Raw genomic sequence first — 137172 nt, 5'->3', positions numbered from 1 at the left:
GTCCCATGCTCTGCACATATTTTGCCAGATTGTTTAGACTCACATCTTGGCTAGGGGTGGGTTTCAAAACCTGTTGCTACCGGTTCGCTCGTGGGCGCATGCTCGCGCAATGCTTCTGCACATGCGCAGAAGCGTCCGGGCGGGTGGGCGGAGCCTCCTGCAGACGCTACTGGTTCGCCCAATCCGGGACAAACCGATAGCAACCCACCACTGAACTTGGCTCTTTGCAAACTATTTTCTCATGTCATTTGTCTGGATCAGGGATGTCAAACTCAATTTCATTGAGGGCACATCAAGTGTTTGACCTTGGGGGGCCCAGGTGTGCATGGTGAGCTCGATGTCACTCATCGAGGCTCTGTTTCCGGTCACGATGGTCTCCTGTAGCCCTCTGCCAGTGGCAATGGAGCCCGGGAGGGCCGCACCTGGCTCTCCCAAGCTCTGTTTTCACTGGCAGAGGGCTGCAGGAGGCCATCGTAGCTGGAAACGGAGCCCAGGAAGTCTGCGTGTGGCTCTCCCGAGCTCCCTTTTCGCTGGCCAGTCCACGGGCCAGTCCTTCACTGTTTTCAGGGCGGGTCCGCGGGCCAGAGCTAAGCATCCTGCGGGCCGGATCTGGTCCGTGGGCCTTGAATTTGACACCCCTGGTCTGGATGGAAGTTTTCACTAGGTTTTATGTTAGCTTTCCAATCTATATCCATAAGGACTAGGTATCTTGCTATTTAAAAACAAAACTGAAACCTGAAACCTGAAGATAAAGACAAAAAAACACCAGATTAAACTCAGAAAGATACCGAGCTGCATTTTTCACCTCCCTCCCCTGTCACTGTGAACAAGGTTTCCAATACAGCTAAACTTACATATCCACAAGCGATAGATCCGTCTCACCAGCGTCTGGTATTCAATTGGGATTTCATCAGTGAAGTTCTGGTAGAAGCACGGCTTCAGCGGGATAAATTTAGGAAGTGGGGGGAAGTTGTTCACTTTCTCTACAAAAAGAAAAAAACCCAGCTAAGTTAACAAAGCGAATGGCAACTTTAGTCATCAGAACAGTAAATCAGTCTGAAGATAAATATTCAAACAAGCCTACAGGGTTACTGAGGAACACAAATAAAAGAAGTCAAAAGACACAGCCCAACATAATCAGGAATGCAAGAAATTGCAATCTAAGCAAAATTATGTTAAGACTCTTAGGCAATGCAGTCATGAGCGAAGTAGCTTTGTAGAGACATATTTAACAGAAAGATGTTCATGTATATTCATACAGCTCAACAGGGACTAGAGAAACGGCTGTCGTCCAAGTCAATTTTAGCTTTGAGTGAGAAGATTTGAATTGTTCCAGTTGGACTTTACCTGCCATTCCTTCTTTAAGTGCCTTGTCAGAAAGTGTTAAACCATGAAGAGCTGGATCTAAAACAGAGGAAAAGAAATATAAGTCCAGGGAGAGATTAAGGCCTTCATTTCCCACGGATTCAGCACTGATAAAAAGGAGGACAAAGGGTTCAATTTGTCAAGATCTCTCTCAATGAATCAGCAATTGGCCATCGCTGGACCAAGTCTATCTCCTTAACTGCCAACCCAGAGATCCCAACCCCCCTGCAAAAACTAACACCACAGAAGATCTATTTTCAAGCTACATGGCTTCTGCACCTTATTTAAATGATGACCCTTTCATGAACAATTTTGCTCACTATTTTCACTACTTGCACATAACTGCACAAGGACTGCAGGAGAACATGGCACGGGTCCCATGGCACACATTGACAGAATTTGGGGTTTGTAAAGTTTGGGGTGTGCTTAATAAGCCTACATTAAACTTTAAGGCTATTCTAAGTTTTCTGGTTCCTATACATTGCCGCCTCAAAACGAAGTAAACCAGAGTCCCATCTTTCAGGAACTTGAGGCAATAATTTTTTTAATCAGTGACTTGGCTCAAAAGATTAAGGTATGAAAGGAATATTCATGGCAATTGAAGAATTTATTTATTTGTTTATTTTATTTATTTATTTATTATTCAAATTTTTATACCGCCCTATCTCCCGAAGGACTCAGGGCGGTTTACAGCCCTATAAAAACATAAAAAACATAAGAATAAATACAAGTCAAAACAACATTTTAAAAAACTTATTACATTAGGCCAAATCTAAAAATATCGATTAAAAAGTACAAAACCCCATTTAAAACTAATTTTTAAAAACTAAACCCTAGGCCAGCCCCGCACTAATAAATAGATGTGTCTTAAGCTCGCGGCGGAAGGTTCGAAGGTCAGAAAGTTGGTGCAGTCCTGGGGGGAGCTCGTTCCAGAGGGTGGGAGCCCCCACAGAGAAAGCCCTTCCCCTGGGTGTCGCCAGTTAGCACTGCCTGGCGGACGGCACCCTAAGGAGTCCCCCTCTGTGGGAGCGTACGGGTCGGTGGAAGGCAGTCGGTGGCAGCAGGCGGTCCTGTAGATAACCCGGCCCTATGCCATGGAGCGCTTTAAAGATGGTAACCAAAACCTTGAAGCGCACCCGGAAGGCCACAGGTAGCCAGTGCAGTCTGCGCAGGAGAGGTGTCACACGGGAGCCACGAGGGGCTCCCTCTATTACCCGCGCAGCTGCATTCTGAACCAACTGAAGCCTCCGGATGCTCTTCAAGGGGAGCCCCATGTAGAGAGCATTGCAGTAATCCAAGAGAGATGTGACGAGCGCATGAGTGACTGTGCATAGGGCACCTCGGTCTAGGAAGGGGCGCAACTGGCGAACCAGGCGAACCTGGTAAAAAGCTCTCCTGGAGACGGCCGTCAAATGATCTTCAAAAGACAGCCGTCCATCCAGGAGGACGCCCAAGTTGCGTACCCTCTCTGTTGGGGCCAGTGACTCGCCCCCAACAGTCAGCCGCGGTTGCAGCTGACTGTACCGGGGTGCCGGCATCCACAGCCACTCCGTCTTGGATGGATTGAGTTTGAGCCTGTTTCTCCCCATCCAGACCCGTACGGCTTCCAGGCACCGGGACAGCACTTCGATAGCTTCATTGGGGTGGCCCGGGGTGGAAAAGTACAGCTGAGTATCATCAGCGTACAGATGGTACCTCACCCCAAAGCCACTGATGATCTCACCCAGTGGCTTCATATAGATGTTGAACAGGAGGGGCGAGAGAATCGACCCCTGCGGCACCCCACAAGTGAGGTGCCTCGAGGACGACCTCTGCCCCCCCGTCAACACCATCTGCGACCGATCGGAGAGATAGGAGGAGAACCACCGATAAACGGTGCCTCCCACTCCCAATCCCTCCAACCGGTGCAGCAGGATACCATGGTCGATGGTATCAAAAGCCGCTGAGAGGTCTAATAGGACCAGGGCAGAGGAAAAACCCCTATCCCTGGCCCTCCAGAGATCATCAACCAACGCGACCAAAGCCGTCACCGTGCTATAACCGGGCCGAAAGCCGGACTGGAACGGGTCCAGATACACAGTTTCCTCCAGGTACCGGGGTTTGTTTGTTTATTTAGAGAAGATCGGCTATATGTATGTAAGTTGAATAAGAATGGTGCTAATACTGATCCTTGGGAAGGTTGTTGTTGAGAATCTTCTCATAACTAATATTGTTTCTCATAATCATACAAAATTTCCTATTGGTGACCATGCTATCTATGACCCGGGCAATTTTTTTGGTATTTTTCGAAGCAATTTACAGATGGCACCTAGCCTCCAAACAGTGTTGTATGCTGAGGTTAGGCCTAGAAAAACAACAAAGATTTTAAATTTAAATTTGAAATCCATCTTCTATGTATGTAGTTAACAAGAGCACCGAAGGAGGAAATAAACCAACAACGGAAATGATATAAAAGCTGCAGGCTGAAAGGAGAATAGATATGAAAAAAGAGAAATTATTAATATGGTCATAATTATTGTTTTATTTTAATTTCTTCTTGTATCCCATTTTTATTATTTTTACAAATAACTCAAGGCGGTAAACTTATTCACACTTTCCTCCTCCTATTTTCCCCACAACAATATGCTTCAAGTTCAGGAATATTTTTTGTAAATGATGTTTATTTACAATCCTGGTGTTTTGTTGAGTGTTTTCTGAAAAATGATTTGGTACAGTGGAAAAGAAAGCCTAGAGCTGTGATGGCAAACCTGTGGCACGCAGAGCCATATTGGTGGACATGTGAGCTCAAAAGCAGGCCTTCCAGTCCCACTGGAAGTCAGCAAATGGGCAGTTTCTGGCTTCCGGAGGGGGGTGGGGAAGGCTGTTTTCGCCCTCCCCAGGCTCCTAGAAAGGCTCTGGAGACCTGGGAGAGCGAAAAACAGGCCTACTGGGCCCACCATGCCATTGCGTGCCAAAAGCGGGGGAAACATGGGAGGGGGGCACGAGGCGCATAGAATTATGGGTGTGGGCACACACCTGCGCGACTCCCCCCGCTTTTGGCACGCAATTTATTTATTTATTTATTTATTTTATTAGATTTTTATACCGCCCTTCTCCCGAAGGACTCAGGGCGGTGTACAGCCAGATAATAAAAACCCACAATATACACATTAAAACAGAAACTAAAACTGAGCATATTACAAAGATGGCCGAAATTTAAAAAATTTAAAACCCTAAAATTCATAAATAACCCCAATTAAAATTTAATAAAACTTTTAAGCCAGTCCCGCTTGAATAAATAAATGCGTTTTCAGCTCACGGCGAAAAGTCTGAAGATCAGGCACTTGGCGTAAAATGGCAAAAAGGTTAGCCATTACTGGCCTAGAGCACCTAACTTTGTTTTTCTACAATACTGGCATTTATTTCTGACCACAAACTTATTTTTTACCCGTTGCTCCTAAATTTCCACACATCTATATTAGCATAGAAAAAGCTGCAAGTGCATAATCACTGGTGTGTGGAGAATATATCAGCCATTAATGATTTGATTATTACTGCAAAACGCAGAGCACTTTGCTCTAACACTAGCTTTAGCCAAGAGATACACAATCTGCGTAACGTAGGCCTTGTTCTATGGAAGGAGCAACAAGCCCTCCCTTCAGCAAATGGACAGAAGACCCCTTGTGCCAATTCTAAGGAGGCCTTTTTGGAAAAAAACAAAAATCAAGAGAATACAAAGAGGCAAGTGTCTCCTCTTAGCAGCAGCCAAACTGTCAGAAGGAGGGGCAGCAGAAGGAAGATTCAGAAAATCAGATTCAGAAAATCAGTATCGCTCTAAGAAGGAAGATCAAACCAAGGACAGTTGGTCTTCCAGAGCACCTAATCAAGGAAACAATTTAAGTATACATTTTTAAAAATCCAAATATGTATAAAAGGAGGAAATACCTACATTATTCCAAGTCTTTGCCTGTGAAATGGAATCTAAGAGGCTGAAGACCAGCCTCACCAATCTGACAGTGTTGGGACTTCAATTCCCAGAATTCTCTGCCCACTGTGACCATTGGTCAGGAATGCTGGCGGTTGCGGTTCCAACACATCTGGAGGACATCAAGTTAAAGAAGGAAAAATCTGAACGAGAGTCTAGAGCATTTAAATTTGTCTCTTTCCGGTTTATCCTGTTTGTTCACTAAGGGTTTATTTAATTAGAAACGCAACAGTTATTCTAATGCCGATGAGAACTCATTATGTTTATACACTGAGTTTTGTTTCTGCAGTACCTCAGATATTTTGTGGCATTTAAAGACTTAAATGTTTGTTTTTGTGAACTGAATTCACTTCAGGATATAATATTCACCAAGCTTCACTTCTTAATGACTTTCAGAAGTTGCTTCCAAATGGCTTGTTAGCTGTCAGGAACCTTTGCAAAGACAGGTGAGTATCAGGTGAGTTTCCTTCAATCCTTAGTAAAAGAAGTTTTAAGTACACGCTTGAGGACTTTTTTATTATTATTAAATAGCAAAAGAGAGATTTTCTCCCGCGTAAAATTGGAAGTGTCTTGGCGACGTTTTGACAAAGTCTCATTCGTCATTTTCAGGCTTCAGCTTCATGCTTCTGGGAGCAATGTGTGATTGCAGCTGTTTCTTCCTTTTTAACTGCTAGTAAGGGTTTGAACTGATTGGGTGGGAGCTTGGCTGTGCTCTGATTGGATGGGGGTTTTTTTGTTCTCTGATTGGCTGGGGGTGTGTCCTGTTTGGGTGGGGGCTTGGTTGTGCTCAGATTAGTCTGAGTTGCAGGGGGATTTGAGCTGGTGAGCTGCATTGCTGTTGTTTGGCTTCATGTTCGTGGTCGTGCTACATCTTCATAGTGGGTGTCAGTCTGCTACATGTATGGATTGGAGGGGTTTGAAATGTCTAATGTTGCAGCTGCGGTCTGGCTTCTGGTCCTTGGTCGTGCTTCATGATCAGTGTGGGCTTGGGTCTGCTTTCTGGGTGGATGTGTGGTGGTGACATCCTGTGTGGACCTCCTGAGTGTGGGTCTGGTGTCATTCCTTGTGTTAGGGACTCGTTTGTCAATAAGGGCGGGTTTCCAAATGGCTGGTAGGTGGGAGGTATCATCTCGTTTGTTCATGATGTGTGGGCATTTTTCTATCTAATCAGAGAAGCCATAGCTGTTAACTCTGGCAGTTTTGTACTTTCCGAAGACCCTTCACTCATATTCTCTATCATAACTATGGCAAGAAAGGTTGTAAAATGGGGCAAAATTCACTTAATTCTCTTAACAACAGAAATTTTGGGCTTAACTATGGTCGTAAATCAAAAACCACCTGTAATGCATAAACTAAATATTTGTGAACAATGGACCCAAATGTCCATTTTAAAAGTGTCTGCCGTTATGTCTGTCTCTAAAATAAGATACGGAAGAAAAACAAATTTTATTGGACAAGACTGATTTGAAAGTGGATCTTAAAAAGGTAGGCTACAAGAATGATGTGGAAAAAGATGCTACACTGGTCATACCAAAGAAACCAACTGATATCTTAATAATTAAAAAGAATATACAAATAACAAACCAAGATAGTGACCTGGATAACTTTCCAATACTGGATTTAGAAAAGAGGCTTCTTAAAATTTTGAAACATTTTCTGAGGAGGAGAAAAGAAATAAAAATGGGGGAAAAAAATAAAGTCCTATTACAATATTTGAAGGAAATAAAGATCAAGATTGTTAAATGTAAAAGGAAGGAATACAAAGTTGGTTTATCAAGGTTAAAATAGATATATTATCTCTGGTAACACTTCATGGGCATTTGCTGACCAGGATTGAATAACATGGTTTTAAATTTTTTTATATAGTTAAGAGATGAGATATGGAAAGAAAAGATAATTTGTTGTATTTTAATAAAAATGATCACTTATTAAATTGTGTATACTTGCTGTGATGAAGTGGGAAATAATTTATGTATTTCCTTTTTTCTTTTCTATATTCTCATTTTTCTTGTCTATTTTTCCTCCTTTACACTTCTTCTTTTAATTCTTTTTCCAATTTGTATTAGTTGTTGCAATTTAATTGTAGTGTTTAATAAATTATAAAAATACAAACTAATATTATTTGCTATTGATACCAGACTCGTAAATTCATAATCTCCTGATCCTGCCTAAATCTTCCTGAAGCAAAAGCTACTTCCCTCCAGCATTCCATAATTTCTCAAAGATAATACAAAAAACTTTGGCTAGATTTTCAGTAAACTTCAGTGCTCTTAGATCCTATTACTTCTGTAAATTTTAATTCATTAAAGGATGAATAGATATTCCTAGATCACATTTCTATCAAACTGAATCCTGTTTAGACTGTTCTTCAGAAATGCTTAGTAGAACATGCATTTTCTTAAATGAAATTAGGTGGAAATGGATATTGATTAATTCCACCTTTTGCTACCACTTAACATTTTATCATTTTCTCTGAGTAGCTGATACACATCTCTTTTATTCTGAACCTATCCAAACAGGCTCTTTTGTTGTTCCTAATTTTCTTCATTAATCTTAGTTCACCTTGAACATTATAGTGATTCTGACAATAAACCTACAATTCTGGGGAGCTTTTCCTTGGTTACGAATTTTCATCTCCTTATCAGGTTTTTCAATGTTGAGCTCTTCCCTACAGTTACTGTGCATAAATTGATGGCTTCTTTTGCTTTTCGACTTATTTGCAATTCAATTTTCCTATCTCCTTTTTTTAAAAGGCTGTACCCCAGCTCTCAAAAAAACTTGAGTTATTCCCATCAGCTTTTTCCTCTAACACTACTTATCGTAGCTCATTTATTTGATTTTAATCCCACCTTTATTACTTTATAAATAACTCAAGGAGTTTATACATAATGCTCTTTCCTCTTTTTCCCACAGCAATTCTGTGAGGTGGATTGGGTGGAGAGAGAGCAGGGGTGGGCTTCAAAAATTTTAACAAGGGGTTCTCTGCTTGGTTGCTGGGTGGGCATGGCCTAGTCAGCCTCCTTGCACCGTGGCAGGGGAGGGGTTTTTTGCCCTCCCTGGCCTCCAGAGAGTTTCTTTGAGCCTCCGGGAGGGCGAAAACTGCCTCACCAGGCTCCGGAAGCCCTCTGGAGGCTGGAAATGGGCCCGTTTTCCCAATCTTCTGATAGCCCCGTTTTTCATCTTCCCTGAGCCTCCGTGCATGCCCTACACTTACCTACATTCAAAACGGGCCGCGTGGGGACTCCTGGGAGGAGCAGGATGGGGTGGGTAGGGCCAGCCAGGAGTGGGATTTGGGGGTTCTCCGAACAGCACAGAATCTTAGCTAGAGGTTCTCCCGAACCCATAGCTGCCCACCCTTGAGAGTGTGTGACTGGTGCAAAATCACCCAATCAGTTTTTATACCTAAGGCAGGATTAGAACTGGCCTCCTGGTTTCTAAAACCACATCCTCCTGGTTTCTAAAACCACATGAGGTTCTAACCACATCCACTTTTCCTTAAAATCAAGAATGTAAGAATGGTAATTCCTCACCCCACAATTTTTGTTGTTATTTGCTTGCTACTTCTATTCCTTGACTAAATAATCCCTGCTGGTTTGTAGCAGGACAAGAAGGGCTAATGCACTTCTTCCACTCTATGAAATCTAAGTTATCAGCAAGCCAAGCCTGGAAATTTCCTGGAAGGATCAGGTTTGACAGAGTAACTCCCCACAAATGCCACTGAATGAATGAATGAATGAATGAATAAATAAATAAATAAATAATAAAAAGCCTTTCACTGTTGTATTAACTTTGAGGTGGCTAAATACCACTCTATGTCAACATTTAGACATCAGGCAATTTGCATAATTAAGTTGTATCCCTCACCAAATGCCATACTGTAAGTTTCATATTCAATTCACAGTGCTCTATTATCACCCTGACAGGCTATTATCATTTTAGATTTGCCATTTCCTGACTTCACTTCCTTCCTTCAAGCAAAGCTGTACAAAAAAAAAAAAACACCACCACATGTTCATTAGCAACCCATGACTTCCTTGGCACTCAACCACAGCTGATAAGTTCTGATTTGTTGCCATTTTAATTTAGTAAAATATTTTTTCTAATCAAATGTTGCTGTATTGTTATTGTTTTAATACATTTTTATTCTGATAAAGTCTATAGCTACTACTGAGCTGATTTTCTTAGACAGCAAAGATAATTAATTAAAAATAAAATATATCATTAGTCTCTTCCTTTAATTTAATTATTTTTTATTTATTTATTTATTTTATTTTATTTATTCGAATTTTTATACCGCCCTATCTCCAAGGGCTCAGGGCGGTGTACAGCCAAATAAAAACATAAGAATAATACAAATAAAAACAACAATTAAAAAACTTATTAATTAGGCCGAAATTAAAATATCACTAAAATAGTATAAAACCCCATTAAAACTAAATTTAAAACTAAAAACCCTAGGCTAGCCCTGCGCAAATAAATAGATGTATCTTAAGCTCGCGGCGGAAGCTAATGAAAACTCCTGGATTTATTTTCAGCAAATATTTTTTTTTAACAATGATAAATTTCTAGCAGGCTAAATCTCTCGATACTCCCACAAAAAGATGCACAAAGATGTACAGATGAGCACAAAAATACCCTCTCAGTCATGAATGTACAGTATGAAATATTAGAGCAGATTAAACAAAAGCACTTCCTGACTCCCAATTACCTAAATAACCATAGCTAAACCATAATTAAACCATGGCTTGCTGAAAAAACTAACTGGCTTGCCCATTGCTACAGGGTCAGTGTTTCTTAGCCTTGGGAACTTTAACATGGCTGGCTGTGGAATTCTGGGAATTTAAGTCCACACGTTGCCAAAGTTTAGAAACACTGAGCTATAAACTGCCATTCAGAGCTGTAATAGCTCAGATCACATAATATTTAAGACCAAGGCCAAGCAAATTATATCATGGATTTATATGATTTAAGAACAGTAGAGAATGTAAGTGGATTCATCAGAAGTGTATTTGGGATTATTACACAGGTACACTTCAGGGGTGGGTTGTACTTACCTTTACTACTGGTTCGCAATGGGGCCCGTGCATGCTTTGCTTGCGCTTCTGCACATGCGCATGCGCAGATCGTTATTTATGATGTCCGGGCAGATAACTAGAGCCTCCTGCAGATTTTACTACCAGTTCTATAGAACCGGACAGAACTGGGAGCAACCCACCACTGGTACACTTGGTTCTGATACTGTACTGATCCTGAATTCCTGAATAAAGCATCCACTAATGCTGGGTAGATCTCACTAATAGCAAATAAATCTTGCAAGCAAATAAATCTTGCAAGCTTGACCATCATTGGATGGTTCTATTCTTTAAATGAATGGAGCAAATCTCACTAGTATTTTGTTTGGTTTTTTAACAAAAATTATCTCTTGGCTTTTAGATCTCAGAAAGCCATTCCCCATGGCATTACACTGGTTCAATTTTTTCCAGATGAGCTGGCAGAAATCATTAAGTTACGTTTCAGTAACTAGTCCTTCTATCTTGCAAGTAAATACATCTTATAACTGAAGGAAATATATATCCTTCCACAATAGAAGTCTCTAAAATTTTTGTTTATGAACTTTTATCTTTAAAAAAAAACTTGGGACAGTGCTCTGCACATATGTACCTTAGCTTTTATTTATAAATTATACATATGTACTAATATAATATTTATATTATAAAACATGTATGTACCTATATCCACACATTAAATATTAGCAGAGCAAGAGATAAAAATATAGACATTCTAAATATTTTCTTCCATACTCCAAAGGGGTCATCTTACAAGCCCGATTTCGAGACCACAATACTACCAGACCAGTACTTCCCAAAACTAGGTAAATAACCCAAAATTGAATAAATGGGGAGAAACAACACATGAACCCATTACCCCCATCACAACAGGGATATTTAAATTGACCTTATCACCTACACTGGGTACAAAGGATTTTCTGAAAAGTGGTTTGGAGTAATGAAGGGAAGCACTGTACAAGGTTGAGCTTATTTTTTCCTTAAAATTATCATGGAAAAAGGAAAAAGTTCCCACCATGGATGGTGGCAAAGCTGAAAATGGTTTCTATTGTCACATTTATTTATTTTTTTGACAAAGACAGACCTATGAGTAATTTTCACTGGTTGAGATGGACAGCTATAGAAATGGAACTGAATCTATCTATCTATCTATCTATCTATCTATCTATCTATCTATCTATCTATCTATCTATCTATCTATCTATCTATCTATCTATCTATCTATCTATCATAAAAGGGAACCCTGAGGCTACAGTATCTTCCCCAAATAAATTTTATGGAAGAATGACTTCATTCTTGGTCCACTTCAAGGACCAAACTTCATACCAGAGTTTAGTCAACAAAACCTTTTCCAGCTTAGTAACTTTCAGATCCGCAGCACTAGGTCATTCCAACGCTGCCTGGGAATAATGGGAAGCGATTCTACAATATTTTGGGATTCTACAATATTTTTTCCCCACCTGCTGGGCTGGTGGGGGAAAAGCCTGGCCCAACCAAACCAAACCAAACCAAACCTTTTGCATGTCGTACAATTCCTGCAGGTCACACTTAGGAACCTTTTTTTTTCCCGGAGGGCAAAGTCAATTCTCAGCCCTCTTGTTTGCCTTTTTCACTCCGCCACATTTCTGCAAAAGGCTGCCGGCTCACAACAATCTGGGATCTTCTCCCCCCTCCAGGATACCTCCTGAAGCCAAGCCAGGAGGCTCTTCCTTGCCCAGAACAGATAAAGCTCCATCTCAGAAGCCCAGCCAGGAGAGCGCTCCCTCGGGGCAAAAAACCCGGGTTTTTTGTTTTTTTGCCAAGCTCAATTCACCCCCCCCCACCCCCATTAAGTACCCTGCCCCCACGATGGGGGGGGGGCGCGAGAATTGCACAAGCCTCGGCTCGAAGCTCAAATGTGGGCCACCTCCCCAGTTTGCACAGCCACTCCCACGCCTTTTTCCCCGCCGTTTCCTTCCACGCAGACGCGTGTGGGTTGCACAGACTCCTGGCTCTTCTAGTCACACGCACGCATCGAAGCCACACACCTTCCACCCACCTGCCAGCTATGCCCACCTCGCCCGCCTTCCTTGCACCTACAGGACGATCCGAGCGTGCAACGGCTTCCTCGTACGGGGGGGTGGCTGCTCGTGCAAAGCCCCGCCTCTTCTTACGGCGCCGGCTTGTCACCGGTCTCCCGCAGGCGACGGCCGGGGGTGAGAGGGGGAGGCAAACAGCGCCGCCGCTTCAAAAGCTCTCCGTGACATACACACCGCGTCCTCCTCCTCCTCCGCCGTCTTGAACATCTGCCGCCGTTGCCTTTTGCTTCTCCCGAAAGCTTTTTCATCAGAAACGGCGGGGCGCCGTCGGGAGTTGTAGTTCTTCAGGCGACGCTGCCCTGAAGGGCTGAGTTGGAGGCTAGACTACAAGTCCCGGCAACCTCCGCGAGCGGACTGGTTAGGAACCGCCTTCCAAGTCATCTGACGAGGGGCGATAGGCCAGGGGTCTGCGAACTTGGCTCTTTTAAGACTTGTGGACTTCAACTCCCAGAGTTCCTCAGCCGGCTTTGGCTTTCCTCTGGGAGTTGAAGTCCACAAGTCTTAAAAGAACCAAGTTTGCAGACCCCTGGATAGGCTAACGCAGAGGTCTGCAACCTTAAACACTCAAAGAGCCATTTGCACCCGTTTTCCCACAGAAAATAAAATAAAATAATAATAAAATAAAGCCACAAAACCCTTCTGGTGCCTGACTATTTCTTGAGTGGCCACAAAACTAGCATATGTAATTGAATTAAATGTTCTATTTTCTTCTGGAACTTTTCTTTTCTTGGATTTCTCCATGGTTGGCCTACCAGGGGTTGAAAAGCTCAATAAATCGTGTGCTGGCGGGTGTCGCACATTGGCGGTTGTGATGCATATTTTGAGTGATGGAGCCGCAGCAAAGGGGTGAAAGAGCCACATGTGGGTCCAGAACCGCAGATTGCTGACCCCTGGGCTAACGGATCCGTCAAAGAAAAGGAAAACGTAAACTCTGTACTGGATAGAAGCATACGGAAAGCGTCGGTTTATGGGTTTCGTTTGAATGTTTCTCCCCTCTTGAGAAAACGTTAAAGCTTCATATTGTAAACATCCTGTTTACAATCGTATTGTAAATATGTGATATCTGGTGAGTTCCAAAGATTTGGGAACTCAGTAACCGGCCTCGGAATCTCCAACTGAAGATAACTGAAATGGTAGATGGCTTCTGGCTTTCAAGGGCAACTAACAATAATAAAGAAACAAGAAGACAAGTAATATGCAGGCTACCACTTGATAGTTTCTAACAGTGGTTTTCTATCAAACACATCAAGTTTTATTTAATTACAGTCAATGGCCACCAACCTCCCTCCTCCACAACCTTGAGAACAAACTAGCAGTCACAGGAAACCTCAATAATGACTTAAAATACTGAAGAATGAGAAGAATTGAATAAAATTGGATAGATAAAATAGAAATTGGGCAAAATACGTGAATACAACACAATAAAAGAGGCAAAAATGTCAGAACTCCCAAGATGGTATCATCTTACGCCTTTTTGGAGACATTGAATTACTGACAGTGTTGCAATTGTAGTCAATAGTTTCTGGTTCCATTCTTCTGAGATTTCCTTTAATATTTCTGATGTTATAATATTTGTGTCCTTATTAAATGACATCAGGCTAGTTTTCTCTCCTCTCTCTGGTTAAAATCTTTAGTCCCCTCTAGGGTTCAATTTCTATCTTTCATTATGACTTGTAGTAATCAGAATAGCTAAAAGTCTGTTTCCCACAAGTGGTTGTTCATTTTTGTATAGTTAATTCAGTGGTGAAATCCATTTTTTTTACTATTGGTTCTGTGGGCATGGCTTGGTTCATGGTTTGGTGGGTGTGGCAGGTGAAGGATACTGCAAAATCTCCATTCCCACCCCACTCCAGGGGAAGGATACTGCAAAATCTCCATTCCTACCCCACTCTGGGGCCAGCCAGAGGTGATATTTGCTGGTTCTCCGAACTGCTCAAAATTTCCGCTACCGGTTCTTCAAACTACTCAAAATTTCGACTACCGGTTCTCCAGAACCTGTCAGAAACTGCTAGATTTCACCCCTGAGTTAATTCCAAAATCCTATAGTAAAAGTCAATATTTTACAATTTGTCTGGACCCTTAATCCAGTTATAACTTTTTAAAATCTAAATCTTATTTTGCTTTTTGCTGTTTTATTTCAAACATTTTAAGTTCTTAAGCTTGTAATTAGTTTTTCTTTTATTGAAGATAACCTCACCTAATGAAGACTTTTCAGATTTGTTACTTGGAGGGTCTCTAATAGCTTCACAATGATCAATAGGCAATTTCCACAAAAGTGATTAGATATTCAGGATTTAGGGTCCTTCTGCAGAGAGAGCTTCAACTGACCATACCTCTCCTGGAAGACTAGTCAGAGCCTGTCTCCTGTTTGTGTTAATGGCTGTTACTTTAATGGATGCTGTGTGTTTTTGTTTATTTTTTGTTATATATGTTTTATCTGTTTTATTGCAAGTTACCCATGTAGTAAGTTGCATTGCTATTATCCTTGTCCTCTTCTCACCTTTCTCGCCTCTCATCTTTCCTACTACCTTCTTCTATTGGTATATTATGATTTATCAATTGTTGTATCTTTTAATTTATGATTAAAACCACTCTGTTGTTTGTGTGTACACTGAGAGCTTAAGCACTGGAGACAAATTCCCTGTGTATCCAATCACATTTGGCCAATAAAGAATTCTATTCTATTCCATTCCATTCTTAATGTAGCTTTACAATTCTTGCTCACTTAACTAGAAATATTGACACACATATGGAATAATGATAGGGTCCTGAGCCTAAGATTCTACTATTTGCAGGCAATATATTATCTTTTACAGCTAAATCAATTCTATTCCTAGTTTCATTTTATAATAATAATAATAATAATAATAATAATAATAATAATAATAATAATAATAATAATAATAATAATAATAATAATAATAATAATAATATTTTAATTTGTATACCGCCCTTCTCCCGAAGAACTCAGGGCGGTGAACAGCCAGAATAAAATACAAAAGGAACAATACATACAATACTAAGAACAATCCTTAAAAAACTTATTCAAATGGCCAAATTTAAAATACAATAACACCCTATAAAATTGAAAAAAATTTAAAACCCATAAAATCAAATTAAAATTTTAAAAATCAAGCCAGTCCAGCAAGGCGGAATAAATAGGTTTTAAGTTCGCGGTGAAAGGTCCTAAGGTCAGATAGTTGTTGAAGTCCAGGGGGAAGTTCGTTCCATAGGGTAGGAGCCCCCACAGAGAAGGCCCTCCCCCTGGGGGCCGCCAGTCAACATTGTTTGGCTGACAGCACCCTAAGGAGTCCCTCTCTGTGAGAACGCACCGGTCGTTGGGAGATAGAGGACAGCAGTAGACGGTCCCGTAAGTATCCCGGTCCTAAGCCATTATTATCCAGAGATAATTAGCACCCTCTTTGGTGGTGGTGTCACAAAGGGTCCTAGAGCTGAACTTGCACACCTATTGTAGGACAGGAGAAATAACTCCAGACAAGAGTTATTTCTGTCTAAGAGTATTTCCAAAATAGCTGGCTGGGGAATTCTGGAAGTTGAAGTCCACATATCTTCAAGTCACCAAGGTTGAGAAACCCTGCTTTAGAGGATGTCATGACGTGTGACTCCAGTTACACTCAAGGAACCATAGAGTTATTGGAGAAACTAAAATGAAGCAAACCATTGCCCAGAATTGCTGTAACAGTGAGATAAGAAGCATAAAAATTTAATAAATAAATAGCTGTACTGAAGGCACTTTATAACTCATATAAACCGATGAATTTACCTTTTTTCCATGCCACATACTAAATGGCAGTTATTTGGAGCTATTTTTTTAAAAAAAATACAAGAAAGTGGAGAAAAAATACTCAATCCCATTTTTCCATTCCATAAAACACTTTTATTTTGCTCAACTCAAACGTTCTTGTGTAATACTGTATACATCTATCTTTCTAGACATCTTATCGAAACATTTTATTTAAATACATAACATTGTTTTTTAATGTTTTTCTGAAAAAGTCCTGTTTTTCTGCGCTGCTCCCTCTCCCTCCCCACTTTTAAATAAACATTTAGGCTTTTATGTTTCAAAGCAAATTGGCCCCTAATAGAAAGTATAGGACTTCTTTTCCTTTAAAAAAATAGAAATTACCATTTTACACAACAAAACATTCAATGCAAACAGAAGCTGTTCTTCACCCTAAGTCTAAAATTATTTTCTTGTTTGTATTTTAATGAGTGTGTATGTGTGTGATGTATCCTTCCCCACACCAATAGCACTGCTGGCTGAGGACTACGGGCCCTGAAGTCAACATTTTTGCAGGGTACCAGGTTGGGAAGATCCACATAGTTTTTAATTAATGCACAGGTATGGTACCATATGTTTCATTCAAAACATAAAGCATAAAAACCAGGCTGCAGATGTATGGATTTTCCTGTTTGCACCAATATTCACAAGTATAAATATTTTATACCAATCAACCTTTTTTTTTTCTCTTCATACATAATAGCGTGAGGGTTCTAGGGGTGATAAAATGCACATCTAAGCTTTCATCTTTTTTTTTTTTAAAAAAGAATTATATAGGTATATATGCATGTGTTTATGTAGAACTATATAGAAAACATCACTTAGAAAGGAATGGGCCCTCATCTTGATAAACTCCTGAAAAACTGTTGCCCACTAAGTTTTCTTTCTTCGTAACCTTTTGTTTTTTCAGGTCCATAGTGAGTCATGGGCTAGAAACATAAATCATTTTTGCTTTCTAGAATTTGAGCTTTCAGAAGATTTAATTCCAGGAATCACGTTCCAGAAATATACAGGTTATGTGTGGAGGTGTCGAGTTTCACACTCAGCAATTCTCTCCTACACTGTCGTCATTTTATTGCTCAGAAGCAAATTCCAGATTTTGGACGGTTAACTAAAAAGGGGATTATCTATTCTACAAATCTAGGCTTGTTTCAAACAATTTTGGTTTTCTGTAGTCAAGTTCAGCAACGATACTTGAGCAAGAGGCTTGAAATTGTTATTTGAAGAGATGCACCCCAATTCATAGGCCTTCTAGTTCCCTTGGAAAGGGAATGATTATTAAATCAATCTCTTACACCAAAGTTGGAAAATTTGCCTCAATTCCTGCCTATTGTTGATAGGCTCTAAAAAACACCACCTTTGTTTCTGGTTAATGTTTAGAGCCCACTGCATTTTGGTTGGAAAAATTTAAGCCATATAGACCAATGAGCTGAGACCAACTGTTACAAAGCAGGGGGAAAAAATGAAAACTGCCTCTGGATTTTAACCCCATAAAAGCTCCAATCTCACCATATGATAGAAACATGTTGATATGTTGGCACAGAACAACCAAACACGTGCCAACTAACCAAAAATACTCTTAAAAATTGTAACTGTGGGCATTTTGAACTCAAGAGAAAAGTGCACACTTTTTTTAAAAAGTAAGAATCCCATTCGGGGCTGAAGGGAACCCCAAAACACACAGTTTATTGCCAGCATTACATCAGCAATGATTTGTAAGGTGGGGGGAAATGAACCTTAAGTTTTTTAAAAATATATATTTAGGTCACATGAGATTTTTCAGTATAACTTCTGGCCATGGTTCTGTTACCGTTCTTTCCTTTAAGAAAAATAAAGCTGCCATTTGATCCAAGAATAGATGACAAAAGTGCATTTTGCAAGCAACAGGAAAGTCAAACCTGCAATCTAAGAGGTCAAGCCACAATAAACTGGGAATCTGTCTTGCTGTAACCTGGAGCACTTCTTGTTGCTCTAAATTGAAGTAATGGATGCTTTGTCTGTTTCAGGTAAGGGCTTTCATGTCTACCACCTCCACCTGCATTTCTAAACCTTATCAACTTGAAGATGTCTACACTGCAGTTCCCAGAATTCCTCTGCCAGTACAGCTGGCTGGGGAATTCTGGGAGTTGAAGTCCACACAACTTCAAGCTGGTAAGGCTGAGAAACACTGAACTACATAAATAAAAGTCAGTGTTAAATTTCTTCTCCTAACCCGCCACCGGGATGCTGCAGAGCCTTTATGCCTCTCTCCAAGTACCTATTAACCCCACTGTTTCAACCCACAGAAATAAAAATGGTGATTCATATCCTGCATTTCAAAGATTCCCAGCATTTACCTCACCAGCTTAAAAAAAAAAAAGAAGAACGAATTAAATAATCATTTCGTTTGAAAGGCAAAGCCCTTTGTTGCAGAGGGCCATCCTGAATTCCCGAGAAATCGTCGCGCAGCAGATGGAGAAGTTAAAAAGAAAAACTAATTTAAAATCAAGGGAATGTAGCATTGATTTCAGCCTTGGGTAAAAACTAAAGGCAAGATCCTGAATCGGATGAATAATTCACAGGGAGTATTTTCTGGAATTCTGAACATCTAGATTTCCCATTTTACAGAATCTGGGCAATGCAGCCATTACAGATATTCCTCAATTTACCACCATTTGTTTAGCGGCCCGTTCAAAATTACAACAGCACTTAAAAAGTGATTTATGACCGTTTCTCATATTTATCACCGCTGGAGCACCTCCTTGGTCCCATGATCAAAATTCAGATGCTTGGCAAGTGACTCATATTTATGATGGTTGCATGATCAACTTTTGTGACCTTCTGACAAGTGAAGTCAGTCAATGGGGAAGCCAGATTCACTAAACAACCGTGTTACTAACTTAACAACTGCCGTGGTTCACTTAATAACTGTAACAATAAAGGTTGCAAAATGGGGCAAGGCTCGCTTAACAACTGTCTCGCTTAGCAATAGAAATGTTGGGCTCCATTGTGGTTGCAAGTCAAGGACTATCTGTATGCCTTGCCTTGCTGAAAGTAGCTGAGGGTCCACCCCACACGCTCATTCAGAGAGCTGAGGGAAAGCTCTCTCCTTGATCCCAGGGTGGAAGGTATTGCTTACTTTAAGGAGTTAAGAATTGATGGCTCTCCATAAACTGAAAAGCTACCACTGCCAAAAACACCACGAAACAGGACCAACGGGTAGTCCTTGACTTACAACCAGGGGTGGGCTGCTGGGAGTTCACAGGGGTTTGGGAGAACCTCTAGCTAAGATTCTGTGCAGTTCGGAGAACCCCCAAATCCCACTCCTGGTGGCCCTGCCCTGCCCCCCCACTCCTCCCCTCCCGGGAGTCCCCACGGGGTTCTTTCTGGATGCAGGTAAGTGCAGAGCATGCACGGAGGCTTGGGAGGGCGAAAAATGAGCCTACTGGAAGTTCAGGAAGGCCAGAAACGGGCTGTTTTCGCCCTCCCGGAGGCTCAAGGAAAGCCTCCAGAGCCTGGGGAGGGCAAAAAACCACCACCACCACCCGGCCATGGTGCAGGAGGCTGACTAGGTCACGTCCACGCCCACCCAGCAACTGAGCAGAGAACTCCTTGCTAAAATTTTTGAAGCCCACCCCTGCTTACAACCATTCATTTAGTGATCATTTGACATTGCAGCACTGAAAAAGAGACTTATAACTAATGGGCTTCTGCACCTGAACCATTGAATGAAGCTTTCTTGGGCTCCCAAAGGATTATAACATGGAGAAAGAACAAACATAAATATATCAGTAAGCCTCGGCAGATAGACAACCGTTGCTGTAGAACCATATTTTTCAAACTTGGGAAGTTTTAAGATGTGCGGACTTCAACTTCCAGAAGCATGCTGGTTGGGGAATTGTGGGAGTTGAAGTCTGCACGTCTTAAAACTCGTGTGTTTTAGAAAACTTGCTTTAGAAGCAACTGGATCATTCGTCATCTAGCTTGGCAGGTATGGTTTAGCTCCAACATCCATCCTCCCTAGCTGGGCCAATCACTGGGGATAATGGTCGCCAAAGTCCAATGTCATCCAGAGGCCATCCGTGATTTTCTTTAAACTGATGCTTTTCCAGTTACTTTGATAGCAGCAGTGTTTGTTGATGAAAAATACATCTTGGTTTGCAACTGAACTTTACGCTTCCTTTTTTTTTTTCTCTTAAGAGGGTCCAGCCCTCCAGCTGCCCCCCGAGAATCGGAAACACAATTAAATTAAAAGTTCTCCTCCCCCACATATTTTTCCCACCACCACCACCACTTCTGTCCCATAATCTAGCAGGATTGTAATCTCTGTGTATGTGTGTGTTTGTGTGTCTCTGTCTCTCTCTTCCCACAGATTTCCATCTTCACGTTGAACAAGTCCACAAGGTCTGATTTTCCTTCTGTACGTCCAGCGTCCTATCATTCGAACCATGCCAGGGAAAAGCAGAAACCAGCCAAAATATACATATTTATCCACACAGTGGGCCTAAAGAGGCGTTTCTAGGTTGGGCATCAGCTGGCTGTAAGTCTCATGAGTTTTGGGTGGATATATTCACATGCCAGGGCAGAATTCTGCTGAAACATGCTTTTGAGGAAAGGATAGGAATACTTAACACTACTTAATGCAGGATCTTCTCTACCGAATAGCATTTCACATTCATTTCACCAGTATGCCCAAAGTCCGCTGGATGCTTTAAAAGGTGCAATTACATTCAACAGTGACTGCAGATCACCGCAGATCAACTGCAAGAGGTTGAGGAGGAGGAGGAGGAGGAGGAAGAGGAAAGCCAGGGCCACCCGATCTTGTGGTTGATCCTTGATTTAAAATAAATCGCAGGGTCAATTCTGCTTTCCCCATTCCAGGAGCCACAAAAGTTTTGCTCTGCAAATTCTGCTTTAGCTCTCCTGAGGGTTGCTGTAATGGAGCTCCGAATTGAACACTTCTTTGTAGAGAGGAGGGAAAGGGCCACCCGATCTTGTGGTTGATCCTTGATTTAAAATAAATCGCAGGGTCAATTCTGCTTTCCCCATTCCAGGAGCCACAAAAGTTTTGCTCTGCAAATTCTGCTTTAGCTCTCCTGAGGGTTGCTGTAATGGAGCTCCGAATTGAACACTTCTTTGTAGAGAGGAGGGAAATTTTTGGCTGTCTCTGGATGGACAAGGCGAAAAAGCTCCAGCTTATCTAAGTGAAGGCTGCAGATGGTCTTCATCAAGGGGAGCTTGGCAACCATCTGTGGGAAGGAAAAGGCGATGGGTTAGAGCAGAGACCTTGGAGGCTGTTAATTAAAAACAAAAAACAAAAAACAACATCTGGAACTCCTGATCGAGGAGCAAAACTACATGATAGAAATTTGGCTGTTTTTGAATGTCTTTCCTCCCTTAATCTCATGAAACGCCATCACCTTGCCAACAATAGTGCATATAGTCAAGGCTATGGTTTTCCCAGTTGCAATGTATGGCTGTGAAATTTGGACCATAAGGAAGGCTGAGCACCAAAGAATTGAGGCCTTTGAACTCTGGTGCTGGAGAAGACTCCTGTGAGTCCCTTGGACTGCAAGGGAATCAAACCGGTCAGTCCTAGAGGAGATCAACCCTGACTGCTCTTTAGAAGGCCAGATCCTGAAGAGGAAACTCAAATATTTTGGCCACTTAATGAGAAGGGAGGACTCACTGGAGAAGAGCCTAATTCTGGGAAAGATGGAGGGCAAAAGAAAAAGGGGACGGCAGAGAACGAGGTGGCTGGATGGAGTCACTGAAGCAGTCGGCATGAGCTTAAATGGACTCTGGGGGATGGTAGAGGACAGGAAGGCCTGGAGGAACATTGTCCATGGGGTCGCGATGGGTCAGACACGCTTCAGGACTAACAATAACAAAGATAGCAGGGCTCAAAGTGAGATCTACCAATTATGAAGAAATAGAGGGAGGAGACTGATATAAAGAAAAGAAAAAACAAAAAACGAAAGAAAAAAATACAGGTAGTCCTCAACTTACAGCCATTTTTAGTGACTGAAGTTACAATGACACTGCAAGAGTGACTAACAACCAGTCCTTGCAATTGTAACCACTGTAGCATCTCCACAATCGCATGGTCAAAATTTTGGGTACTGGGCAACCAGCATGGATTAAGGACAATTGCTGTTTCTCGGGACATTTGTAACCTTCCCATCAGATTCTGACAAATAAAGTCAATAGAGGAAGTTGGATTTCCTTAACAATCATGTGATTTACTTAACAAATGCAGTAATTCACTTAACAACCGTGGCAAAAAAAAATATTGTAAATCAGGCACGATTTACTTACCAACTACTTTGTTTAGCAATAGAAATTCTGATCCCAGCTGTGATTGTAAATCATGGACTACTTGTGCAGTAGTCACTTAGTAAGTATTATAACAGACCGTCCCCACCACAACTATTTACAACCCCATTTCAAAGCTATAGCGCTGCAGCACTCTTGCAGTCATTCATCCTTATAGCTGAATGCAAAGATACTGCAATGTTTCCCACTCTCTCTTCTCCCCAACTTGCATCTCTGGGAGCCCACAGGCGCTGGGCCTACTCCCCTGTCAGCCATTACACACTTATCTTTTGAAGAACTCCAGACCTCATGTTGGGGAAGGAGGCCAGACCAGAGGTGGGTTTCAGCAGGTTCTGACCAGTTCTGGAGAACTGGTAGCGGAAACTTTGAATAGTTCAGAGAACCAGTAGCGGAAATTTTGAGTAGTTCAGAGAACCGGCTGCCCCAGAGTGGGGTGGGAATGGGGATTGTGCAGTATCCTTCCCCTGGAGTGGGGAGGGAAAGGAGATTTTACAGTATCCTTCCCCTGCCACGCCCACCAAGCCATGCCGCACCCACCAAGACACACCCACAAAACCAGTAGTAAAAAAAATTGAAACCCACCACTGGGTCAGACCGTGTCTCTCTAGGACATGTGGCTGCCTTCTGGAAGCAGCCATCATTTTCAGTGTACCTGCAATTTCTTGAAGGTGGGCCAAAATGGCATCCACTTCCATGAGGCTGCTGCATAACCCAAGGGTGAATGCTCTGTTTTGCTGCCTTAACGCAATCTCCAAGGGCCTCCCTCACTCTGTGCTCTGCTTAAACCTCCCACATATTCATTTAACAGCCAAATTAGGGAGAGGAGGTGATGGAGGAGGTCATTAACCGAGGCTTTCTCACTTAATGGCATTACTACTTGTGACCATAATGGGCAGGCTCCATTACACTTGTGCCTCGAGGGCCACCTCAAGGATTAGCTGTCATGCACTCTCTACTGCATGCTCTTTAAAGCAGGGGTCTCCAACCTTGGCAACTTTAAAACTTGTGGACTTCAACTCCCAGAGTTCCTCAGCCAATCAGAATTCCTTAGCTTCATGCTGGCTGAGGAATTCTGGGAGTTGAAGTCCACAAGTCTTAAAAGTTGCCAAGGTTGGAGACCCCTGCTTTAAAGGGTTAATTTAAAGAAATGGCCTTCACTTTCTATGCCAGTCCATGACATCTGTCCCCAAGGGGGCCTGCAGGGAGGTGAAAAAAATCGAGCTGATGGAGAAAACCATGCAATCAAGTCATGTAATCTGTTAACTCATGTAATAAAGAGACAAGGTTCTGATTCCATGGTTGTGGCCACCATCTTGACTTTTCTGACCCTTCCTGCAGACGCCCCTGTCTGCCTCCAAGGATACCCCATCCATTCCATCTATCCCTCGTTTCCCTGGGCTCAAGACTAGGCCAACATTTGGCCTATTCAAACCAAACAGGGTTGTTTTGGGCTCTCTCTGTTTAATTTACTTTCTCATCAATAGCTATTGAATGTTTGGAAATCTTGGAATTAGCCTTAGTGTGTATCTATATACACGATACTGGGGAGGTTGAATGCCACCACATGTTTATTGGACCCGTGTCCCTCCTGGTTGGTACTGGCCACCCAGGAGGTTACACGAGGCTGGCTCCAGGGAATTACCAGCGCTTCTCTGAGGGAGGGAGTCTTCCCAGCCGCCTTGAAAGAGGCGGTGGTGAGGCCCCTCCTTAAGAAGCCTTCCCTGGACCCAGCTATTTTGGCTAATTATCGTCCAGTCTCCAATCTTTGCTTTTTGGCGAAGGTTGTAGAGAGTGTGGTGGCTTGGCAACTCCCCCAGTACCTGGAGGAAACTGTTTATCTAGACCCGCGCCAGTCCGGCTTCAGGCCTGGATACAGCACAGAGACGGTTTTGGTCGCGTTGGTTGATGATCTCTGGAGGGCACGGGACAGAGGTTGTTCCTCTGTTCTTGTCCTGTTAGATCTATCAGCGGCGTTCGATACCATCAACCATGGTATCTTGCTGCGGCGGTTGGAGGGCTTAGGGGTGGGAGGCACCGTTTTACGGTGGTTCTCCTCCTACCTCTCCGACCGCTCGCAGACGGTGTTGACAGGGGGGCAGAGATCGACCCCTAGGCAACTCACTTGTGGGGTGCCGCAGGGGTCGATTCTCTCACCCCTCTTGTTCAACATTTATATGAAGCCGCTGGGAGAGATCATCCGTGGTTTCGGGGTGAGCTGTCAGCTGTATGCTGACGATACTCAATTGTAAATCTCCACCCCGAACCACCCCAACGAAGCCGTTGATGTGATGACTCGGTGTCTTGAGGCCGTTCGGGTCTGGATGGGGACGAACAGGCTCCAACTCAACCCATCCAAGATGGAGTGGCTGTGGATGCCGGCGTCCCGGCACAGTCAGCTTACCCCATTGCTGACTGTGGGGGCAAATCGTTAGCCCCCAGGGAATCGGTGCGCAATTTAGGCGTTCTCCTGGATGCACGGCTGTCTTTAGAAGACCATTTGACAGCCGTCGCCAGGGGAGCTTTTCATCAGGTTCGCCTGATTTGCCAATTGCGCCCTTTCCTGGACCGGGACGCGTTATGCACGGTCACTCATGCCCTCGTCACTTCCTGTCTGGATTACTGCAATGCTCTCTACATGGGGCTCCCCTTGAGGAGCACCCGGAGGCTCCAACTGGTGCAGAATGCGGCCGTGCGGGGGATTGAGGGAGCTCTTCGTAGCTCCCATGTAACACCTCTCCTGCGCAGGCTGCATTGGTTGCCGGTGGTCTTCCGGGTGCGCTTCAAGGTGTTGGTTATCACCTTTAAAGCGCTCCATGGCATTGGACTGGGATATTTACGGGACCGCCTGCTGCCGACAGTTACCTCCCATTGTCCGGTACATCCAGTGCGCACTCACAGGGAGGATCTTCTTAGGGTGCCGTCGGCTAGTCAATGTCAGCTGGCGGCCCCCAGGGGAAGAGCGTTCTCTGTGGGGGCCCCGGCTCTATGGAATGAGCTGCCGGTGGGACTCCGTCTCCTCCCTGATCTCCGGACCTTTAAACTCGAGCTCAAGACTTTCTTTTTTCACCAAGCGGGGCTGGCCTGATTGATTTTAGTATGGGGGGTTTTAGTGGGTTTTAATAGGGTTTTATTAGGGTTTTAGTTTTGATAAAAATTTTAGTTAATATTTTAAGTATACAGCGATTGAATCAGTTTTTTAAACTTGATATAGTATTTTAATTTGTTAGGATTTTTGTCGTTTTATTGGCTGTACACCGCCCTGAGTCTTCGGAGAAGGGCGGTATAAAAGTATGAATAAATAAATAAATAAATAAATAAATAAATGTTTCTTTTGTGTATTAGTCTGCCTCCTTCCCATTTAATTCTTTAAAATATTATATTTACCTTGGAAAGCCTGTCTTCATTGGCATTTTTCTTTTGAATCTCGTGCTGGAGAGCCATGTAGAATTTATCCTGGAGTTTTTGTACCTTTTTGGACTCAGAGAGCCAAGGCCGATCTGAAAAAGGACAGCAGATGTTGGTGTTTTTTAAAATTGCAAAATTGCAGGGAGAAAAAAAATCTGCTTTCGGTTATTTTCAATTGTAACAAATATTCTGTAGACAGCATGGATGTGTATGAGGTAAGCTTCACAAAGTGCACAAACAGCATTAAGGCATAGTATGATTTGTTTATTTTAGCTATAATCTAGATATAATCCAATTTGGCTGGTAAAACATGATTTATGGCTTATGGGTATGTGAAAACCCAACTGTTGTGGTCTGCCAGCAGCCTGCGGAGCTGGCAACAGAGTCGGACAGCGATGAGGCTGAGGAAGAACGTGGGTCAGTCCTGGAGGATGGGGAAGGCCCAGATGAGGACTCTGCGTCAGAGGCAGAGGTGGGGGCAGGGCCACCTGGGAGTGATGTGTGGACTCCGGAGTCTCCAGAGGCTGACAGTAGTGAAGCAGAGGAACAGGAGGAGCCTGTTCCTAATGCACTCATGAGAAGAACTGCCAGAAGGCAAGAGCAGCTAAAGCAAAGAGGACGACTCGGGAGTAGGGCCAAGATATGATTAGCCCCTCCCATAAGGCTTAAAAGACCAGCAACGGTGTTTGGGTTCTTTGCTGGAAAACAACACTGATAGCCTTGTCTTGCTGTATTTATTTTTTGTTGGCGTCTTCTGCTTTTGAACTTTTGCCAAGAAAAGCCTTTAGCAGTTTGTCTAATTAGACCAAGGTTGGTGATAAGACTGAAGAATTGTGTTATGAAGAATTTGCTTTGATTTAGTTTGGATTACGCTGAGAATGAGTTAATTCTCAGCTGTTCTAATAAAGTTTGTTTTTGAACTGATTGAGTTTACTACTACCTACTTGGGCCTGGGTCACAGCACCAACTATTGTGACTTATTCAGAAAAAGAAAACATAATTAAAATCAATGTTTAAGCCCAGACTCTGTGAATATGTGTGTGAGAGAGAATAGGTGTATAGGTGTGAGCACATGTTGCAGAGGACGTCAATAAGGCAGAGCACACATTAACTGTCCCCCAAGAAATGCTACCCAATCTGATACCCTTCACTTGAACTAGAATTACAACTGTTGATTCCAAAAAATCTTGAAGGATCTGGTGGAAATGGTCTCCAGACAAGTGGACCATATATAGCCAATCTTTAGGTCCAATAAACTCTGTGTTGTATTTCATCCTAATTAAATCTTTCTTTGCTGAAAACTCCACCACTGGTACCAAGAACAACTACCCCTTGCAGCAATGCTTGTGCATTCTGCCATCACTGGCTAAGAGGAATAAAATGTCGATGCTGCTAGATAAACCGACCATAGATTCATTTTGGATAGTGACAAGTTTTAATCCAGTGTTTCTCCCCCTTCTCCTTTTGATCACATACCTGGTGTGAACAGGACAACTGCGGTGAAGAGTGCTACTTCTTCATCAGACAGCTGCAATCGGCAAAGATTCTTCCCCAACTCAAAGATGGAGCTGATCAAGTCATCACAACCTAAGGGAACAAGGAGCCATTTAGCTGGGATATGAACTTGAAGTTGGATAATTTCATATTTTCAAATCAATGCATTCACTATCACCTAATAGTTCTGCAGCACTGCAATTATTTTAAAGTCTGGAAAAGTATCTTTCCATATAATCCATTTAATACTATGTTAAAGGACTGAGCTAGTTATATAATAAACTTTTTTCTGGTTCATTTATTTTAATCCCTGGTTTTTCTCACAATGGAGCTATAATTATATTGATATATTGACCATCAATTGTGTTGTAAATGTTGTACCTTGATGAACGTATCTTTTTTTTTTTTATGTACACTGAGAGCATATGCACCAAGACAAATTCCTTGTGTGTCCAATCACACTTGGCCAATAAAAATTCTATTCTATTCTATTCTAAAAACTGACAGATTGGTTCTCCATGCAGCTAGCCAATGCCTGTTTCAAAACTGGGGGTCTACCTTCAGACAGAAAATTCCAAAACTTTTAAAGGCATTGTGTTCCAATATCTCAGGGGCTGCCCCAAATAAAAGGGAGTCAAGCTATCCTCCTAAGCACCTGAAGGCAGGACAAGAAGCAATGGGTGGAAACTAATCAAGGAGAGAAGCAACTTAGAACTAAGGAAAAAATTTCCTGACAATTAGAGCAATTAACTAGTGGAACAACTTGCCTCCAGAAGTTGTGAACGCTCCAACACTGGAAGTTTTTAAGAAGAGATTGGGCATGAGAAGAGTGTCCAAAGAGATTGTCTGAAATGGTTTAGGGTTTCCTGCCTGAGCAGGGGGTTGAACTAGAAGACTTCCAAGGTCCCTTCCAACTCTGTTATTCTATACTGTTCTGTTCTGTTCTGTTCTGTTCTGTTCTGTTCTACAGAGCACAAAAGGGGTGAGGTCTTTTCCTGTCCTGGATCTCCCAACATTCACCTTCATTAAATGGGTGGGTTTTATTGTCTTGAGAAGGGGAGGAAAACCTCTCCCATTTATTTCCTCAATCCATACCCCAAAATAAAATCCATAATTTTATTTCCCTCTGCACTTGCCTCGATGCATACTTTTATGGTGGTCTAATTTATCCACCTGTTCTTTTAATTGTTGCAACATTTCTTCCAATTGCTTGAAAGAAATAGTTCCTTCAATTCTACATCCTTTCCAATTCTATTATTCCAATTCTCCTGAGTACATTATTGTATATACCGGTACTCAAAGTTGCACGCACACACATGTAGTGAGAAAGAGCACACATAGAAGCAATCATAAAATTATGAAAGGTGCTCTTTCATAGAATACATACTATATCCTGGTTACTGAATAAAACCATAAACGTCAAAAAGTGAAGGTTTGCAGAGAGTGCTAAACCATGCAAAACTAACTGGTTAACCTAGCCAAGCTTAACATGTTGTGCTAATGCAACGGCTGGGTCTTTAATTTGGGTGTCTGCAGGGAGGGGGAGTCAAAAACATCAATATGGTAGCTACAACTGTACAATCAAGGCTGTACTCCCTTTTCTGTGCATCACACAAAAACACATAAAAAAATAGATGGGTTTCAATTGCACAGTTGCCATATACACAGCTCAATTGCACAGCTGACTGTTTTCATGCCTCCTGCGGACATCCTGTGGTGTGTGAGCACAGCCAATATATTATATATAGTGTAATTACCCAGCAGATTTGTATAAACATAATGAATATATCAGCTGTTCCATGAACTTCTCTTTCCCCCACCCTCAAATTTCCACCCTTCTTAATGGTAAACTTAATTCCTCTCATTTTAGCCAGCAAGAAGTTAGGTGTCAGTTTTGGAAGGCAATTTTCTTTTTTGCTTCTTAACTGCCACATATTTTAGCTGGAGAAGTTGGGAGGGGGTTGTTGTTGGAGCAGTAGAAAGTTAATCATAACAACATTCCGTATTCAAGGACATCCTGCGTCTGATGAAGACTGCCTGAAGATTGTATCCAATTGAGTGTGAAGAGTTGATTGGACAATGTGATGAACTTGTGGGTGTGGGGCAGGGCTGTGAACTGTCAACTGGGTGTGGAAAACCTGGAAGCTTTCAGTTTCGGGTTTTCCCAGCTGTGCCAACATGACATCTCTAATAAATTAGAACTTTGAGGAACCTCAAACCTCAGAGCTTTATTTCATTGGGGGTGTTCCTTGGAACCCTGACATTAGGATTGCAATACATGATTGTACCAAGATGGCCACCAATCCACTCAGAATGTCTCATTTGCATCTTTAGAAGGGCACCCGCTCTGCTTTCTTACCAAGTGACTTAAACATCGGCATCCCGCCATATTTTCCTGCAAAAAGGACGGTGTTGTTCAATGGGTTGAAGGCCCGCGTCATTCGGATGAGGAGAATCTCTAGACAACCTGGTGAAAACCAAGGGTAGCAAAAAAAGAAGGAAGGAAGGAAGGAAGGAAGGAAGGAAGGAAGGAAGGAAGGAAGGAAGGAAGGAAGGAAGGATATTTCCATAGTTGCAAGAAGAACAATAAGGAAAAAAGGAAGGGTGGGGGAAGTAGAGAAAAGGAAGTCCACCCACCAAGTCCACATGTACAATTCCATGTTATTAGTTAATAATGATGGTACATGTAATTAAAAATGTGGAAAGGTGAAGAATTGAAGCCAGAAGAAGGGAGCGGATGGAGCAGAAGATAAAGCCAACAAAAAGGGAGAAAAGGAGAAGGAGGAGGTTAGAGGTATCTTAGACTCAGACTAGTTACTTCAAGCGATGAAGTAGTAAATTTCAGCAGTAAGTCGCATGGGGCAAAGGTGTCTCCACCCCCCATTTCTCCTCCTTTCCTTGACAATTTGAGATGCTCCCAAGCTTTTATCAAAAACGTCTATCAAGATTGCATTGACTTATCCAATCACATGCGTCCTTGGAGAAGAAACAGAACGGAATCTTCCTTCTACGAGTGATCTGATCTATTCCTCCTCCTCCACAAAGATTACGGTTTTACTCACATGGGCATGACCCCATGTTAACTTTTTTTGAGTCAACGGGCCCCACAAAATGCCCGTTTATACTCTCTACGCCCGGTTTCTTTCATTTCTTGAACCCTAAATCAGGGTTTCCAACCTTGACAGCTTTAAGACTTGTGGTCTTCCAACTCCCAGAATTCCCCAGCCAGCGGCATGTCTTAACGTTGCCAAGGTTTGGAAGTCCAATGGTCCATGCATCTTAAGGTTGGGAAACCCTGATCTAAACAAACCCTAACCCCAAAATCCAAACTTGGGTTTCCAATCTTGACAATTCTAGGAGCTGGTAGTCCATGCATCTTCAAGTTGCCAAGATTTGGAAACCCTGATCTAAACAAACCTAACTCCAACTCTCTTACCTGCTTTGAGCAGAATGATTTGGTCATTCTGGCACAGCTCCATGAAGCCATCAATGCGTTTGGCGAACTCCACTATGTACTGGATGGCATTGGAGATCTGGACGGCACATTCTTGCCACATCACCTCGCAGTTCTGCAGAGCAACGGATGGAGAAATGTCTGTTAACATGAACAGTGTTGAATGTTTGATGATACGCAAGTGATTAGATGCACACGGCCCTCATTCACAATCCTTCTGGGCCCCAAGGCTGAAATGAACCTCCATCCTGGCACCAGCTTAGTGTTGGGGCAAGTAATGGCCAGATGAAAGAGACAAATAATTCCCTCAACACTGTCAAACTATTTACTAAGTCTGCACTACTATTAATCTTCTCATCATTCCCATCACCCATCTCCTTCCACTTATGACTGTAACTTTGTTGCTTGTATCCTTACCATTTATACAGATATTGATTGTTTCCTGATTGCTTACTTGTACCCTGTGACTATCATTAAGTGTTGTACCTTATGATTCTTGATGAACGTATCTTTTCTTTTTTTGTACACTGACAGCATATGCACCAAGACAAATTCCTTGTGTGTCCAATCACACTTGGCCAATAAAAAATTCTATTCTATTCTATTCTATTCTATTCTATTCTATTCTATTCTATTCTATTCTATTCTATTCTATCTAAAAGTGCTTTCCATTAGAAAATGGAACATGCTATCAGCATGTATTGGGGAGGGGGGGCATAAAAAAGTCAAAAAGGTGGCTACCACCACATGGTTGAAGCCCTGTCCTTTCAGTGTCTGTGATGCCTAGAAAAGGGACAGGACAGCCATTGCACAGCTGTGACCACCATTTTGACTTTTTTTGGCCACTCAAATGGCCGAAACTAAATCTAGATCTAAAATGGACAGCTAACATCAAAAACGTCATCCAAAAAACACAACAAAGAATGTTCTTTCTCCACCAACTCAGAAAGCTCAAACTGCCCAAGGAGCTACTGATCCAGTTCTACAGAGGAATTATTGAGTCTGTCATCTGTACCTCTATAACTGTCTGGTTTGGTTCTGCAACCCAACAAGACAGACACAGACTTCAGAGGATAATTAGAAGTGCAGAAAAAAAAAAACAATGGCTACCAACCTGCCTTCCATTGAGGACCTGTATATTGCACGAGTCAAAAAGAGGGCTGTGAAAATATTTACAGGCCCCTCACATTCTGGACATAAACTGCTTCAACTCCTACCTTCAAAATGATGCCATAGAGATTTATATACACCAGAACAACTAGACACAAGAACAATTTTTTCCCGAAGGCCATCACTCTGCTAAACAAATAATTCCCTCAATACTGTCAATTTACTAAGTCTGCACTACTATTAATCTTCTCATCGTTCTCATCACCCATCTCCTTCCACTTATGACTGTATGACTGTAACTTTGTTGCCTGTATCCTTACGATTTATATTGATATTGATTGTTTCCTGGTTGCTTATTTGTACCCTATGACTATCATTAAGTGTACCTTATGATTCTTGATGAACGTATCTTGTCTTTTATGTACACTGAGAGCGTACGCACCAAGACAAATTCCTTGTGTGTCCAATCACACTTGGCCAATAAAGAATTCTATTCTATTCTATTCTATTCTATTCTATTCTATTCTATTCTATTCTATTCTATTCTATTCTATTTAAAAATGCCTTCGGAATAAGCACTCCTCCATGGAAGCATCCTGATTTCCCAGCAGGAGGAGCCTGAGGGAGGTTGATGATCTGCAGCCCTCCGAGTAGCTAGCTGAAGGACCGCCCACCTCCTCTCTGGTTATAGACCTCTATGGCTCTTTTGGTGGCTGAGTAATGTTTCCCAAACTTTCCCAGGAGTGTGGACTGTTTTGCACAGACAGCAAGGCTACTCATGAGAATTCTGGGAGTTGAAGTCCACGTATCTGGTAGTCCCCAAGATTGGGGAGCACTGGCATTAGCACCTCCTTGGCCATTGAGGCCTCTTTTTTTTTTAGCAATGGGAATGTTGACCTGTTGAAAGACTTTCCCATTTGTAATTTAAAAAAAAAAAACAATGGCTACCAACCTGCCTTCCATTGAGGACCTGTATACTGCACGAGTCAAAAAGAGGGCTGTGAAAATATTTACAGGCCCCTCACATTCTGGACATAAACTGCTTCAACTCCTACCCTCAAAATGACGCCATAGAGATTTATATACACCAGAACAACTAGACACAAGAACAATTTTTTCCCGGAGGCCATCACTCTGCTAAACAAATAATTCCCTCAACACTGTCAAACTATTGACTAAATCTGCACTACTATTAATCTTCTCATCATTCCCATCACCCATCTCCTTCCACTTATGACTGTATGACTGTAACTTTGTTGCTGGTAATCCTTACGATTTATATTGATATTGATTGTTTCCTGGTTGCTTATTTGTACCCTATGACTATCATTAAGTGTACCTTATGATTCTTGATGAACGTATCTTGTCTTTTATGTACACTGAGAGCCTATGCACCAAGACAAATTCCTTGTGTGTCCAATCACACTTGGCCAATAAAGAATTCTATTCTATTCTATTCTATTCTATTCTATTCTATTCTATTCTATTCTATTCTATTTAAAAATGCCTTCGGAATAAGTACTCCTCCATGGAAGCATCCTGATTTCCCAGCAGGAGGAGCCTGAGGGAGGTTGATGATCTGCAGCCCTCCGAGTAGCTAGCTGAAGGACCGCCCACCTCCTCTCTGGTTATAGACCTCTATGGCTCTTTTGGTGGCCTAGTAATGTTTCCCAAACTTTCCCAGGAGTGTGGACTTTTTTCCACAGACAGCAAGGCTACTCATGAGAATTCTGGGAGTTGAAGTCCACGTATCTGGTAGTCTCCAAGATTGGGGAGCCTGGCATTAGCACCTCCTTGGCCATTGAGGCCTTTTTTTTTTAGCAATGGGAATGTTGACCTGTTGAAAGACTTTCCCATTTGTAATTTAAAAAAACAAAAACAAACACCTATTGATTTATTAAATTTATAAGGAAAAATAATTTTTCTAGTTTTGATTCTCTAAGTCTTTCCAATCTCTTTCGCTTGGGATATTGCTGTTGTTGCCTCTCTAAAATCTATCATTCAGAAAGGCAACATCATCCATCAGGAAGAAGAACAGGCTGAAGAAGTTGCAGAAAAAATGCTTTTAAAAGGCTCTGATGACCCCAGCTGAGCCACACGATCATCAGAGGCTTTTTTTTTACTTTTAAAAGCATTTTTTCAGCCGAAGAAAAAATGCTTTTAAAAGTAAAAAAAAAAACACCCTCTAATGATCACGTGGCTCAGCAGGGCATGGGTGGGGAGCAGGGATTTTTGCTACCGGAACGCCAAACCACCCGCCGCCATCGCTATTGGATCGGGCGATCTAGTCTTCACCCCTGTTCCTAACCTAATATTGCAGGAGATACTTACCGTGTTCTGCATGGTCCTTATCTCCTCCTGAGAGTAGAGCACCCAGGCGAACCGCTGCAGCTCCTCGCTGGTGTACTGCAATGTCTCAAGGTGCGACTTCACCACATTCTGGGCTAGGCGCTCTGGCAATACAACAGGCAAAGACTTTTAAGCATTGTGCTCTGTCCCCAAACTGGAAAATTATTTGGCAGCTCTGACTGTCTCACAAGGATCATACGTAAATCACAGCACTGTTAAGACTGTTGTTTGAGAAAAACCAGCCTCCTGGTTTTGCATTAATCGATTCTTTGCATTGATTGATTCACTGATTCATATTGATTCATTCATTGTTTTGGGATTCTTTTATGAATGGATTTAGATGAGTATCTCAGCCAACCCAAAAGAAATATCCTGGAACTGAACATGAAATTAAAAAAATATAAATACAAAGCCAGTTTGGTCTAGTGGCTAAGGCACCAGGCTAGAAAGCGGGAAACCATGAGTTCAAGACTCGCCTTAGCTCTGAAAACCAGCTGGGTGACTTTGGGCCAGTTAATCTCTCCCAACCGAACTCATCTCACAAGGTGGTTGTTGTGGGGGAAAACAGGATGAGGAAAATGTGTTGGAGATGTCGGACATGTGTTGCACATGTTTCCCACCTTGAGCTTTTGATTACAGTATCTAACCGTTATGAGTCAGAAAGCAATGTTTTACTAGGTTTAAACTCCAACATCTATCCAGCATAACCCATCCTGATATGTCATGTCATGTCAATGTCATAAACTCAGAAGCACAAAATATTTGGCACCTCCGCATGCCAAGTATCGAATGCGGGGAAGACAGAGAAGGAAGGGGTGGGCGATGGGGCCAGGAATGATCCCACTAATCACTGTATGATAATTGCTTACAGTTACATGACTGAGTAACTGAGTACACTTACATAGTGCAATCAAATGAGCTGATGTGAAACACCAAAGCAAGATAAATGGATTAGGCAGAAATCAAGGAGAACATAAGGTCAGCTATTAGCAGTGGTGGGATTCAGCCAGTTCGTACCTGGTTGTTCGGGAGAACCGGTTGTTAACTTTCTGAGTAGTTTGGTGAACTAGTTGTTGGAAGAAATCATTAGGGCAGAGAACCGGTTGTTAAATTACTGGAATCCCACCACTGGTTATTAGCATTATCTATTCTGATTAGCTCCATCTTCCGGATGTTTCCCAAGTGTCTTTCCCATCAGGTATAACTGGTGGAAGATCTCAGGAATTAAATTCAAGATCTCTGCACCCAAGGCATTTATTCCAAATCAGGCCATTGACCATCTTTTAGGGATGCTGCATTGGCCTCCTCAGATTCAGAAGATCCGGTAAGGCGATCAACTGCAGCAGGTAGGAGAGAGGTGTCTCAACCTTGGCAACTTGACAATGTGTGGACTTCAACTCCCAGAATTTCCCAGCCAGCCATGGGAATTCTGGGAATTGAAATCCACATATCTTCCAACTGCCAAGGTTCCTGGAGGGCACATTGGAAACTCTGAAAGGCTTAGCCAAAAGACCAACTTTAAAAAGATTTAGAGCTGACTTTAGGAAAGACATTAAGGAGGGATTTGCAGAAGAGATCACATGGTCCAGAGACAGAAGTGAGTGTGAGAAAGTTAAAAATAACTCTGCTTGATTGCTCTTCGGTATAAGGTGGGACAGAGAAGAACTCAAGATACAACAATGAAGTCGCATTCTGGAATCCCAGCTTATCTTGTTCTTCACTTTGCCTATCTCCAAGGCCTGATATTCATGCCACACTTCTCTTTCTTTCTTTCTTTCTTTCTTTCTTTCTTTCTTTCTTTCTTTCTTTCTTTCTTTCTTTCTTCCTTCCTTCCTTCCTTCCTTCCTTCCTTCCTTCCTTCCTTCCTGTCTTTCTTTTTGACTTGTATGCTGCCCATCTCACTTTGGTGTTAAGATATTACAATACCCACTGGCAGTTTGCATTTTCATTGTAAGAACCACCTGGCACCAACCTTGACTCTGGGTTCCTGCATTTGTTATTCTGTTTGCAACCTGAGCCTCAGCAATTTCACTGTGGGTCAGTTGATCAATCTTCTGGACCAGGGGTCTCCAACCTTGGCAACTTTAATTCTCAACCTTGTGGACTTCAATTCCCAAAATTCCTTCAACTCTGGGAGTTGAAGTCCACAAGTCTTAAAAGTTGCCAAGGTTGAAGACCCCTGTTCTGGACAACTGGACTTTTGAACTGTTGGGGACTATAATTACCCATGTACTGTTTCAGGGTTTCAACGTCACTCTCTCAGGCAAGACCACAATCTCTTTGTACATGTTGCAGGAATGTGCATGCAGTTCTACCCACCAACTCTCTGCCGGTTGTGTGTACAGGTACGCCTTGCTTAATGACCAGCTGCTTAGAGACTGTTTGAAGTTACGACGGACTTCACCAGAGCTACTTATGACTTGCTTCCAGAGTTCCAAAGGCCATGCCCCTCCCCTCCCCAATGGTCATGTGATCGCATTTCAGGCGCTTGGCAACTGGCTCAACTTAGGGCCTGGGTACTTACGGGACCGCCTGTTACCACATGCCTCCCACCGACCCGTACGCTCTCACAGAGAGGGACTTCTCAGGGTGCCGTCCGCCAAACAATGTCAGCTGGCGGCCCCCAGGGGAAGGGCCTTCTCTGTGGGGGCTCCCACACTCTGGAACGAGCTTCCCCCGGGTTTACGCCAAATACCTGACCTTCGGACTTTCCGTCGCGAACTGAAGACACATCTTTTTATTCGCGCGGGGCTGGCTTGAATTGAATTTTATTAATTTTAAATTTTTATTAATTAATTTTAAATGGGTTTTTTAGTCTAGTATATTTTAACCTATCAGGCTAATTTTAAAATAAGTTTTTTAATTTGCTTTTTAAATTGTATATTGTATTTATCTTTTTAAATTGTATATTGTATTATCTGTTTTATTTTTGCCTGAGTCCTTCGGGAGAAGGGCGGTATAAAAATCAAATAAATAAATAAATAAACTTTATTGCCAGTTGCAGTGTTGCAGTCATTTGACTGCAATTTTTAGCAGGCTTTGCTGATTTCCTGTATTTACTTCTAGTTTCTGGGAAAAAAGCACCCATTGAGTACAATGGGTTTGTTTAATGAGCACAGTGTTCTCTTTAAGAAACCACCGCATTTGTTTGCTTATGAGTGTGTTTGGTTCACAACTGCCACAAAAGGGTCATAAAATTGGGCTCGGCCATGTGGTAACCTGCTTAACAACCGCCATGACTTCTGACTGTAATTCCAGGTTCACTTATGGTCAATTATGGTCAGATATTGAGGGCTACCTGTAATTGCTTGTTACGCTCGAGTAAACTACTTGAAACCAGTTCAATGTAAATGCAGCCTAAAACTGGTCCGTTCAGAAATTATATTTAATTCTTTAGTGATCTGGCCTTAGTGAGCAGGTCTGTGGCGCAACAGGCTAATGCAGCCTATTATTAACAGCAACTGCTTGCAATATTGCAGGTTCAAGTCCCACCAGGCCCAAGGTTGACTCAGCCTTCCATCCTTTATAAGGTAGGTAAAATGAGGACCCAGATTGTTGGGGGGCAATAAGTTGACTTTGTATATAGTATACAAATGGATGAAGACTATTGCTTAACACAATGTAAGCCGCCCTGAGTCTTCGGAGAAGGGCGGGATATAAATGCAAAAAAAAAAAAAAGAGCAGCTCAAGCAAAGAATACGACTTGGGAGTAGGGCCAAGGGATGATTGGTCCCTCCCATAAGGCTTAAAACAGACCAGCAACGGTGTTTGGGCTTTGCCGGAAAAGGTTGGTAGCTTCGTGGTCTTGCATTTATCAGTGACTTCTGAACATTTGCCAAGAAAGGCCTTTGGCAGTTTGCCTAATTGGACCAAGGTTTGTGATAGGACTGAGGAATTTGTGTTGGGAGGAATTTGCTTTAATTTAGTTGAACTACGCTGAGAATGAAGTAATTCTCAGCTGTACGAATAAAGTTTGTTTTTTCACTGACTGAGTTTTCTACTACCTACTTGGGCCTGGGTCACAACAGTATCAATGAAGCAACGTGGTTAGCTTAGGAAATATTCTGTGTGTCAGCTGTGTCTCCAACATGGGGTTCAACTCTGCAGCATGCTTGCTGTCAGCTGCCACAGTAACGGGGAGGGGAGGCCTGGCATTTGGGTTGGGGAAGTGAGTTGGTGTGGTGAAGTCCCACATGAACTGAAAGGGAGGTTTGGTCTCAAGAACTATTGCGCTGCTGAGTGGAGTTGTATACAACCTGTCAAGGCCAACCATCCTAGGACTCCAGATAGGTGATATACCTGAAGATGAACTTCACACAACATCATACTGGACGTTGATTGGACCCTCAGCACTGAGCCCCGGGGGGGGAGGGATTTGGGGAAAATTTCAATCTGTAACTTTCGCACTATTTGAATCAGATCTTGCCTTGCGTTCGCTGCTATCATTTCAAACTCAGTAAAAGTACATCTTCTCTATCTCAGTGGAGTTGAGGGTTTTCTTTTCGGGGGGTTTTGAACGGAGGCAGGCCTGACACTGTGGTCGTTTTTAAACTGTTTGCTCCATTTGATAGCATAGACAATGGTTTTTAGAGGTTTCCCACCTCAAAATGCAAGAAATTTGGACCGCTGACGTTTAGCAAATATAGTCAGAGAGTGCTCTGGAGTCTTTTTCCTGATAGTTGGAACAATTAATCAGTGGTTTTTGGGTTGCTTCCAGTTCTTGTGCTGCAGTTAGCTTAACTCTTTTTAAAGGGTCAAAGGAACAATCAGGACTAGAAGCATGCATGAACGCAGAGAGAGCAACCAGTGCTGATACAGCATGGATAACACTGGCAGCCTCTATAATGGCTAGCAGTGACCTTTGTCTCTCCTCTTACGTGCTGGAAGAGATTTGGCTGCCACAAGCAGAGAGACGGAGTATTATACTAACCCATTTCCATCACTGAAATGTCCGAATTCAACGCGTTGCTTTCAAGGGGGCCATGAGGAAAGAGGCTAGGTTCCAGCATGAGCTCATAGATGGACTCCTGTTTAATGAACTTGGTGTCACTGACGTCAACGCTGGATTGGTCGGGCGATGGCTGCGCTGAGGTCAGGAGATCCAGATTGTAGTAGCTGCTGTTCCCGTCAGGGCTCAGGGGAAAATCAAAGAGGAAGCTGTCCGACAACATGGAGATGTCATCCAGGTCAGAGAGTCCGCTGCTCACGCTGGTGGTGTAGACCCTCGACAAGGTCTCTGGGTCCTCCTTGGTTCCCACACTTTGTTCTTGGCTTTGTTGGTGTTTCTGGACCTCGGCATAGAGGCTGTCCCGCTGCTTCTTCGACATGCGGCCAAACTTTACTGCTGCAAGCCGATTAGGGCAAAGCAAAGAAAGCAAAACCAAGTGTGAGGATAGCAGTAGCACTTAGACTTATATACCGCTTTACAGAGCCACGGTGGCTAGAATACAGTACTGCAGGTTATTTCAGCTGACTGCTGGCTTCCTGCAATTTGGCAGTTCGAATCTCACCAGGCTGAATGTTGACTCAGCCTCCCGTCCTTCCAAGGTCGGTAAAACGAGGCCCTAGATTGTTGAGGGCAATATGGTAACTCTGTAAACCACTTAGAGAGGGCTGTAAAAGCACTGTGAAGCAGTGTATAAGTCTAATTGCTATTGCTATTACAGCCCTCTCTAAGCGGTTTACAGAGTCAGCCTATTGCCCCCAACAATCTGGGTCTGCATTTTACCAACCTTGGAAGGATGGAAGGGCTGAGTCAACCCTGAGGTGGTGAGAATCAAACTGCTGGCAGTTGGCAGAATTAGCTGCAATGCAGCAGTCTAACCACTGTGCCACCACGGCTGAAGACTGTTGAGCTCTCCTAAAGAGCTAGAATAGTGATGGCGAACCTAGGACATGCGTGTCAAAGGTGATGCCCCACAATGGTTTGGGTGACACTTTAGCGCTTGCTTAATAACAATCACCAAAAAGGCCATAAAAATTGGCTGGTCCTGTGAGTGACCTGCTTTACGACCATCACGGCTTATGACCATAATGAGTAGGCTCCATTAGGTTCGTAAATCAAGGCCTACAGGTAGTCCTCGATTTACAACAATTTATTTAGTGACCGTTCAAAGTGACAACAGTACTGAAAAAAGTGACGACCGCTACCTGTACTGGCACAACATGATGAATCTGCGACTGCAATATTTCCTTTTGGCCAGAGGTGGCACTGCAGTACAGCCAAATTAGAACTTCCTTTCTTTTTCTGCCTAAACTCTCCTGGATCTCTGATTAACAGAGTTGGAAGGGACCTTGGAGGTCTTCTAGTCCAACCCGCTGCTCATGCAGCAGACCCTATGCCATTTCAGACCAGAATGACTACTTGAAACGCCTAGATTAGCTTACATCTGACACACTTCATGGAGGAACTTGCGGCTTCCTGCATCCATGTTTGGAAACCTATTTGCTGCCTCCAGGATTCTGCCTCTCCTTTTATAAACCCTGAACCATTTTGATGTCGTTTCCCCACTGGCTCACCGGTTTTCACCTTCCAGGATAAATCCAGAGGCAGTATTCACTAACCTTCCCTACCGGTTCGCAAATATGAGCTCCTGCGCTACCTCCGCACATGCGCAGGACCTTCTGCACATGCGCAGAGTGTCAAAAATGGAACTTGATGACGTCCGGGCGGGTGGGTGGAGCCTCCTGTAGTGACCAGTTTGCGCGAACTGGTGTTGTGTCTTGCCCGCTCTCACCGCAGCCGGGGTCTTCTTATCTGCTTCCAAATGCTGAAGAATGTCCTAGTATGCCTCCCGGCCCCAGCCCTGGCTCCATGCCCAGACAGGCTGAGGAGGAGGGGGCACCTCCCGGCCCCAGCCCTGGCTCCATGCCCAGGCAAACGGAGCAACTAGACTCCTCCCCCTCCCCCACAGCATGTGAGCCTGAGGGAGGTTTATTACCAACAGCTGCCGACTGGAGTGACCCTCGCTTCAGAAGAATTGATAGGCGGCGGCGTCAGAAGGAAGAGAGGGGCAGGCCTGGATAAGTGCGGAGTCATGGAGCCACACCCCATGGCCTATATAAAGGATCTGCTTTCTGGCAGTCTCTGAGTCAGGCAAAGTCGAACATATCTTGCTGAAGTCACTTTCTGGTCTCCTGCCTGCCTTGAGGACTTTGCTAGGACTTTGGCAGAGCTGCAGAGGCACGCCTGATTCGGATTTCCCTGACCCGGCCGTCAGCGGAGGAGTGGGACACGACAACCGGATAGAACCAGCTGAATCCCACCCACTGGCTAAATCCAGAACTCACCATCACGGGACATGCCCAGGGCCAAGCACTTCTGCAGTCGGCAGTGCTGACACCGATTTCGGTTAGTCCTGTCGATCAGGCAGTTCCTCTGCCGTGAGCAAGAGTAAGTGGCGTTATTCTGTTGGCTTCTGCGGAAAAAACCCTGCAGAAAAAGGAGGAATATCAGATTTACAACCAACTGGGGGACAGTATATTATGGTAAATGGCTGGGTGGCAACTATGGCTGTGCGACACCAACCATCCATTCCAAAGACGTGTCAAATGCACCACATCGCCAGGCATTGTCTCATGAATTAATAATCATAATAATAACAGAGTTGGAAGGGACCTTGGAGGCCTTCTAGTCCAACCCGCTGCTCATGCAGCAGACCCTATGCCATTTCAGACCAGAATGACTACTTGAAACGCCTAGATTAGCTTACATCTGACACGCTTCATGGAGGAACTTGCGGCTTCCTGCATCCATGTTTGGAAACCTATTTGCTGCCTCCAGGATTCTGCCTCTCCTTTTATAAACCCTGAACCATTTTGATGTCGTTTCCCCACTGGCTCACCGGTTTTCACCTTCCAGGATAAATCCAGAGGCAGTATTCACTAACCTTCCCTACCGGTTCGCAAATATGAGCTCCTGCGCTACCTCCGCACATGCGCAGGACCTTCTGCACATGCGCAGAGTGTCAAAAATGGAACTTGATGACGTCCGGGCGGGTGGGTGGAGCCTCCTGTAGTGACCAGTTTGCGCGAACTGGTGTTGTGTCTTGCCCGCTCTCACCGCAGCCGGGGTCTTCTTATCTGCTTCCAAATGCTGAAGAATGTCCTAGTATGCCTCCCGGCCCCAGCCCTGGCTCCATGCCCAGACAGGCTGAGGAGGAGGCACCTCCTGCCCCAGCCCTGGCTCCATGCCCAGGCAAACGGAGCAACTAGACCCCTCCCCCTCCCCCACAGCATGTGAGCCTGAGGGAGGTTTATTACCAACAGCTGCCGACTGGAGTGACCCTCGCTTCAGAAGAATTGATAGGCGGCGGCGTCAGAAGGAAGAGAGGGGCAGTCCTGGATAAGTGCGGAGTCATGGAGCCACACCCCATGGCCTATATAAAGGATCTGCTTTCTGGCAGTCTCTGAGTCAGGCAAAGTCGAACATATCTTGCTGAAGTCACTTTCTGGTCTCCTGCCTGCCTTGAGGACTTTGCTAGGACTTTGGCAGAGCTGCAGAGGCACGCCTGATTCGGATTTCCCTGACCCGGCCGTCAGCGGAGGAGTGGGACACGACAACCGGATAGAACCAGCTGAATCCCACCCACTGGCTAAATCCAGAACTCACCATCACGGGACATGCCCAGGGCCAAGCACTTCTGCAGTCGGCAGTGCTGACACCGATTTCGGTTAGTCCTGTCGATCAGGCAGTTCCTCTGCCGTGAGCAAGAGTAAGTGGCGTTATTCTGTTGGCTTCTGCGGAAAAAACCCTGCAGAAAAAGGAGGAATATCAGATTTACAACCAACTGGGGGACAGTATATTATGGGAAATGGCTGGGTGGCAACTATGGCTGTGCGACACCAACCATCCATTCCAAAGACGTGTCAAATGCACCACATCGCTAGGCATTGTCTCATGAATTAATAATCATAATAATAACAGAGTTGGAAGGGACCTTGGAGGTTTTCTAGTCCAACCCCCTGCCCAGGCAGGAAACACTACACCACTTCAGACAAATGGTTATCTAACATCTTCTTAAAAACCTCCAGTGTTGGAGCATTCACAACTTCTGCAGGCAAGTTGTTCCACTGATTAATTGTTCTGACTGTCAGGAAATTTCTCCTTAGTTCTAAGTTGCTTCTCTCTTTGATTAGTTTCCACCCATTGCTTCTTGTTCTACCCTCAGGTGCTTTGGAGAATAGCTTGACTCCCTCTTCTTCGTGGCAACCCCTGAGATATTGGAACACTGCTATCATATCACCCCTAGTCCTTCTTTAAATTAAACTAGAGTTTAATTTTCCTGCAACCGTTCTTTATATGTTTTAGCCTCCAGTCCCCTAATCATCTTTAGTGCCCTTACTCTGCACTCTTTCTAGAGTCTCAACATCTTTTTTACATCGTGGCGACCAAAATTGAATGCAATATTCCAAGTGTGGCCTTACCAAAGCATTATAATTAAAATTAAATAATTAAAAGAGAGACAGAGACCTGAGCAATTCAGAACAATTAATCAGTGGAACAACTTGCCTCCTGAAGTTGTGGGTGCTCCAACACTGGAAGTTTTGAAGAAGCGATCAGACAACCATTTATCTGAAATGGTATAGGGCTTACTGCCTGAGCAGCGGGTTGGGCAAGAGGATCTCTAAAGTCCCTTCCAACTCTGTTTGTCAGAGCTGGATGGTGAACGGGAGGATCCAGGATCAAGTTTTCAATACAGAGGCAGAGTCTATGGGTAACTCCAGCCAGATCTTCTCATCCTTTCCTACTCTGCAGGGTGAAGGTTGTGCAGATTAGGTAAAGGTGCAGATTAGATAAACATACGTGCTAGTCGTTGCCAACTCTAGAGAGCGGTGCTCATCTCCGTTTCAAAGGCAAAGAGCCAGGGCTGTCCGAAGACGTCTCCGTGGTCATGTGGCCGGCATGACTCAACGCCAAAGGCGCACGGAATGCTGTTACCTTCCCACCAAAGGTGGTCCCTATTTTTTCTACTTGCATTTTTACGTGCTTTCAAAACTGCTAGGTTGGCAGAAGCTGGGACAAGTAACGGGAGCTCACCCCGTTACACGGCAGCACTAGGGATTCGAACCGCTGAGCTGCCGACCTTTCAATCAACAAGCTCAACGTCCTAGCCCCTGAGCCACCGCATCCCCTTGTGCAGATTAGGGAGTGTGAATACAGTATTCAACTAGGGGAGATAATATGTGTATTATCATATGCATTACATGTTCGTGTCATTTTTCTTAACACATTTTTTTCAATGTCTTGTTGATTTTTCTTTCCTTTTTGTAAAAAAAAATATTTTTTCTTTTTCTTTTTTGCAATTTGTATTTTAACTTTTTCAATAAAAAAATAAAAAAGTTAAAGATGTTAGAAGGAGTCTGATATAGCACCTTTTCCAACTACCCTCTGACAGTCAGAACAATTGATCAACGGACTAGCTTGCCTCTCAGAGTTGTGGGTGCTCCATCACTGGAAGTTTTTCAAAATAGACCAGACAACCATTTGACTGGGATGGTATAAGGCTCCAGCCTCGAGCAGGGGGCTGGACTAGAAGACCTCGGAGGTCCCATCCAGCCCTATGATTCTACTGTTAACATTTTATTAAAAAGTATCAGCTTTTGTGTGCTGTAGCTCATTTCATTAGATGCACAGAATGACTGAAGGAGGATTTAAACAAGGGGTTGGGGAGTGAAGGAAAAGGAAAGAAGAACTGAAGGAAAAGAAAAACCATCATAGTTTGGTTATGTATGTAGAGGGTCATTTTTAGTCAGCAAAAGTGCTACCCAGCCCTCTGTTGTTGTTTTCTTTGCACAGACCAATATTATTCAACCTTGCTTGGGAATGTATTTATTTGGTAGATACCATATTCTATTTTCCTGTAAAATATGTCTGGGGCAAACTAGCCAATTATCCTAAAACCACGTGAGTCATTTTATAGGGGAGATGGGTGGCCTAAAAATGGAATAAGTGAATTAATAAGCAAAATAAAATATGAATGAAATGTAAGGAAAAAAATTAACAGGCATGTGAATATTGCAGCTGATATGCGCATGGAGCAGCAGAAGAAAACAACAACTCATCTGTAGAGACTAAACTCCTATTTAAAAAAAAAAAAGACTTGGTAGAAGATTATCTCTAAAAGAAGCTTAGATGAGCTTCTCTTAATAAGGGTTTCCCAAATCTTTAGAACAGCTGATTGCACTCAGAACGGTATTACAGCCTCTTCTAGAAAATGTTAACACCAGGGCAGAGAAATTGGCCTTGAACCAGGGCGTGGTAGGCTTTCTGGCCCTGGGTGCCCCCTTCCTCAAACCGCCCCCCAATCTTACACAATTTCTAAGTCTCACTGGATACTTCCAAGATGTCATGTGAGGAATCAAAGTTCAAACTCTCCTAAAACCGCTTGTGAATTTTCAATCTAAGATTCCCAAACTTCCAAAACCAGGGGTTCACAGGGGTTCGGGAGAACCTCTAGCTAAGATTCTGCGCAGTTCGGAGAACCCCCAAATCCCACTCCTGGCTGGCCTCTCCCACCCCTCCCAAGTCCCCAAGTAGCCCGTTTTGGATGCAGGTAAGTGCAGGGCGCAAGCGAAGTTTTGGGGAGGGCGAAAAATGGGCCTACTGGATGTTTAGTAAGGCTTTTGGAATTTGGGAAGTTCCAGAGAGCCTTCAGAGACTGGGGATGCCGTTTTCGTCTGCCCAGAGGCCTGAGGAAAGCCTCTGGAGCCTGGGGAGGGCAAAAAGCCCCCCCCCGTGGTGCAGGAGGCCAACTAGGCCACGCCCACCATGGCCACGCCCACCTAGCAACCCAGCAGAGAACCCCTTACTAAAATTTTTGAAGCCCACCCCTGTCCGAAACTCTTGCATAAAATTCATCGTGATTTACCAATCTTGTGAGAAGTTGGTCATTAAAAGAAATTATAACAACTTTGAAATCCTGCACTTTTTGAGGTATGATGGACATCATCGCATCCATAGATGCTGGGTTGCCAACCGCTGACTTAAGCGGTTTAAGGCTTAAATACTCAAAAAAGACACTGCTTGTGTTTTTTAACCAAGAGTCATTGGATCCTATAACTAGAGCTAGCCAAGAGCAGAGCATTTTATGTAACTTAAGTTTCTGAATAATCTTCAAAGAAAGAAACATATTTATAGATTATTTTCCAAGATTTAATCTTTCCGATTTTCTTGCCACAACTGAATTCTTTGTATGATTTCTATTTCTATTAGTTGCAGTTTTTAGAAAATCTTCTCTTTTTATATAAAAGGGTCTGGTCTAGCAAACGATTCTGTTCGTACTTTTTATGAACCGAAACCAATCAAATCCATTTAAATTAGAATGCAGAATTGTTACACCTCAAGGTGACATTTTATTCTTAATAGGTCAATAAAATGTAAACATCTGGACAATTTGGAGCCTGGAATGTGTCACAAGAATGGGTGCCGTGTTGCATATGGTATTTTGGAGATTGCATGACCTTTAAATGCTTTGTAATTAATAATGAAGTCCTACTAAAAAGATTTTAGATCTGTTTCTATTATAATATTTGCAATATATCATCCTTTGCCAATCTGGTATTCCAGGTATACTAGGTTTCAATTGCCATCATCCTCATATTGATAGTATTTATTTATTAGATTTTTATCCCAGTTTTATCAATTTATAAATAACTCAGGGAGCAAGCATAACTAATAGTCCTTCCTCTTCCTATTTTCCTTACTACAATAGCTCTGCAAGGTGGGTTCGGCTGAGAAAGAGAGAGTGACTGGCTCAAGGTCACTCATCCGGCTTTCATGCCTAAAGCAGGACTAGAACTCACAGTCTCCTGGTTTCTAGTTTGGTAGCTTAACAATAAAAACAAACTGGCAGGAATTATAATCAAATACGTCTATATGAATTTTCAACATAATTTTATACATGTTTGGCAGAGGCAGGTCAAATGACTCAACAGAACTTGCAGAAGGAAAGTGTTTCTAGGACTTCAACCAAAGATACATTCTTGGATTTATTTAAAAGAAGGGTAAGGATTTCCACGATATAAAAAAGATGTGGAGACTCTAGAAAGAGTGCAGAGAATGGCAAAAAAGATGATTAGGGGACTGGAGGCTAAAACATATGAAGCACGGTTGCAGGAACTGGGTATGTCTAGTTTAATGAAAAGAAGGACGAGGGGAGACATGATAGCAGTGTTTCAATATCTCAGGGGCTTCCACAAAGAAGAGGGAGTCAAGCTATTCTCCAAAGCACCTGAAGGCAGGACAAGAAGCAATGAGTGGAAACTAATCAAGGAGAGAAGCAACCTAGAACTAAGGAGAAATTTCCTGACAGAACAATTAATCAGTGGAACAACTTGCCTGCAGAAGTTGTGAATGCGCCAACACTGGAAGTTTTTAAGATGTTGGATAACCGTTTGTCTGAAGTGGTGTAGGGTTTCTTGCCTAAGCAGGGGGTTGGACTAGAAGACCTCTGTTATGTATTAACAGTTGTGCCTTTAAATATTTGAGCGGGAAATCAGCACGTTGCTGATTGGACGAAGCCTCCAGCAGAACTGTATAAAAGGAGAGGTTTTTCCCCCAGCCTGTTGCTGGGTTCACCCTATATTAAAGAGCTGTTGTCACTACCCTGGTCTCCAGCCTCGTTACTTCCCGAACTTAACATTGGCGACGAAGGTGGGATCTCGAGGCTAAGGAGAACCAGAACCGAGCTGAAGCACGCTGGTTCGAACCCAGCAAACTCAGGGCAGAAGCGGAAATGGCAAACCGCCACCCGCACCGTACAACCCGGCAAGGAGAAATGGGGAACATATATGACCCGTTTGAAAGCTTTCTAAAGCCAACGAACTACAGGATCCTGATAACCGCAAGCGGGCTTACTTCCTAAGCCATTGCGGGCCGGAGGTAATCGAGATTGCGGAAGCCCTGGCAGAGCCAACGCCGATACAATCGGTATCGTGGCCGACTCTGCAGACTTTGCTGAAGAACCATTTCGCACCGGCGCCGTCCAAATACGTGCAGCGGTTTGAATTCGGAGAACGTAGACAGATGGAGGCGAGTCCGCCGGTGACTACATGGCGCTTTAAGAAGGCGTCCAAGGACTGCGGATACCGAGACTTAGGCGAGTGCTACTCGAGCAACTCATCCGGTCAAGGACATCCGCCTCTGGCGGCGACTGCTAGCCAGGAGCAACCTGACACTAGCCACCGCTCTGGGCGAGGCCAGAGCACGAAATGTCTACTAAAGCAGCAGAGACTCTGCAAAAGCCTCTTCAATCCAAGGCGGCGCCAAAGCCAACGCCAGTACACCAGGAGGAGATTCAGTCCGAATCCGAAGGTGAGGCGAGGATGAGGAAGGGTCTGCGGACCGAGAAAGCGACACTGAGGACCGTGGCGAGTGCGGAAGCTGCGGAGGGCAACATCAGCGCCAACGCTGCAGGTTTAAAGACGCAACATGCGGCGGTGTGGGAAGAAAGGACATAGCTCAGGTTTGCAGAGCGGCCCAACCTTCCGCCGAAAATTCAAATCGGCCAATCAAAGCGGAACCGGAAAGGCGGCCCGCGATTGGTTCAAACAAGAAAGCGCAGTCTAACCAAGCGACTGTCATTATAGGCGCGCCTCAACCAAAGTGGAAAGAAGATTTTCACAAAGCCCAAGATCGAGAGTGCGGTGCAGGCTTGAAGTGGACACGGGATCAGCGATCACCATCATGTCCTGGGACACCCTGGCGAAGTCGCTGCCGTCCGTCGCGGCGCCATCTGCAAGCACAAGCGGCTACAGTGCCACGACTACCAGGGAATCGCATCCCTGTTCGAGGACCACCTCCGTCCGAGTCGAGTCGGCCCTCACAAAAGACCCTGCCCATCACGATCGTCGAAGGAACTCTGCCCAGTCTGTTGGGACTAGACTGGTTTCGTGCCCTGGGCATGGGGTGACTGGCATCTACAGAAGTGACTGCAATTTGAAAGACATTCTCTTTAACGAGTTCGAAGATGTCTTCAAGGACTGCCTGGGCAAGTACAAGGGACCCCTATTTCCTTCAACTTAGACCCCAGGTAGCCCCATTAGGCTTAAGGCGAGGAGGTCCCTTTGCCCTAAAACCAAAAATTGATAAGGAGCTGGACAAGCTCATAAATCAGGGGTTTTGGTGCCAGTCGATCACGCAAAGTGGGAGGCGCCAATCGTCACCCCATCAAATCGGACGGGTCAATTAGAATTTGCGCTGACTACAAGGCGGCTTAACAAAGCCTTACAGAAAAGCGCGTACCGGTTCCGTGGTGCAACATTTATTGCACTCTTTGGGGCAAGGGCAAGTCTTTGCAAAGTTAGACTTGGCCCAAGCCTACCAACAACTGCCAGTAGCGCCCGCACAGCGAAGCCCAAGCGATTGTGGCGCACAGGGGGCATTCAAGTGCACCGATTGCAATTTGGGGTTAGTGTGGCACCAGGGCTGTTCCAAAACCTGATGGAGCGACTACTGCAAGGGCTCCCAGGGTAGTTCCCTACTTGATGATGTCCTAATTTCAGGGAAAACATGGAGGAATTGGGGGCGGTTAAGAAAGGTCTTGAGCATTTTCGGACAGCGGATTAAAAGTCAAGACAAATAAATGTCAGATAGGGGTCGAATCGGTCGATTTCTTGGGCTACGGATAGACAAGAAGAATTCACCCTACTGAGAGCAAAGTTAAGGCAATTAGGAAGGCTCCAGCGCCCAAAAACAAAGCAGAGCTGCAGGCATTCCTGGGATTGGTTAATTTTACGCGGTCTTTTAAAGAACAAAGCAACCGTTCTTGGAACCGCTGCATAGGCTCTTAGGAAAAATACTGTTTGGTCTTGGGAAAGTCAGAAAATAGGGCTTTTGAAGCAGTAAAGAACCTGCTCTCAAGTGATAGCCTGCTCATCCAATATCACGACTCACTACCCCTAGTGCTGGTTTGCGATCGTCCCCTTATGGGGTGGGGCTGTACTCAGCCATAGACTTCCAAACGGCACAGAAGCCCCTATAGCGTTCTACTCTAGAACGATGTCCTCCCAGAGAGGAACTACAGCCAATTAGACAAAGAAGCATTAGCCATTGTATCAGGGTCAAAAATTCCATGAGTATGTCTTTGGGCGGAATTTTGAAATCGTGACTGACCACAGACCGTTACTGGGATTACTGGCTGGCGACCGCCAACGCCTGTGGCACTTTCGCCACGTTTGACTCGATGGACTATATTTTTGGCAGCTTACTCATACAAGCTGCAGCATCGACCGGGAAAGAAGTGGGGCATGCAGGCGCATTGAGCCGATGCCCACTGCCAGGGGCGACCGAAGACCCCACTCGGGGACACCCATCCTCCTTATTGACTCGTTGGACTCTGGCCCAGTCACATCAAAGGAAGTGGCTCGGGCATCATACCGGGACATTGTGTTAAGGACTGTACTCGGTTGGGTACAGAGAGGGTGGCCCGCTGCGCGGGCGAGCAGTTCAAGAATTTGTTAAAAGCGTGATGAGCTCTCGGCTCAAGGGGTGCCTGTTATGGGGTGATCGTGTAATAATTCCTGTTAAGTTAAGGGGCAAGGTATTGGACCTCCTCCACGAGGTCACCCAGGCATCGTAAGGATGAAGGGTTAGCTAGAAGCTATGTATGGTGGCCACTCATGGGCGCAGAGATTGCTGAGAGGGTAGGGAAATGCCAAGCTTGCCAAGAGTCCAGACCGCTACCCCAACAGCCCCAGTCAGAGAATGGGAAAAGCCCCAAGGGCCTTGGTCAAGAATCCACATTGACTTTGCTGGCCCCTTTCACGGCCAAACGTTCCTAGTGGTGGTGGACGCATTTTCCAAATGGTTAGAGATCATACTTATGAAGTCCACCACAGCCGAAGCAGTAATCGCAACCCTGCGCCACCTATTCGCAACTCACGGGTTGCCGGACACTCTGGTGTCCGACAATGGGCCCCAATTCACGGCAGCCCAGTTTGAAGAGTACCTGGCAGAGGAAGGCATCCGACATGCCCTCTCTGCACCTTTCCACCCTGCGTCGAATGGCCTTGCAGGGCGGTCCGTCCGGAGCGCTAAGGAGGCATTGTCCAGGCTCAAGCCAGGTGACTGGCAAACAAAAATAGACTTTTTCCTAGCCGTCCAGCACAGAACCCCAAGCACAGCCACTGGAAAAAGCCCAGCCGAATTGCTAATGGGACGGAAACTCCGGTGCCCACTTGACCGTTTGAACCCCCATTACACACCCGAGGGTTACAAGGGGGAGCTAGAAAAACAAGGAAATGAGCATAGGCGACCGGGTGTGGGCCGAAACTATGGGGACGGCCCGAGTTGGGTCGCCGGACAAGTAACAAAAGTAACAGGGCCAAAATCGTGCGTGGTAGAGCTACCAGACAACCGAGTGTGGCGGCGCCACATAGATCAGTTAAGGAAACGAATAACTGACCAAACCAAACCAACAGAGACAGGTAATGACCAATACCACTTTGAATCCACAGCTGACAATGACCGGGAGGCGCAAGACTTAGCTGAGGTCCCAGAGTTCCAGCGACGCCATCAGGTCCCGAGGGAAGCAGCAGGAAAATTCAAAATTAATCCAAGGCCGGATGGCCAAGAAAAAGAGTCGGCCAATAATCCAGAGCCCGATGGCCCAGAGAAAGAGCTGGGAGGAGAAAACAGCCCCTCCGACCAGCTCAAAACACCACCCAGAACTGAACCGCGCAGGTCAGAAAGAACTAGGAGACGCCCAGGTTATTTGCGTGACTACGTCGAAAAATAACATGTAAATAAATATGTAAATAAGACCAAGTGTTTTCTGGGAGGGGAGGAGTGTTATGTATTAACAGTTGTGCCTTTAAATATTTGAGCGGGAAATCAGCACGTTGCTGATTGGACGAAGCCTCCAGCAGAACTGTATAAAAGGAGAGGTTTTTCCCCCAGCCTGTTGCTGGGTTCACCCTATATTAAAGAGCTGTTGTCACTACCCTGGTCTCCAGCCTCGTTACTTCCCGAACTTAACAACCTCCAAGGTCCCTTCCAACTCTCTTATTCTGTTCTGTTCCATTCCATTCTTCCGAAAACTATATATTACTGTAACTTTAATTTCTGTAACCTTTAACTGGGCAAAATGGTGCATCACAGGGCAAAATCTTTTCAACCAAGATGCCTCAGAGGAACTAATTTACAGAATGAATCCAAAATCCAAGACTCCTGACTCTCATGGAATTGAAATTGAGCAAATTTTGTAAAACATTTTATGACATAAAAATGATCATAAAATGATCATTTTTGTATATATTTGACATAATACAAAATGTCATATAACATTTTCTGTGCCCAACTCCTGTGCTAGATCCTGTCTCAAGATCTAAAATGAACAGTTAACATCAAAAACATCATCAAAAAAGGACAACGAAGACTGTTCTTTCTGCGCCAACTCAGTAAGCTCAAACTGCCCAAGGAGCTACTAATCCAGTTCTACAGAGGAATTATTGAGTCTGTCATTTGCATCTCTATAACTGTCTGGTTTGGTTCTGCAACCCAACAAGAAAGACACAGACTTCAGAGGATAATTAGAACTGCAGAAAAAATAATTGCTACCAACTTGCCTTCCATTGAGGACCTGTATACTGCACGAATCAAGAAGAGGGCCGTGAAAATATTTACAGACCCCTCACATCCTGGACATAAACTGTTTCAACTCCTACCATCAAAACGATGCTACAGAGTACTGCACACCAGAACAACTAGACACAAGAACAGTTTTTCCCCGAAGGTCATCACTCTGCTAAACAAAATATCCCTCAACTGTCAAACTATTTACTAAATCTATACTACTATTAATCTTCTCATCGTTTCCATCACCAATTTCTTTCCACTTATGACTGTATGACTGTAACTTTTTGTTGCTATCATTAAGGGTTAAATTGTACCCTATCATTTGTGTTGTAAATATTGTACCTTGATGAAGATATTTTTTTTTCTTTTTCTTTTATGTACACTGAGAGCATATGCACCAAACCAAATTCCTTGTGTGTCCAATCACACTTGGCCAATAAATTCTATTCTATTCTATTCTATACAGTTCAACATGGGTTACAAATATCTCTTTGAATTTTTAAGAACTTTTCAAGGATGTATGTATGCATATATGTATGAATAATATGCTGTCCATCTGGCTGTCATGGAACAAAGCTCTGCCATTGTTTATGCATTGAAAAATCTGGTAAGGAAATATCTCTGAAAAGATGAACTAACGGGTCATAGGTGGTGTAGCATTTTTTACATTTTGCAATGTATGGCTGTGAAAGTTGGACCATAAGAGAGGCCGAGCACCAGAGAATATGATGCTGGAGAAGACTCCTGAGAGTCCCATGGACTGCAAGGCGATCAAACCAGTCAGTCCTAGAGGAGATCAACCCTGACTGCTCTTTAGAAGGCCAGATCCTGAAGATGAAACTCAAATACTCTGGCCCCCTAATGAGAAGGAAGGACTCATTGGAGAAGAGCCTAATGCTGGGAACGATTGAGGGCAAAAGAAGAAGGGGACTGCAGAGAACGAGGTGGCTGGATGGAGTCACTGAAGCAGTCGGCATGAGCTTAAATGGACTCCAGAGGATGGTAGAGAACAGGAAGGCCTGGAGGAACGTTGTCCATGGGGTCACGAAGGGTCGGACACGACTTCGCAACTAACAACAAAATCAATAACTCTGAGATTTTTCTGCTGGTCTCCCATTCAAACAGTAACCAGATTCAATCAGTGTAACTTTCTGAGATCAATAAAAGGGCGGTTAAGAACAGACACTTATCTATGGGCTATATACATTGATATGGAAGTTTCACAGAAATTAGTAGGTTTAATTTCTCAATGGTCAAGTACAGTTAGGTTCTGAGAAGATTGCAAAGTTGATAAGCTATTTCACTCCTTCACCCAAAGCGCTCCCAGGCAGCCTTCCAACTTACTTTGCATCCTTCACAGGTGATGACGCCATAGTGAATCCCTGAAGACTTGTCCCCGCATATCTTACAAGGGATAACTTCGATTTGTGCTGTGGGAGGAAGAGAAGGATGAAAAGCTGAATTTCATTGGCAGTATTCATCTATGTTTTAAATTTAAAACACATTCCAAAAATTAAAAAGAAAAAAAAAACCCTTCTGCACATGCGTTGAACATACAGAACAATTTACAGCAGGAGTCTCCAACCTTAGTAACTTTAAGGCTTGTGGACTTCAACTCCCAGAGCTCCTCAGCCAGCAAAGCTGGCTGAGGAACTCTGGGAGTTGAAGTCCACAAGCCTTAAAGTTACTAAGGTTGGAGACCCCTGATTTACAGCTATTTGTTTAGCAAGCGATTGCTTGAAGTTACAACAGCACTGAACTTAATTCACTTCACAACTATGTTAAAAAAAAGTTATAAAAATCAGGCACGGCTTATTTAACAACTGTCTTGCTTAGCAACAAAATTTTTTGGTTCCGACTTGATGATCGGAACTTATATGATCATAAGTGCAAGGACTATTTGGATATGTGGGTAACGCACACTGTGTGAATGGTTTCAAACAAAAATAATGGGGTTGCCAATAGATACCACAGTTGAGAGGACTGTTCCCCAAACACACACATTTTAAGAAAGGGTTTGGGGGACAAATTATCACTGGGTAGGATTTTGTACTGTACATGTGTAGACAGTATACAGACAGGAAGACAGAGAGGAAAAAAGAGAAATAACAAGAGACTGTCAAAGGAAATAACCACAAGAGCTTGCTGATTGACCATTTGGGCTTGCTTTTACTTATTTAGCCTCTGCTGGATTTGTAGAAATTACAGTATTTATTTATTTTTTTGAAGGAGGCATATTTACAGTTATATCTTACAAGACAAGAAACTGTTAACGGTCTAGCTTCCACAGCAGGCTCAGAATTGTGCAGCTATTCTTATTCACATCACATCACATAATTAGTATCTTTTATGCTAAATAAATATAAAAATATAAATGTATACATAAATAATTAATAACTAATTTATACTAATATTATTTAGTAATTAGTATTTAATTAGAATCCACTTCCAATTATAAGGGGATGTAATTCCATTTCAGGCCAGGAGGGGGCAATCGGGTACTTGGAACAAACTATGTTAGGGTGGCCTACAAGTATGGTAAAGACAGGGAAGGTAAACAATCTTGGCCACTGAGATCTCCCTCCTTGCCCAATCTGTGTCTCTGAGCCTGCCAAAATAAAAGAATAAAACAACCACAATGGGGGATAAACAGCAGATCCTTCTCCAGCCCCCAAGATCCCACATCAGTTCCCTGTGGAGGGGGCTCGTGCCTGAAGTGTTTTTTTCTGGCCAAAGAAGAGTACAATACGGACAGTACAAAAGTAGGACTTTGCACCAATTTCCAAAATCAGCCTAGAAGTTCTCATAATGGTTCAAATGATGAGATATTTTAAAAAGGAGAAACTGAGCAAAGTCAAGGTTAAGCCCTCACGATTTCAATTTGGCTAGAACACGTTACAAGCACTTCATAGCATTTGCTTTTTAATCTCCCTGATCATTTTGTTGGTTAAGAATTAATGTTTTATTTATTTATGAAAACATTGGACAGAACAACCTCAATAGCTACATAACAGAGGAAAAAAAGATAGAAAATGACACAGTGGATAGCAAATCTCGGTGCCGGTTACAGGCAGTTTACAGTTATCCTAACATTTAAAATTCATTTTTTTATTTGTTAATTAATTAAAGGTAAAGAACTAAGTTTATTGCGTCATCTTAAGAAATAATGAGAAATCTATGAACATGGAATTAATATTGATGTCACAGTTCACCACTGCTTTTCATTTTTCATTGTAATCTTGTAAAAAGAAAAAGAGAAAAAAAGGAAAAGGAAGGAAAGGAAAATAGGAAAAAATAGCTTGTTTATTTTTCTTTTTTTATCTTCCTGTAGCTACCTATTGCTTTTAAATTACCAATAACCGGAGAACAAATGTGTGCATGCGCACCCACCCTCCCACACAGATATATTTATATATAGATATAGATATAGATATGCAGGTTTTGGTATGTTCGGGTCTTTTAAGATTGGAAGTATTTAGAAACATTTTGATGAGATCTCACTCATCATCTTCAGGCTTTGGCTTTGTTCTTATGTGAGCAAAGTGTTTTGCTCAAATAAGAACTTTGCTCACATAAGAACAAAGCCAAAGCCTGAAGATGATGAGTGAGATCTCATCGAAACGTTGCCTAAATACTTCCAATCTTACACGGGAAAAGACCCGAACATACCAAAACCTGCATACATATACTCGTGAAAACCTACGAAAACACACACACACACACACACACACACACACACACACACACACAAAAATATAAATATCTACTTACACACACTTCATACACATTTCTATTCATAAACATAAACATATATGAAGATAGAGATAGATAGATAGACAGACAGACAGACAGACAGACGGACGGACGGACAATCATAATCATATAAATGTTTAATCAGTATAAGCCCCACTGAGTTTGGTGAGAAATGAGAGTTTCCTGGCTTTTTCAATAAAAATAAAAAAAATAAAAATAAAAAAATAAAAATAAAAGAGAGTTTCCAAGTTAATTTGTGGAACTCATTGCCACAGGATTCAATGATATATAGTGACTTAGATGGCTTTCCAAAGTAGAAGAGATCACTATTCCACTGTATTGGTTAGTTTTAGCGGAATAATGAAAGATCCTTTCTGGTGTCGGTCAGAAGCAGCCTCATGCTGCAATGAAATGACCATGTTTCCTGCACACACAACTGCTGCTTCACAACCTGTACAGGGCAATATTGGCTGAATACAAGGCCCATGTGAGTCACACCACTGTGAGAAAAGGGAAAAGAAACCATGAGCTTTTAAAAGTTTGCAGAAGAATGTTTTGTCAGTCTTTGGTAGCCAAAACCCACAAATCTGGCAGCCCTTTTTCCAACAAAACAAATTATTAAAAAATTTAATTAGGAATTATTAAAACAAATTTTATTCAGGGTCCTACCAGACTTTTTCTGACTAGAAAGTTGGTTCATTTGGTTTTTATACCTCACAGAACCGCAGCTGAGAATTTAAAATTCTTACTCTATTTTTAAAGTCCATTTAATTTCTGGGGATACCTAAGTCTATGAAGAAATATTTACAAATTAAGTTTTGTGCCTTTTTGCAGGAGGCCTAGCCCATCATCAATGTTAGAGCCAGATCTTATCTGACAACTCCGTGTTATTATCAATTTCATAATCCCTTTTGCTATGAAACTCTGGTTTGGTTTATTTTTTCCCCTGCGCAGCGTGCAGCTTCCTCCTAGTAAATTTCTTTAGTTTATTTATTTATTTTGTTAAGTAGATTAGTAATCCAATCTGATTTCATTTAATCTGTTCTTGACTCAGATCCAGCTGATACTTTCTTTTATTTTTAGATGTAACCCAATGGAGCTTCCATGCTTAGAGGCACTTTACCTCTGAATAATAGATTACATGCAACAGTGGAAGTTTATTGTCAGCTAGAAACAGAATGCTAGACTAAAAGTTTCTTTTTTAAGCCTAGAAGAGCCCTTATGTATTTAATTATTTTTTCTAATAATTCATTCATAAACCCTTCGGTTTTTCAATCCATCCCCATTCTCTTGCTCAAAGCCATTTCAACTTTTATTCTGCTGTCATTTCAACCAATGTTCCTTTTTATTCTAGATTAATATTTGGAGTTTCCCCCCCACCCTTGTAAATTCTCCTGTGATTTCAATTATTAGCATAGCAGAATCCAACTTGAATCAGACAGAAATCTCTTGTTGAGTCACTATTCCCAAAGTACTCGGATAACTTAACAAAACCCATAATCAGACTCCAGAAGGTATATCATCCTGCCAGGCGACAACGTTTTCAGCTTTTTAAATACATAGTGAAAAAAAGGGGAGAGATGGAAAAATCTTCAGTGTATAGAACTAACAGTATTATTACTACATTTCAGGTGAACTTAGAACAGAGTTACTCCTTAAAAAAGGTGAGGATAAACACACAGTAGTAGCTAATAGTTATATCCACAGGAAGGATTGCGTGTGTGTGTTTGTGCAAGTCACTTCTGGGGAAAAAATAATAAACAATGCTCAAAGAATGCTCATGGATGCGTGGAATCACACTTTCAAGTTGCTCTTTCTATATAGGTATATTTTTTTTCATTTTCTTCCTCTTGCTCAAACTGAAAAAAAGCGATGGGCATTTTTTTTTTCTCAAAAAAGATCAGAAAAAAAGAGAGTTCACCCACCGAATGTAACATAAACCTGATCACAGACGAAAGATGATTTTAAGATTTTAAGACATATGTGAATGTATAACATATATATAACGAGGACTAGCAGCCTCACTACAAATCAGTCAAGAATCAATTAGAACCAAAATCCAGATAGCACATGCACACACACGCTGACTTTGTTGTCACAACATTTAATTTGGCCAACCGAATCCGTTCTCAGCATGCACTTGACATGACATAAATTCATCAAATAGGATGCGTTTTAGCAAAACACCTACTTGCAAAAAAAAATAAAAAATTAACGAAGCTTAACACAAGCCAAGCTTTACACATTTGAGAAAAGCCATGTCTGCTTATTTTCCTGCGCCTGTTAAATCTGTGTGTAAACACAGTTTCTGGGGCAAGGCCCCATCCTTGTTTAGACACCCACAACAAGACCATTAGATGACAACAAAGACTTGCCCAACTGAGAGAGCGTCTTTAGAAATAGAAACGGTGCTTTCTTTTTTTTTTCCTCAACGCATTGCGCAAAAAGCCGGCCTTGCACAAGGGGCATCGTTCTACTGTTTCGCCGAGTGACTAAGTTCATTGCAAACAATTATACAGTGGCATGGAATGTTGTTGTAAAATCCATGGGCAGAGCTGCCATTGCTATCTGGGGGAGGAGGGAATTGCAGCTGCTCACCTATAGTGGCTGATGCATGGCCCCCAGTCCAGTGGTGGGTTTCAATTTTTTTTACTACCGGTTCTGTGGGCATGGCTTGGTGGGCGTGGCATGGCTTGGTGGGCGTGGCATGGTGGATATGGCAGGGGAAGGATACTGTAAAATCTCCATTCCCACCCCACTCCAGGAGGAAGGGCACTATAAAATCTCCATTTCCACCCCACTCCAGGGGAAGGTTACTGCAAAATCCCCATTTCCTCCCGATCAGCTGGGAATTGGGAGGCAGAGAATAGATGGGGGTGGGGCCAGTCAGAATTTTTACTACCGGTTCTCCGAACTACTCAAAATTTCCGCTACCGGTTCTCCAGAACTGGTCAGAACCTGCTGAAACCCACCTCTGTCTGGCTCCCTTTCCTACCACAGCAGGATACTCAAATGCACCAAATGGCCTTGTTGTCATACTGTTCCATGAACCCTGAAGAGCAGGGGAGGCTGCCTTCTATGCAATAAGGGCCTCTGGTGGCTCAGACTGCTAAGACAGTCTGTTATTAACAGCAGCTGCTTGCAATTACTGCAGGTTCAAGTCCCACCAGGCCCAAGGTTGACTCAGCCTTCCATCCTTTATAAGGTAGGTAAAATGAGGACCCAGATTGTTGGGGGCAATAAATTGACTTTGTATATAATATACAAATGGATGAAAACTATTGCTTGACATAGTGTAAGCCGCCCTGAGTCTTCGGAGAAGGGCAGGATATAAATGCAAATAAAAAAAAAGAACCTATACAGGTAGCCCTCAACATACAATGGTTCATTTAGTGACCATTCAAGGTTATAATGGTCCTGAAAAAGTGATTTTTTCACTCTTACGACCAATGCAGCATCCCCATGGTCATGTGAACAAAATTCAGACGCTTGGCAACGGACATATTTTATGACGGTTGCAGTGTCTTGGGGGGGGGGGTATCACGCGATCCACCTTTTGCGACTTTTTGACAAGCAAAGTCAATGAGGAAGCCAGCTCCTCTGAACAACTGTGTGATTCATTTAACAACTGCAGCGATTCGCTTAACAACTCTGGCAAGGAAGATCATAAAATGGGGCAAAACTTACTTAAACAAATTGTTTCACGTATCAACATAAAATCTGGGCTCAATTGCGGTCGTAAGTCGAGGACTACCTGTAAATGGCATGTGGGAATGATCTTGAGAGACAGGAGGAAGAGCTGCAGAAGAGACAGCAGTCAGATAAGACAGGGGTCTCCAACCTTGGCAACTTTAAGACTTGAAGTCCACAAGTCTTAAAGTTGCCAAGGTTGGAGACCCCTGAGATAAGAGGCGTAAGTCATAAAAGTCCACAAGTCTTAAAGGTTGCCAAGTTTGGACCCCCGTTTTAGAACATCATCAGCTGATGACCATTGCTGTATTCTGCTGTCTAATTTATGCAGGATGAATGAGCTATTCCTTTTTTCAATCCTGAATTAGCTGCTAGGGAACTTCAAGAGGTGTTCCCATTATAGTCCAGTTAACAATTCCAGAGAATTTTTTCCCCTTACTCTTTTCTCTTCATTCTGTCTTATTCACGAGGAGTGAGAAGAAAACTAACCTCCAGGACCCAAATGCAATTTTTTGACGGCAGTGTCACCCTGTGCATGTCTATCCAAAGAGTGCTGGAGTACTTCTAGACCAGTATTTTTCAACCTTGGCAACTTTAATGTGTGGACTTCAACTCCCAGAATCCCCCAGCCAGCAATGTGGACTGGGGGATTCTGGGAGTTGAAATCCACCCCTCTTAAGTTGCCAAGGTTAAGAAACACTGGTTTAGGCAAATGGCAGGGTCTTTATGCTATCAACTAGAAATCATTCCTAACCCATTAATGGATTTTCTGTTGCAAGAAAAGGGAAGGAAGAAATAAGAAGTCAGCCCAGCAATTAACACCAGGAGGAGTTGGAGACACAGCTCAGTAATAATAACCTTCTTATGAATTATGTTCATGTAATTCGTAAAATGCAGGGAAAGATGAAAAAGGAGAAGAGGACAACCAGCAGGAAGGTGGATGGCCTTCTAACAGGTGCCCCATTAGAAGACTTGAAGGATCAAGTTAGGGACAGATCCTCCTACAGAAAATTGATCTATGTGGACACTAAGCACCGACGCCAACCTGGTGGCACATCGGAGTTCAGAATTCAATCAGACCTAATGCTGGTTTCGATGCTTAGAAGGTTGCATTTATCATGCTAGCAATTCTTGGATAAGTACCCTTATCTTCGCAGAGGTCTGCCCTCGTTGAGCTCCATGGGATCTATTCTCTAGCAAAAATTGCACAAGGCTGCCTTCATTTCAATGCTTAGGTATATTTATTCACATGTTTTTTTGGTTGTTTTTTTTAAATTTGCATTTATATCCCGCCCTTCTCCGAAGACTCAGGGCGGCTTACACTATGTCAAGCAATAGTTTTCATCCATTTGTATACTATATACAAAGTCAACTTATTGCCCCCAACAATTTCCTATCCATTTCAGTTTTTGCCAATGCCAACATGGAATATCTGGAATTAGGTTTCTGGTGGGTTTTGTGGACCACATAAATATTTGTTTATTTGGAAATCTCCATCTCCAGCAGATGTACTCTGGGGCTGATATCTCTCTCTCTCTCTCCTCTTCTCCTCTCTCTTTCTTTCTCCCTCCCTTACTCCTCTTCTCCTCTCTCCCTCCCTCCCTCCCTCTTCTCTCTCTCTTTCTCTCCTCTTCTCCTCTTCTCCTCCTCTCTCTCTTTCCCTCCCTCCGTCCCTCTCCCCTCTTTTCCTCTTCTCCTTCTGGGGGTGGTGGTGGTTTAGGGGTTAACACTTGCAAAACTGCTGTTTTCCAAAGGAAAAAAGGGCTGATTTTTATGAAGTGTAGAGTTAGCAGATGCTGACTTTTATCAAGTTTTCCCCATTGGGATTCTGTGAAAAATGCAAATAATCTTCCCAACTGTGATTCCTTTCCAATCCTATGGGTCACCGTAGGCCAAATCATTCCTCTTCCGAGGAAATTCAGTGCCAGACTTGAGCTGAACTCCGAATTCAGACAAAGCACCAAAACTCCAGTTAGGAATAATATGCCAGAAAGGAACAATAAATCGTAGCCTTGTTAATGTAATCCTGGCGTAACTCAGGGGAAGAGATTTAAAGAAAAAAAATCCTAGTATCGCCTGCTTACTCATACTGCAGATATTCACAGTGAACCTTTGGAACTCTCTGCCACGGGAGGCAACAATGGCCACTATGAATTGTAACCCTCCAAGAGATCTTCTGGATTTACTTAAATATTTTCAATCAGTGAAATCAATAATAATAACTACAGATAATCTTCCATGTACAACCATTTGAAGTTACAATGGTACCGAAAAAGTGACTTATGACCAATCCTCACACTTACAACCATCACAGCAATTCTGATGAAAAAATTGGGACCTTGGCAACAGGCATAGATTTATGATTTATTTACAGTATCCTGGGGTTATCTGATCACTATCTGTCACCTTCCCAGCTGGCTTCTGACAAAGTCAATGGGGGAAGCCAGATTTATTTAATGACCATGCAAATGGTGTGGTGATTTACTTAATGACCCTGGCAAAAAAAAATTGTAAAATTGGGCAATTGGCCAGTCCCAATTGTGGTCATAAGTTGAGTCCTGATTGTATTAGATTTCTTGAAAACAGCAATCTGCCTTATCCAGGCAATACTTTGCGATCTGTACTTTGAGATCACAGAACAAAGAACAGGAAGGCACTGTGGCCTTCAAGCACATCTCTGTCGATCTTGAAAAAGCATCTTTCCTTTGATCCTTACAAGCTGATTGTTTACAGAGATTCTCAGTTATCCAGGTCACGATTGTCCCAAAGGTGCTTTTTAAAAAGGCAACAGGGCTTCATTTCTTCCTTGAAGATGTTTCACTTCTCATTCAAGAAGCTTCTTCGGTTCTAACGGAAGAACTTTCTCCACCCATTCAGTCAGAACTGAAAAAGCTTTTTGAATGAGAAACGAAACATCTTCAAAGAAAAAAAACAAGAAAGTCCAGGATTGCCTTTTGAAAAAGCACCTTTGGACTGATTTTTTTACATTTTGTGAAGAGGCCCATGGATGATAATGGGTGTGGCATGGTACAAAAGGCATACTGATGATTTCATGACTTAAGGTAGGAACTGTATTTGGAGCCGTATCTTTGAGGGTTGGAAATTATGGTGTGGCAGGGTGTGTGTGGAAAAGAGGTTATATAGTACATTCTGGTTCTGGGTGATTCTGCTTCTGAGACACCATCTTATTCCTATTTCCATGAACACATTCAGAGTCCTTCCTGTTTCCAATACAGCATGTCATATTGTTCGTCAACCATGACTCAGTACTGTACTTCAAGATGAAAGGACTTCAATTCCCAGAATTCTCTCAGCCAGCCATGTTGGCTGGGGGATTCTGGGAGTTGAATTCCATACATCTTAAAATTGCCAAGGTTGAAAAACACCGGCATATTGGCTGAAAAAGATTCGAATTCAGCCACTGATGTCACTTGCAATGCCCAAATAAAAGAGGTTGCAACCTCTTGCTTTGAACACAATACTTTCTACTCAGGTGTGCCTTGTTGTTGAGTAGGGTTGATTCATTCCAAGAAGGAAGTGGAAAGATTTTTTTTTAATTGCCTCCTTTTCCTCCCCCACCCCCATAAAAAAGCTTCTCCATTACAAAAGCTTTTGGAGCCGGATTTTCCTGATGGCTTTCTTTGTTCCACTGCTGATCAGCTTTAGGTCTTGTAGAAGGTGGGGGGGGCATACTGTACCCATTTTACAGGTGGCACCATTAAGATAACAAATACAACTACCTTCAGCCATTTAAATCTTCCTCAGGGTGTAAACAGGGACCTGTTGAAGTCTCCTGTCTGTGATTTAAGCAGGAGGGAGAATTGAGAAATACAACAGGCACCATAAGAAATGATGCAACCAATGTTCCCTATAAGCACCTCATAGTTTTCCACATCTGATGAGAAGATTTCTGCCAGCTCTGGCACGCTCATTCCCCCTACCCACCTAAGACAACTTAAGACCATCTGAAAAACACTAATCACTATTTGCTATCCTTTGATATTTGTATAATCCTTGCCTCTGCTGGAGAATAGATTCAACCTTTGCATAGAGATGCTCCATTATTCTCTCCTTTATGGTTTACATGTTAATTTTACTTAAATATTTGAATGAACTGAATGAAGGCACTGATTGAGTAGCCAGAAAAAACCTGCCCCGCTTATTTATTTATTAAACATATATTGCAATCCAAACCATTCTCAATGGCTCTTCCTTTTGCACCTATAATAATATATAATTATTCTATACTGGAATAGCATACAGCCTTGCATGCATAGAAAAAAAAATATTTGGCAGCTTCAGATAATGTTAGAAAAGCCCATAGCCTGCAGATGCTTTGTGATAGTAGAGATAAGACAGGCCAAGTTAGGGCAAGGATCTGACTCAGTCTCAACAGCAGCTTCTTCTGTTGCTGCTTAAATCTGTTCTCTATTTAAAACCATGAGGATTAGAATCCTACTTTATTTTGAGGGAAAAAGACCACAACTCAGCAAAAATACTCAGAATGCAGAAAATCCCAGGAGCAAATTCCATCACTTCCAAATTGCATTGGGATAGAGTACCCACTCCCGATTCTGCAAACTTTAGCCAGTCAGTGGTATTTGCCATGGGCCCATCGAAATAACCCACCTTCTCATCATTCTAACCTCTAATTTCACAAAGGTGGTGCAAGGCTTGAGTGGCTTATTATTATTATTTATTTATAATTATTGAGACTTCACATAAAGTAAAAGACAATTGTAAAAAAAAAAAGAGAGGAAAGAGGAGCAAGAAGAGGAAAAAAATAAAGAAACTACAGTTATAAAATATAATAACTTCTGACCATCTCTTCGGCAGAAAATTACAATCTTGTAAATTACTAAATCTCCTATTGTGCCCGCTTCCCAGTTTTTATTTCGTAGGATGGATGGAAACTGGAAGATTCTCCAGTATGGAATGTTCTCATATTACTTTCTGCAAAATGACTACACTTAGCACTATGCAGCAATAATTGGGTAGGGAGCAAACCATCACTGGAAGGGGGGAGATGGAGAAAATATTATTTACTTTAATATGGCAAGTACACCTCCGCTTGGAATAGCTCTTGGTACAGGATGGCCACATACAGATAGTCCTCATCTTACAGCCATTTGTTTAGTGACCATTCAAAGTTACGATGAAAAAAAAGTGACTTATAACTGGTCTTTGCACATGTATTTAAGATGGTTGCAGCATTCTGGCATTTGCGATCGCTATTTATGACTTTTTCAGCCAGTCTCTGACCAAAAAAATCAATGGGGGAAACTGAATTCACTTAAAAACTGTCATTTCCTTAATGACCATGGCAAAAAAGGCTTGTAAATTCAGGCACGATAACATGATGACTCACTTAACAACCTCACTGTTTAGCAATGGAAGTTCCGTTTCCAATTGTGTTTGCAAATCAAGGATACCTGCTGTATGTCTTTATCAATGTAACTTTCCTTCCAAATAATTTTTGAACTCTAAGACTTTAGGTATTTATCTCTAGGTGATCTCCATCTTTCTTTAGAGATTAGAGGTGTCAGAGTGTGTTCACAGCACGTTGGCGTGGTAAGTCTGCATGAAAAACAGCAATGTGCCTACAGCTATGATACCACACCAGCTGTTACATGATGTTTCTGGAAAAATGGCCATCTCTGCTGTCAAAAATGAAAAGGATCTGCAAGTATCCTTTCTGGTAATAAAAGTAAAAGAGCAGAGTGAAAAAAATGTGACAAAAATTGAATACTAGGAAGAGCAAGCTAATGACAATAGGTACAACCACAAGTCCTAGAACCGGCAGTAATAGGTAGCTTTTGCCTTTTAGAATCAAATAAAGGCAGTAAAGGAACAAGCAGTCAAAAATACACCACAGATAAGCACTTGGTAAGGTTAAGGTAAAGGTTCCCCTCACACATATGTACTAGTTGTTCCCAACTCTAGGGAGCGGTGCTCATCTCTGTTTCAAAGCCAAAAAGCCAGCGCTGTCCGAAGACATCTCCCTGGTCATGTGGCCGGCATGACTCAACGCCAAAGGCACACGGAACGCTGTTACCTACCCAACAAAGGTGGTCCCTATTTTTCTACTTGCATTTTTTACGTGCTTTCGAACTGTCAGGTTGGCAGAAGCTGGGACAAGAAAAGGGAGCTCACCCTGTTACGCGGCACTAGGGATTCAAACCACTGAACTGCAGACCTTCCGATCGACAAGCTCAGCATCTTAGCCACTGAGCCACCACATCCCTAAGCACTTGGTAGAGCCATGGAAAAGATATTCAGATGCTGGGATATGTCTATTCCTACCAAGATCAGAATTGTGTGAGCTAATGCGATATGCTATGGAAGCAAAAATTGGACTTTAAAGAAGCAGGATAAGAAGAGCGTTGAGGCTTCTGAACTTTGATGTTCGAGAAGATTTCTGAGAATGAGGGGTTGTTAGTGCTCTTTGAGCTTGGTTGTTTTCTTGCAGACATTTCATTACCAAACTAGGTAACAGCATCAATTAGTGCACCCATCATGTTACCTAGCAGAATTGGAACCAAACCTTCTATTGCTAAGCAAGGCAGTTGTTAAATGAGTTATGCCGGATTTTATTACTTTTGCTGCAATTAAGCATATCACCATAGTCATTAAATGAATCACACAGTTGCTAAGCAAATGCAGCTTTCCCCCTTGATCTTCATTGTCAGAAGCTGGTTGGGAAGGTCACCAATGGCAATCATATGACCCTGGGATGCTACAACCCTTGTAAATACATGCTGATGGCCAAGCATCCAAATTTTGATCATCCAATTATGGGGATGTTGTGATGGTCGTAAGTGCGAGGACTGATCATGTTATTTTTTTTTACACCATCTAATTTTCAAATAGTTGTTAAAAACAAGTGGCCATTCAATTGAGAGCTACCTGTAGACAGTTGGGGAAAACCAACCAGTTTTTTTTTTTAGGGATGTTTTGCAAAAACAGCTTTCCTTTTTAAAAAAAAGTGTGATTGTGTGAGAGACCTGCAAATATCGCCTTTCTGGGTCACGGTACAATTTTTTTTTAACCAATTTTCCTTCCTTCTTTCTCTCCCTTTCCTCCCACCAGGAGGAGAATAAGGAAAAGGAAGAGGAAGAGAGCTCTGAAGAAACAAAAGAAACAGGGCAATTAAATATAAAGGCATTTGCTGCTTCTCCCACTTTGAAATGCCTGTTGCCCAACTTCCCGGGAAAGCTCCTCGTCGTTGTCGTAGTTATTATTGTTGTTATTGGCACAGCTGGCTGGCTGAAACCACATGGGGTTATATAACTACCATCTGCTAAACATTGGTGACGTACAAAGCTGGCTCTGGAGGAAGAGAGACTGGCTGGGTTACGCTTGCTTATTGGACTGCCGAGTCTGTTGATTGACTCGGAGGCGGATGCCATTGGCTACTGAGCCTGTCCGTCAAGCTTCTGCTGAGCGCTGAAGTCATTGCGTCCTACTGACATACTTTCTGCTTCTAATAGAATTTAACAAGGTGCTTGTGTAACGCAAGCGTTCGCTGAATTTAACCCTTGCGACGCCCAAGTCCTCAGAGAGCAGTTCTGTTTTATTGTTGGGAGAGGGCTCAAAAAAGCTTAGGCTCAGAGAAACCGGATCAAATAAAGTCGAATAAAATAATAAAATAAAATAAATAAAAAATACTGAAACGAAACCGACAGTTGGGGAAAAAAAGAGAAATAGATGCCTATTAACAATTCTGGCTAAATGAAACTTTTCTGGACCTATATATATCCAATAGAGGTCAGCGATCCAGAAAAAATAACTTTCAAATATGGAGCTTATGAGCCCTTCTTGGGATTTCAAATGACACCCCCCCTTAGTCTGTAGTACTGTAGTACGGAGGCTGCAGCTAGTCCAGAATGCAGCTGCGCGGGTAATAGTGGGAGCAACTCGTTGCTCCCATGTAACACCAATCCTGCGCAGCTTGCACTGGCTTCCTGTGGTCTTTCGGGTGCGCTTTAAGATTTTGGTTACCACCTTCAAAGCGCTCCATGGCTTAGGGCCCGGGTACTTACGGGACCGCCTGCTGTTACCGCATGCCTCCCACCGACCCGTACGCTCTCACAGAGAGGGTCTTCTCAGGGTGCCGTCTGCCAAACAATGTCGGCTGGCGGCCCCCAGGGGAAGGGCCTTCTCTGTGGGAGCTCCTACGCTCTGGAACGAACTTCCTCCTGGACTACGTCAAGTGCCTGATCTTCGGACCTTTCGCCGTGAGCTGAAAACGCATTTATTTATTCAAGCGGGACTGGCATAATATTAATATTTATAATACTTTTGATATTTTTAATATTTTAAAATTTTAACTGGGGTTTTATTATTATATGGTTTATAATCTTAAATTTTAAACTTTTAAATGTGGCCATTTTTTCTAAATATGCTCGGTTTTAAATTGTCGTTTTAATTGTATATTTCTGTGTTTTTTATCTTTTGGCTGTACACCGCCCTGAGTCCTTTGGGAGAAGAGCGGTATAAAAATTTAATAAATAAATAAGTAAACAGGCTTAATCCATTTGAAGTGCTAAGTTCCCCACAGCTAACCAAAATTTACACCAATGTTTTTCAAACATAGGTGGCTGGGGAATTTTAGGACTTGAAGTCCATACATTTTAAGATTGCCAAGTCTGAAAAATGTGGTTTACACCAACCAAGTTTATCCTGGCCAAATGCCCATTTTATATACAGCCAGGAGACAACAGGCTACTCCCTTCCCTTCGTGTTATAATTATGTGGCTTCACACTGAATGAAGCTGCTTCAAATGTTTTTATGTGTTTTTAAAGGAAGCTAAACTATGAATCCTCCATATTCATGGGATAAAGGCAAATAATAGTTATCCATGCAAATTTGTTAAGCTTTCTTGGGAACATAACCATAACCAAGGATGATTCTCAATTTCACTGAGCAGATTCTTCCCATGCTAATAAAGGATTGGCCCTGAAAGGCATTAGATGCAGCATACTGCCAATAACCATGTGGGCATGAAAATGAAGACGTATTCCCACTGCCCACTTGAAGGTATAACTTCCCACAATAAGAAACAGGCAGCCAACTTCAGCAGCTCATATCTGAAATATCTCACACCTCCAACCTGACACTTCTAAACCCTGCTCGTTTGGGGGTTATGAAAATTATGGCTCCAATTTTACTGAAAGGTGCCATTTTGGAGAAATGTCATTCAAACTATCCTCTGCCCTCTGATCCTCCTAATGGAAGATACTGCAGAAGATACCATGGATGGAAATATTAATTTATGGATTGTTCTCAGAATGGGAGGGCCAAAAGGAATAGAATATATGATCTCCCAAAAATGCAGAGGGCTGGAATGGGTCATCTATGAGCCTTGGGTCTAATTTTATTTGTCTCCTACAAAGAAAGTTCAGGGTCTAACAAGAGTGACCCACTCTTTCTTAGCAGACAGCAGGAAACAGAGAAGGAGATAAAGCTGAAGAAGAGAGAAAAAGAACAGAAAGATTAAAAGGGGTAGGAGAGGCCTCTGACACCAGCCATGGCGATTTCCTCACTGGTGTGACTTCCAGCATCATTTGGGTAATAAAAAGTCTGTATTCATTATTGTTCTTATCATCACAGTGTTGATAGTAAGATGCTAGCTAGAAGATGCTGGCTGTGGAATTCTGGGAGTTGAAGTCACCATGTTGGAGTCACCTAACTATCATTGCGCCAAACTAGCAGCAATGAGAACAGGTTCTGCATCAACATACATGTCTAACTCTGAAGACACTAGTGCGAAAATGGCCAGTTATCAAAGAGGATCCTGCTGCAGGTAAGAATGTTTTCTTATCTTTTGGCAAGAAAATGACTATTAGCCCTGGCATTATGGGATGCTCTTCTAGGCCTAAACAGAAAGATATCTGCCTGATCTGCTACTCGGCAGCAAAGTATGAGGGCATCTTCAAGATGGGCGGTCAAAAAAAGTTAAGATGGTGGTTGCAGCTTGCAATTAAAGCCCTGCCATATGCATGAAAAAGGGAAGCTGATTTTACAGTTTCAATCAGCATTGTGATTTCTCTCCATGGATGTCCATTGAGATAGGAAGACTGACCCACATTTTCCAAGTCCAACACATAGGCTGGATTCACACAGTACACTAAACCCAAATCCAGATTCACAAACTACAATGATTGATCTCGCATCATACTAAGCCCAAAGAAAAAAAACCCACAAGACATCTTAATATAATGTCTGGATTCCCGCAGCATGTTGAAATACTAAGTGCTCAATTCCATTTTTAGCTTGGTATAGCCTGTAGGGCAAATCCATCCAGAAGATTTCATGTAGTCAACACACAGATGAATTTTCAACCTCAGCATTACTCTCTAATCCCTTCCTTAAACAAATAATCAAAGCTAACCATCTCTATACATCATAGTGGCTTCTATAAGTGAATGGATCTGTTGATTCATATTGGTTGACTTGCACCGGATGCTAGACCTCAAATGACGCAACTGGAATTAAATCTAGCCTACTATGCTGGGTAGATAGAACTCAGAATGGGAAGACCCCAACATTCCTTCCTTTGCCAAGTAACTAAAGCCAAGGCTGGAAAGTTTCAGCTTCCCAAAGGCCAAGAGATGAGCTGAAGCTCCTGGGTGTCAACACCCAAAGGTTTAGAGGGAGCAGGCAACGCCCTCACCCAGGTAAGGTCTTGGCACTAGCTGTAGCAGCCGATCCACATTCCTACAAAGCTAGGCGAAGCAGCCAAGGGCGTGCCTGCCAACTCACCCTCACAAGCTTTCTTCGCCTCCTCCCCACCATCCCCCTGTGCCAACCCAATGGTATTCCTATAAACAAACAGGGTGGGGGGCCATGACAAACTAACCCTTCAGCCCCGCCCGGGGAAGTGTCATCTGGGCACACCCTGGCATTTTGCTAATGTGAGGAAGAACAACTCCCCTCCACAGTGGAAGAGGGGCCTTGTTGTGGCTTATTTTCTCTCATGACCAAGATGGAAGCCAACATGTGCTGCACCACAGAAGGTCCAACATAGCAATTGTCCGCTTAGATCAGGGGTGGGGAACAATGGCCACTTTATGACTTGGGGGCTTCAACTCCCAGAATTCCTGAACCAGCATGGCTGCCTCAGGAATTCTGGGAGTTGAAGTCCCCAAGTCATAAAACAGTCATATTTCCCAACCCCTGGTTTAGACCAAGGACAGATAAAACAATGCGGGGGGTGGACTTAGAAGTCAAAATAACATTGGTAGTTTCCTCCATTTTTAGACCTGGGAGCTACTTGTTTTGGAAAGAGCTTCAGAATGAAAACAGACATTTGTATCTTTACTATAAAAAGGAATGAAAGGCAAACTTCTTCCACCCAATCCAAGTACTGAATTGCACAAGCTGATCCACACGGATGAGGATTAAGGAGGAGGAGGAGGAGGAGTGTAGATAAAAGTCCTTTTATCTATCATACAAGCTATTTCATCCCAGATATGCTGGGACAGCCATTTCCATGCTGGAAGAGAAGTTTAGGAATTTTAGTCCTTCAACTTCCAGAAGACACAACTAACTGAAAGCTTCTCCTGTGGGAAGCAAATGGCTGGGCCGGAAGATTGTACAAAGCCCAAGGTTAAAGTGGGAAGAGAAATATGTGCAAGATAGTGGTAGAAGTAGATAATACCTCTATGAATGCAGTCGAGCTTAATATCTCTGCCTTGGAGCCCCTGAATCATGGATTGTGTCCAAACCAGCAGGCACACAGCAGAAATGACCTGGTCTCAGTTGGAAGAGGAAGGACAACATTTGTGGGAACTTCAAAAGACCTTTCAGCTCATCAGAACAGAATCTTTGACCTCATCATGGTTTCATTAATTCCTGAAAGGACTAGAAACTCAGCTTGCTCTGCAAAGCAGGGCAAAACACCATTGTCCTTTCCAATCAACTATCCCTCTGATGCATTTTCACAGGCACCAGGCTTAATTGGCCAGCAGGAATCCTGGGAAAAATAGGTCTCTGGCCCACAATGCTTTGCAGAAATGTGTGGTGGATCAATGCTGTAGAGCAGAGGAGGGAAAGGAAGTCTCAATTAAGACTTAGAATTCTGCCTGTTCACAGTTGGGGGGAATCATCAGGGATTCAAAAGGACGAGACTCGTGGAGTAACACGTTGTTAAGTGGAGAAAGAACTATGTTGTAACTAGTGCATTTGGCCTTTTTTGTTTCTCACTCTTCCATTAACTCCCTCCTCTCTCCCATTTCATCCATAGTTTATAGGCAATAAACTATATAACAATTTCAAACATTTTATCTTAAAAACGATTTTAAAAATGCACTAAAAGTCCACATTTCAATTTCCCTCTTGCTATGGAGACTCTGCAGCGTAGTCTCACAAATTCATATGGTCCCACTATCACTCATGCTCCAGCAGGGATGAAATTAATTTTTTTTTCTTTACTAGTTCTGTGGGCGTGGCTTGGTGGGCGTGGCAAGGGAAGGATATTGCAAAATCTCCACTCCCACCCCACTCTGGGGCCAGCCAGAGGTGGTATTTGCCACTTCTCCGAACTACTCAAAATTTCTGCTACCAGTTTTCCAGAACCTGTTATAGAACCTGCTGGATTTCACCCCTGTGCTCCAGCCTCTTTTTCTATCAGGAAATACACAATTGCTTCCTATTCTGAACCCCACTCCCAAAAAACCCACGCTTGGCACTTTTCTGATGTGTAAGACTTCAGTATCCAGAATTCCCCAACCAGCATGACTGATGCTGAGAATTCTGAGTGTTGAAGACCGTACATTTGAAAGCTGCCATCGTTGGGAAACACTAAAATCAAAGGAGAATTTGTAGTCCTTTAGATCAGCACCCTGGAATTGGGTGCTTTTCTAGATTATTATTCGAGAACCTGGCACGTTTCTAGATGGTATTCTAGAACCTGGTATTTTTTCGGATATTAAAGAAACCATAAATGCACGCACTGAGAACGATTTGTATTAAAGATGGCATGGGGGTAAAATTTGGCATGCCTTGAAAACATCTTCAGAATGGTTCCTGAGCATGGATAAATGTCAGAGGTGTGATTTTTCCCCCCCTTGTTTCAGCTATCTGAGTCACAGGCAGTTTAACTGTTTCTTAGATGATACACAGCAATGCCTATATATGAATTCTAAGGTAGGATCAGCAGAAGATAATTCTATCTCATCAAGATCAAAATCCAACCACATGATTGTTGAATGACGTCTAAGAAGTCTATATCACAGGTCACATCAGCAACATAAACTGATACCTCCTTTCTGAAATTAGGTAACTGAAATTAAGAAAATATGGGATCAACCAGGAGTGATTGTTTGTGTGGGAGGAGAACAGAAAGCTGAGCAAATGTCAGAATGCTTGTCCTTGCCCACTCATCAGAGACACCGTGTTGTATAGCTTGTGATTGGGTTCACACACCGGAATGTGATTCGTTTAATGTTAGGTTTGCTATGCTGTATGAACCCAGCCAACAGTGGTTTGGTGACTCACACTTTAGTGTTTATATGTGAACTCCGACATTACAGTTTATTCAACAAATCACAGCTGAACTATGGCTTACTGCAGGGGTGTCAAACTCAATTTCATTGAGGGCTGCATCAGGATTGTGTTTGACCTCAGGGGGCTGTGGTGGGCATGGCCAGCTTGAATTCACTCCTGTCAAGGGTGCCTTTGGTGGCCCAAGTGCTCTACCAGCAAAAATGGGATCTTGAGCTCCGTTTCCAGCTGCGGCAGCCTCCTACAACCCTTTGCCAGCAAAAATGAAGCTTAGGAGAGCCGAACACGGCCCTCCCGAGTTCCATTTTTGCTGGCAGAGGCACTGCAGGCCAGTTCTTCGCAGTTTCCAGGGTGGCCCCGTGGGCCAGATCTAAGCACCCCCTGGGCCTTGAGTTTGACACCCCTGGCTTACTGTGATGAATGAAATTAGCTTATATTATTTTGCTCTCGGTTCTACTTGGAGCAGTTCTAATAAAGTACAAAGGAAGGCCTGTTAAGTTTAAAACCTGAACAACTCTAATAAAGGCATCTCATAAATAGATTTAGGCAGCTGTTGCTAGTATGAAGTGCATAGTAGCTTAAAACAAAATAACATAAGTCTCGGAAAATGACGTAATTCATATAGCCATGAGATCTCAAATAATTCTGCCAAATCTCCAAATGCTGCTTTTATGCCAATCTGTGACAAGTATTAGAGCCTTGCTATATCATCTCCAAAGATCCAAGTAGGTTAACGTCTTTTTCTGAATGGACAACCAGGCACAGATTAGCATCATACTGAAATCATAGAAGTTAAAAATGTACTTGCACAACACATTCCAAGAAGCAGGGGGCTCTCTGCTTCAGCCTAGAAACCTAGCTATTATCTCAGCACGTTGCATGAATGAGCCCGACATAATAAGCTGTAATAGGGTTTATTTTGTTGGCCTAGCTTGTTATTTAAGTACAGCAATTGTGTTTTGCTAGAACCAACTGCAGGAATTAGTATGTTGTGGGAGCATAGCCTTGGACTGAAAAGCAGCCACTTGGATCACTGTTTCTCAAACTTAACAGCTATAAGACAGGTGGACTTCAACTCCCAGAATTCCCCAGCCAGCATGGGGAAGGTACCAAAGTTACCAAGGTTGAGAAACACTGATTTAAATAATCAAGTTCAAGTCTCTTCTTTTCTAGCCACAGCTGCCACCTGCTCTTCAGGCAACAGCTGTGAGTCTAGGACAGCGGTGGGCAACTATGGCACCTCTACGACCTGTGGACTTCCACTCCCAGAATTCCTGAGTCAGCCATGCTAGTACTATTATGTAAAAAGAGAGAAAGCCCCACTCCTTTTAGCACTGATGATGTTACCTACTTTGGTAACAAAACACCTGCCAAGCTTAGACAGCACAAAGGACCCCACAAAAAACTCTCAAGTCTGCACTACAGTATAACCACTAATGTTTTTTCTTTCTTCTTAATCTCAGTGGATGGTGAATGTTTCCTGGGCTTGGTGGGAGACACAGGTTCCTTTGGCAGCTTCCAAAGCCATGTTATCATGCTGATTTCCTTTGTGAGTTATAGATATCTATAACTTGTTATATATATCCTAGAAAATATCACATCCTATAAAGCTGGACAAGCACCCTAAAATCAGGCGAGTTGGGAAATTATAGCAATGCACAGGAGACACTGTGCCAGAATAAATATTTGAGGGATGCCAAAATAATTTTTCCCTGTGTTCCAATCCCATATTAATTTGCAAGGGGGAAGATTAAATCTGCATAAAATGTTGAATTGGAACACATTTTAAAACATCGGTTTTCCCCCAAAGTGCATCTATACTGACATAGCTTATCTAATATGCATTTAATTCTTTTTAATTGGAAAGATGTAAATTTTTAAACACATTTTGGTACAGTGAGATACATTGCCCACTGTAGATATTAAAGGACTGTGCAATCGAAAGGATAATTATTTTCCAGTTTGCTTATTAGTCTGGGAGGGAAAGATCATATCAACTTCCATCAAATATATTTCAGCAATCGTGGATGAAGCAACTGAAATGTAAACAAACTGGGGAAACCAACGTTCAAATCATCAATCAGCCATGAAGCTCTCTTGGATCAATTTAATAATGAGACAAAGCTGCGGCGCAAAGATAGTACAGGATAAGGTAAGATATTTGGACTTCAATGTCCATAATTCCCCAGCCAGCATCACTAGGGAATAAGTGGCCAAGGAATTCTGGGAGTTGAAATCCACACATCTTAAAGTTGCCAAGTTAAAAAACAATTATATAGAAGGGCAAGAAGAACCACTTGTTGAAGTAAGGCTGGGATGTAGAAATACAAATGCAGTTAATCCTTGACTTACAACAGTTCATTTAGTGATCGTTCAATGTTACAATGGCACTGAAAAAAGTGACTTACGACTGTTTTTCACACTTATGACCATTGTAGCATCCCCATGGTCACAAGATCCAAAGTCAGATGCTTGGCAACTCATACTTATGACAGTTGCAGTGTTCTGGGATCATGGGATCCCCTTTTGCAACCTTTTGATAAGCAAAGTCAATGGGGAAGCCAGATTCGTCTAAGAACTGTGTTACTGACTTAGCAACTTAACAACTCTGATTCACTTAACAACTGTGGCATGAAAGGTGGTAAAATGGGGCAACATTCACTTAACAACGAATCCACTGACTTAGCAATAGAAATTTGGGGTTCAATTGTGGTCATAAGTTGAGGACAACCTATATGATCAAAGACCCAACCTTTCATGGTAAAACAAAAGAATCAATTTAGATTAGATTCATTGCAAAGGGATGAGACGGGAACTGCAGTGGAATACAAATTAAAGACAAGAGAAAAATCCACAAGAAGCAGTGAAGGAGAGAGAAGTAAGATCAAGTTAAAACTGAATGACTGTACAAAGGTAAGATTGCATAAGGTCTGTTATATAAGAAGGAGTATCAGAAAGGAAGAGGTACATAATTTGAGAGCCGGTTTGATGCTGTGGTTAAAGGCACTGGGCCAAAAATGGGGAGGTTATGATTTCTAGTCCTGCCTTTGGTACAAATGCCAACTGGGTGATTTTGGGCCAGCCTCTCCCTTTCTCTCATCCCTAGGAAGAAGGCAAAGACAAACGGCTTCCGAAATTTTTTACCAAGAAAACTGCAGTCATTGCAAGACTTCAAAAAGAAACCCTAACCTTGTAGTCCAAACCAACGTTAAATATATGGGGAAGTATACATGGAAAACTTATACTGTATATAGGTGTAAAGCTACACTACAAAAGCCATATTGCACACATAAATAAATAAACAAACCTATACTCAGATACTCTACTTTGTAGAGCATGTAAGAAAAAAACACACCTCATTTTTTGCCAGTTTTTAAGGTTCTACAAATCTGCTGTCATTCATTTCCTTCCCTTCTTGTAAGATGCTGGGAAGATCATCCTTTTTCCAACAACTAACTTTTACAAAAAGGCATAAGCTTTCATGCAGGCTAACATGGTTCCCCTCCTACAATGAGAAAATCATAAACAAAACACTGAAAAATCAGTCCTTGGCAACTGGGAATTAGGAAACATAATGATCCAATAAAATTAGATTATTTTTAAAAAAAACTACAGGTTTCTAGTTCTCAGCACTGCAAGAACATCATGGCTTTTCTTCAATGATTAACCAAGTCTAATGCTATAAGCAATAACTATCACCATATCCCAGCTTTGGCCATTTTGTGGATTACTTTCTAATGTGTTTGTGTTTCTTAATAACAGCTAGAAAACTGGAGCTTTTTACATTAAAGGGGAAAATAGATATGGTTGATTGCAGACTGAAATTCAGAACATCCTAAACGCTCTTATATATTTTCAGCTGTAACAATGTAATAAAGAATAGATTCTACGCATTATGCAAACATTTGTACAGACAATTTACATATATTTCTGAATTGCTAGATTCCCCAGGAGCTCCAGAACAGAAATTATTCATTTAATGTCCTCAGATAGCCTTCTGATTGGAGGTATTTGATGGGCCAGTCTAGTTGAAATGGGCTTTTCTTTCATTGTTTTATCTAGTTAAATAATGAATTCTGATTTATAATGAATTCTGATTCTAATAATGAATTCTGAATAATAATGAATTCTGATTCTGATAGGGAGATGATAGCAGTGTTCCAATATCTCAGGGGTTGCCACAAAGAAGAGGGAGTCAAACTATTCTCCAAAGCACCTGAGGGTAGAACTAGAAGCAATGGGTGGAAACTAATCAAAGAGAGAAGCAACTTAGAACTAAGGAGAAATTTCTTGACAGTTAGAACAATTAATCAGTGGAACAACTTGCCTGCAGAAGTTGTGAATGCTCCAACACTGGAAGTTTTTAAGAAGATGTTGGATAACCATCTGACTGAGATGGTGTAGGGTTTCCTGCCTGGGCAGGGGGTTGGACTAGAAGGCCTCCAAGGTCCCTTCCAACTCTGCTGCTGCTATTATTATTATTATTATTATTATTATTATTATTATTATTATTATTATTATTATTATTATTATTATTATTATTATTGATATTGAATGGTTAATCTGGATTGGATAGTGCTTCTTTTGGAAATGTCTAATGGGTTAGTTTTTGATACAAGGGGTGATAATTTTTGGTAATTAATAGTTTTTAATTTTTTTGGGGGGGTAATATTTAATTGTGAATGGAGGAATGAGGGGAACATAAGACTAAATGGAAAAGGGAGTTTTATATTTATGTCGTTAGGTATTTTTGCCAGTTGCATCTTTGCTGATTTAATAAGCAGAGCTGAAGATTTAGAGATGAATTTATAGAAAATGAGCTAAGGTATGGAATGAAGAGGTAACTGGCTGTATTGCAAGAAATAGTGACAAATTGTTAAGTGGACTTCTTGTGAGAAACTAAGAGAAATTTAATTTTGATTTCAAGATTCAACCATTAGAATTATAGGGGATCAGAGAAGTAATATTGTTAATTTCAGAATAAGAGTTGGATGTATTTTTTATCTACATTGTACCAAAGAAAGTTGAAAACCATTCTCTTTCTTTTTTTTACTTTTTACTTTTTTCTCACTTTTATCCTGCTTTTTGTCTGTTTTTCTTTTTTTCTATTTTCTTCCTTGTTTATCTTTTATTCATGCTTTCAAAATTTAATAAATCATATTAAAACATATGGGACTTTTCATTTTAGACTTATTTAACTTCATAAATGTATGTATTATGTTTTTATCACACCTAAGGAAGGCCAAAGAAAGTGTAAGTGGTTTTCCAGTCTTATCCACTCAACAGCCTTTAAGTGTAGGACAGCATAGGGAGAGAAATGACTAATCCATTTCACCATATTTGAGTAGGGGTTTGAACCTGGGTTACAGTACTAATTCCAGTCATTGTTACCTTATTAGCCCTATCTTTCTGAGGTACCACCCTTATTACACGAATAATTATGTTCAATAACCCTGTAAAATAGGTCAGTGGTATTAGCTACATACAGCATAGTGTGACGCTAAGCATGTCACTTGACCATAAAATTAATTTCAAGGATTTATAGCAGAACTATTTCATCCCAGCTTCACTAGGTTGGCTATCCCGTTTTAAAAACGAACTCTCTATTCCAATGTTCCTCAAACTTAGCCACTTTAAAATGCACAGACTTCAACTCCCAGAATTCCCCCATCAGGCTGAGGCATTCTGGGATTTACAGTCCCTGCATCTTAAAGTGGCCATGCTTGAAAAACACTGCTCTATCCAAACTGCAATAAAACGTTGGGAACACGGGAATGTAGATCTCCGTAGCAGCCCAAAACAAAACTCAACATTAATTTAAGGTAGCCTCCCAAGTCACTCCACGTCAATCACTTGCCCACAATATTGTGTCCTTGCCCTGTTGCTGACGCACTTCTGTGTCACCTTTTGCCTACAGACAAAAAATAATAATAATCAGAAACCATCATCTCCCTTGCAAATTTTTTTTTTAAAAGAAGAGTGGGCAGAACTTGGACACCTACTGAATTTTTAAAAGAACCCCACCAAAGAATGATCCAAAGAGTTGCAAAAGACATACGCTTCAGGTAAAAGATCAAGAGATCAAAGGTCAAATCCTTGACCTCCATCTTCAGTTTACGAATTTGTTTTGATTTTTGGAATGGTTCAACCGACAGGAAGGCATAAGTGAGATGCTGAAATGTGTATTTGGCTACAATCCTCCCCCCCTCCCCTATTCGCAGATCCCAATCAGCCAGCCTAGCTTTAAATAATCTGAAATCTGCCTGAGCATGTTGTAAATCTCTTACGAACCGCAAGGGAGACCATCCGCTTTGTTCCCTGGATAAAGAGATCCCCGACTGAATGCACCAAGCAAATTAACACGTACACATGTTTGCACACACACACACACACACCGGAAACATCTCAGGACTCCTAGGAATTCCGATAGGGGAAAGAGAGGCCCAATCTACCCCATTGTGGTTTTGTTGTGTTTTTTAATAATTTCTGCACATACTGTACACCTTTCAATAGGCTGGATTCCTGCTGTCTACTCAGCCAGCTTGTTTGCTTAAGCAACAGCCAGGCTGCAAATGGGAAAAAAGAGCTATGGTCCTGTCGAGTCAATGAGTTTGTGTAAAAGGCAAGGAAATTTGACAGCCGACACCGTTTTTCTAGACTCCCAAACATTGAAAAAGAACATATCAGGGAATGAAGAACCTAGAAATCAAGATTTACTCCTTGAAAATGTGCTCTTTGTCAATACTGATGTTGTATTGCAGGGGTCTCCAACCTTGGCCACTTTTAGCCTGGAGGACTTCAACTCCCAGAATTCCCCAGCCATCTTTGCTTTGCTGGCTGGGGAATTCTGGGAATTGAAGTCCTTCAGGCTTAAAGTTGCCAATATTGGAGACCCCTGTTGTATTGGGACAACTGCCTTGGTCAAGTTCTTTCTCTCAAAATCTTCTTGCCTTCTCTTCTCTTGAAAATTTGGGTAAAAGGAATTGTGTTGCTTTTCTTTACGACCGTTCTATTGAATGTTCCACATGTGCAGAAACAGTGTTTTCCAACCTCTAGGAAAGATAAGAGTGGAAAGACGAGAGAGGTGAATCAGGGACAGGTTTTATTTTCTCTGGAGCAAAATAGGTTCCGATACCCCTAGACTGAACTCTATGCTCGGTTGATATTTGGGAACATCATTAATGCCATTGTTTCCAATAAAAAAATAAAATAAATGGCACCTAGAAACTGAAATACGTTTCAAATCCTGCTCTTCCCAATCCTCAAAATATTACAAATAGATTATCCCTGCAAGAGTTACAACAACTTGATTAGGTAAGTGGTACCTCTAGGCTGCAGCTAGGCCAGCTAAGGAGGAAGCTAGCAGGATAGCTAAACGGCTTAACAATATATGGGCAGCATCAATCTATTTCAGTGTTTCTCAACCTGACAACTTGAAGATGTGTGGACTGCAATTCTCAGAATTCCCCAGCCAACATGGCTGGCTGGGGAATTCTGGGACTTGAAGTTCACACATCTTCAAGTTGTCAAGGTTGAGAAATGTTGGCATACAGTATAATACCTTCTGCACATTTATTTTAAAAAACCCCACCTCACTGTGTTCAGTGTGATTTCTTTCAAATTAAGGCATTTGTAATTGAAACCTTGCAGCAGCATCCCATAAAGTGAATAGGACAGCAAACACGAACTGAAATTCTGAGCACATTTACCCCAAAAGGAAATCTTGCTGCCTTTCCAGTAAAGGAAACTTAAAGAGTATTTTAGTCTTTAAAGCAGTATTTCTCAATCTTAGCAACTTGAAGATGTGTGGACTTCAACTCCCAGAATTCTTCAGCCAGCAGAATTCTAGGAGTTGAAGCATGGCTCGTTAGGGAATTCTGGGAATTGAAGTCCACACATCTTCAAGTGGCCAAAGTTGAGAAATACTGCCTTTGACTGCAATTCCCAACACGCTTAGAAATGACCATTCTGGATGGGGATCTTCCATAGAGCTCTTCATGTGTCACAACCTCTTGTGCTGATGTGCATCTTCTCAGTACATGTATCAAGAACCTTTATCATCCAGCTTACAATCATAATTGATCAAGGCATTATGGTGATAAGTCATTGCAGTTGCAGTGGATCACCATATGACCAGACCCGATTTCATGACATTTTATTCTAATGGTCGTTAAGCAAACCATTATACCCAATACCATATTTCCCCCAAAATAAGACCCAATCGGAAAATAAGCCCTAATGCATATTTTGGAGCAAAAAATAATATAAGATCCGGTCTTATTTTCAGGGAAACAAGGTAGATGTTATTATCCGGAAGCTGGAATTAAATGGTGGAAACCAACAAAAAATGACAGAAATTGCAGTCACGTGACTATGGTACACCACTAACAACCATAAAGGTGAGCTGGTTGCCAAGCAACAATATGTGATCATATGAGTGTGGGGGAGATGTGGTTGTCATAACTTTGAAATCTGGTCATAAGTATTGCATCTTGGGGGGGGGTGCCTGTTGAACAATTGCAAATGATCAAGGATTACCTCTACTCACTTTTACTGTAATATCAAACTTCAGGTATTAAGTTAAACTAGGTATGATGTCAAGGGATAAATTGTTAGTTGGTGAGGTGAGCTATAAATACATAAATAAGGCAGGATATAAACCAACAAAATATAAGGGAGAAATAAGTAAATAAATATTCCTGGAAAATGTGGTAATACACCGCTTGAAATGTTCTACACAAGAGTTGTGACACAAAAGAGTCACACAAAGCCTTTTATGTGATCTCGGAGATACTGTCCCCTTAGATGCTGTCACTGAATATTTCCTTTTGTTTTATTTTGTTTAAAAACAAAAACCTATATTTACTGAATTGCCCTGGTCCCCTAGAGCCGTGTTTTCAATCTTAGCAACAATTAAAATAGATGGATTTCAACTCCCAGAATTCCCCAGCCAGCTAGCTGGCTGGGGAATTCTGGGAGTTGAAGTTCATGTGTTTTAGTAGTTGCTATGACTGAGAAACACTGCTTTAAATTATTATTGGGAAGGGGGCAAATAAAAATGATGACACACATGTGTGGGAGGGCCCAGGTATTCAGGGGGCTGCAACCTATCAAAGGAATGTTAAAAGCCTTCCTAAAGCCTTTGGTTTTGCTTCCTGGCAGAATATAAGTGAGAAATTGGGCTCCTGACATTTGCAGTAATCACCACTGCTCCATCTAGTAGCAAAATCTTAACCCTCTTGTATGGAAACTAGAAGGTTGTCTCCATACTTTAGGATTATCCTTCAGCATTAGGATTATCCTTCTCCTCCTTTTATATCTTAAATCCCTCTGTTCACCCTATCAATGTATTTTTATTAAATAAAGTACGGTACCTCTATTTCCTATTATTTGAATGTATCTGGATCCTATCACAGGAGAGAGGAAAAAAATCTCACCTGTTCGACATTTACAGGTTAATCAGCATTCGGTTTTGTACTTAGTGTTTATTGTAAACTTGAAAGACTGAATTTAAATTTGAATCTATTCAAATCCGGTCTATTGTCAAACTGGATAACAGTGTTTTATATACTAAACAGAGGGATCCAGAGGAGGGCAAAAAGATCAAGATGGTGGCTGGGACACACATTTAAAAAAACAATTACAGGTAGTCCTTGACTTATAACAGTTTGTTTAGTGACTGTTCAAAGTTACAACGGCACTGAAAAAAGTGACTTATCACCTGTTTTCACACCATTGCAGTATCCTCATGTGATCAAAATTCAGATGTTCGGTAACTGTCTCATATTTATGACGGTTGCAATGTCCCGGAGTCATATAATCACCATTTGCAACCTTCCGACAGGTATCCAGATTCACTTAACAGTCATGGTACTAACTTGACAACTGCAGTGATTCACTTAACAACTGTGGCAAGAAAAGCCGTAAAATGGGGCCAAATTCATTTAACAAGTGTCTCGCCTAGTAATAGAAATCTTGGACTCATTTGTGGTGATAAGAACTACCTGTACAGTATAAGACCATATCTTCATTTTCCCCCCCACTCCCCATGGATGTCTCTGGTAGGAGATGCTCTCCACATGTAGTCTTCCTACTTCCCAACTCCCAGGATCAAATTCAGGTGTGAACGTCACGGTAAGTGACTAAACAGAAACAAACCTCCCTATTCACATCCTTATTCTGTGTTTTAACAATTTAAGAGCCAACAGTTTGTACGTAATTAGCATTTTCACATCAAGGCCAATGCAGTGATGTTCAACATCTCTTGGGATGAGCAAAAAAAGCTTAATTGTCCGCCTTTCTACCCAGATATGCTCCACTTCCTTTCTTCTGAATCTCAGAACAGACCAACATGTTTTAAAGATTTTCAAGCTGTTATCCTAGCTTTCTTAGACGACTGACTGCTAGCGTTCTCCCTCAAGTTAGCAAAAATCTTATTCTGTACCAATGCGAAGAGAGAAAACGCAAAACCCTTACTTCCAGGAACCAACCCTGACTTCGTTTTTCTGTGGAAATTTCAGCCAGACTTCTTGAGGGGTCAAGACCAACATCGAACACAATTCTACACCATTTCACTTAGCTTTGTGGCCACCCTGTTCCCCAAGGGCAAAATAACCTAGTTCAAACACAACTGTCTAAAGCAAGGACAAAAAAATAAAATAAATAAAATGGTTTTAAAAAACCTGCATGTTAAAGAGGATCATTAAGAATAAACCTTTGCCCTCCAACGCATTGTCCCTTTCTGCTCATAATGAAAAAGTACCATAAAAATATTTTGCTAGCTATGATTGGAAGGATGAGAAAGGCACATCGAGACCTATAGAGATGTGGATTTTTGCTCCTTAACTAGCTACAACATGGCACAAAGATATATTATTGGTTTTCACTGATTATAGCATTACCATCTGCAATTATTACACTGAAGAGATTTACGTGGAGAGAAATGTTTGTTTTCTTTCTGTCTTTCTTTTCATCTCCCAAAAATCGGATACGCAATGCTTTCTTGCATTGTACAAGTTGCTCACATGCTGCTTTGCACCTAATCTAAACTTCTAAGCTTAGAAAGAACACATTTTCTCCAGAATTCCATTGTCCATCCCAATCCCTACACCACTTCATCCTTAATCCCCTCACACTGCAATCCTTCCCCACCACATTGCCTTTTCGCTTCACTGTAGCGACGGTTGAGAGCAGCAAGGCATACCCAGGCTGCAGATTAAAATGGCCGCTGGAGAGGAAAAATGGCGGAACTTGTAGGACTTCAGACAAACACCAACGAAGCACGCATACCGGAGAAGCAGTGCATCTGCCTCTGCAGTGATGTTCAGGGATGGGCAGAAGTACCATATCCTCAAATGCTAATCTGCTCCCAAACTGGGAATTGGAAATTTAAAAAATTGGCCCCGTTCTGCATCATCTGCACCGCAAAAGACATGCAAAAGGTTGCAGAAGATTCAAGATTTAAATCTGGAAGAAGGATAGGAAAAAGATGTAAAAGGAAACTATGCTTGGAGGTGGGGAAGGAATATGACATAATTTATTATGGCATTTGATCAGGCAAGCCATCGGTTTATATAATTTTCTTCTGTTTTTTTACATACAACCAGAAAACAAAAACTCAGAATAAGGAACTGAGTCCAGCAAGCTGGCCAGTCATGCGGAATTGGGATGCCTACAAATTTAATAAATAAAACTAGTCGCTTTATTTTCCGAGAGCAACACAATAATGCCACTCAATGGTGCTCTATGCCAAAAGCAAAATTAGAAATGACTTCCCCCATCTTTGATGCTGCAACATGCCAGGTTTGGGATTACAAAGAAATGTTCTTCAAGCATTAATTAAATTATACGTTGGTCCAATTTTACTCATTCCCTCCTAGGCAGAGAAATGGGTTCAAGGCTACCTTTGGCCTCAGTCACCCAGTTCGATCTTATGCAGCTTTTCTTAGCAAAGATACAGGAGTTCAGCAAGATTTTCTTTTACGCTAAGCCACTCCAACCCTGGATCTCCTTTAGCAGAGTTTCTAAGTCTTGGTAAGTTACTGAAGGGTGGACTCTAATTATCAGAATTCCCCAGCCAGCCGGCTGGCTGGGGAATTCTGGGAATTGGAGTCCACCCATCGGAAACCTGCCAAGGTTGAGAAATGTTATACTCAGGTATGCATTTTCCATCTCTGCTCAAAATGGGTCAGCAGACGGCGTGAACTGAAAAGGAGGAAAAACAACAAAAATATTGGTGTGCGATGAAAGAATGGATGATTTGGCTCCTGGAATGATTCATCAGCTAAGCAAGGGTGGGACAGGAGGACAGGCCAAAACGGGCTGCGCTTGTCTCGGAGCTCGGGAGGGATGCAGCTTTGTGTCAAAGCACCATTAAGCCCAAGGCCAGTTCAAGGTGTTCCTTATTTGTTTGTTTATTTTATTAATGATACACCTCTGTGCCGCCACAATCGAAATGACGGGGAGAACAGAGTGGCTGGAGAGTGACAGTTCTGAAAAGTGGTGTCATGGTTTTGCTTACTTTCTACAGTGTTGTTTATGCAAAATGGTTCCTCCTTCCTGATTATGTTGATCAATCGCCACCGTAAGATTTCAAAAAATCATGGCTTAGAAGACTTTCTCTCCTCCCTTTCTTTTCTGTTAGCTGGACACATTCAAAGCTCCCCACTGCACTTATTCTAATCAGAGGAAGGACACCTCGAAATATATACATGGAAATCTGCATGCACACAAGATCGAACTTTTCACAATATATTGGATGGACCTATTCTGCCAAACAGAATAGGAGCCTTATTGTTTATTGATATATGTATATGTATATATAATCTTCATCCCATCCTTGCTTTCCAAGGCTTAATTTCGGACATGCTTTCATTCTCTTATCTCCTATCTCTCGTCTATAATCTTTACATATACATTAAATTGTAGAAAAAGGAGGGGGGAAAATCACATTGCAAGTGCTAAAATTATAAAATATGTGGCTTGCTTTATGTTGTGCACATGCGGACAAAATAAAATATTTCAAGTCCCCGAGTTAAAAATTATAAATCATTGAAAAGAAAAAAATGACCTCAGGCACCATTAGTATAAAGCTATTGGACAAACCTATTTGACATTTTCTAGGAGGACTTATTAATAACATAAGATATGATGGGGAAAAAATAAAGTCAAATAAAATTATTCCTTTGCTTATGGGAAAATGTTAGTCAATAGCTCATAGAATGTAACAGCAAGTACAGAGTCTCTTATCTACAACACCAAAGAACTAGAGCTGGAAAAAACAACCTCTTATTGAAATCTATACCTGTTTTACATCTGGATATGTTGTCTTTCATGCTTACGCATTCAAATGAAAATAATACGGATTAGATTACATTCTGTTTTCCAGTTTACTCACGCTGAGGGCTAGCAAAAGTCCTTTAGAACTCATCAAATTATACCTTAAATGACTTCCCAGGATAGAGATAAGAAACTGGAAAAGACTGCAGGGTAACCTTAACTTTACTGAAGAGTAAACCCCACCATGAACAAATGGATCTATTTCTTAGCAAAAGGATCTATTCCTTCATTATTTTTAGGTTTGTCTCAGGATAAAGCCTAAAATATTTCTTGGCAGGAAAAATCACAGAGCATGTTAAAAAAAATATCTGCCAAGTAATACAAAGTTTTTTTCTAAAGGAAAAGAAATCCTTAAAATAAAAATGGATTAGAGATGAGGGTGGAGTGATGGATTTACACATACAAACACACGCTGGTTTGCATGTGGAAATAATTGATCTCCTTAATATTCATTTCTGCAATATAAAACTGCTAGATGTGAGTTTCTGCAGATTATGTTATTATATGAAATTAAAAAAAATCTCCTTCCTTTAATGAGTTTTGCGCCCAAACAACAATTTTTCCTTACGCCACAACTCATAACAACTCATAATATTATTATAAATAATAATAATAATCACGGCAAAGATGCAGTGGTTGGTTGTTTTTTTAAAAAAAAATACAAGTTACTTAACCAAAAGAGAGCTCAAAACGCACATCTGGAAGAGAACGTTTCCCCCCCCTTCCTATTCTACATCACAAAGTCCTGTTTGCTATTATTCCAGGGCCAAAGATGCGTTTCTTTTTTCCTTAGTTGCTCGCTAAACAGTTTGTCGGCTGAAATTTCTTTTTTAAAAAAATCTCGTTTGTAAAGTACGGCAGCTTCATTTGGAAGAGAATACCCACGAGTGAAGTAGCTGGAAAATACGATTATTTATTAATCGAGGAAGGGAAAGAGAGCGCGCACGATCGCAACCGAGCGCCGAACAACTAAGCTCCTTAAAACCCTGCGACCCGCTTTCTCTCTCCCTCTCTCCCCAAAGCAGAGTGGGACCCACTTCGCTTCGCCTCCTTTCCCAAGGGGAGACACTTCGGATCTCCCGCCCCTGCAAGTCCCTTCTTCGGGGGGGTGTGGGGGGCTGGATCGCGCCCTGGCCGCGCGCGATCGATCGATCGATCGATCGCCTCTCCCACCTGGACGCCAAGAGAAGGGATCCCTGTAAGAGATTTTCTTACCTCGCATCTTCTACGCCGAGGTTCCCTTCCCTTATCTCTCTTCTGGAAATAGCATGGGGAAAAAACAGACCGTCAGAAACAAAACTCCTTGCCGGAGGAGAGGAGGGGAAATAAATAGATACGGCGGGGAGCGGAGGCTATAAAGTTTCCAGCGTGGGATCGGGCGGGTGGTTGGTTTCCTACGATCGGCTGGCTTCTTCTCTTCTGCTTGTGTTTTGCAGCTCGCCCAACGATTAAGGAGAAGTGGTTGAAGCGTCTTCCTTCTGACGTCTCCACACCTTCCTTCCTTCCTTTCTCCTTCCTTCGCTCCTTCTTTCCCTGCCAAGCGCTCTTGGAGAACTGCTAACCTACTTTCTTCCAGAGGTTGGTATGTACAAGAAGCATGGGAAACTCACATGACAAATCCCTGGCTCGGGCTCCGCCCACCTCCTGTCAATTTCAGCCCAAGCTCCACCCCTCTGGGTCCAGGGCCCGCCCCTTGGCTTGGCATCCTTGGATTTGGGTGTTCTGATCTGTTTTCCTTCGATTAAAAAAAGACTCCAAGCCTGATTTCTTTCTTTCTTTTTTTCCCCCATCGCACTTACGCTTTTCTCTGTTTTCTTATCCAGCAAAAAATTGTATTCGTTGCATTTATTTATGTTCGTTTAACAGATTCCCCTACAGCATTTATTTATGCTCATTAAATATTTGTTGACTAGATTGCTGTCTGAAGAGTCTCGTTTTACAAACAGTCATTGTTGAGTGACTGCCTCATTTCATGAGGTCCCTGTTTTGATGATGATGAAAAAATAAATTTCCAATTAAAGAATGAACTGAACTAAGATCATAGTTATGTGCAGCTTTTCTTCCAAATGCCTGAAATAAAGTTTCCATTTAGTCTTGAAATGCTTGTAATCTCAGGGGCCATTTAATCTTATCCTGGAATAGCAGTTAAGAATCAGAAAAAGACCTGCTTCATGAAGGGCAATTGCATTGCATTACCAAGTTTAGGTAAACTGCTGCTGAAGAGGCATAGTTGCATGCTGTCACAACAAACCATCGTTTGTTCCTCTGAATTCCTCTGAAATCCTGAAATCTGAATTCCTCTGAAAACAACAAAATACCTTATCCCACCAGACTTGAAATCCTAGGCTTAGAAAACTTGGAACTCCGTCGCCTTCGACAAGACCTAAGTTTAACTCACAGAATCATCTATTGTAATGTCCTTCCTGTCAAAGACTACTTCAGCTTTAATTGCAATAATACAAGGGCAACCAATAGATTTAAACTTAATGTTAACCGCTTTAATCTAGATTGCAAAAAATGTGACTTCTGCAACAGAATCATCAGTGCTTGGAATACTTTACCTGACTCTGTGGTCTCTTCCCATAATCCTAAAAGCTTTAACCAAAAACTTTCTACTATTGACCTCACCCCATTCCTAAGAGGACCATAAGGGGCGTGCATAAGCGCACAAACGTGCCTACCGTTCCTGTCCTATTGTTTTTCTTTTCTTCTTCCTATATATATATATATATGCTTATACCTCCTAACATTTACTCATATATATGTTTATATGTTTATATACTATATAATCTTTTTGTATGATGTTGTGACAAAATAAAAATAAATAAAAATAAATCGTCACTAGAGGAATATTGGGAAAAATACAAGAGATCGTGTTACAACAGATTCATTTGGCTTACATTTCTGAGTAAATACAGATAGTCCTCGACTTACAACGGTTCATTTAGTCACTGTTCAGAGTTATAGCAGCACTGTCTTATGACCATTTTTCACCCTTACGACCGTTGCAGCATCCCACTGGTCATGTGATTAAAATTCAGATGCTTGGCAATTGGTTCAGTGTCCCAAGGTCATGCAATCAACTTTTGCAACCTTTTGCGACGAAAGGTGACTTATGACCATTTTTTACACTTATGACAGCATCCCCCTAGTCATGTGATTTACGTTTGGATGGTTCCAACTGGTTCATATTTGGGATGGTTATCCTTGGGTCATGTAATCCCTTTTTGCAACCTTCTGACAAGCAAAGTCAATGGGGAAGCCAGATTCACTTAACAACCGTGTTACTAATTTAACAGCTGCAGTGGTTCACTTAACAACTGTGGCAAGAAAGGTCATAAAATGGGGCAAAACTCACTTAACAAATGTTTCACTTAGCAACAGCAATTTTGGGCTCAATTGTGGTTGTAAGTCAAGGACTATCTACTACACTTTTTCTGGTTTTATCATTTGGGGGAAATAACATTCAAGCATTCAAGCATGGAGCATCATTCAAGCATGGAGAGGAATTTAATCTCACTTCACTTTATCACCACCTATTTGTATTATTTTATTACATTCATTCTCATTGTATTCTTGAAGTGAAGAGAGAAAGAAATCCTACATTTCAACAGTAATGCTCATGCTTCTTGCACCTTTTAGAACTCTCTTTTTTGTTCAGAGCTGGGATGTAGGTTTTCTTTGAATTGTTTTCCTCAAGAGGACTAGCATCTTGCAAGCAGCAAAACTAGGGCTGTTGGGGCCAGAGGCAGTGATTTAACCCTAAGTGAGCTATTTATTTTAAACCTCCATAGTGCCACCTAGTGGGGGAGAAAACCCCCCACAGCCATTTGGAAAGTCATAACACAGACTTGATACACCTGTACTGGATGACATGTTGTTATCCAGGTTAGCTGGAAAGCTTTCAAATGATCATCCAGCATATTCTTATGACCAGCAGAGCCACTATATTTGGCTAAGGGAAAAAAGTGGGGAAAAATCTTCCTTGCCTCAATAGATGATGGCTAGCAATATTTTTTTCTACTCACATAGAAATGTCTGAACGAAGTACATTCACTAATTTTTAGAAACTTGAATTGTTTTTCTTGTTGGCTATAAACTATCTACCATGCAAGTTATATATTTCATATTTCTGCATTCTAGAATAATTATCTTTGCATTTTGAATTTTGTTTTGACCAGTCAAAATTTGGGCCAGAATCAATTTTTTTTATTTGCATTTATATCCCGCCCTTCTCCGAAGACTCAGGGCGGCTTACACTGTGTTAAGCAATAGTCTTCATCCATTTGTATATTATATACAACGTCAACTTATTGCCCCCAACAATCTGGGTCCTCATTTTACCTACCTTATAAAGGATGGAAGGCTGAGTCAACCTTGGGCCTGGTGGGACTCGAGCCTGCAGTAATTGCAAGCAGCTGTGTTAATAACAGACTGTCTTAGCAGTCTGAGCCACCAGAGGTCCTTAGACCACCAGAGCCCAATAGACTAAAACCACTCCTAGACACCTTTATAGAGTAGCGGGCAGCTGTAGTGAAATGAAAAAGAAACTGTCTTTAGGTTTGACATGCATTCCCACAACCTCATGGACATCCAGTACTAAACTGAGTAACATGGGTCATAGGATGACATTATGAATCTAAGGTAATTAACAAACCAAGGTCTACTTTCAGGAATAATACCAATATCAAGTCTTTCCAAACATGATTTAGAAATTGGAAGTCACTGCCAGAAACTGCTGTCTGGGAATAAAACGAAAAGTGGCAGGTGAGATCTGCAATTATACACAGACCAAATTTAGCAAAGGAAATCAGCACATAACATGCATTGAAAATATCCCTATGTGACAATTATACTCCAATATGGAATCTGGCTAGCTGACCCACAATTTTTACTATAGGTGGGCTCCAGAACACAAAATGACTGTTAGATTGCAGCAGAGTGAAAAATAGTTGAATTTTGCTACCCATATATGGTAGTCTTAGAAACTGAACAATTGTTGGTACAGGTAGTCCTAGACCTAGACTTTTATTGTAATGGAGCCTGCCTGTTTAGTTAGTCGATGGGATCATACACAACACTGCCCATTACGATTGTAAGTCATGACGGTTGTAAAGCGAATCAGCTATGTGACTGATCCAATTTTCCAAAGGTTGCTAAATGAATCACGACGGATGTTAAGCAAACCCATTGTTGTCAAGTAAATGCCAATTTTTGACAATAATGACGGAAATAAACAGTCCCCTGACTGCGGGATGCTGCAGTTGGCCATAAATGCAGACTGGTTGCTGAGGGCCCAGAATGAAGTCACATGATCCTGCATAAGGGGATAATTGGCAGAAGTTTGAACTGGTTACCTTTTGGTGGGTCGGTCATAATTTCCACTAAGTGACCAATCATAAATCGAGGATTACCTGTAATAAACTTTAGTTTCTGCCTCCTCTCCCACAAGGGTCTCTGGCAGTGGTGGGTTTCAAAATGTTTTACTACTGGTTCTCTGGGCGTGGCTTGGTGGGAGTGGCAGGGGAAGGTTATTGCAAAAATCCCCATTTCCTCCTGATCAGCTAGGACTCGGGAGGCAGAGACTAGATGGGGGCGGGGCCAGTCAGAATTTTTACTAACGGTTTACTACTCAAAATTTCCGCTACTGGTTCTCCAGACCTGGTCAGAACCTGCTGAAACCCACCTCTGGTCTGTGGGAAAAGTTTCCTGCCCAGAATTAAATTGATTCTGGTGTTTCTGTTCCAGATCTTTCTGTAGCATATGAAATCATCAGTGGCTATCAAAAAAACAACAACAAACAAACAAACTGAGAAATCCAATATATGATGCATCAGATTGAGTTCTATTTTACACAGAAAGTTATGACTTGAATGTGTGCATATCAAATTGTCCATCATCATAATGCACTGAGGATAGCTGGGCTGGATGGGGGAGGGGGAGGAAAAGCAAAAATGCATGGATACACACATGAACCAGCTGTGTACAATGTCACCATCCCCCCATCCCTTATGTGCATGCTCACGCTCAAACACATAAACACACACACACACACTGATGGATTTAAATTCTGCAGTGTATAAGCTGGCTTTGTAAGATCAGGAATTCTGTATATCTACCGCCATTTTAATGCAGCTTAAAAGCTAGCGAACTAACAAATGTAAGGGAATGATGAATTTATATCATGGTTATACAGGATGCCTTGAACTTAAATGAAAAGTCTACAAACAGTACCCTAGGAGGTATTTTTGCCTGGAAAAGCCTTGTTATCTGTCATGAAGGATAGATCCTATTTTAGCTTCCACCGTTGCTCAGTTAATGGAGCAATGTAGAAAGACAACCCCCCCCCCAAAAAAAAAAGCTCTCCAAGGATCTCTAGGGGGAAGGTTACCAAAAGAAGGGAAAGCAGAAGAAAAGAGATTATCTGGAAAAAGGCCAATCCAAATCAGTGTCCCCCTCCAGATCAGTGGGCTTTTACCCTCTTTTTCTTGGTTAGATTTGATTCCTTGTCTTGATGAGTTTAAATGAGACAACAGGAGAAATTCAGTTCATGTAATCCCCAGGAACAACAGCCCTGTATGATAGGTTATCATCATACCTATCGCCCAAATCGCCCAAGTCGCATGACTGAAGATGGGTTTGAACCCAGAGCTCCAGTTCCTTCCCTGCTATATCCCACTGTCTTTTATGTCTATGGAGATTCTCAGTCATCCAGATCAGGGGTCTCCAACCTTGGTCCCTTTAAGACTTGTGGACTTCAACTCCCAGAGTCCCTCAGCCAGCAAAGCGCACTGCTGTGTGAGTGTGAGGGAAAGTTTCCATTGTGAACTATTGATTAGAGCTTGACACAGAATAAAATGGATGGATCACACATTTGTTATTTATTTTATTCTAAGTATTTTGAGGTAGTGGTTGAAGCAGGGGTCTGCAAACTTGGCTCCTTTAAGACTTGTGGACTTCAACTCTGGGAGTTGAAGTCCACAAGTCTTAAAAGAGCCAAGTTTGCAGACCCTTGAGTTAGGGCATCAGGCTAGAAATTGTGAGACCGTGAGTTCTAGTTTTGCCCTAGGCACAAAGCCAGCTGGGTGATCTTTAGCCAGTCTCTCTCTCTATCTCTCATTCCTAGGAAGATGGCAAGAGCAAACTATTTCCAAAAATCTTGCCAAGAAAATGGTGTGAACCTGTCCAGGGACTTGCAGGAATCTATATTGAAGGTTTTCAATCTCTCAAAAGAAGCATTTTGCCAACTGCCTTGGAACAATGATTGAAGGGAAGAGTATAATGTTTAGTCATCAATTAACCAGTGAATTAAGCAGCCAATCTCTATTAAAACACTTCATATCTTCTCCATTAAAAGGGTGGATATTATTGGAGGAATGGAATGGAAGGAAGTTAGGAGTATTACTCTGCTCCCTTCTCTCTGTTAGATGAGGAGCTAAGCATAAAATATTGTATGTCTGTTTTCCTTCCTGAAATCTTTCTTATGGTTACCCCAAGATGTAGTAAAACATTACTAAATTTATAAATAAAAGATGGGGGGGGAAAATGAGGCTTTGAGAAAGAAAGAAAGAAAGAAGAAAGAAAGAAAGAAAGAAAGAAAGAAAGAAAGAAAGAAAGAAAGAAAGAAAGAGAAAGGAAGGAAGGAAGGAAGGAAGGAAGGAAGGAAGGAAGGAAGCGAAAGAAAGAAAGAAGGAAAGAAAAAAGAAAGAAAGGAAAGAAAGAAAGGAAAGAAAGAAAGAAAGAAAAAGAAAGGAAGGAAGGAAGGTAAGAAAGAAAGAAAGGAAAGGAAAAAGAAAGGAAGGAAAGAAAGAAAGAAAGAAAGAAAGAAAGAAAGAAGGAAAGAAAGAAAGGAAAAAAGGAAAAAGAACAGAAAGAAAGAAATGAAAGGAAGGAAGGAAGGAAAGAAAGAAAGAAAGAAAGAAAGAAAGAAAGAAAGAAAGAAAGAAAGAAAGAAAGAAAGAAAGATCATGTCTTATTGACAAGTTTTCATTTTGTCAATAAGGCATGACTTACCTTCCTTCCTTCCTTCCTTCCTTCCTTCTTTTCTTCCCATTCTCTTCTGAGAGGTGGGGGTGTGGATATGAATGTTACTAAATATGTGTTAATTAGAAACGTTGAATTCTTGCACTTAAAATATAAAATGTACCTAACTGTCATTTTTGTGATAAGGAGGTAATAAGGAATGCTCTCTTGACGAGGTTATAAATCCCTATCTCTGTCACTACAGAGAGGTGATTAATCTAAGTGAAGAGGGCCAATGCTGTGAGAATAAATGCATTTCAAACCAGACCCTCATAAAATTTGGGAAGATGCTATCATAAAGTCCAGCTAAATAGCCTCTCTGCTTTTTGTGATGCCTTGATCCCTGCAGATCGGTATCAAGAAAAGACACAAATTTTAGGCCAGGCTCCCTACTTGGCAATACCTATGGAATATTTACAGAAAGTGATGGGATCATCACTGGGGAAATTTAAGTAATTGTAGTAGGTACATTGCAATCTGCTACTAATGCTGCTGTACATGGCTTGAGCCTTACAGGCCTCGTGGAGAACAGAATTGGTGCCAATGATTTCTAAGATCATTTCCAACATTTTGAAGTCATGACAGCTTTGTTTTACCTACATTTCCAACTTGTTTGGAGATGTTTATTTTATTTTTTTTAAATTTTTATTTGCATTTATATCCCGCCCTTCTCCGAAGACTCAGGGCGGCTTACACTATGTCAAGCAATAGTCTTCATCCATTTGTATATTATATACAAAGTCAATTTATTGCCCCCAACAATCTGGGTCCTCATTTTACCTACCTTATAAAGGATGGAAGGCTGAGTCAACCTTGGGCCTGGTGGGGCTTGAACCTGCAGTAATTGCAAGCAGCTGCTGTTAATAACAGACTGTCTTACCAGTCTGAGCCACAGAGGCCCTTTCATGGTGAAAAGACATCTGGGATTATATTACTTTTCCCCCCAGATACCTCAGAATCTCTGAGGGCAGTTTTTTAATAACTGCAAATATGGATTTTAATGCCGACAACCAACCATGGTTAAAATTAAAAGTGGTACGTTGAGGTTGAGGGAGATTTGCAAAAATGGAGAAGCCCCAAGAGTAGATTACAGCAGAACCGCAGAGCTGGTGAAGCTGCAATCCTTCTTGGTCTCCAATTTCTGCCAGTGACAAACCAGCTGGGCTAACAAAGTTTTTCCTAATCTGATACCATCCAGATGCGTCAAGAAGGGGAAGAGAGAGAAATCAAGGCAGTAACTGCAACTGTGCAATTGCCATTTTGACTTTTTTGACCTGCTTGGATGCCTCAGGTTGGGACTGCAGTTTCTAGAATTCCCAGGTTACCATTTGAAACCTTCTCAAAGAGATGTCTGTGCAGATTCTCAGTCAGCCTGGTTTGAGTTGTCTCAAAGATATTTTTTCAAAATCAATTCTGCTAGAACCGATGAAGCTTCTTGGATGAGAAGCGAAATGTCTACCTTCAAGAAAAAAATTCCAGTTGCCTTTTGAAAAAGCACCTTTGAAACCTTCTCAGAGACTTCTGACAAGCAAAGCTGACGGGGAAAGCAGCCAGATTTGCTTAACAACCATGTGATACACTTAACAACTGGAGTTTAATAACATTCACAAAAAGGTCTTAAAATTGAGTGCGACTCACCTAACAAACTGCCTTGCTTAGGGATGGAAATTCTGGTCCCAATTATGATTGTAAGTCGAGAACTGCCTGTACTACCTCAAGCTCCTGCATCCAATTCTCTCCATAACAAGCATTCTGTTGGTTGGGCTGGGAAAGAATGTCACCCAGTCAACTTCTATGCCTGAAGAAGGACTAGAATTCACAGCCTCCTGGTTTCTAATGCAGCACCTTCATCACTAGAAGAAACTTTCAAACTTGCTCCTAGAATATAAGAAGAACAGCTGACTCTGTACTTCCTGATATTTTCAGCTCTTATATATTCTTGTTAGCAGGTGATGGGAAATAATAGGGATTGATGGGAGATGAAATCCCAAACTTCTGGAGGACACCATATGACCTACCTTGGGGCTATGGATTTTGGATCAGGTCTGGCTGTCATCTTTTAGAAGAATATAAACAGACACAGAATATCAGAGTTGGAAGGGGGCTTGGAGGTCTTCTAGTCCAACCCTTTGTTCAAGAAACAGACCCTATACTATTTCAGACAAATGACTGTCCAATCTTTTCTTGGACAACCAACAATTTCTGGAGGCAAACTGTTTCACTGATTAATAGTTCTAACCATCAGGAAATGTCTCCTTATTTCTAGGTTGGTTCCCTCCTTGATTAGTTTCCATCCATTGCTTCTGCCTTCAGATGCTTTGGAGAATAGGTTGACCGCCTCTTCTTTGTGGCAGCCCCTCAAATATTGGGACACTGCTATCTTGTCAACTCTAGTCTTGACTATCATGGCAGCTAAAGGATTAGGAGAAACAAAAACTGCGGGTTGGATTGATGTTGGAGAGAACACTAGAGCAGGGGTCTCCAACCTTGGCAACTTTAAGACTTGTGAACTTCATCTCATTCCCCAGCCAGCTTTGCTTAAAGTTGTCAAGGATTAAAGTTACCAAGGTTGGAGACCCCTGCATTAGAGAACATTGGCGATTCTTGGTCTATGTAAAAGAGTTTGGAGCTCACCTTGGGAAGTATATGAGAAAACTGTTAAGGAGAACCTTGGAGAAGAGATCACACAGCCCAGAGATAGAAATAAGCAGGACAAAGTAACTGAAAATAGCTCTGCCTTCATTTATTTAATAGAAAATGGGACAGAGAAGAACTTTCAAGATTTTTTAGCTATATTCCACACCAAGGAATTGCTTTTCTGAAATCCTGGTTGTGTCTTTTTCTTTATTTGCTTTCCTCAAAAGACTGACATAATTCTTGAAAGCCTGTCCAAATATCTCTATGTCCCAACTTATACTAAGTGGGGCTACTTTGAGTTTGAGAATTAAAAGAATTAAAAATCAGCTCATTCTATTTTAGGGGCTCAGCTCCCTTACCTTAAACCAATTTTAAAATTTGGACTATATCTTCCTGACCTGCGAATGTTGGAAGCTCCTGAAGTAGACCTGAAAGGAAGATGGTCTGGAATTGGGAACAGAAGCAGGGAAGAGGTGAATAGCAAGTTGTCATAGCTCAGCTGAAGTGACAATGCAGAGCAGGACAATGGAGCTGGCAACATTTCCTGGCTTCCTGGCCCACTAACCTACTTCGAGCATAATCACAGCACACCGATAACACTTCCACAGTGGCAGCTTGTTTAGAAGCAACCAAACAATGGCAAAAGGATAGAAGAAGACCAAGATTAGGGAGAGAAGATATATAGTGTTACTGATTTCTATCAATTGGCAGCAGGGAAGGATTGTTCGCTAGCTCCAGGCCTGGCTGGAAACAAAGGCCTCTAATCGGGCAGTCATTTTTTAAGAAAACGACTGAGATGATGGAGAGATAGACCAGCTTGTGACAAAAACTCTGAAAAGTAGATCCAGTGGGCTTATGAAATGGGAAACTGATTTGCATCTGGGTAGTAGTCAAAGAAGGAAGAGCAATAATTTATATCTGTATTTCCCAACCTTGGCAACTTTAAGACATGTGGACTTCAACTCCCAGAATTCCCCAGCCAGCTGGCTGGGCAATTCTGGGAATTGAAATCCATATGTCTTAAAGTTGCCAAGGTTGGGAAACACTGATTTATATGAGGCAATATCTGGGCAACTAACAGCATCAAAGCCACACTTAGACCTAAAATTGTATGGTATAAAAATCAAGATGGCACCCACCACTGGGCAGTCAAAGCTCTGTTTTTATATAGTTGTACATAAATTTCGATTGTACCATTGTGACCACCATTCTGGCTTTTTGTTAACCATCTCCTGTGCATTTCTCAGTTGGACCTCAAGCTTCTTTTTATGAATTTGTTAACCCTGTTAACAAATCAGGTCACTACTGTTGTAAACTAGTGACAAAATACCCTACCAGCACAGTGAAGAGCCCCAAGTTGTCTTAACATGAATTTAGAAATCCTTTGAAAAATTCTGCTTAGCAGAAAATTCCATATCTCCCCTGACTATGTAGATGAGATGCCCTTACCCTCTTCATTTTACTCTTCCTCCTTCTGTGATTTTTCTTTAAGTAGAGGAATCAGGATTGAATCTTTGGTGGAAAGAACATGCCTATCACAGACTTAGACTGCCTCTTGGCAGACATTTAAAAATGACTGGATGAAGAGAGGTTGCTTTCTCTCTATCAGTTGATTTCCTGGAATGTTCTCTATACTATACAGTAATTTATGAGAGTTATTTCCCCATTTTCTCTTGACCATATGTAAATTTATAATCCTCAGAGCTATTTCCCTTAGCTCTCTTCCTTTCTATATTGAGACAATCCATATGTTGTAGAAATGATTAATTCTATACTCCCTATCTTATTTGGGCTGCAGTTTTTGGTATGTTTTCCTGTTCTGTAATATTGCATTTTCTTTGGACAATATACGAGATTAGTTTTTTTTTTATCTTTAGATAGTCTCTTCTTCCTCTTCTTCTTTTTCTTCTCCTCCTCCTCCTCCTCCTCCTCTCTCTGTCTTTCTCCTCTCTCTGTCTTTCTCGAACTTTTCAGCTTAGCTTCTGAAGATGAAAAAACCAACTTCATGGCTAATCAACAGCTTGGGAACAGCAATTACATGGGGGGAAAAAATTCTGTGACAGTATTTTAAACTACGAAGTATTTCTATGCAAAAACATGACGGAAGATTGTGGGGTTCCCCCCCTCTCAATCTGTATGTATTTCTCTATTTCAGAACCTTGATAAATAACTTCAACAAATCCTCTAGTGTAATAATTAAGGAATGAGAGCTGGAAAAGGGGGAGGAGAATCAGTAGGATATTTCTTGCTTGTTGATTCCTCAGCGGCCTAGAGAGATAAAAAAAGAAAGACAGGTGGGAGGTTCTTCGGCTCTTCTGTATAATTTTGATTGAATCAAACATTTGCTCCCTTTTTTCTCCTCCCTCCTTCTAGTTTTATCCATTTCAATGATCCAAACTTAACTTTATGAAAATCTCTCATCTTGCCCAATTAAGGTTCATGTCTTTGCATCTTTCTTGGCCAGTCAGAGATATTTTGCTGCCCAGATGGAGATTCATGTAAGGGCTACCTCAGATCCTGGTTTGTTTGCCCCACAACTCAAAAATGGTTCTGAAGATCTTAAAACCCTCAAGGCCTCAAGTGCAAAATACTTTATAGATCGCTTCCCTTCATGTCATCCAGGTTCGGATCTAATATGTGGTGGAGAGAGTCTTCATTTGGCTGTGTTCCCATCCAGCCCTTTCTGCAGATTAGCACAAGACCAGAAATTGCACACTTATGGATGGATTTTGTTCACAGAAGGGATGAAACCATTGAAAATTCAATTATGATTAAACAAACTTAGGGATGATATGAGATTGTATTGGTTGGGATTTTGACTAGTTTGGTTAAGCGTGCCATTAAAACCAGTGGTGGGATTCACATTTTTTTACTACTGGTTCTGTGGGTGTGGCTTGGTGGGTGTGGCATGGCTTGGTGGGCGGGGCTTGGTGGGCGGGGCAGGGGAAGGATACTGTAAAATCTCCATTCCCACCCCACTCCAGGGGAAGGTTACTACAAAATCCCCATTTCCTCCCAATCAGCTGGAACTCAGGAGGTAGAGAATAGATTGGGGATGGGGCCAGTCAGAAGTTTTACTACCGGTTCTCCAAACTACTCAAAATTTCCGCTACCGGTTCTCCAGAACTGGTCAGAACCTGCTGAAACCCACCTCTGATTAAAACACAGGAAAACAGTATCTTCATTGCGAAGGCGAAGAGAAGAGGCTTTTTTATGACCTGCATTTCAGCCAGTTACTCAGTTACTTTAAGCTGTGTGGACTTCAACTCCCAGAATTCCACAGCCAACATTTCTGGCTATGGGATTGTGGGAGTTGAAGTCCACACTGTTTAAAGTGGCTGAGTTTGAGAAACATTGATTTAACCTATGGAACTGCCCACTTCAACAAATCAGTTGGCACCGTCTTTGACAAACTTTTATTATGGGGCCCTTGGTGCTCTCTGAACTTGGTGGTTTTCTTGCAGACGTTTCATTATCCAGCTAGGTAACATCATTAGTCTTTTACTAACTGCTTACCTCCTACAACTTGCTCTTACTGTAGTTTACTATATGAGCTAATGTTTATTCAGATTTTAAAGGTACAGGTAGTCCTCAACTTACAGCCTTTCGTTTAGTGACCAAAGTTACGACGACACTGAAAAAAGTGACTTATGACCATTTTTCATACTAATGACCATTGCAGCATCCCCATGGTCACATGATCAAAATTTAGAAGCTTGGCAATTGATTCATATTTATGACAGTTGCAGCATCCCAGGGTCATGTGATCCCCTTTTGCGACCTTTTGACAACCAAAGCCAATGGGGAAACCAGATTCACTTAGCAATTGTGTTACTAATTTAACAACTTACAGTGATTCACTAAATTCATTTTTTGGGTATTCCTGAGGCAGATAGGAAGACAGACAGATGTAAGTAGAAAGCCAGTAATCTGATTATTATATGTCATTGGCAGGGAGAAACAGAAATGTTCGGTCCTCTTTTGAAGGCAATGTCATTAAGGGCCGTGGATAGCTCAGGCTGTTAGAAGCCTGTTATTAAAACACAGATGCCTGCAATTACTGCAGGTTCTAGTCCCACCAGGCCCAAGGTTGACTCAGCCTTTCATCCTTTATAAGGTAGGTAAAATGAGGACCCAGATTGTTGGGGGGGGCAATAAGTTGACTTTGTAAATATACAAATAGAATGAGACTATTGCCTTATACACTGTAAGCCGCCCTGAGTCTTCGGAGAAGGGCGGGATATAAATGTAAATTAAAAAAAAAAATAAAGGAAAATAATCTTATCTAAATTAACCAAATGACTTGGATTGGCAAACCAAGCCACACCAAAAAAAAAATCAAGTTTGAACCCAGTTCAGTTGAATTAATATTAAACTACATTAATTAAAAGCTTGATATATTATCATTCTCCACACGTTTAGTGAGTTTCCCCATCTGTCAAAATCTGCTAGTGACATTTGGAGGAATTTGGGGGGGGGGGGCAGAGGGTTGGAGGGTAGCTAAAGGCTCAAGGCTGTCCACATTTCTCTTCTATTGCGGAGAATTATATCAACTTTTATTCCAGAGTTTCTTAAATTTTTCGAGGCCACAAAATTCCAATGCATTTTTTTAAAAATGAAGGACATCTGTACCCTTTCTTGAAATATATAAATAAAATCTCGGAACATCACAACTTATAATATTTAATATATATATATATATGTGTGTGTGTGTGTGTGTGTTTTCTGAGGTTTTCACGGGTGTTTGTATGTAGGTCTTTGGTTATTCGGGTTTTCTCCCGCGTAAAATTGGAAGTGTCTTGGCGACGTTTCGACGAAGTCTCATTCGTCATCTTCAGGCTTCAGCTTCGTGCTTCTGGGAGCAATGTTGCTCCCAGAAGTACGAAGCTGAAGCCTGAAGATGACGAATGAGACTTCGTCGAAACGTCGCCAAGACACTTCCAATTTTACACGGGAGAAAACCCGAACAAACAAAGACCTATATATATATATATATATATATTGCATTTATATCCCGCCCTTCTCCGAAGACTCAGGGCGGCTTACACTATGTCAGTCAATAGTCTTCATCCATTTGTATATTATATACAAAGTCAACTTATTGCCCCCAACAATCTGGGTCCTCATTTTACCTACCTTATAAAGGATGGAAGGCTGAGTCAACCTTGGGCCTGGTGGGACTTGAACCTGCAGTAATTGCAAGCAGCTGCTGTTAATAACAGACTGTCTTACCAGTCTGAGCCACAGACTCATAATAATCTTTATTTCCCCTTGCACAGAATACATTGATTATAGAACGTCAGCTTTGAATTTGCACATGATGTTTCATTAAGGTTTGTTAATAGATTTGGAGTCGGCATAATTTTTGGCTTTGGCTGTTGGTAAATGCTGAAATGCTTGTCACGAAGGACATGTTAATACAGGTGATCCTCATTGCACGACCGCAGTTGGGAACAGTTGGGAACAGAATTTCCATTGCTTAAAGCAAGGTGGTTGGTAAGTGAGCTGCATCCGATTTTATGACCTTTTTGGCCACAGTTGTTAAACGAATCCCTGTGGCTGTTACGTGAATCATGCAGTCATTAAACAAATCCATTTCTCCCCATTGTCTTTGCTTGTTGGAAGCTGGCTGGGAAGGTCACAAATGGCAATCCCATGACCTTGGGATCCTGCAACTCTTGTAAATGCATACCAGTTGCATTTGCCCAAATTGCCCAAATTATGATCACATGACTGTGGGGATTCTCAATAGTTGCAAGTGCGAAGCCTAATTCTAAATCACTTTCTTCACTGGTGTTGTAACTTTGAATAGATGCTAAACGAATGGCTGTAAGTCAAGGACTACTAGTATTTTTCTTAAGGCTATACAATTTTGTGCTGATGTGCATCTGATGCCAAAAGCCACAATTGATCTAATGTCGCAGGAATATACAGCCTATATGGCTGTAGATTGATATTTTTATGTGAGCTCGCAGGATAACTTCATAGGAAACAGGTAGTCCTCAACTTACAACAGTTCATTTAATGACTGTTCAAAGTTACAATGGCACTAAAAAAAGCAACTTATGACCGTTCTCCACTCTGACGACCGTTGCAGCACCCCTATGGTCACATGATCAGAATCCAGACGCCTAGCAACCGACTCATCTTTATGACGGTTGCAATTTCCTGGGGTCATTTTGCGACCATCTGACCTGCAAAATCAATAGGGGGAAGCAGGATTCATAACGTAACATAACATAATAACAGAGTTGGAAGGGACCTTGGAGGTCTTCCAGTCCAACCCCCTGCCCAGGCAGGAAACCCTACACCATTTCAGACAAATGGTTATCCAACATTTTCCCAAAAATTTCCAGTGTTGGAGCATTCACAACTTCTGCAGGCAAGTTGTTCCACTTATTGATTGTTCTAACTGTCAGGAAATTTCTCCTTAGTTCTAAGTTGCTTCTCTCCTTGATTAGTTTCCACCCATTACTTCTTGTTCTACCCTCAGGTGCTTTGGAGAATAGTTTGACTCCCTCTTCTCTGTTGCAACCCCTGAGATATTGGAACACAGCTATCATGTCTCCCCTAGTCCTTTTCATTAAACTAGACATACCAAGTTCCTGCAACCGTTCTTCATATGTTTTAGCCTCCAGTCCCTTAATCATCTTTGTTGCTCTTCTCTGCACTCTTTCTAGAGTCTCAACATCTTTTTCACATCGTGGCAACCAAAACTGAATGCAATATTCCAAGTGTGGCCTTACCAAGGCATTATAAAGTGGCACTAACACTTCACGTGATTTTGATTCTATCCCTCTGTTTATGCAGCCCAGAACTGTGTTGGCTTTTTTCGCAGCTGCTGCACATTGCTGGCTCATATCTAAATGGTTATCCACTAGGACTCCAAGATCCCTCTCACAGGTACTACTATTGAGCAAGGTACCACATATACGGTACCTGTGCATTTATTTTTTTTTGCCTAAATGTAGAACCTTACTTTTTCACTATTAAATTTCATTTTGTTAGATAGCACCCAATGTTCAAGTCTGTCAAGATCCTTCTGCATCTTGAGCCTATCTTCTGGAGTGTTGGCTATTCCTGCCAGCTTGATGTCATCTGCAAATTTGATGAGTTCCCCATCAGATGAGTTGTCCAAGTCATTGATGAAGATGTTGAAGAGTACTGGGCCTAACACAGAGCCTTCATTTAATAGCTGCCTGATTCACTTAATAAATGCACTGATTCATTTAACAATCGTGGCAAAAAAGGTCATTACATCAGATACAATTCACCTAACAGCCACCTTGCTTAGCAATGGAAATTCTGGTCCCAATCGTGGTTGTAAGTTGAGGACCACCCGTACTAACATGTCTTTCTATGTAGAAAGACAAGCATTTCAGCATTTACCACAACCAAAGCCAAATGTTATATCAACTCCAAGCCTTCTCTTAATAAACCTTGATGAAACATCATGCAATTGTGGATTTGCTTAACAACTGTGGTTCGCTTAACAACTGCAGTGGTTTGGTTAACAATTGTGGGGAAAAAGATCATAAAATCGGGCTCGGCTCACTTAACAACCTCCTTGCTTAATGATAAAAATTCTGATCCCAAATGTGGTTGTAAATCGAGGACTACCTCTATGTAAGTTTTGAGAAATCTGAGAGAGAGAGAGGAACACGCTAAAGAAACAGTTATAAAAGATATTGATTGGAAAATCACTGGAAAATCCTTCTTTGGCAATTACGGCGCTGACCCCAATTGCAAATTTTAAAGTATTTGCTGTACCAGCACAAAGGTCTATAATAAGAATTTTATAATGTACTTCCTTGGCTGCCCCATTTGTGAGGCGAGGCGGCGGTGGCAAAGGACGATAATAAGAATGCAAACAGCAGCTTGTGTTTATAAGCCTATTAGGAGCTTATGTAATTTGCCATCTCTGGGTTACAAAGCTTTCTGCTCCTACCTAAATAAGGGCATTGCTCTCTTGATGAACAGGGGTAGCAGTGCTGAAGAAACACAAAGGGAATTGGGTGCTGGTAGTCAAAATGGCTTCTGTATGCTTTGGGATGTGGGTTTGGCAAAGGGGCTTGTGCAAACTATCTTTTTGGTTGTCATCATCATCATCATCATCATCATTTTAGCCATTGTCTATCCACTGCAGGATGAAGGCCTCTTCTGCATGTTTCCAACCAATACGGTCCTGAAGTTTCTTTTGCCAATTAGGCCAGCAGAAATTTGCCGATGTCATCGATCCGTCTTGTTCTAGATCTCTTTTGTGGATGCTTTTTATCAAGTGGAATCCATTCTGTGACTGCCTTGGTCCACCTGCCGTCTGTTCTTCTTGCTATGTGACCATTTCTATTTCCATTCTTTTACTCTCTTGATGATATTGTATTGATGACTTTGTTCTCTAATCCATGTGCAAGTCTTTTTATCTTGCCTTGTGATGCCGAGCAATGTATCTTTCCCATGGCTCTTTGCGCTGCTCGTAGCTTTTGTAGTGATTGTGAGGTTGGTGTCCGTGTTTCACCGGCATATGTTAGAAATTGTGGCACAATATGCTCCAGATGCAACATTCAGTTTGCTGAGAATGTAAGCTTTCATTAAAAAGAAAAGAAAAGAAAGGTTCTATTATTTATTTATTTTATTTATTTATTATTTAAATTTATATACCGCCCTATCTCCCAAAGGACTCAGGGCGGTTCACAGGCATATAAAACATCAATATACAAAATTAAAATAATCTTTAAAAAACTTATTCCAATGCCCTATCATTAAAAATAGAAATATAAATATTAAAATCAATTTAAAACCCCTGTAAAATTTAAAATCTAAGCCAGTCCTGCACAGATGAATAAACTAAAACTATAAAAATCTAATAAAACTAATGTGTCTTGAGCTCGCGACGGAAGGTTCGAAGGTCCGGAAGTTGACGGAGTCCTGGGGGGAGCTCGTTCCAGAGGGCGGGAGCCCCCACAGAGAAGGCCCTTCCCCTGGGCGTCGCCAGACGACACTGCCTAGCTGACGGCACCCTGAGGAGTCCCTCCCTGTGAGAGCGCACGGGTCGGTGAGAGGTATCTGGTCGCAGTAGGCGGTCCCGTAGATAACCCGGCCCTATGCCATGGAGCGCTTTAAAGGTGGTCACCAAAACCTTGAAGCGCACCCGGAAGGCCACAGGTAGCCAGTGCAGCCTGCGCAGGATGGGTGTTATGCGGGAGCCACGAGGGGCTCCATCTATCACCCGCGCAGCCGCATTCTGGACTAACTGTAGCCTCCGGATGCCCTTCAAGGGGAGCCCCATGTAGAGAGCGTTGCAGTAATCCAGGCGAGACGTCACGAGGGCGTGAGTGAGAGCGTCTAGCTCTGCACCTTTTACTTTGGTTAGTTTTTGTCTTTCTTTCATTATGTACAGTCAGTTCTTGACTTACAACCATTCATTTAGCAGCTATACAACCTTACAAACAAAATGCACAGGTACAGTGTATGTGATACCTTGCTCAACAGTAGTAACTGTGAGAGGGATCTTGGTGTCCTAGTGGACAACCATTTAGGTATGAGCCAGCAGTGTGCAGCAGCTGCCAAAAAAGCCAACACAGTCCTAGGTTGCATAAACAGAGGGATAGAATCAAGATCACGTGAAGTGTTAATGCCATTTTATAATGCCTTAGTAAGGCCACACTTGGAATACTGCATTTAGTTTTGGTCGCCACGATGTAAAAAAGATGTTGAGACTCTAGAAAGAATGTAGAGAAGAGCAATCAAGATGATTAGGGGACTGGAGGCTAAAACATATGAAGAACGGTTGCAGGAACTGGATATGTCTAGTTTTATGAAAAGAAGGACTAGGGGAGACATGATAGCAGTGTTCCAATACCTCAGGGGCTGCCACAAAGAAGAGGGAGTCAAACTATTCTCCAAAGCACCTGAGGGCAGGACAAGAAGCAATGGGTGGAAACTAATCAAGGAGAGAAGCAACTTAGAACTAAGGAGAAATTTCTTGGCAGTTAGAACAATTAATAAGTGGAACGACTTGCCTGCAGAAGTTGTGAATGCTCCAACACTGGAAATTTTTAAGAAAATGTTGGATAACCATCTGTCTGAGATGGTGTCGGGATTCCTGCGTAGGCAGGGGGTTGCACTAGAAGACCTCCAAGGTCCCTTCCAACTCTGTTATTCTATATTCTATTGGCACTGAAGAAAGAGACTTACAATCGGTTTTTGCATTTATAGCTATCACAGAACCCCCATGGTCACATGTACAAAGTTGGGACACTTGGCAACTGGCCTGTATTTGCAATGTTTGTAACATTCCAGGATGATGCGATCGCCATATGCAACCTTCCCACTTGGCTTCTGACAAGCAAAGTCGATGTGGGAAGCCAGATTTGCTTAACAATCACGTGATTCACAACTGTAGTGGTTCGCTTAACAATCATGTTAAAAAAGAACATAAAATTGGGTGTGTCTCAAATAACAACCATCTTGCTTAGCAAAGGAAATTCTGGTCCCAGTTGTGGACATAAGTGGCGGACTACCCCAGGTAGTCCTTGACTTACAACCATTCATTTAGTGATCATTCAAAGTTACAACGGCACTGAAAAATGTGACTTAAGACCATTTTTCATGCTTACCACTGTAGCAGCATCCCCATGATCACGCGATCATAATTCAGAGCTTAGCAATTGACTCATATTTATGACGGTTGCAGTGTCCCAGGGTTACGCGATCCCCTTTTGCAACCTTCTGACAAGCAAAGTCAATGGAGAAGCCAGATTCACTTAACAACCGTGTTACTAACTTCACAACTTCAGCGATTCCACTTAACAACTGTGGCAAGGAAGGTTGTAAAATGGGGCAAAACTCACTTAACAGTTGTCTCACTCATCAACAAAAATATTGAGCTCAGTTGTGGTCGTAAATTGGGGACGACCTGTATACCTCTGAAAGAAGAGCAGGATTAAATCCTCAGATTTTAGGCGGGGAAAAGGTACCTTTGGCACTCTCGGTTGCTCATCCCAAACTTACAAGTGTCAAAACATTCCCTCCTGACATATCTATCTCCCTTCCTGCTATGAGTGTGGTGAACATCCGATGTCCTTACCTACAAGTTCTGGACAGAGGCTGAGCTGAGTATTATCGAGATTAATCCTATTTGAGCTGCTAATTCCAAACTCCAAAAATAGTTTGGTTAGCTCTCGCTCTATTACTCAGATACCTAGCCAGCTACTTATCTATCTATTTATCTAGCTGCCTTACTGCCTGTCTCACTCCCATGTCTTCTGCTAGAAGATTATTCTATTAACCAATTGCTCATGGCAAAGGGATGTGATGGGAGAATTTTTGGCTAGTAAATATCACCTCTTCTGAGTCCCTGGGCCATCAAGGAGGCATGAGGCATGAGCATCCCAAAATCCTATATCCGTGATGCCCCAAAGGACACTTCAGAAATTTACTTTCAGTTTTCCTTTGGGTCAGACCAGTCTCTGGGCAATTAAATAGCTGGTGTCTTTGGACATAACAAGTGAGTCTGTTTTGGAGACAGCTCAATGATTCTACATGGCCACAGAGAGGACCAAGGTGCTAATGCTAAAGTCAATCATTGGACATCAGGTGTTATACAGCCAACATGGCAGACTTCAAAGGAAAGGGACCTCACAAGTTGCCAAAATTAGAAGTGCACAAAACTACTGTCGTTGTTACTAGAGGACTCCCAATGTCCTCCTGATCATCCTGAAGCTTTTGAGCTTCAGATGGGATTGCGTTAAGCTCAGGATAATTCTGGAGTGGCGGTGTCAAAATATTTTGTACGTCTCCAGCAGAAACAAAACAAGCAAGCAAAACACCCATGAAATCTCTCCCCCAGTTTTTAAAAAAATAAAATAAAACAATAAAATAAAATAAGAATTTCTTCCCTCTCTCCCAAGAAAATATAAAATAGATTAAAAAAAACAATTTTGCTGTTATAGAATAGCAGAAAATTGAAGGGAGGGAGGGAGGGAGGAAATGGAATATTCTGGAAAAGCTTAAACCAGAAAGGGATTCCGAAAGGGAACAGTTTATGGTAATACTTTTGTTAACCTCAGAGACAGAGAAAGTGTAACCCTTCCAATGCTATTGAGCTACAATTCCCAGAATCCCTTATGACTATCCTGATTATCCTGGCAGGGTCTGCTGGCAGTTGTAGTGCCCTGACAACTAGGATAGCTACAGGACACCCCTCTGCCCCCTTTAAAAATTTGGAAACCTGTCGTGTTAATTAGGACTCCTTTTTTTAGAGTCAGAACCAAATGGGCAAAGAGTTGAAGCCAAGAGAAGCAGTATGGAGTGCTGTAAAGGGTCTGCAGGCCAAAGGTCAAAAAAGTCAAGATGGCAGTCACTACTCTTTCTTAGGTCTGCAAAGGCCAAAAAAAAAAAAAAAGGCCCAAGGATTCAATAATACTGTTGTGGCTGATATCCTGATTTTTTAAAATTCCATTATGGATGCCCCTATCATGCTGGCAAATTTAGAGAATTGTGCAGGCCTTCAAATTTATGAAACTAGATCAGGGGTTTCCAACCTTGGCAACTTTAAGACTTGTGGACGTCAACTCCCAGAGGAGTTGACGTCCACAAGTCTTAAAGTTGCCAAGGTTGGAGACCCCTGAACTAGATGAAGTAAATTAGAGCTACTCTATCTGGGCTGCAAAAATTGGGCAATCCTTAAATGACGGAAGCAGGATTTAGAAAAAAACTAGCTCTCTGCTCCCATCTAGTGATTGTCCCAAAGTAACTCTTTAACCCAAATGCCTCAGGATTACAGAATGTGAGTAGTAACATCCTACACAATTGTACGTCACAAGAATTCCCATTAAGTTCAGTGACGTTTGTCTGGAGGCAGGTAGGTTTCAGTGTGCAACCTGAATTCCAAATTAAAAAAAAAAAAAATTCCACATGCAAACCTTGCCTGACCCAAAAATTAATTACAGCATGGCTTTCAGTAAATTGGTCATTCTGCCTCAACTTTAGCCCTTCCATCTTCAGTATGGAATAATAATACCCTTACAAAATGATTGTCTTACAGCAAAGAGAGCCAGTTGATATGGGAGCTAGTTTGGTCTAGTGGTTAAGGCACCAGACTCGAAAACTGGGAGACCATGAGTTCAAATTCCGCCTGAGCCATAACCAGCTGTGGGTGACTTTGGGCCAGTCTCTCTCTCATACCCCATCCCACCTTCACAAAGTTGTTGTAGAGAAAATAAGAGGAGTCCTAAGTTATTTGTAAAAATAATTTTTTTTATTTATTTACATTTATATCCCACCCTTCTCCGAAGACTCAGGGCGGCTTACATTGTGTAAGGCAATAGTCTCATTCTATTTGTATATTTATATACAAAGTCAACTTATTGCCCCCCCAACAATCTGGGTCCTCATTTTACCTACCTTATAAAGGATGGAAGGCTGAGTCAACCTTGGGCCTGGTGGGACTAGAACCTGCAGTAATTGCAGGCACCTGTGTTTAATAACAGGCTTCTTACAGCCTGAGCCACATCGCGGCTCAGGCAGACTACAAAAAAAAATAAGTAAAATAAAAAAGTGTGCATGTAAATGTCTTTATTTCAACCATTTAATCCAGGGGTGGGAAGCTTTACAACCTGTAGACTTCATCTCCCAGAATCCACCTGACTCAGGAATTCTGGGAGTTGTAGTCCATAGTTGTAAAGTTTCCATAGTTGCCCACCCTGCTATAGTCTGAAAGTTTCCATTGGGAAATGCTGGAATTAAGGATTGTTCCTAATATGGATTTCTCCTATGGATACCTCTAGCTATCTTAAGCTTTTGGAAGACAAGGGGAGCTCTATCTAATTAGTTGACAGAAAGCAAATCCCACTGAAAACATAATTTCTGTATACAAAAATGATCAAACATGATCATTTGTTTAAGGATGGTTCAAAACCGTAACGACGCTGAAAAAGTGACTTATGACCTGTTCTTGAAGGTATGAACTGGTAGTAATAAAAACTACCGGTTCGGGCGAACCAGTAGTAAAAAAAAAGCTACCAGTTCGGGCAAACTGATATTTCTGACAATCAGCTGTGCCGCGTGATTTATATTCGCTAGGAAGCTAGAAATCCTGCTTTCTAGCGAAGCACAGCTGTTCCCCCCCCCTTGGTATTCTACTTACCTAGTGAAGTTTTCTTTTTCAGTGCAAAGCACGTGTTTGGCATGTGCTGTGCATGCATATGCAGTGTGCTTTTGGCGTGTATTGTGCATGTGTGAGCAGCGTGCTTCTGGAGTGTGCTGCACATGCATGTGCGCAGCTCACATTTGGCATGCAGCTCACATGCGCAAGCACAATGCATGTTTGGTGTGCAGCACACATGCGTGGGCAGAGAACAGGTGGCGATCCTCGGAGGATTTCACTACTTCCATAGTCATATGATTCTGGTTTGGGTGCTTGCAACATTTACGATGGTTGCAATGTCCTACAGTCACCTGATTATGATTACTCAGCTGGCTTCCAACAAGCAAAGTTAATGGAGGAAATTGGATTCAATCAACAACTGAGGTGGTTTGCCTAACAATCACAGTAAAAATAGTGAATTCTGGTCTGGTCACATGGTGACTCACTTAATGATTGCATTGCTTAGCAACCAAAATTCCAGTCCTCATTGTGGTCATAAGTTGAGGAGTGCCTGTAAAAATGATTAGACTTTTGTGATTAACTTTTATTTCTACAGGTAGCCCCTAACCTACGAGCACAATTAAGCCCAACATTTCTGTTGCTAAGTGAGACAGTTGTTAAGTGAGTTTGGCCCATTTTACAATCTTCCTTGCCACAGTTATTAAGTGAATCCTGCAATTGTTAAATTAGTAACCGGGTTTTTAAGTGAATCTGGCTTTCCCATTGACTTTGCTTGTCGGAAGGTCACGAAAGGTAGAACACATGACCCCAGGACTGGCAGCGTGGAAACTTCTGGTGTTAATATGGGTTCCAAAGCTGACACTGCAACCATCATAAATATGAGTCAGTTGCCAAGCATTTGAATTTTAATCTCGTGACCATGGGGGTGCTGTAATGGTCGTGTTTTTTTCAGTGCTGTTGTAACTTTGAATGGTTACTAAACAAACTGTTGTAAGTTGAGAATAGAATAGAATAGCATTTTTATTGGCCAAGTGTGATTGGACACACAAGGAATTTGTCTTGGTGCATATGCTCTCAGTGTACATAAAAGAAAAGATCAAGAATTCTAAGGTACAACACTTAATGATAGTCATAGGGTACAAATAAGCAATCAGGAAACCATCAATATCAATATAAATTGTAAGGCTACAAGCAACAAAGTTACAGTCATACAGTCATAAGTGGGAGGAGATGGGTGATAGGAACGATGAGATAAATCGTAGTACAAATTTAGTCAATAGTTTGACAGTGTTGAGGGAATTATTTATTTAGCAGAGTGATGGCATTCGGGAAGAAACTGTTCTTGTGTCTAGTTGTTCTGGTGTGCAGTGCTCTATAGCGTCATTTTGAGGGTAGGAGTTGAAACAGTTTATGTCCAGGATGTGAGGGGTCTGTAAATAATTTCACAGCCCTCTTTTTGACTCATGCAGTATACAGGTCCTCAATGGAAGGCAGGTTGGTAGCAATTGTTTTTTCTGCCGTTCTAATTATCCTCTGAAGTCTGTGTCTGTCTTGTTGAGTTGCAGAACCAAACCAGAGGTGCAGATGACAGACTCAATAATTCCTCTGTAAAGGAATTGATTGAATGCCTGTATTTACACCGAGGAAGACCAAATGTTCTAAAACCAGTAGTGCTTAAACTCAACACCATTACATAAATATTGCCATCAAATGGCCTAGTATTTATTGTTCAGCAGGAAGAGGGAATTGTACGTGGGATCCAGACCTCACTATGTATTTTGACTGCCCACTCACTTTTTTCGCCGGGTACAAATTACAGGGTAAACTGTGTTTCAATTCTCCTTGTTAAAAGCTGCATATAATCTTTTATGAGCCACATCTCCAAGTGCAACATCCAAAGACAATAAAACATGGTTTTAATAGTTAACTTTGGCTGACTTGGAATAAAAAAGACACAGCAATCATGGCTAACCCATTTTCTGCTTAGAGATAGGCAGGGAAAAATTTAACTTAGTTTTAATTTGCACTGTAATTATCCCATGGGACAATACGTGGATTTCCTTAGGGCACAACTGTCTCAAAGCCTTCTTTGAGGTGAGTTTCAGGTTCTCTATGTTATAAACACAACGGAAACATAATAGTTTCAACCCTGAAGAAAAGGCACACTGCACATGCTCAATGAAGGTGTTTCCGAGGTAGCACAATACAGGTAGTCCTTGACTTATGACCACCATTGATCCCAAAATTTCTGTAGCGAAGTGGAACACTTGTTAGGTGAATTTTGCCCTATTTTACGACTTTTCTTGCCACAATTGTTAAGAGTTGATCTTAACTGCAGTTAATTGCACACGGGTGTTCAGTGAACTTGGCTTCCCCACTGACTGACTTTGCTTGTCAGAAGGTCGCGAAAGGGGGATGACGTGACCCCAAAGCACTGCAGCTGTCATAAATGTGAGTCAGTTGCCAAGCCTCCGAACTCTGATCATGTGGGATGCTGCAATGGTTGTAAGTGTGAAGAATGGTCATTAGTCACTTTTTTCAGTGCTGTTGTAACATTGAATGGCCACTAAATGAACTGCTGTAAATCGAGGACTACCGGTACAAACATATAAGGCAGTGATGGCTAACCTTTTTGCCGTCACATGCCAAAAGCGGGGGAAGTACAGGGGGTTGCGTGCGTGCGTGCCCACCACCATAATTCAATGTGCCCCGCCCTCCTGCGCATGCACACGTGACCTCCCCAGGCTCCCCCAGCTTTTGGCACGTGATGGCACCGTGGGCCCGGTAGGCCTATTTTTTGCCCTCCAGAGGCTTTCTAGGAGCCTGGGGAGGGCGAAAATGGTCTTCCCCACCCCCCTGGAGGCCCTCTGGAGGCCAGAAATGGCCCATTTTCCAACTTCCAGTGGGACCGGAAGTCCCAAAAATCAACTGGCCAGGATGCGCATGCATGCTGGAGCTAAACTAGGGCAACGCTCGCATGCCCACAGATATGGCTCTGTGTGCCACCTGTGGCACGCGTGCCATAGGTTCGCCATCACGGATATAAGACTTCTAAGAAAGAGAAGCAGTTGTAACCTACTGAGACAAATCTATATATGTTGTAATGCAGTGGCCCCCCAACCTTTCGGGCACCATGGACTGGTTCTGTGGAGAGACGTTTTTCCATGGATTGCAGGAGGCATGGTTTCGTGTGCTGCTTGCATCCCGCGGATGGGGCTCTGCTTGTTTGCGTAGCCCAGTTTCTGACATGCAGTGACCCTGTGCCGGTCCATGGACCTGCGAAGACATTTCCTGAGTTTTCAGAAGATCTTGGATCACAAATTGCTCGGGCCCATTTATGCTTAGAGAGCGCCATGATTGAGAAATCTCTGCCGCCAAACCTCAGTCCCTCTTCCCTTCCATTATTTAGTCTAGAGAAAATGCCTGCATGGATAGAAACACACACACGGCTTCCCAAAGTGTTTGTTTTAAAACTGGGTGCTTTTGTTGTTTTCTTTCTTCTCCCTCTGGTTTGTTTTATCCTTGATGTTTTGATGATATTCTGTTTCTGTTCATGAGAAAAAGATTCAAAAAACCAATAAATAAGTGATTCACTGTAGCTCAGGCATCTTTGTTTCATCTTCTATGCAGGACACACAACCAGGAAAGCTCATTTAATTTTATTTCATTTCACTTGGTATCTTGCTGTCTACCGGAGAGTGTCAACATATGACATACTTGTAATATGAGATGTCACTTTTTTTAAAGGTAATCCTTAATACTTGGGTTTTAGGGTTAGTCTTTTGAATTACAGGTAGTCCTCGACTTACAACAGTTCATTTAGTGACCGTTCAAAGTTACAATGGCACTGCAAAAAGTGTTTTTCACACTTACGACTGTTGCAATATCCCCTTGGCCACATGATGAAAATTCAGAAGCTTGGCAACTGTCTCAGATTTATGACAGTTGCAGTGTGATCATCTTTTGCAACCTTCTGACAAGCAAAGTCATTGGGGAAGTCAGATTCACTTAACAATTATTGCAAGAAAGGTCTTAAAATGGGGCAAAATTCACTTAAACAAATGTCTCACTTAGCAACAGAAATGTTGGGCTCAATTGTGGTCGTAAGTAGAGGACTGCCTATATTATATTTTCGTAATATGAGATGTTATCTATTTTTATGGTGATCCTTCCCAGTTTGGTTTTAGGGTTGTTCTTTTGGATTCCTTTGTATTAGTGCTTCAGCAAAATTGATGTCATTGTTTTTAGAACTTCCTTCCTTCCTTCCTTCCTTCCTTCCTTCCTTCCTTCCTTCCTTCCTTCTCATTCCCTTTGTATCTCATCTTTCCTCTAGTTTCTCAAGCTCAGGAACTTTAAGACAGGTGGACATTAACCCCCAGAATTCCTTCAGCCATCCTGGTTTGTGGGATTCTGGGAGTTGATATCCACCTGTCTTAAAGTTTCTATGGTTGAGAATCACTGCTCTTTGAACCCAAAGTGGTTTATAGAATAGAATAGAATAGAATAGAATAGAATAGAATAGAATAGAATAGAATAGAATAGAATAGAATAGAATTTTTATTGGCCAAGTGTGATTGGACACACAAGGAATTTGTCTTGGTGCATATGCTCTCAGTGTACATAAAAGAAAAGATACGTTCATCAAGGTACAACATTTACAACACAATTGATGGTCAATATATCAATATAAATCGTAAGGATTGCCAGCAACAAAGTTACAGTCATACAGTCATAAGTGGAAAGAGATTGGTGATGGGAACTATGAGAAGATTAATAGTAGTGCAGATTTAGTAAATAGTCTGACAGTGTTGAGGAAATTATTTGTTTAGCAGAGTGATGGCCTTCGGGAAAAAACTGTTCTTGTGTCTAGTTGTTCTGGTGTGCAGTGCTCTATAGCGTCGTTTTGAGGGTAGGAGTTGAAAAGTTTATGTCCTGGATGTGAGGGATCTGTAAATATTTTCACGGCCCTCTTCTTGATTCGTGCAGTATACAGGTCCTCAATGTATGAAGGAAGGTGGCTTCTAATTTTGTCCCACAGCAACCATTCTGTCAGATGCGTTAGGCTGAGAGGAACACATTGGCCCAACGTCTCCCAAGACACAATTAGAAAAAGACAGTGTCAGTATCAGGTTTTCTGACTTACATTTATTTATATGGCAAACTAAAACAAACATTCTCTCAATAGATTGCAACATAAAAATAATCACATTTCAGAAACAAACAAACCTGCCTGTAAAAAAGCATGGAGACACAAGCCAATTAAACCACATAATTAAAACTGAGGGGAAACACAAGAAAACCCACAGACCAGCTGCTTTGAAAAAGAAAATAGAAGGGGAAAAGTACATGGAATGAAAACAAAATTAAAACCATACCATGATTTAAATCAGGGGTCTCCAAACTTGGCAACTTTAAGACTTGTGGACTTCAACTTCCAGAATTCCTCAGCCAGCTTTGCTGGGAGTTGAAGTCCACAAGTCTTAAAGTTGCCAAGGTTGGAGACTCCTGATTTAAAAAACTTGGAAAAATGAAAATGCTTAGAAGAAAATTAGAATATGTACTCAAGTAGGTAGGGACTTCCAAAATTTGGGTTTGTGCAATGTAGGCTGATCTCCCTGGATAAAGGTTTTGAATTTTCCCAGCTAAATGAGTACTATGGATCCATTCCTACAGGTAGTCTTCAACTTATGACCACAATAGGAACCAGAATTTCTGTTGCTAAGCAAGGTGGTTCTTAAATGAGTCACGCCGAATTTTACAACCTTTTTCCCCACAGTTGTTAAACGAATCACTGAAGTTAAATGAATCACATTTCTGGGTCTTTGCTTGTCAGAAGCTGACTGGGAAGGTTGCAAATGGCAGTCACATGACCTCATAGAATGCTGCAATCATCATTAATACATGCTGATTGCCAAGCACAGGAATTTTGATCACGTCATGGTGGGGAATGCTGTGATGGTCGTAAGTGCGAGGACCCGTAGTAAATCACTTTTTTCAGCGGTGTTGTAATTTCGAATTTTGGTAAATCTGTAAACTGAGCATGAACTTTGCAGGATTACGTTGGCTCCATTTTATTTCTTAAGTTCATGGTGCTATCCTTCTTGAATGTTTAGGTCAAGAATTTCCTCCAAGGGACCAGGATTCCTAAGGTCTCTAGGAAAAACTTCCTTGCATGTCCCTTACGTTGCTGAAATTCCAGATTTTCTTCTAAATAAGAGACCTTTATCACAGGATAAAAACAATAACACTGTCATTTTTCAGAGCCTTCCTCTTTATAAGGTCTGCAAACCGAGGAGACCCAAGCTGTTTTGACTACCTCATACCTCCTGGCATTTCAGCAGTAAAGACAGTACTGGTAGTCTTAAATTTACAGCAATTTGTCTAGTGACTATTTGAATAGAATAACAGAGTGGAAGGGACCTTGGAGGCAGTGGTGAAATCTAATTTTTTTTACTACCGGTTCCGTGGGTGTGGCTTGGTGGGCGTGGCAGGGAAAGGAAGCAAAATCCCCACTCCCTCCCTACTCCTGGGGGAAGGATATTGCAAAATCTCCATTCCCACCCAACTCTGAGGCCAGCCAGAGATGGTATTTGCCGGTTCTCTGAACTACTCAAAATTTCCACTACCGGTTCTCCGGAAACTGTCAGAACCTGCTGGATTTCACCCCTGCTTGGAGGTCTTCTAGTCCAGCCCCTTGCTCAGGCAGGAAACCCTATACCAGGGGTCTCCAACCTTGGGCACTTTAAGACTTGTGGACTTTGACTCCCAGAATTGGACTTCAACTCCCAGAATTGGACTTCAACTCCCAGAACTCCCAGAATTGGGAGTTGAAGTTCACAAGTCTTAAAGTGGCCAAGATTGGAGACCCCTGCCCTATACCATTTCAGATAAATGGTTGTCCAATCTCTTCTTTAAAACTTTCAGTGGAGTTACAACAGCACTGGAAAAAAGGGACTTATGACTGTTTTTCACACTTACAACCGTTGCAGCATCTTCAATTCTCCATGGTCATGTGATCAAAATTCAGGCACTTGGCAACTGACTCATATTTATGATGGTTGCAATGTCCCAGGGTCACGTGATCCCCTTTTGCAGCTTTCTGACAAGTAAAGTCAATGGGGAAGCTAGATTCACTTAACAACCATGCTACTAACTTAACAACTGCAGTGATTCACTTAAGAACGGTGGCAAGAAAGTTTGTAAAATGGGACGAAACTCACTCAATAACTGCCTCACTTAGCAACAGAAATTAATAACCGTCTTACTTAGCAACAGGAATGGGTGTAACTGGGCTCAAGTAGATGAAACAAAGTTCCCAGGTGGACTGGGCAGCCCTCAGCTTCTATCCATGGTGAAGAGCTGTGGTGATGCAGTGGTTAAAATGCAGTACTGCAAGCTACTTCTGCTGGCTGCCAGCAGTTCGGCAGTTCGATTCTCACCGGGTCAAGGTTGACTCAGCCTTCCATCCTTCCGAGGTGGGTAAAATGAGGACCCAGATTGTTGGGGGCAATGGGCTGATTCTGTAAACCGCTTAGAGAGGGCTGTAAAGCACTATAAAGGGGTATATCCAGGGGTGAAATGCTCCCGGTTCGCACCGGCTCCCCTGATTAGGTAGCGATGGCAGCTGCTGGTTCGGAGGACCGGTAGCAAAAATCCCTGGCCCTGCCCCCCTGCCCCTGCTGAGCCGCACCATCAGCAGAGGTTGTTTTTTTTTTACTTTTAAAAGTTTTTCTTCAGCCAAAAACATGCCTTTAAAAGTAAAAAAAAAAAAAAACCTCTGATGATCGCGGGGCTGAGCAGGGATCATCAGAACACTTTAAAAGTTTTTTTTTAAAAAACCTCTTCAGCCGAAGGGGAAAAAAAGAAAAAAGGGGGGGGGGCTTTAAAAGGCTCCTCTGGCCATCCCAGCTGAGTTCCTCATCACCAGAACCTTATAAAACATGTTTTCTACATGTTAAAACAATTATTTTAAGAGGTTCTGGGCTGCTATGAGGAAACTTCAGCTGAGATCATCAGAGGAGCTGACTTTAAAACTTTTTTCCCTTTGGCAATCCCAGAGGACTTTCCTGATCCTAGCAGGCTTTTAAAATCACTTTTTAACAGCCCCCACTTACAAGAGGCCCCACCCATGCCCACCCAATGCCCCCTCCTTACTTACCTATAATTACTGCTCCTTTCGGGATGGCAACACAATGCTTACTTCAGCTACTGATTACAGCCTGCTTTGACTTCCTGCTTTGCTTAATGAGGAACTCTGGGAGTTGAAATCTACAAACCTAAAGCTACTAAAGTTGGAGACCCCCTGATCTAAAAAAATAAATAAAAATAATAAAATAAAATATTTGTGCAGCTTTCTGAGATTTGGTGTGTTTCTGTAGTGTATCACTCTAACTACACAAACACACAAAATCTCAGAAAGCTGTATGTGGCATTTTGTGTGTGTGTGAGTCAGTTGTGTTGTGTGTGTGTAAAGTGTGAAAGTGAGGTTCCTGCTTGTTGCAGGGGCCATTTTGGGTGAAGTGCAGCTGCTTTTACATTGTGTGTGAGTCAGTTGTGTTGTGTTGTGTTGTGGTGTGTGTATGTAAAGTGTGAAAGTTGGTTTTGGTACCTCTTATTGTTTTGTATACTTTGTTAATTATTTTTATTATTTATTGTTATTGGCCACGCCCACCCAGTCATCTGACCACCGAGCTACGCCCACCAATTAAGCCACGCCCACAGAACCGGTAGGGAAAATTTTTAGATTTCACTCCTGGGTATATAAGTCTAAATGCTATTACTATTGCTATTCAGTTATACAAGTAGTATACATTCATTTAGCAACCATTCGATGCAGTGGTAGGTTCTACTTAACTTTACTATCGGTTTGCAATGGGAGCATATGCGTGCGCACGCTTCTGTGCATGCGCAGATCATCCATTATGAGGTCCAGGTGGGTGGGTGGAGCCTCCCGCCGCTTTTACTACCAGCTCGCAAGAACTGGGCAGAACCGGGAGCAACCCACCACTGATTCAATGTTACAGCAGCACTGAAATGAGTGACTTGCAACTAGTCCTTGCAGTTACAACTGCCGCTGTATCCCCTACAATTGTGATCAGAATTTGGAATCTTGGCAACTGGCATGAATTTACAATGGTTGCCACATCCTGGAGTCATATAATCGCCATTTGTGTCCTTCCCAGCTGGCTTCCAATAAGCGAAGACAGTGGGAGAAGCTGGTTGTGCTTAACCATCATGCAATTTACTTAATGACTGCAGTGATTCGCTTAACAGCTGCGACAAATGAGATTGTAAAACCAGGCACAGCTCATTTAATCAATCAGAATAGAGCTGGAAGGCTCCTTCGAGGTCTTCTAACAACCATCTTCCTTAGCAGTGAAAATTCTGGTCCCAATTATTATCATATATTGAAGACTATCTTAATAGGCAACATAATTTTTTGGGCAAGCACCTTGATTCTGGACTCTGATTCTGGATTTTGGATGGACAGCTCCCCTCCTATCTCTACCCTAACGTTACTCCTTCTTTGCTCTGCTGGACAGCTCCCCTGCTTACTGTTAGCTAAGCGCCGGGAACATCTGAGCATCGTTTGAATCATGTCACTGTCTGGTAAATTGAGCACCAGTGCATGTAAGATTTCTGCGTGATTGTGGGAACGTTGTTCTATGCTTAGCTGATCTCATTTCAGTCTGGTTTATTGTGTGAACCTAGCATATGCGATTTATGGTTCAGTGTGCCAAGCCAACAGAGGAAATTAGGTTAAGTGAATACATCATAGTTCAGCTAATCATGGATAAGTGAACCACAAGACCACTGAGCTGTGTTTGCAGAATAACATAACCAGGTCACTTAAAGAGAAACTGCTTTCATTTACAAAAAAAAATGGTCTCTTGGTTGATGTTAACTTTGGTTTGCTTTTTGTGGCTTAGCATGTTGATTGACTCTAGCCTGTTTGGTTAGTTTATACTTCACTGGACTGGGTGAACCCAGGAAATGGGTTTAAATTAATAATCAGTAAAGTCTAAGAATGCAATCACACCCATTCCTATTCTAAATCTGTGGATTTTTTCCCCCCTTTTTCCTTTCCAAAGTGACCTTTGGCTCACTTTACCAAAGTTTGTACACATTGTTAACATTCTACAGCTGTGTTTTCACCGTCTTTTTCATGCCATCACATAGCCTCAGCCAGGGATGGAGGAGGAAAAAAGGCAAAAATGACAGGCATGGAATGGTCAGCCTTGATTATTGCAATTTCTCTCCAGCCTAATTATGAAACTATTTGTTGTTTTTTGTATCTGCCTGATGGTTGGGCCATCCAACCCAAATCCTGAAATTTAAGCAGCTTTGTGGTGGGTGTTGTTGAAAATGCCCGTTATGTATTTTAATTAACCGACAGAATAACAGAGTTGGAAGGGATCTTGGAGGTCTTCTAGTCCAACCCCCTGCTCATATAGGAGACCCTACACACCATTTCTGACAAGTAACTGTCCAGTCTCTTCTTAAAAATCTCCAGTGATGAAGCACCCACAACTTCCGAAAGCAAGCGGTTCCACTAGTTCCACTCATTGTCAGGATTTTTTTTTTTTAGTTCTAGGTTGAATCTTTCCTGATTAGTTTCCATCCATTGTTTCTTTTTTTTAAATCATTTTTTATTGACAGCCCCCCCCCCACACACACATAGTTTAGGAACAGAGTATTGGCCATATCATATCTTATACAACTTAACATATCCAAATACATTTTACTTAGTTATAATTTCTGCCAAAATATTCTTTTTCCATATTTTTAATCATGTCTTAATATTTCTATGCTCATTTATATAACCCACATCTTCTTTCGCCCTCAAGTTCTAATTTCTCCATTTTTACTAATATACAGTATATTCTCTTTTATTGTTTTTTAGCTAATTCAGTTTTTATCCTGATATATTCAAACATGTTCGGGATTGTCTTTCTTCCATTTCATCTTTTTCGTTTTACAGCAGTCTTTCTTCTCTTTCTCATTCCTCTCCCTCCTTTCTTTTATCCTTCCTACTTTCTCCTCTCCTCTTCTACTCCTTCTCTACTTCATCCATCCATTGTTTCTTGTCCTGCCTTCAGGTGCTTTGGAAAATAGATTGACACCCCCTCCCTCTTCTTTGTGGAAGCGCCTCAAATATTGGAAGACTGTTATCATGTCACTCCTGGTCTTTCTTTTCACTAGACTAGGTAAAGGTAAAGGTACCCCTCGCACATATGTGCTAGTCATATGTGCGCTCTAGGGGGCGGTGCTCATCTCCGTTTCAAAGCCGAAGAGCCAGCGCTGTCCGAAGACATCTCCGTGGTCATGTGGCCGGCATGACTCAATACCAAAGGCGCATGGAACGCTGTTACCTTCCCACCAAAGGTGGTCCCTATTTTTTCTACTTGCATTTTTATGTGCTTTCAAAACTGCTAGGTTGGCAGAAGCTGGAACATGGAACGGGAGCTCACCCCGTTACACGGCAGCACTAGGGATTCGAACCGCTGAGCTGCAGACCTTTTGTTCGACAAGCTCAACATCCTAGCCCCTGAGCCACCGCGTCCCTTTGTCACTAGACTAGCTATACCCAATTCCTGCAACCATTCTTTATATATTTTAGCCTCCAGGCCAGTGGTGAAATCCTCCACAGTTTGCCACCGGTTTGCTGCCCTCACGTGCGCGGTGCGCGCCAAACGCATATTGCACATATATGTGCACTATACACCAAATGCACGCTCTGCACACATGTGCAATACACACCAAACGCATGCAAAAAAGGAGGTTTAAGAAGGTAAGTAGAACAGCAAGGGGATGAACAGCTGTGCCGCACAATTTAGATTCGCTAGAAAGCAGGATTTCTATTTTTAACTACCAGTTCAACCGAACCTGTAGCATTTCACTCCTGTGCCAGGCCCCTAATCATCTATGTTGCTGTTCTCTATACTCTTTCCAAAGTCTCATCTTTTTTATAATGGGTGACCAAAACTGGATGCAGTATTTCAGGTGTGGTCTTTCTAAGGCTTTATAAAGTGATACTAGTAATTCATGTGGTCTTGATTCTATCCGTCCATTAATGCAGCCTAGGATTGCATTGGCTTTTTTGGCTGCTGCCACACACTGCTGGCTCATATTTAGATGGTTATGGATACCTAGTGAACCCTTCTGCTTTGATGCAATATAGTAATTGGGGCAGTGATTTCAAAAAGATGCAACTGCATAACATAACATTTTGGTGCACCTGGACACGCAGAAAAATAGCAGGCTTGAAATGTAGGAATATTCTTTTTTAGAAGGCCTGATAAATAAAGGGCCTCTGTGGCTGAGACTGGTAAGACAGTCTGTTATTAACAGCAGCTGCCTGCAATTACTGCAGGTTCAAGCCCCACCAGGCCCAAGGTTGACTCAGCCTTCCATCCTTTATAAGGTAGGTAAAATGAGGACCCAGATTGTTGGGGGCAATAAGTTGACTTTGTATATAATATACAAATGGATGAAGACTATTGCTTGACATAGTGTAAGCCGCCCTGAGTCTTTGGAGAAGGGCGGGATATAAATGCAAATTAAAAAAAATTGCAAAGATACAATTAATACTCAATACAACATTAATAATAATAATAACAACAACAACAACAACAACAGAGTTGGAAGGGACCTTGGAGGCCTTCTAGTCCAACCCCCTGCCCAGGCAGGAAACCCTACATCATCTCAGACAGATGGTTATCCAACATTTTCTTAAAAATTTCCAGTGTTGGAGCATTCACAACTTCTGCAGGCAAGTCGTTCCACTTATTAATTGTTCTAACTGTCAGGAAATTTCTCCTTAGTTCTAAGTTGCTTCTTTCCTTGATCAGTTTCCACCCATTGCTTCTTGTTCTACTCTCAGGTGCTTTGGAGAACAGCCCGACTCCCTCTTCTTTGTGGCAACCCCTGAGATATTGGAACACTGCTATCATGTCTCCCCTAGTCCTTCTTTTCATTAAACTAGACATACCCAGTTCCTGCAATCGTTCTTCATATGTTTTAGCCTCCAGTCCTCTAATCATCTTTGTTGCTCTTCTCTGCACTCTTTCTAGAGTCTCAGCATCTTTTTTACATCGTGGCGACCAAAACTGGATGCAATATTCCAAGTGTGGCCTTACCAAGGCATTATAAAGTGGCACTAACACTTCACGTGATCTTGATTCTATCCCTCTGTTTATGCAGCCCAGAATTGTGTTGGCTTTTTTAGCAGCAGCTGCACACTGCTGGCTCATATCTAAATGGTTGTCCACTAGGACTCCAAGATCCCTCTCACAGGTACTACTATTGAGCAAGGTACCACATATACGGTACCTGTGCATTTTGTTTTTTTTGCCTAAATGTAGAACTTACTTTTTTCGCTGTTGAATTTCATTTTGTTAGATAGCACCCAATGTTCAAGTCTGTCAAGATCTTTCTGTAATTTGAGCCTATCTTCTGGAGTGTTGGCTATTCCTGCCAGCTTGGTGTCATCTGCAAATTTGATGAGTTCATCTGCAAATTTGATGAGTTAATACGGTAAGAGGTATTTGTAGTAATCGTCTTCATTCAGGCTCTTAATGTTATTTTCGCGGGGCATCTTGATTCCTTCAGTTTTCACTATTTTTCCTTGTTTGATAGTGAGTGTGGCACATTTGTCCAATCCAAACTCCATTGCAATATCTTGGCTATATATATATACGGGCAGTGTTGAGAGGCGATTCTGTTTCTCCATACAGCTTCAGATCGTCCATGAAAAGGAGATGGGATAGTCTGGCAGATGTTTTTGATGTTTGATAGCCATGGCCTGAGTTATTCAGTATTGTTGACAGAGGAAAGAGGTGCAATGATGATTACCGTATTTTTCGGACTATAAGACGCACTTGACCATAAGATGCACCTAAATTTAGAAAAAGAAATCAACAAAAAAAGTTTTTTGCTTCCATGCGCCCCATTTTCGGGCCATTTTCTGGGCTTTTTTCAGCCTTTTTTTTGGCCTATTTTCAAGGCTTTTTTCTCCCCGTTTTTGAAGCTCTTTGGCCCATTTTTGAGTTTTTTCTCGGCCCATTTTTTTGGCTTTTTTCAGGCCATTTTTCCAAAACAATTGGCCAAAAAAACCCTCAAAAATGGGCTTTAAAAAGCCTTAAAAACGGGCTGAAAAAAGCTTCGGAAACAGGCTTTAAAAAGCCTCAAAGATGGGTTGAAAAAAACCTTGGAAGCGAGCTTTAAAAAGCCTCAAAAATGGGCTAAAAAAGCTAGAAAAATGAGCCAAAAAAGCCTCACAAATGGGCTGAAAAAAGGCCTGAAAAAGGTTGAAAAAAGGCCCGAAAAGGGGCGTGTGGAGGCAAAAAAAAAAAGAAGGCCAGTGGGTGGGACTTTGGCAATATTTGGTCTATAAGACATACAGACATTTTCATCCCCTTTTGGGAGACAAAAAAGTGCATCTTATAGTCCAAAAAATACGGTAGTAGTAGTGATAGTGAAACATTTCATCTCCTTGAAATGTTCCTCTCTTTTTTTTTTTATTTGCATTTATATCCCGCCCTTCTCCGAAGACTCAGGGCAGCTTACACTATGTTAGCAATAGTCTTCATCCTATTTGTATATTTATATACAAAGTCAACTTATTGCCCCCAACAATCTGGGTCCTCATTTTACCTACCTTATAAAGGATGGAAGGCTGAGTCAACCTTGGGCCTGGTGGGACTAGAACCTGCAGTAATTGCAGGCAGCTGTGTTAATAACAGACTGTCTTACCAGTCTGAGCCACAGAGGCCCTCTCTTGATATTAACCTCTCCCACTCTCTCACCACTGACCTGCAACTGTTTTCTTTCCTTGTGCCATCCATCTTGGCACAAAGCTTCTGATGTTTCTACTGAGGGGCACCTGCACAGTGCTAAAAAAAGGAACATTTTGAAGCCTTCCGCATCTGCAAAGTAAGTAGAACAGCGAGGGGGGGAGAATCCACTGTGCCACGCAATTTAGATTAGCTAGAAAGCAGAAAATCCGACAATTCTATCTAATATAAATCACGTGTAACAGCTGATCGCCGCCTAGCTGATCATCGGAAATACCGGTTTGCCCGAACCGATAGCATTTTTTACTATTGGTTCACCCAAACCGGTTTGAACCGGTAACATTTCACCCCTGCAAGACAGCATCAATAAAGATATGCAAGCCATGGACCTGCGCCCTGGAGATGCAGCTGACTGTGCAAAGTGGCATTCAATTATCAGAAAAGTGGACCCTGCACTTGCGGGAATACGCTAGGAAGAAGATTTCTCCATGATTGAGATACTGTGATGTCCAGCTGTGTTGTTAGTTGTTGATAAGTTTGTGATTCCAAACAGACTGAAAAAAAGTAGCCCATGACTTCTGTAAGGCATTTAATGATAGTGTTGCATCCCTGGCTTATCCACAGGCCTCTACTTGGCAGAGATACTAGGAGAAGCCATAGGCCTACTCCTCCCCTTTCAAATGGAAAAAAAAAATAGAGGATAGCTGAAGAGAAAAGAGAGACAGAAATTGGACATTTTATCTGTCTGGCAGTTAATATAATATAATATAACAACAGAGTTGGAAGGGACCTTGGAGGCCTTCTAGTCCAACCCCCTGCCCAGGCAGGAAACCCTACACCATCTCAGTCAGATGGTTATCCAACATTTTCTTAAAAATTTCCAGTGTTGGAGCATTCACAACTTCTGCAGGCAAGTCGTTCCACTTATTAATTGTTCTAACTGTCAGGAAATTTCTCCTTAGCTCTAAGTTGCTTCTTTCCTTGATCAGTTTCCACCCATTGCTTCTCGTTCTACCCTCAGGTGCATTGGAGAACAGCCCGACTCCCACTTCTCTGTGGCAGCCCCTGAGATATTGGAACACTGCTATCATGTCTCCCCTAGTCCTTCTTTTCATTAAACTAGATATACCCAGTTCCTGCAGCCGTTCTTCATACGTTTTAGCCTCCAGTCCCCTAATCATCTTTGTTGCTCTTCTCTGCACTCTTTCTAGAGTCTCAACATCTTTTTTACATCGTGGCGACCAAAACTGGATGCAATATTATATAAAGTTATTTGTTCTGATTGATTATAATTATGATTTGCTCATATAATAACAGAATTCCGGGAGCTGAAGTCCACATATCTAAGTTGCCAATGTTGTGAAACACCGATTTATGCACATAAAGCATTTTTTTTGGGTGGTATAAAGAAAGGAAGTGATCAGATATAGATAAAAGAAAAAAGATATAATATAAATTAAAGGAGAAGGGGAAGGAAAGGAAAAGGAAGGGAAGGGAAGGGAAGGGAAGGGAAGGGAAGGAAAGGAAAGGAAAGGAAGGGAAGGGAAGGGAAGGGAAGGGAAGGGAAGGGAAGGGAAGGGAAGGATGACAGTCTCTGTCCCAGGAGATTATAATCTAAATCGGCATAATCTGGGCCAGGCTGGAGATTTAGGAAAATGCTTCCTTTGCTAAGATGAGCACTCCATCTGAGATAGGAAGGTACTGCCACACTCTACGAATCATAGGTTTAGAACTCATTTACCAAACTCTTTTTTTATGCATTTAATATCAGCCTCTAATTTCCGAAAATCAGTTCCCAGAACAGTCCCTGAGAGAATAAACCTTCTACTAATTGTACATTCAGCACATTGGCGCAAGATGAAGAAACAGGAACACCTACGAGAGAATCGTCTCTCGTCTCATTCATGGCCTGCTAGAGCACAGGCCAGGGGGTCGAAAAGGGTTTTCTATTTTCCCCCCTAATTGGCAGAGGCCATTCTGACATTCTGCCATTTGGCACTACGAGATGACCCATGTTATCTATTACTCTTAAAATCTGGGGGCGGGGGGGGGGGGGGCAGGCGCAAACCTGCTTAGTAGGCAAGAATAAATATTGCCCTCCCCTGCCTGCCTGCCTCCCCCATCGCTGCGGTTGGATCGAGCTCGGCAGCTCCGCCTTGGCACACTGGCCCAGATCTGCCATTCCACATGGCTGCTCCATCGAAGTCTTCCCGGGGGCCAGCCCTGAGCAGGCAGAAGGACCTTCACTGTGACTGGGCTAATCCAACATGACTTTTCCATTAGGGTTGAGAGGCTAGCAAAGAGCTTTTTAGTGTAGGGAAGAGCTTGTCCGCCCCCTTTTGCCCTCCCCCTCCACGTTCTCAGCAAGCAAATGTGCCATCGCTACCCGAGACCTTTCCTTCCTTCTTCCTGGCACGATCTGCCTCAGCTTGCCAATAAAGCCAAGCCAAAGAGAAAGACGGCAGGACAATATACAGGTAGTCCTTGAGTTGGGATCACAATGTCTGTTGTGGTCCGGTTTTGCAACCTTTTTCGTCACAGTGGTTAAGCAGGTGGCTGCAGTTGTTAAGTGAATCGGGCAGTCGTTCAGCGAATCCAGCTTCCTCCGTTGACTGTACTTGCCAAAGGATGACTGCAGAAGGTGATCATGTGATCTTGGGATGCTGCAATCATTGCTGGTTGCTAAGTGCTCAAATTCTGATGCTGTGATGGTTGTATGTGCAAAGACTGATTGTAAGTCTCGTGTTTCTTTTGAACAGTCATTAAATGAATGATTGAAAACCGAGGACTACGTGTATGAAAAAGGCCAAAGCCCCTGACCGCTATTAGATTTCATTTCAAAATGCACTACTGTAATTGTTACTTTTGGAATTTTGAATTCAGCAGAAGCCCTGGTGGTTAGAAGGTTTGCTCCTAAGCATATGCAGAGTGATTAAGTAGCAGAGGTCCTTTTCAAAAAGAAAAAAAAAATGATTGCAATGTAGGTGTCAGATCCAGAGAAAAGACTTAGCCTGAAAATCAGGAAATGCTGACAGACCAGGGGTGCTATTCAGCAGGTTCTGACAGGTTCTGGAGAACCGGTAGTGGAAATTTTGAGTAGTTCGGAGAACTGGCAAATACCACCTCTGGCTGGCCCCAGAGTGGGGTGGGAATGGGGATTTTGCAGTATCCTTCCCCTGCCACGCCCACCAAGCCACGCCCACAGAACCGGTAGTAAAACATTTTGAATTCCACCACTGTAACAGACATTCATAGCATTGAAATGAAATGTGAATTTGTTAAGAAACAGAGGAGAATAGTAAAGCCTCACTTCTGTCTAAACCAGAGGTGGGTTTCAGCAGGTTCTGACCAGTTCTGGAGAACCGGTAGCGGATATTTTGAGTAGTTCAGAGAACCGGTAGTAAAAATTCTGACTGGCCCCGCCCCCATCTATTCTCTGCCTCCCATTCCCAGCTGATCGGGAGGAAATGGGGATTGTGCAGTAACCTTCCCCTGGATTGGGGAGGGAATGGAGATTTTGCAGTAACCTTCCCCTGCCACACCCACCAAGCCACATCCACCAAGCCATGCCACGCCCACCAAGCCGCACCCACAGAACCGGTAGTAAAAATTTTTGAAACCCACCACTGATCTAAACCACATCTTGAACAGAAAGAAATGAAAAGAGCAAGAGAGAGAAAGAGAGAGAGAGAGAGGGAGGGAGAAGAACTTCCATGGTTTTCAGGTAGTGCTTTCCTACCTGAAAACCATCACGAATCCGCTTTTAGACCCCTTGCAATTTGCATACCGAGCAAATAGATCAACAGATGATGCTGTTAATATGGCTCTGCACTACATCCTACAACATCTTGAGTCTCCAAAGACCTATGCAAGGGTCCTCTTTGTAGACTTTAGTTCAGCATTCAATACCATCATTCCAGACATTCTTCTAACTAAGCTAAACCAGCTACAGGTACCGGAACAGACTTGTAAGTGGATCACAAGCTTCCTAACAAACAGGAAGCAGCAGGTGAAGCTAAGCAAGATCACATCAAATACCTGTACAATTAGCACAGGGGCCCCCAAGGCTGTGTGCTCTCCCACTTCTCTTCTCTCTGTATACCAATGACTGCATCTCCAATGATCCATTTGTTAAGCTACTGAAGTTCGCAGATGACACAACAGTGATTGGTCTCATTCGAGACAATGACGAATCCGCATATAGACGAGAGGTCGAACGACTAGCCTTGTGGTGCAACCAAAACAATCTGGAACTGAACACACTCAAAACCGTAGAAATGGTGGTAGACTTTAGGAAAACCCTTCCATACTTCCACCTCTCACAATACTTGACAACACAGTATCAACAGTAGAAACCTTCAAATTTCTGGGTTCTATCATATCGCAAGATCTCAAATGGACAGCTAACATCAAAACATCATTAAAAAGGACAACAAAGAATGTTCTTTCTGCGCCAACTCAGTAAGCTCAAACTGCCCAAGGAGCTGCTGATCCAATTCTACAGAGGAATTATTGAGTCTGTCATTTGCACCTCTATAACTGTCTGGTTCGGTTCTGCAACCCAACAAGAAAACACAGACTTCAGAGGATAATTAGAACTGCAGAAAAATAATTGCTACCAACTTGCCTTCCATTGAGGACCTGTATACTGCACGAATCAAGAAGAGGGCCGTGAAAATATTTGCAGATCCTCGCATCCTGGACATAAACTGTTTCAACTCCTACCCTCAAACGACGCTATAGAGCACTGCACACCAGAACAACTAGACACAAGAACAGTTTTTCCCGAAGGCCATCACTCTGCTAAACAAATAATTCCCTCAACACTGTCAGACTATTTACTGAATCTGCACTACTATTAATCTTTCATAGTTCCCATCACCAATCTCTTTCCACTTATGACTGTATGACTATAACTTGTTGCTGGCAATCCTTATGATTTATAATGATATATTATCATCAATTGTGTTGTAAATGTTGTACCTTGATGAACGTATCTTTTCTTTTATGTACACTGAGAGCATATGCACCAAGACAAATTCCTTGTGTGTCCAATCACACTTGGCCAATAAAATTCTATTCTATTCTATTCTATTCTATTCTGTCAGTCAATGAAATTTAATTATCATTTCTATTAGGCTGGCATCTATCTCAAACTCAGGGGTTGCAAATTCAACATCACCATTTTCAAGGTATGATCATGAAAAATGTGCAATTTCCTTGCTCTTGCCTATTCAAATATAAGGAGTTATAGTGACAACAGCTCTTTACTATATGGTGAACCCAGCAGCCAGTGCTGGGAAAACCTCTCTTTATATACAGTTTAGCCGGAGGCTTCAACCAATCAACAACGTGCTTTTTCCGCTCAGTTTTTCCCTCCAAAACTTTTAAAGATACATTACACTCCTTCCTCCCAGAAAACACTTTACCAATATTTACATAAAATTAACATCTTATTTTTCTCGTAATCACGCAAGTAGACTGGGCGTCTCCTGACTCTTTCGGACCTCGCAATTCATTTTCTGGGAGTGAGTCGAGCTGACGGAGGGACTGTTTGTTCCTCTCAGCTCCTCCTCTAGGCCATCCGGCCCTGGATTATTGCAGAGTCGTCCCTGCTGTCTTCAGGATGAGCCGGTTGGTGTCGCTGGACCTCCTGGAACTCAGATAAGTCCCGCGTTTGCCCCGGGTTTGAGTCAGCTGTAGATTCAAACGTTGGGTAGTCAGGGCCTGTTATGTCTGTTTCTGATTTACGGTTGTCGTTTCCTTATTTGGTCTATGTGGCGCTTCCATACCCGGCCATCCTCTATCTCTACTAGATATGATTTTGGTCCTGTTATCTCTAGGATTTTCCTGCTAACCAGGTCGGGCCCTCGCTGTAGTTGTGTGCCCACACTAGGTCGCCTACTGCCATCCCTCTTGTTTTACCGTGTGCCCTTTGTAACCGTCTGGTGTGTAGTTTGGGTTTAAGCGGTCTAGTGGGCACCTAAGCTTCCGACCCATTAATAGCTCTGCCGGGCTGCGGCCAGTTGTTACACAGGGGTTCTGTGTTGGACTGCTAGGAAGGTATCGATTTTGTTTGCCAATCGCCTGGCCTGATTCTGGACAATGCTTCCTTTGCGCTCGAGCAAGCGTTCTGCAAGGCCGTTAAATGCAGGGTGGAAAGGCGCCGAGAGGACATGCGGATGCCCTCCTCTGCCAAGTACCCCTCAAACTGGGTTGCCGTGAATTGCGGGCGTTATCGGAGACTAAAGTGTCGGGCAACCCGTGGGTTACAAATAGGTGCCGTGGGACTGAAATCACGGCCTCGGCTGTCATGGATCTCATGAGAATGATTTCCAGCCATTTGGAGTAGGCATCGACTACTACCAGAAAGGTTTGGCCGTGGAAGGGGCGGCAAAATCGATATGGATCCTAGACCAGGGCCCTGGGGTCTCTCCCATTCCCGAATCGGGGCCGTTGGGGTAGTGGTCTGGACTCCTGGCAGGCCTGGCATTTCCCTACCCTTTCAGCAATTTCCGTGTCCATTAAGGGCCACCACACATAGCTTCTCGCTAGACCCTTCATTCTCACGATCCCTGGGTGGCCTTCGTGAAGGAGATCCAATACCTTTTCCTCAATTTCTCCGGGATCACCACTCGATCCCCCATAGCAGGCACCCCCTTGAGCTGAGAGTTCCCCGTTTTTTACAAATTCTTTAAAGCGCTCGCCCGGCATGGCCAACCTCTTGTACCCAACCAATTACAGTCCTTATTGTAATGTCCTTATCTGAAGCCGAGCCACCTCTTTGGATGTGACTGGGCCAGAGTCAAGAGTCAATTAGCAGAACTGGTGTCCCGGAGTGGGGTCTTGATAGTCTCTGGTAGCGGGCATCTGCTCAGGCGTCTGCATGCCTAATTCCTTCCTGGCGGTGTAGTAATTTGTAAGAATATGCTGCCAGGAAGATAGTCCATCGGGTCAGTCTGGGCGAAAGTGCCACGCAGGCGTTGGGCGATCGCCTGCCAACAGGCCTAGCAAAGGTCTATGGTCCGTGATGATTTCGAAATCACGACCAAATACATATTCATGGAATTTCTTTACTCCGGAGACTATAGCCAAGGCTTCCTTATCAAGCTGGCTATAATTCCTTTCAGCTGATGACATGGTTCGGGAGTAATATGCAATAGGGGCTTCTGTGCCATTTGGCAACCTGTGGCTGAGCACAGCCCCCACCCCATAGGGAGATGCATCGCAGCTTAACACTAATGGCAGCGTGCCATTGTATTGGATAAGGAGGCTATCACTCGATAGGAGATTCTTTACCCCTTCGAATGCCCTAGCTTCCGCCTTTCCCCAAGACCATGCAGCCGTCTTTGCTAGTAATTTATGCAGCGGCTCGGCTACTGGTGCCTTAATTCTTTAAGAATACCGTGAAATTGACCAGACCTAAGAATGCCTGTAACTCCGTTTTGTTCTTTGGAACCGGGGCCTTCCTGATGGCCCGTACCTTGCTTTCAGTGGGGTGAATCCCTTCCCTGTCTATCCGGTAGCCCAGGAATTCCACAGATTCAACCCCGATCTGGCATTTGTTCAGTTTAACTTTGAGACCGGCAGACCGGAAAATGCCCAAAACTTTTCGCAGCCTTACCCTAATTCCTCTAGATTCTCAGCGGATACCAGTACATCGTCAAAGTATGGTACCACCCTGGTAGTCCCTGCAATAGCCGCTCCATTAGGTTCTGAAATAACCCTGGAGCCACACTAACCCCAAACTGTAACGGGTACACTTAAAAGCCCCTCTGTGAGTCACAATTGTCTGCGCTTGGCTGTGCTGCTATCTACAGGCAGCTGTTGATAGGCTTGGGCCAAGTCTAGCTTGGCAAAAACCTGCCCTTGCCCCATTGAGTGCAGTAAGTGCTGTACCACGGGAGGGGTAAGCACTCTTTGCAATGCTTTGTTAAGCGTTGCCTTGTAGTCAGCGCAAATCCGGACCGACCCGTCCGGTTTGACTGGGGTGACTATAGGGTCTCCCACTTAGCATGGTCAACTGGCACTAGAATTCCCTGGTTTACTAGCTTGTCCAGTTCGGTCAATCCTGGGCTTTAGGGTGACGGGACCCTCCTAGCCTTTAACGGATAGGGGCAACTTGTGGGTCTAAGTTAAAGAGATAGGGGTCCCGTGTACTTGCCCAGGCAGTCTCTGGCGTCCCCAAACTCCTTCATGAGTGCGTCTTTGAGGTTGACTTCGTTTCTGAAGATTCCAGTCACTCCCATGCCCAATGCTGGAACCAGTCCAGTCCCAACAAGCTTGGCAGGGTCCCATCGACTATGGTGATGGGCAGAGTTTTCTTGTATTGTCCATACTCGGCGTGGACGGACGTTACCCCTCGAACAGGGATGCGATTCCTTGGTAGTCTTGTACCTTTAATTTCTGTGGTTGCAGCTTGCGCTTTGCGATGGCGGGTAAGGCTTTCACGAGTGTCCCAGGACATGATCGTGATCGCTGAGCCGGTGTCCACCTCCAATCGGCACGGCACCCCTCAATCTTTGTTTCGTAAAGATTTTTTTCTAGGCGTGTTGATGCGTGACCCACTCTCACGACAGTCTGATTCAACCGCGCCTTTTTGAATTGACCAATCACGGGCGCTTGCGTTCCAGCGCTCTGATTGGTCGGTTTGAATTTTGGCGGGAAGGTTGGGGTGCTCGACAGACCTGTGCTATGTGCCCTTCCTTTCGCACCGCCGACAAGTCGCATCCTTAAATTTGCATTGTTGTCGTTGGTGTTGCCCTCCGCAACTCGCGCAGTCACCCGGTCTTCTTTCTCCGGCCTCCCGGTGTGGAAGACTCCTTCCTCCTCCTCACCGTCCGACTCGGCCTGGACCTCTTCATTGTGGACGGGGTTGATTTCGCACCAGCCGTTGGTGCGACCTGCTTTTGTAGGGTTTCCGCGCTTGGGTAGACATCTCATGAGCCCTGGCTTCATCCAAAGCGTTTGCCAGCGTCAAGTTGCTTTTGGACAGCAGCCGCCGTCATAAGCGGATGTCCCTGACCCCACAAATGAGTTGCTCCAGCAATGCCTCTTCAAGTCTCGGTACTCGCAATGGTTCGGCTTTCCTCAGGGCTGCCATGTATCGCTGATGGACTCGCCCTCTTGCCTCGCTCCTGAATTCGAACCGTTGCACATACTTGGGCGTTGGTGCATAATGGGCTTTCAATACGGTCTGTAGAGTCTGCCACGGTACCGACTGTACCGGTGTTGGCTCCGACAGCGACTCTGCGGTGTCGAAAACCTCTGGACCACAATGGCTTAGGAAATATGCTGTTGTCTGAGACTCCTTGGAGTTCGTTCGCCTCGAGGAAGCACTCGAAACGAGCCATGTATGACCCCCATTTTTCCTTGGCTGGGTCGAATGGCGCTGGCGGTGTGTAGCTGGACATCGCTGCTTTCCGCCCCTTATTTGCTGGGTTCGCGTATTCCTGGTTAGTTCAGCTCTTTTCCTGGCGCTCTTTTGCCTCGAGATCCCACCTTCGTCGCCAGTGTTGGATTCGGGCAATAACGAGGCAGGAGACCAGGATAGTGACAACAGCTCTTTACTATATGGTGAACCCAGCCACCAGCGCTCGGAAAAACCCCTCTTTATATACAGTTTAGCCGGAGGCTTCAACCAATCAGCAACGTGCCTTTTCCCGCTCAGTTTTCCCTCCAAAACTTTTAAAGATACATTACAAATTCAGTCAAATATCTTCTTTAAAACTTCCAATCTTCCAATATCTTATTTAAAACTTCCAGTGTTGGGGCATTCACAACTTCTGGAGGCAAATTGTTCCACTGATTAATTGTTCTCACTGTCAGGAAATTTCTCTTTAGTTCTAAGTTGCTTCTATCCTTGATTAGTTTCCATCCATTGTTTCTTGTCCAGCCCTCAGGTCAGTGGTGAAATCCAATTTTTTTTACTACTGGTTCTGTAGGCATGGCTTGGTGGGCATGGTGTGGCTTGGTGGGCGTGGCAGGGGAACGATACTGCAAAATCCCCATTCCCTCTCCACTCCTGGGGGAAGGATATTGCAAAATCTCCATTCCCACCACACTCTGGGACCAGCCAGAGGTGGTATTTGCCAGTTCTCCGAACTACTAAAATTTCCACTACCGGTTCTCCAATCTGCTCAAAATTCTCCAGAATTTGTCAGAACCTGCTGGATTTCAACCCTGACTCATGTGCTTTGGAGAATAGTTCGACTCCCTCTTCTTTGTGGCAGCCCCTGAGATATTGGAACACTGCTATCATGTCTCCCTTAGTCCTTCTTTTCATCAAACTAGACATACCCAGATTAAGAGGAAAGGATCCACCCAATGTCCGCTAATCAGCTT

The 137172-nt window shown here is 42.4% G+C and overlaps 2 protein-coding genes across 7 annotated transcripts in view; both read right to left on the bottom strand.

Moving 5' to 3' along the window:
• The window catches only part of SCAMP4 (secretory carrier membrane protein 4), a 24822-nt gene extending 12075 nt beyond the window's left edge, over positions 1-12747 (bottom strand). Inside the window, exons 1-3 of one of the 6 annotated variants that reach the window (XM_058163381.1) lie at positions 12648-12747; positions 1348-1404; positions 855-983 (exon numbers count right to left, since the gene is read on the bottom strand). In XM_058163381.1, coding sequence (XP_058019364.1) covers positions 855-983; positions 1348-1354 — 136 coding nt within the window. In that variant the 5' untranslated portion in view covers positions 1355-1404; positions 12648-12747. Of the gene's footprint in view, positions 1-854; positions 984-1347; positions 1405-5293; positions 5498-11909; positions 12125-12433 lie in introns of those variants that run through there. The other 5 variants (XM_058163378.1, XM_058163377.1, XM_058163379.1 and 2 more) reach the window with 5 other exon arrangements.
• Positions 12748-21229: 8482 nt separating this feature from the next.
• On the bottom strand, positions 21230-88837 carry LOC131188255 (nuclear receptor ROR-beta-like). The gene is made up of 10 exons (XM_058163376.1): positions 88483-88837; positions 54324-54409; positions 43014-43155; positions 39333-39746; positions 34385-34506; positions 30926-31058; positions 29849-29956; positions 27472-27582; positions 25975-26087; positions 21230-21503 (listed from the first exon to the last, which is right to left on the bottom strand). Exons 1-10 carry the CDS (start codon positions 88487-88489, stop codon positions 21342-21344), a joined length of 1398 nt encoding a protein of 465 aa, XP_058019359.1. The 5' UTR covers positions 88490-88837; the 3' UTR covers positions 21230-21341.
• Positions 88838-137172: the final 48335 nt, after the last annotated feature.

This window comes from Ahaetulla prasina, chromosome 1 (genome assembly GCF_028640845.1).
Source record: "Ahaetulla prasina isolate Xishuangbanna chromosome 1, ASM2864084v1, whole genome shotgun sequence".
Classification (NCBI taxonomy): Eukaryota; Metazoa; Chordata; class Lepidosauria; order Squamata; family Colubridae; genus Ahaetulla; species Ahaetulla prasina.
This window is presented reverse-complemented; position numbering and strand designations above follow the sequence as displayed.

Excerpts from the sequence above, each read along its gene's own strand:
- LOC131188255 (XM_058163376.1), bottom strand. Across the intron at positions 29,957-30,925 it reads AATCATTCTGCTCAAAGCAG|GTTGTCTAGAGATTCTCCTC; the intron begins GTAAGAGAGTTG and ends GGTTTTCACCAG. Across the intron at positions 21,504-25,974 it reads ATGAAGACAGGCTTTCCAAG|ATGGTTGCCAAGCTCCCCTT; the intron begins GTAAATATAATA and ends TCCTTCCCACAG.